A 144,179-nucleotide genomic window follows, 5' to 3' on the forward strand; every position below is an offset into this window, starting at 1 on the left:
AGTCACCTGTTTATTTACTTTCAAATTAGTAATCAGTTATTATCCCTTCTCCATAATTTTAACCGTTCAGTGTTATTTACCCCATCCCTTCCAGACGCTGGAGTTTATGGAAATACGGATGAGGTAAATACTAGACATGCCTGCCCCATATAGTATGAATATAAACATACGCGGGGTGTTCCTACTCTAGCTGAGAAGGTTCCAGAATGTCCGTGTGAACACTTGCTTCCGGGGTCCGTTCGCAGGGACCCCGCGAGGCGCAGCCTGCACCTCAGTATTTGGAGTGGGTTTTCCAAGCCCCTTTGCCCTCGAATCCTGAGCATTCTCTCCTGTCGGGCGGGCATCAGACGCTTCCGGAGGGGCCGTCGCTGGTGGCTGGCGGGAGTTGGCACTGTCAGGGAGGCCTCAGGCGCGGCGGGCCGTGAGGGCAGGCGGGCAGCCCGGAGCGCGCCCCTCGCCGAGGCGCGGGAGCCGCCGGAGCCCCGAGGGCAGCCTCCCCGAGGCCCAGCCTCCCCGAGGGCCAGCCTCCCCGAGGGCCAGCCTCCCCGCGGAATCCCGGCGAGCTGGGGCGGGAAGCTGGCGCGCCGAGCCGGGGACGCTCGCAGCTCCGGTGGCCCGCGGCCTGCGCCACCTCTTCTGGCTGAGCTTCGGGGGGCCCACGCCCCTCGGGTACAGGGAGTCGGGCGGCCTTGTGGCGCCAGAGGCGCTTCTTATGGGAAGGGGGAATGCGCCCTCTTGATCGTCAACCTCTCCATTTGGGTTTGGGGGGTGAGCTTGGGAAGCGGGACGCCCCTCACCCTAACCCCCGCCCCGCTCCGCCTGCGGCTTCCTTCTTTGGGAAGCCCGTTCTGGCAGCCTCCCAACCCCGGAGTCCCTTGGGCCGCGCCGTGTGTGCCCACCCGAGGGTCGCCGAGGGTCCGGGCGTCGGGTGTGTCTGTGGGGACGCAGGCTCGCGGGCCCCGGGGAGGAGCTGCTCGCGCCCACCCCGCACCTCTGGCTCTGTCTGGGGTTGTGGGGTTCGCTGCCGTGCGGGAAGGAAGGCTGCGAGGAAGTGTCTGTCTCCCGCTCTGTCGGCTGGGAACCGGGTTCTCAAAACCCGAGTCACCTGGGAGAGTGCTCTGCCGCGAGGCCTGAACTTCGGGGTTCCTCGTCCCACCCCAGTCCCGCCCGGGGCTTGTTGGTCCCTCACAACTTTGATAACCAGTTCCTTCCTTTTGATCCTGAAAAACTCAAGGCTTGCAGCCCTCCCTTTAAGCTCTTTGCGAGAAGTGGTAACTATAGCAAAAAATGTTTCTTTTCAGAAAACCTAAACATGACTTTTAAACATCTTTGAGCCATTGAAGCTTACAGGAGCAGTTTTTGTCCTGGTCTTAGGCGCAGGGTGTGCAGGATGTGGCTTGGTGGAGCGGCCTAGTGCCCGGTGTGGTGGCTCAGCGGTCAGCAGGTGACAGGCCACGCATGGCCCAGGTGAGTGTGGACCTGTGGGAACTTCAGTGCTAAATGTCGGGGGCCTTATGGGCTAGAGCTGAGTTCACCCACCACCGAGCATCCAGCTCCCGGCAGAGCATCAAGGAACGTCTCTCCCATGCTTTCAGGGGAAAAGCTTTTTTCCGAAGACAGCTCCTAACTGCGTCCCGGGTTTACCTGGTGGGGTAAGCCATAAGGCAGGCGCTGCTGTGGTTTGGACAGTTATCAAAGGAAACGAGACTCATTTACCACCAGACCTTCAGATAAACAAGCCCTAACCTAGCGGCCTGATTTTCCTGGCCATTTATAAATCGACAGCACCTCCTACAGGAATGAATTTGCTAGTGTTCAAGTGTCAGGCCAGGGGAGACAAGGTTCAGACCTCAAAGGCCGTCCCAGGCCTGAGGATAAATGAAAATGCAGACGCATACTTATATTTCCGGCCAAGAATGTCTCTGTAGAGTTAAGAACGATAAAATTCATCAGACTGACTTATTTTTTTTTTAAAGATTTAATTGGAAAGTCAGCTTTACAGAGAAGCAGATACAGAAAGACCTTCTGTTCGCTGGTTCATTGTCTTCTGAAGTATCACTGTTGAGAAATCTTGTTTGGGTGGCTCAGATCATGGATTCATTAAACATTGAGGATTTCTCATTTTCTCTGTACTCAGAGGGAGCTCCACACGTACTAGACACCCTTTTGATGACAGGGTTCATCTCTAGTTTCTACTTTACATTTTAAAATCAAAAGTAGAATTAGAAGCCTAGTAATTTTCCTTTAAAAATCCCCTTGCATTCATTTCCCCTGTATCATGATATGCAAAACAGATAAGGTAAGCCTCTTGGAGGCTGGCTTTCAGCATGCTAGGATTGCATGTGGTCACAGCTGCCTTCTGTCCTACAGACAGTACACTACGCTGCTGGGCCTGTCCAGCATCCTTCCATGACCAAGGCTGACAGCCAGACAGCAAACCATCTTACCTCACGAACTAGACATTTTTCTTACAACTGAAGGGAATATTGGAGCCTTCAGAGCATTCTGTAACTTAACTGCAAAGGATAATTGAAGACTAAATTCTTTTTTAAAAAAAGATTTAATTTAAAAAATTTCTCCGGGAAAGGTAGATTTACAGAAACATCTTCCATTCATTGGTTCACTCGGTTGCAACAGGATCCAGGATCCTCTCCTGGGTTCCCACGTGGGTGCAGGGTCTCAAGGCTTTGGGTTGTTCCCTACTGCTTTCCCAGGCCACAAGCAGGGAGCTGGCTGGGAAGTGGAGCACCCAGGACACAAACCAGCACCCATATGAGGATTTAGCCACTGACCCATCGTATTGGGGGATCCCCCCTTTTCTTTTATTTAAAACTAAATGAAGTTAGAAGTGGACCAGACTTTTAGGAATCAAATGAGAAAAAAGGACCTAAGAAATGATAATGTATTTAATTCATTTTTAATTACAGGATGCATTTCAGCATTTCTCCTGGTGAACATTATATTGGTTCAGAAGCCAGTTAAGGCAGTAAGTATTGCACAGGTTTTGACATTATAAAAATTATAAAGTCTAAAAAGCTGTAAGGTAGAAAATAATTACGGCAACACTGATGAGATCAAGGTGTAAATTAGCAGTCTATCAATTTTAAATGCATACTTTTTTAACATGAAGAAGGAACCTTTGAGATGCACTGTTTTTTAAAGAACATTGTAGAAGGAACTTGGTTCTCCCCTCCAACTCTTAAAAATCTAAACAAGGGTTGCTTACACCCTGACACAGCCTTTTCAGAGGGTTTTTCCGTGTCAGTAGCTGAGATCAAGATTCATGGTTTTGCTTCTTCAAACTTGTTTTCCTACAGCACTTACAAAATTAACTATCTACTCAATATCTTTGTATTAAATAACATGTTCTTTATTTAGAAATAGAACCCTAGTAACAAAAGTACTGTACCCATGATGCGAAATGTTTTTGGATCTGAATGTTACATGTAGATTTTTTCCTTTGGTTTTCCTTTACCTATATGCTTTCAAACACATGGGAAAATCTGTAGCTAAATTTAAACATTCTTTACATCCTGATAGTCAAGAAATCTATCTGGTTTGCACTGTGCTGTGACATTACAGGAATGGTTAACCTCTGGTAGAAAGGCCATCTGTGAGAAGCAAAGTGCTGTAGCTCAGGATTGTACACAGGTCCTAACCTTGGAACCTGTGGATATGTTACACTGCACAGAAAAGGCGAATTAAGGTTGCAAGTTGATCAAATACAAGGGAGATGATCCAGGATTCTTCAGATGGGCCTGGTGTGGCTGGGTTTCCTTGTAAATGGAAAAGGGATGCATGATGAGAGAGTGTCAGAGTGGCTGGATGCCAGGACTTGGCTTTCCTGTGTGAGCTCTGAAAATGGGGGAAGGAGGCCAGGTGCCAAGGAATGCGGGCAGCACCTAGACGCTAGAATTAGCAAGCAAGCAGGTGTTCCCCTCCAGCCCCAGGAGGAACAGTCTGGCTGACACTGCGAAAGCCCAAGGAGTCCATGTCAGACTTCTGAGCTCCAGCACTGTGATACAGGCACCACAACTAACACATCATCCAGTGTAAACAGCTTACTCTAGGACAAAACTTGAGGGGAGTTTGAGTCTTCAATATACATCACATCAGTGTTTAATGCACACTAGTGAATTTCAACAATATTATACTTTGCTTCAAATAAAATCAGAAATTTAAATTTAAAAAAGAACATTAAATTCTACCCAATCAACATGTTGTCATTCTTTTAATGATATTTCAGAACAAAGAAATGTCACAGTTATATAGGATTTTCATCTGGCACAGGGCACAAGACACAGTTACAAAAGAGAAAATAGTTTTACAGCCCTGAAATACATGACTATAAATATTTGGGAAGTTCATTCTTATAGTTCTCCTATAGCTGTATACTTGAAACGACAATTTGCGGAGATAGAAAATTAAAACCTTTTTTTTAATTAGAAACATGTAGTACATAAATTAGCCCTTCTTAACTGCCACAGGCACTCCCTCACTCCCCGCTCCTGCTTGGCCGCTGCATCCCTGCGAGCTCCCTGTGTGCGTCTTCTCTGTGGTTATGTGTGCCGTGGCTCCTGGCATCACTCCTTCCGTTCCGCTCCTCCCGGTGACTGCACTGTGGCCGCCTTCCCGTCTCCCTTTGCTTGTAGCCACCAGGGCTTGGGCTGCGGCTCCTCTTCCTCCTCTCATCCCTGCTATGGCCTCTGCTGCTCCCTTCACGTCTTTCAGATCCTCTTTCTGGCCCATGATTATGGCTTCTGGACTTGGTGTCACTATCACAATGGCTCCGTTTGCTATTCTCTCCAGAATGTTCCTGTTTTAAAAGCTCAGGTTTTTCCTTGGCTTTTTCCTTGCTGTGACTGCTAGAAAGTTCTTCACAAAGTTTCCGCTTCTTAGATTTATCTATCTCTTCAGAATCATTTTTATTCCTTGAATATTTGCTTTTCTTCCTTTTCTTCTTTTCTTTTTTCTTACCTTTACTGTCACTGTCACTCTCAGTACTGCTTTCCGACGTCTCAGTGGAGGAAGAGGAGGAGGAGGAGGAAGAGGAGGAGGACTTGTTTTTATGTTTTTTGTGTTTATTTCTGCTCTTCTGAATCTTCTTCTTTTTTCTATCTTTTGTCTTTTTCTTTTTTTTCTTCTCAAGTCGATCCAATTTCCTGTAATTGGGAAAAAGAGGAACAAATTGAAAAACTATCCTTTCACCAACAATTGCAGAATTGTCAATAGGCAATTTTTATTTTCTTAAGAGCTACTGAAAATTCAATCCATATATAAAGACACTACTTATTAAATGACAAATAATTTTTCCCTTTTTACTTTATGTAAGACATGGACACATAAAGTTTAAATAAAAAGATAAATGCATTAAGTCAAGTCTCTGAGTATGATCATCACTAGTAATGACAATTTGTTTTTAAAGACTTATTTTTTTTTTCTTTTATTGGAAAGGCAGACATACAGAAAAGGGTGATGCAGAAAGATCTTCCATCCACTGGGTTCACTCCCCAAGTGGCTGCAACTGCCAGGGCTGAACCAATCCAAAGCCAGGAGCTTCTTCTGGGTCTCCCACGTGGGTGCAGGGTCCCAAGGCTTTGGGCCATCCTCAACTGCTTTCCCAGGCCACAAGCAGGGAGCTGGACGGGAAGCAGAACTGCTGGGATTAGAACCGGTACCCATATGGGATCCCAATGCATGTAAGGCAAGGACTTTAGCTACTAGGTTATGGTGCTGGGCCCTGTAATGACTGTTTCAAAAACCATTGTGAGGTAGGCACTTGGTGAGGGCCATGGTTTAGGAGCAGGTCCTGTGTCTGATTCTAGCTTTTTGCTTAATGTACACAGTGGGAGGCAGCAGGTGAGAGCTCAGGATGTTTGCGGGCATTAAGGGAGTAAATGAAATATTTCTGTCATCTCCCTCTGCCTTTCCAATAAAAATTAAACACAAATTTGAAAAAAATCACAGTGTAAGAATTTGAAACTATAGTACTGTAAATGAAAATGTATGAAAGATCTGTCATACTCATTAGACCTCAGATGAAAAATTAATTTTATATATGATTATTTTAAAGTCTGGAAATATTACTCAACATTGATGACTAAAACTGAAGAGTATTTGCTCCAGAAATTATGCATTAGAATATACTTAAAATTTTTGATACTATTTTTTGTTATGTAAGACAAAAACAAACACATACTAATTTCCAACACTCGTTTACTCTTTAAAATAATTCGGACAACTGTATCCACACTATGAATGTTCAGCGAGTACGTCACAACCCCAGTTTCGCTGAATCAGTGTCTTGCTGCGCTCTCCAAGCATCAGGACTCCACACATGAACACGTTAGAGCTCCCTCTATTGGACTCAGCAGACATTTCTGGATTTCTCAATCCAAAGGAAGTCTATTTAGCAACATTTGTATTGACTTTAAATTTAAGCATTCTTTTCAGTATTCTTCATGAAATACTGGAAAACTACAGGGCCAAAACAGATGAGAAGCAAATACCCATAATTTCATCAAATTGTGTGTAAAAAAAAAAAGTTATATACAAATAATTAGTACTACAGTTATTTCCAAATGTATTATAAAAACTGCAAAACTTGGTCTTAGGCAGTCATTTGATTGGCTAATGGTCCTCCTTCCAGTGCTGGGATCCCATATGGACACCGGTTTGTGTCCTGGGTGCTCCACTTCGTATCCAGCTCCCTGCACATGGTCTGAGAAAGCAGTCAAAGACAGCCCAAAGCCTTGGAGCCCTGTACCCGCATGGGAACCCAAGAAGTGCCTGGCCTAGCTCCTGGCTTTGGATCAGCTCAGCTCAGCTCTGGCCACTGCAGTCACTTGGGAAGTGAACTGGCCATTGCAGCCAAATGGGGAGTGAATTAGCCAGTGTGGCCATTTGGAGAGTGAACCAGCAGGTGAAAGATCTTTCTCTGTAAATCTGTCTTTTCAATAAAAATAAAGTAAATCTTCTTTATAAAAAAGCACAATACTTTTGTAGTATAATCTGAACATCCGAATATATAATCTTGCACTTATTTTTTTCCTTTTTTAAAAAGAGATTTATTTTATTTTTATTGAAAAGGCAGATATATAGAGAGGAGGAGAGACAGAGAGGAAGATCTTCCATCTGGTAGTTCAACCCCCCAACTGGCTGCAATGGCTGGAGCTGAGCCAAACTGAAGCCAGGAAACTGGAGCCTCTTCCAGGTCTCCCACACGGGTGCAGGATCCCAAGGCTTTGGGCCGTCCTCGACTGCTTTCCCAGGCCACAAGCAGGGAGCTGGATGGGAATTGGGGCTGCTGGGACTAGAACCAGTGCTGATATGGGATCCCAGTGTGTGCAAGGTGAGGACTTTTGCCGCTAGGCTATAGCGCCAGGCCTAATTTTGTACTTATTTTTCTTTCATCTTTTTGTTTTTGTTTTTGTTTTACAGATATTTACTTGTTTGAAAGTAGAGTTACAGATAGAGGGAAAGTCAGAGAGATGGAGATCTCTCATGTACTGTTTCATTCCCAAGATGGCCACAACAGCCAGACTGAGCTAGGCTGAAGCCAGGAGTCAAGAGTTGCTTCCAAGTTTCCCAAGTGGGTACCATGGGTCCAAGTACTTGGGCCATCTTCGGCTGTTTCTCATAGAATACTAGCAGGGAGTTGGACTGGAAGTGGAGCAGCCAGAATGCAAATCAGCACCCCTATGGGATTCTGGTGTTGCAGGGAGCAGCTTTACCCACGACACCACAATGCCAGTCCCATATGCTTATTTTCATATTACTGAAAGAATTATAATACTAACACTGAAGGATAACCCAAAAAATGTAATGCACGGTTTAAGTACCTTCATGAGCTCTTATGATTAGAGTTATATGACACAACGATGAAACATAAATAAAAAACAAATCCATCAAATCTAAATTCTTAATTACCGAAGAAGTTTCTGTTTTTGTTTGGTTGTTAGGGATTTCAAAAATTCAACTTCTGGATCTTCTTCGCCCTCACTTGCAACGTACTCCTATGTAAAGCAAGACATCATTAAATTGCTGGATTTTTCAGATAAGTTACTTATCAGACAGGAAAGAAAATATTTATAAATAAGTTTGGTACTAGGGACATATTCATAGTATACAGATGCTTATGACATTTTGAGTTGGGAAATGAGAAGGAATGTAAACTTTTTCTTGTGGTTCCCCTGCACTAAGAGGTTAACACGACTGCTCTGCCAGCATGAGCGAACTTTATTAGGAAGAGGACAATAGAGAAATACAGGTACAGCCTCACATAGAGCATGGCTTCCAACTCCATCTCCTTAACGAGACACTTGCTTGTTTAAACATTTCACTGTTGCAAACATTTTCTGTACTATGAACAGTTCAATAAAGAAGTTTAGAGTTGCTTCCACAGTTCTGGGGGGTTTGTTTTCATATACGTCTCCCCACTGGCCCTCCTTCATGTCAGGTATAAGTTAGCAGGAAGCAGAAAACAACCAGCTCATCATCACTGAGATATTTCATCCACAGAAATCCAGAGAGGCAGTTTCATTTTATTAAAATATAGGTTTATAAACAATTTCTCATTTAGGTTAAAATAATAAAGTGGCAAAATCAAAACATATCTTAGGCATTTTCCTTGCGCTATCTTACTTTCCTATGGATATATGCATATTGGAAAACATTAAGTAGCAATTCTCAAGCAATCACATTTAGATTTATAGACATTTTCAGCTTACTGATAAAAAGATCATTACCTGTGATGGATCATTTACGGTCAAGTTTCTCCCCAGTACATTTCGTTTCAGTGCGAACCCACTGTTTCTCATCTCCGCTATTAGCTCCGAGGGGTGCATCGATGGCCCTGTTCACAAAAATCACAGTTTGAATGTATCGTTTATATCTCGCTACCTTTCACAGACTCCACAGTAGGAATGCAGTTGAAGCTTTGTTAAGTAAAATCACAGCTAAATCAACTCAATAATCTTCTGCTGAGCAAATAATCAGATATGATTTTCTAAAACAGCAGTCTGGAGATTCAGAATAGAAAATAATTGCATTTTTCTTTACGTGCAAGGGGATTCTCTTCTTATGTAACTTTGTCATATTGCAAAAGATACATTTAGATGCTCTCTGGTTCACAGCTTTTAATATTAAATCAAAACAAAATGAGAAAAAACTACAATTAAACTTTTAATGGTTATTCTCTCAGTATAAGTTTATTTAAAAGAGACACTTTTAAAGGCACATCAGCAACTTTATTATCTAGATGCCAATTCAAAATTCAAATATCAATATCAACACGGAATACATTACCATATGCTTGCTGTTATCAAACACACACACCTATAGGTAACCATCAGGCACTTTTACCCTACTGTGCTTACACCCAGACACTTCTGTGAGTGCAAGGTGGCGACATGCAATTTTAGACTGACAAAAGGATGTGCTTGATTTTACTTTTCATAAGGTCCTTTTGTAAAATCCCAAACTGAAAAAATAAGCTTTATCTGGTCTCACATTATGGACTAGCAACAAACACATTTAAAAAAAAAACTTTTTTTAAAGATTTATTTTTATTTTTTTTTATTGGAAAGGTGGATATACAGAGAGGAGAGACAGAGAGGAAGATCTTCCGTCCGATGATTCATTCCCCAAGTGAGCGCAACGGGCCGATACTATGCCGATCTGGAGCCAGGAGCCTCTTCCGGGTCTCCCACGCGGGTGCAGGGTCCCAAAGCTTTGGGCCGTCCTCGACTGCTTTCCCAGGCCACAGGCAGGGAACTGGAAGGGAAGCGGGGCTGCCAGGATTAGAACCGGCGCCCATATGGGATCCTGGGCGTGCAAGGCGAGGACCCTTAACAACTTGCGCCACCGCGCTGGGCCCAGCAACAAACACATTTTAAGAAATACTGTTTTTTAAACTCTGTTCCCTTACCTCAGCATTAGGTTATGTAAGGTCACTCATTCCTCTTTCCTGTGTATTTCCTTGCTTCACTGCCTTTTTGCAGGTAGCAAATTAACAACAACCTCTCAATGGCAGCTACTTAAAGATTCTGGCCTAAATTATCACTCTGGCTTAAATGGGTCTGCTCCTGTAATGTAAGGTAGTTACTGCAGACAAGAATTCGTAAGGGCAGGGAAAGGATAAAGAAACCTTCAAAAATGGATTCTCTAGTTTACTGACTAGATGATTTCTCTATTTCTTTTTACTGCTTTACTGGGCTTCTATTAATTATTTGCACGTTCATCTACATGCTACCATGCAAAACAGAGATAAGCAATAGCAGTTGTGATAAAAAAAATGTGCTTGGGGGTGCCTGCACTGGGGCCTATAGCCACATGCAGACCCATGTGGGCCTCTGGTATGACAATTTTTACTTGTTTTTGTGGTGTGTGTGTGTGTTTAAAATATTTATTTATTTGAAAGGCACAGTTAGAAGAAGCAGGGAGAGCAAGCTCCCATCAGCTTTTTCCATGTATATTAGCAAGGAGCTGGATCAGAAGTGGAATATCCAGGCACCCAGACGGGTTGTTGGTGGTGTAAGTGGCAAGTTAACCCACTATGCCTAGACTCCAGATTCAACCAGTTGTGTTTAATTAAACTACATTTAGCACAAGACATCTTCACACTTTGTTATTACAGTAACAGTGGCTATTAAAATTACATGGGCAGAAATGACTGCAGCTCTCTGAGAATTCAAAATAAGCAGATAACAATTGATTATACAGATATAAGCATAAAATAGACTCTACAAATACATCCAAATGCAAAACACCTATTTTTATGTTTGGTATCTTATTCATTTTAGTAGCAGTGGAGTGCAATTTCAGGAGTGTTCTGTTCACTCTTTTTTCTTTTGTAAGTTTTACTTATCTTTATTGGAAAGCCAAATATACAGAGAGGAGAGGAGAGACAGAGAGGAAGATCTTCTGCTGGTTCACTCCTCAAGTGGCCACAGTGGGCTAGAGCTGAGCCAATCAGAAGCCAGGAGCCAGGAACCTCTCCTGGGTCTCCCAAGCGGGTGCAGGGTCCAAAGGTTTTGGGCCGTCCTTGACTGCTTTCATGTGACACATGCAGGGAGCTGAAAGAGAAGTGGAGCAGCCAGGATACAAACTGGCCCCCATATGAAATCCTGGTGTGAGCAAGGCGAGGTCTTTAGCCACTTGGCTATTGTGCCAGTCCCCAGTAATATGATCTTAAAAATGTATTTTGAGGGTGCAGCACCATAGCATAGCAGTTAAAGTCCTCACATTGAGTGTGCCAGGATCCCATAGGGGCCCCAGTTCTAATCCTGGTAGCCTAGCTTCCCCTCCAGCTCTCTGTTTGTGACCTGGGAAAGCACTTGAGCATGGCCCAAAGCCTTGGGACCCTACACCTGCTTGTGAGACCTGGAAGAGGCTCCTGGCTCCAGGCTCAGCTCCGGCTCTTGCAGTTGCTTGTGGATTGAACCATTGGATGGAAGATGTTCCTCTCTGTCCTCCTCTCTGTATATCTGCCTTTTCAATAAAAAATAAATATTTTTTAAAAAAATGTATTTTGAAAGATGCTTAAAATGTTATCACAAACAAAATATGACTATTTCCATGAAAGCACAATCTTCTGTCTTTTTGTTCTTTCCTAAACTGTTTCCAGTGAATGAGCCACTCCCTGTCACTAAGTGTGAAAAGGACACTTACGATATACCAGTCATAGTATTTGATCAAGAGGGAAATCCATGACTAGCGGGAATTGTTAGGAATTATCTTATACTTCTGTCTGATTCCCAATATTATCCTACCATTTCTGCTGTAAGAATGCTTCTAGAAAGTCATCTTTGAAAGGGGCTAAAATAAGGGGCATGGTAGGAACAAGCAGCATCAAGTTCCAGGGGAAAAATGAACAAAGCTATTAATAAAATGTGTGGGTGATTTTTATTTATATAGATGAGAATGTTTTATGTATGATTTTCTAAAGGTTATGCAAGAACCAATTGTACTGAATTGTAATAAAATGCTCCATCCTGGGAGTTTTCCTAATGCAATGCCAGTTCAGCTGCATGGAGGTGGGAACACTGCGCTTTCTTACTGCCTTCATCCCAGCGTCACAATGGAGACAATAAACTGACCTCTATTAAAACACACAATTTACAGGAAATATCAAATATTTCATTTTAGTCTATGTGTATGAAAAATTCACAAGGGCAAGAAAATAAGGAACTCTCCTTACTGTATGCTAGTAAAAATTACTGTTCATCAGCAACAACCTTGCCTTAAACAATCACGAGTTAAAGAACAACTTGCATTTGATTATATCTTTATTACTGAAATTGTCAATTTATATGCAAATGTTTCAGTGGTGACACACTGGCCACAGTAGTTACCAAATAATCCAGAGGGCTAAGAAAAATCATTTGAATTCAGATAAACATTAAATATGAGAAGGTAGCATTCTGCTTTATGGGAATATGACTGCTCTTAAAAAAAGTTATATATCCATAAACTTCAAAAAGACACTGAATCATTTCCAATGTTGTGGTGTAATGGGTTAAGTCTCCTTCTGCAATACCAGCATCACATATGGGTTCAATGGTTTGAGTCCTGGATACTCCACTTCGAATTCAGCTCCCTGCTAATGCAGTTGGGAAAGCAGCAGAGAACAGCCCTCACTATTACAGCAATTTGGGGAGCAACAAGCAGATGGAAGATCTCTCTCTCTCCTTTTTTTCTCCCGGAACTCTGCCATTCAAGTAACAGTGGTTATGGAGCAAGGGCAGCTTGAAAAGGGACAGACGGACATTTTCCAGGGTGATGGCAATGTGCTCTATCTTGTCAGAGATGTTAGGTTCCCCAGTACATAGGAGTATCAAGTTCAAACTTCAGAGTGGTACATTGTACTTAAAAAAAAAAAAAGAGGCTGCACAGGTTATTTTAAACCAGCTGTGTCATCATCGCAGTGCAGATTCTAACTGTATCAGTGTATCACACACTGAACTGTGACAAAAGCCCTGTGTAGATGATCTGAACTTACACACCTCTATATTTACTTAATCACTAAACATTATCCCAGAAGAGATAATAAATAGATTTACAATAGTTAGCAAAGTGGGCTGGCACAATGGCACAGCAAGTTAAGCTGCCATCTGCAATGCTAACATTTCATACGTTGCTTCACTTCTGATCCAGCTGCTCTAGCCCTGTCTTCTCTACATCTGGATGGGAAGTGGAGCAGCCAGGACATGAGCTGGCACCCAAATGGGACTCAGCACATGCAGGGCAAGGATTTAGTCACTAGGCTACCACACTGGGCCCAAGGCTTCAATTTCTGTTTGCTGTGCTCATATTTTATAAAAGGCCACAGGGATACAAAAATAAATTGAGATATGGTCTCTCTTTCATAAGAAATATATAAAGAGAAAGAAATAGAAATTCAGTTTGGTTTTAAAGCTCTCACAGAATTTAGGAAAAGTGGGGTGTGTATTGTTGCACAGTGTATTAAGCCATCTTTTGGGACACTGCACACCACATCAAAGTGCCAGTTCTAGTCCCTGTTGCTCTGCTTTTAACCCAGTTCCCTGGGAATGTGCTGGGAGGGCAGCAAAGGATGTTCTATCTGTGGGTTCCCGCCATTCATATGGGAAACCAGGATGAAGTTCCAAGCTCCTGGCTTTGTAATAGCCCAGCCCTGGCTGTTGTGGGCACCTGGGTAGTGAACCAGCACATGAAAGATCTTCCTGTCTGTGCCATTCTGCCTTTCAATTAACTATCTAACTAAGAAAAATCAATTTAGGAAAAATAAAAAGCATAAATGGATTCTAAGTGAGGTGAACACACATAGATGAAGGTTTATGTTAAGTTCTTTAAATTGATTTGGGCAGAAGAATTAATATTTACTAGGTGGACTAAGCTTCACTCATTCGCCTTATCCCAGGGAACCACAAACTAATTTCCTTTCCCTGAAGCTGGCCGATCATGAATAGATGGAATGATGGTAATAAGAAAAGTCATGCAAATGAGAGCTAGGACTGACTGAGCTTCCCCATGCTCCTTTGAGATCTCAGGAGGCGCAGCCTCGCCGGCCTCCACACATGCCTCCACCACAAGGCATTCACCCCAGAACAGGATTGCAGGGCCTGACTCCGAGGATCAATTGCCTAATCCTCCCCCTTAAGCGCCAGAGATCCCATATGAGCTCTGGTTCATGTCCTGGTTGCTCCATTTTCTCATCTGGCTCCCTGCCTGTAGTCTGAGACAGCAGCAGAGGACAACCAAAAAGCCTTGGGACCCTGCACCCACATACGAGACCTGGAAGAAGTTCCTGGCTCCTGGCTTCAGATCGGCTCAGCTCCAGCCACTGTGGCCACTTGGGGAGTGAGCCAGCAGATGAAACATTTTTCCATGTCTTCTCTCTATAAATCTACCTTTCCAATAAAAATAAATAATTCTTAAGGAAAAAGAGAACGTTTGTTCATGTCAAGATACATTTCGAGGAACAGCCGCTGTAATAACAAATTGAATCATTAAATTCTAATGTACAGAAATAGCTTGAAATGACATAACCACCATTAATCATCGAAAGTAAAACCAACCATAATGTGAAGCCCTCATCAAGAGCAGCTCCTCAGCCTTCCGAGAATGAGGACATGACCGGCTTTACTGAATAATCACACAGGGCAATATTCCTTTTCTGCTAACTAGCTTTCCCTTGCCTCAAAAAAATTAAATCTAACTTCAGTCATTAAACAATGTTTATATGTTTATTTTCTTTTTTCCTTCCCTTCCCCTCAATATCTTCACTCTCCAAATAGCCACAAAGACCAGAGCTGAGCTAGTCTGAAGCTGCAAGTTTCTTTAGGCTCTCTCACGAGGGTGCAGGGACCCAAGCACTTGGGCCATCTTCTGCTGCTATTCCCAGGCCACAAGGAGGGGGCTGGATCAGAAATGGAACAGCCAGGACTGGAACTGGTACCCAGAGGGATACTGGAATCACAGGCGGAGGGATCAGCCTATCGTGCCACTACACTGGCCCCCCTATATATTTATTTCTTGTTACTTAAAAGACACAGAGACAGAGAGGCAGGATATCTTCCATTTGCTGGTTCTTTCTCTGAATGGCAGTAACAGCCGGGCCTGGGCCAGCTAAAGCCAGGAGCCAGGAATTCCATCCGTGTCTCCTGTGTGGGTGGCAAGAGTCCAACCACCCAAGCCATCAGCTGTGGCCGCCCAGCCTGCATCAGCAAGAAGGTGGTCAGAAGCAGAGTAGCCGGGACTTGAACTGGTACCATGATGAGAGAGGCAGACATCCTAAGCAGTGACTCAACCTGTGGCACCACAACACCTACCCCAAGGTCCATCTTTTATCTATTAGTTACAATAACTGCCTAATACTGTCTGAACATACTTCATTCTTGATACTAATGGTGTTGACAAGTGACAGAGGAGACAGTGCTATGCTGTACTATACAGCGGCTTGGGACGCCAGCACCCCGCCTGTGCACCCCTCTGAGTTGTGGCTGCACTACTTTCAAACCAACTCCCTACTAATGAGCTTGGGACAGCAGCTGCTGATGACCAAATATTTGGGCCTCTGTCACCTAGGTGGCTCCATGCTGTCCTAGGGCTGGCTGTTGTTACCATTTGGTGAGTGAACCAGTAAATGAAAGTCACTTTCTCTTTCTGTACCTCTGCTTTCCAAATAAACAAATCATTTGAGTTATGAGGTATTTACCTCCGCAAAGGACTAAGCTATCTCCTGGGACCACGCTCTTACACTCCTGGGACTGATGAGTTACCTTCAGGAGTGGGTTGAATCCAAACAAACCAATGTCAGTCTCTGGTTACAGCGACACAAGCGGGACTGAAACACCGCCTGTTTTAGGAGGAGGTTAGCCTTCCTGAGATACGGGGCCCACAAATGCTCCTCCTCCGCAGGCCTGTGCCGGGCACTCCCAGCCTGCTACAGCGGTAGTCACGCTAGACACACTGGCAGGACTGTCTTCAGGGAAATGCTGCCTGCCAGAACTCTGTAACGGATCCGGGGGTTGTCAGAGGGCAACGGAGTTATCACCTTTCTTCTTACAGAGGGTCCCCCAGCATGGTCCTCCTTCTAACAAACCTTATGATCAGACAATTATTCTCGGAAAATTTTCAACTGTTCCCAAATAATAAAATCGCCTCCAACATGAAGGACGATGAAAAGACAAAGGAGCAGCATGTGGGAGCTCCTGTCACAGAAAACCTCTGTCGGTGCTACGGAGCAGCATAACACTCCTCCAGGAAAGTAAAGCAAGCCCAGGGAAAGAGGTCTGCTACACAAATAGAAAATCACACTTGCTACCTTTGTTTATTAACCTTCACATGCTTAAATATATTAAAAATTATGGCATAAACAACAGAGAGTGGAGTCACTTGAAATACCAAGTATCCTCACTATGACTAGAACTTACATGCAAGGAATATAAAGAAAAAGCAAGTTTGAATTTATGTAGTACACTCAGTGATAAAAATGTAAAATCAGACATAGTATACCTAGTCAATTCTGCATATTTAAAAAATTATAGCTAGCCCAACAATTATGAAAAAATAACAAATATATAGTAACTATAACCTAATCATCTCCAAAATGATTAGTAAAAATGAAACCTGCTAACTAAATAATTAATGCTAATCCACTTTAATGTTGTACTTTTAATTATATGAGTTTAATTTTTTAAAAGATTATATTTGGGCCTGGCACAGTAACATAGTGGCTAAAGTGCTGGCCTTGCACATGCAAGGATCCCATGTGGGTATTGGTTCTAATATCGGTGGCCTTGCTTCCCATTCCCATCCAGCTCCCTGCTTGTGGCCTAGGAAAGCAGTACAGGATGGTCCAAAGCCTTGGGACCCTGCAACCACATGGGAGATCCAGAAGAAGCTCCTGGCTCCTGGCTTCGGATCGGTGCTTGGTGAGTTAATCAAAGGATGGAAGATCTTCCTCTCTGTCTCTCTTATTCTTTGTAAATCATCTGACTTTCCAATAAAAATAAACAAATCTTAAAAAACTATAATAAAAAAGATTTATTTGTAAGTCAGAATTACAGAGGTGGGGGGAGAAGGATACACATATTGAGAGAATCTTCCATCTGCTGGTTTGCTCTCTAGATCCTGGGTGGTCAGAAGGACCAGGGCTGAACCAGGTGAAGCCAGAAGCTTCATCTGCATCTCCAATGTGCGTATCAGGAAGCCAAACTCTGGAGCCACCTCCCACTGCTTCTCCCAGACCATCAGCAGGAGGTGGGTCGGAAGCGGAACAGCTGTCACGTGACAGGCACCCACATGGGACGCCAGCACCACCGGCAGTGGCTTTACCAGTTACACCACAATGCTGACCCCTATGCTGGACTTTTTAAAAAAGTTATTTTTCAAAATTTATTTAAAAGGCAGAGAGGAAGAGGGAGATACAGAGAGTAAGCAATCTAACATTCACTGGTTACCTCAACAAATGTCCATAAGAGCCAGGAGTGGGCAAAAGCTTAAATCAGAAGCCCAAACACTGCCTAGATCTCCTGTGCAGGCAGGGTCCCAAGTACTTGGACCATCATCCTCTGCCTATCCGGTGTTGTGGATGATCTAGGTCTGTTATGTATTAGGGAGTTGGGTCAATAGTACGGAGTAGTCTTGACATTCTGATATGGGATCAAGTATCTTTTTTTTTTTTAAAGATTTATTTATTTATTTTTCACGACAAAGTCAGATATACAGAGAGGAGGAGAGACAGAGAGGAAGATCTTCCGTCCGATGATTCACTCCCCAAGTGAGCGCAACAGCCAGTGCTGTACCATTCCAAAGCCAGGAGCCAGGAACTTCTTCCAGGTCTCCCACACGGGTGCAGGATCCCAAAGCACTGGGCCATCCTCGACTGCTTTCCCAGGCCACAAGCAGGGAGCTGGATGGGAAGTGGAGCTGCCGGGATTATAACAGGTGTCCATATGGGATCCTGGCATTCAAAGTGAGGCCTTTAGCCACTAGGCCACGCTGCTGGGCCCAGGATCAAGTACCTTAAGAAGTGGCTTACTAATTGTACCTCTCCTACCCCCTTATATTGCTTTTCTATTGAAACTTCAGGGTTTTAGTGCAACATGTACGGCTTGAAACTTCTTATCCTCACAACAAGAAAAAATCTGGGGGAGGGAAAAAAAAAAAGAAAATCCACAAGTCTTAGAACTATCACAGAATTGTGAACACAGGGTGAGTTGCTACTATGAAAACTGGGAGATCTGTGATACAGGCCAACACTGTGGCACAGCAAGTTCAACTGGTGCTTAGAACATCAACATCCTATACCAAAGTGCTGGTTTGAGTCCTGGCTGCTTTGCTTTCATTAAGCTTCCCGCTATGGAAGGCAGTGGAGGATGGCCTGGGAATCGGCCTCTGCTAGGTGTGTGGGAGATCAGGATAGAATTCATGCCTCCTGGCTTTAGCCTGGCCTGTATCTAGCTGCTAAAACCATTTGAGAAGTGAGTAAGTGGATGGAAGACATCTGTCTCTCCTTCTGTCTGTGTCAGGCTACCTTTCAGTAAAAACAATTAAGTTCGGGGTGGCTGTTTTGCATAGTGGTTCAGATACTTTATGACTTATCTGCATCCTGTATCAGAGTATGTGGGTTCAAGTCCTTGCTCTGCTCCTGATTCCAGCTTCTTAGTAGTTCACATCCTGGGAAGCAGCAGGTGATAGCTGAAGAACTGAGTCTCAGCCCCCCATATAGGATTCCTGGATTGAATAACCAGCTCCTGGACTTGCCTGGCTCTGCACTGGCTGTAGTGGGCAAGTGGGGAGTGAAATAAGACAGGAGATCTTTGTTATGTCTGTCTCTCTGCATTTCAAATAAAGCAAAAACAATTTTTTTTTTTTTTAAGATTTATTTATCTGTATTTGAAAGGCAGATTCCCAGACAGAGGGAAAGATCTTCCATCTGGTTTACACCCCAAATCATTGCAATGGCCAGAGCTGAGCCAATTCAAAGCCAGGAGCCAGGAGCTTCTTCTGGGTTTCCCATGTGGGTGCAGGGTCTCAAGGCTTTGGGCCATCCCTGACTGCTTTCCCAGACCATAATCAGGAAGCTGAATCGGAAGTAGAGCAGCCAGGACACAAACCAGTACCCATATGCAATGACACATTTGAAGGTGAAGGATGAGCCTGTTAAACCACAACAGTGGCTCCCCAAAATTTTTTAAAATAAGAATTAACAGCGTACTGTCATCAGTAATTGATACAGAAGTCAGCTGTAGGAATTAAAAACTGGTAGGAATTTTTTTTAAAAAGTAGTTGATTAATTGTTGGAAGCAAAATATGGACTAATTTGAGACACTAGAGATTCCTGGAAGCCAAACCTCAGTGACACTCTCCCACACTGAGGTATACTTCCAGGAGCTGTACCAGGTTCTCACTGCACAGACATTTTTGAGATTGTTTTACATGAAATATCTGAATACATGAAAGCACACACATCTTTTTTTGTAACAGGCTTTATTATTTTTACTTTTTAAAGATTTACTTGAAAGGCTGAGTGACAGGGAGGACATGATTCATTCCCAAATGGTCACATTATCTGGGGCTAACCAAGCTAGTACTCTGGAGCTCCATTAAGCTGTTAAAAATACTTGTTCTGTTTAAAATATCCCACTGTGGATTTTTAAAAAAGCATTTAATTTTAATATACATTAAAACACAAAGTGACTGACGTGCTAAGCATCAATGATAAGAACAGAGTTATAGAGGAAGCAGGTAGGTTAGTCATTTCAATATATTGTAATATAAAAATGTTTTAGCTTACAAGTTTTACATATAATTTTAAGGTATCCAGAGTGGATGAAAACTTATAAAGTTAAAGTGATCGGTAGAAAACATATTCTAAACCAGCTTAGCCCAAAGAAGCATTTTGATTGCCTAATTTAACTTTGTAAAGGAGAAGTAAATCTTATAGCTGGTCTCTGTAAACCTCACAGCTGGAACATTCTAACAGTACCTCGCAGTTTCCAGTGATCAAAGTAAGTTACTTTATATACTAAACTAAGAATTTCATAATAGAAATAATGTAACACCAGGGGGTGCGGTTATCATGAAATAATTACACTCCTGGGAGATTACAGGCACAAGGCTGTACCCCAGGGGTGTGATTATCCCATGATAACCACATCCACTGAAATTGCCTTATTGCAAAAATAATCTCTATTCACTGGTGAGACATTATTCAATAGGTGATTTTTTTTTAAATGAAAAGATGTTTTTTTAGTTTGAATCAGCAAGTGGATTAGGAAATTGGTTAGTTTATTTTTCACTGCATTTAAATTCAGAGTACAACATCATTATTTGCTTTCCTGTTTGATACAGAATTCTGATTTTGTTTTTAAGAAACCTTTAATAGTTTCTATTAGCTGTAGTTAAAATAGCACTGCTCAATTCAGACCAAACTTTAAAGACATTAATGGAGCAATATAATTTTTCATTATTTATTCATTTATTTCAGGGGAAGGGAGGGAAGGAGAGAGGGAAAGAGAGAAAGAGAGAAAGAGAGAGAGAGAAAGACAGCATGAGAAAGCATTCCCATCTCTTGGTTCGCTGCCCAGATGCCTGTACCAGCCAGGAGCTGGGAATTTAGTACCGATCACCCACTGAGGTGGCAGGGAACCAGCCCCGAGCCGTCACCTGCTGCTTCCTGGGGTCTCCATCACCATGACGTGGACTCAGGAGCCAGACATGGGGATGAAACCCACTCTGACATAGGCCGCACCTATTCCTCACAATTCTAATTCAATCATTTATTTCTGTTTACTTTTTAATTATCCTAAAACAATGCTATTTAAAAAATTTATACATCTATGAGGTTACAAAAATTCAGTTAATTACGATAGCCTGGGAGGGGTAGGAGGGATAAAAGAAGTCTGGGTTTAAAAAACCAGAAGTGGATCGCTTCTTGGCCTTTTGGCTAAGATCAAGTGTAAAAAACCAGAAGTGGGTGTGGCTTACAGAGTGTGACAAAAACGCTGAAGTAAGATGTTACTAGGGGAAGCCAGTATGGAGTAGGTACAATTCTATACTTTTTACTTTGAAAAAAACTATTCTGAAATAAGAAGTCAAAAATGTATAAATGTTACTGTACTTCTGCTTTTGGAAATACAGATAAGCAAAAAGACAAGCCTACAAATCTCAGGTAATCCTACAACCTAGACATAATTACTATTAATATTTGGCAGGCGAGAATTCTATCACTGAACCACCAATGTACAACTACTATTAATATTTGGTCTATTTTCTCCAATCCTTTTTCTTAAAGTCTTGTATCTCTGCCTGCCTGATGATTTAACCCATTTTGGTGAAATGTTGAAAACAACATTTGTAACATTGAAAAGTCTTCATATCACTCAATGTTACTGTATCATATAGTATTTCACTGCAACAATATTCTCCCATTGCAACAATATTCGACAATTATTCACTTCGTATTTTTTAATTAGATATTTAGGAGTTCTTGCTCTTTCACACACACACACACAATTCTTTGCAACTAAATCTTTGGGAAGTATCCATGATTATTTCCTAAGGATAAATCTATGATTTTGTAATACATACAACATAATTTAAATAAACACACAGAAAATGGCCCTAAGCTGATGGTTCTCAACCCTGAATGTGAGGGTTGTGGCCCAGTAAACTATGACTAGCAGCAACACCAGCATCCCATATTAGTCCTGATTGGTCCACTGAAAAATTATTTGTTTTTATTTGAAAGGCAGAGTTTGAGAGAGAGACAGAAAGCACGAGTAAGCACGAGAGATTCCATTCACTGGTTCACTCCTCAGCAGGTCTGAAGCCAGAAGCAAGGAGTTTTCTCTGAATCATCCACTTTTGGTGCAGGGTGGCCCAATGACTCGGAACATCCTCATTAGCAGGAAGCTGAATCACAAGTGGAACATCTGAGACTCAAACTGGCATCCAGAGGAGATGCTGGCGCCTCAGGCTGAGGCTTAACTCACCATGCCAGCGCGCTGGCCCCAACTGACTCACTTGTGATTAAGCTCCCTGCTAATGCTCCTGGGGAAGGAGTGGTGAGGATACCCAGATGAAGCTCTGAATTCAGCTGGAACAGCCACAGCTGTGGGACATCTGAGGCATTAACCAGTAGATTTCTTTTTCTCTAACACTTTCTTTCAAATAAATAAGACTTTCACATCTTCTGTAGTATCACAGCTGGTGTAACTTGCTTATATTTTACCACAGAGTTCAATGTCTCCAGAAATTCTTAGGTAGGTAAGATAGAGAATGTGAGAAATTAAAGTACCCTGTGTGTCAGTTTTCTGTTCTCACACCTTGTGAATTTGAAACAAAATCTATACTAGAAATTTTCCAAATATCTTATTCTATAAAGCCTAAAGCAAAGAATTCAGTTTACTAGTTATTTCTCATCATGAATACATCCTTTACAACATTCCCTTCTTTCTTACGTTGTTCCAATTATTCTGTAAATAAATTTAATATGGAAGTATCACGGAAAATATTAGTCTTCTAAAGAATATCATATGGTAATCAATGTGTGAAAAGCATAAATTTTAGGCTTCTTTTAAAATTTTAATTAATCACATTTTAATAGAACCTAAAAAGTTATCCATAACTTCACTAAATAAATAATTTTAGGTTTTCACATTTCTTTCTAGTCCTAATTTATATGCCTATAATTTTATGCCAGAATCATAGATTCAAATAATTTAGCTCTCTTAATATTATAAATTTTATTTTGCTATTCACCTAGTGCTAGATATTTTATAATACTAAAAAAAATTGGAAATACTGATATGTGTTCCTTTTATTTATTTTTTAAAAAGTTCTTTGAATATACCACCATCCTTCCTTTTCCTCTATAACATTCTTTTGTTCTTTTTTAAAAAAAGATTTATTTATTTGTTTTTATTGGAAAGTCAGATATTCAGAGAGGAGAGACAGGGAGGATGATCTTCTGTCCGATGATTCACTCCCCAAGTGAGCGCACACGGCTGGTACTATACTGATCTGAAGCCAGGAGCCAGGAACCTCCCTCAGGTCTCCACCTGGGTGCAGGATTCCAAGGCTTTGGGCCATCCTCAACTCCTTTCCCAGGCCACAAAACGGAGCTGGATGGGAAGTGGGGCTACGGGGATTAGAACTGCTACCCATATGGGATCCTGGCATATGCAAGGCGAGGACGTTAGCTATTAGACCACTGTGCTGGGCACTATAATGTCCTCTTTTACACACATACATGCACACACACACTATTCCTTGGCACCATTTTGCTAAAAATGGTCTTCTGAAACATTCAGATCATGAGCAACATTTTAGTGCTCAGTTTCTAGACTTCTCTTCTTAGGATTCTAGTCCCCTGGGATTAGAGTTGGGAATCAACTCTAAATAAAACAGGTTAAGTAAAGCTTTCAATTTGGTATACCTGGGAATCACTCACTGGCTTGCAGAATCAATCATCAAACTTTTTTTTTTTTTTTTAATGTTTTACTTCTTTATTTGAAAGGCAGGGCAACAGATGGGTAGAATGGAGACAGAGGGACAGAGAGGGGCTGGCTGTGGGCAGAGTAAAACTGAGGTCTCCAATCTGCTACTTTGCTTCCTAAATGTTCAAACAGCCAGTATTGGGTCAGATTAAACTTGTGAACCAGGAACTCTCACCCAGGTCTCACACAAGTGATAGCAACCCAAGTAGCTGGGTCACCCCGGCTGCCTCCCAGGCACAGAAGTTGGATCAGAAGCCGAGGCGGGATGGATCTGAGGCATTAGGATAAAGCATGCAGGCATCCCAAGGGGCAGCATAACCCACTGTACCACAATGCCTGCACCTGGCCCAGTGTAGAGGTATTCAGGTATAATTCTAAGTAACTGAAGTCATTCAAATTAAACTTTCAGTGCTTATGTTTTTCTTCTAATTTGGTCAACCTGTTTAAATTTTAATTCTGTGAAGGTCATTTTAGTCTCACATCCTATATTAACTACATAATTTAATAGTTATTCTCTGCTAAATAAATTCTTCCATAATACTTTAATTTTGTTTCCTTAACTAGATAACTAGTGTGTGTGTGTGTGTTTAAAAGATTTAACTATTTATTTCACAAGTCAGAGTCATAAAGAGAGGGAAAGATAAAGACTTCCATCCACTGGTTCATTCTGCAGATGGCCATAACGGCCAGAGGAGGGCGGGATAAAGCCAGGAGGAGCGAGCAGCTTTTCCCAGATTTACACACGTGTAGGGTGTCCAAGCATTTGGTCAATCTACCACTGCTTTTCCCAGTGCTGGAGTGAAGCAGAAAAACCAGAATACTATTTGGTGCCCATGTGGGATGTGACTGTCACAGACAGCACTTTCACCCGCTATGCCACAATTTTCTGGCCTTGCTATTGTGTTTCTCAAGTGTTATTTATGATTGAATTACAATCTAGAAGTAGGGCTTGTGTCTTCTGTGAGCTTTGGACATAAAATTAAAAAATGAAGCTTTGCAAGGTATCAAATATATAGTTGCCAAATACAATTATTTCAAAAATTAAACATGAAACTTTAGCTCAACGAACTAATTTTCAAATACAGTTGCTATTTCTGAGTCATCCTCTTACTATAAAATGTATACATTTTTGGGCCTGGCATGATGGCTTAATCACTAAATCTGCAGGCACTGGGATCCCTTGCGGGTGCTGGCTTATGTCCAAGCTGTTCCACTTCCCACTCACATTCAGCTCCTTGCTTATGGCCTGGGAAAGCAGTAGAGGATGTGCCAAAGCCTTGGGATCCTGCACCCACATGGGAGATCCAGAAGTTCCTGGTTTCTGGATTCAGATCAGGCTGGGTCAGCTCTGGCCGTTGTGGCCATTTAGGAAGTGGGCCAGTGGACAGAAGATCCTTCTGTTTCTACTTCTCTCTGTAAATCTGATGTCATTCTAATAAAAATTAATTTTTAAAAAGGCATGTATTTTTAAATCTTACAGGTTATAAAAGTCATTCTAGAATCCCATTTTAACTATTATCACTGAAAGCCTAACATTTTGTAGTTTATCTTTACTTGTTTCCTTTGTTTTTTTTAAACTTATGCTCTTATTTGAAAGGAAGTGTAACAGAGGGGGGGAAAGTCACAGACTTTTTATCCACTGGTTCTTTTCCCAAATTGCTGCAACAGCCAGGTCTGGGCAAGAATGAAGCCTGGAGCCAGGAACTCTTACCAGATCTCCCCCATGCTGGCAGAGCCCAATTACCTGGGTTGTCTTCTGTTGCCACCTTAGGTGCATTAGAATGTAGCTGGATCAGAATCAGAGCGGCAGGATATAAACCAGCAAACCAAAAGGGATGCTGGTGTCACAAATGGTAGTTTATCCTGCTTTTTCACAATGCTGGCCCCTCTTTGCTCACTTTTCAACAATAATGCTTTGGTTCCTACATTTTGGTATTACTCATTTCTTGTAACTTAATACATCTTGAGATATATAGCATTATATATACCTACTGCTATATCCATACATGTATGTCTTATTGGCTGTAAAGTAGTCAAGTTTGGCAAAAGATGGCATTAATTGATTTAAAAAATTTATGTGTCAGGCACTATTCTGAGCATTTTGTACAATGAACTCACTTAGTGTTCACAGTACCTTGATGAGATGGGCACTGCCACACTCTCTGGTTTGGATATTAGCAAACCAAGCCTCAGTTCCTCAGCTCGGAGTATCAGGGCAAGGGTTGCATCCCAGGCAGCCCAGCAACTCCACACTGTGCCACCTGCACTCTTCAGCCCTGAGCACAGGGCCTCCTGGAAGCTATGGCGCCCTCAGAAGGGAAGGCTGTTCCTCTGCCTCCGCTGCAAAATGCTCTTGTCTTTCACCGATGTAGATCTCTGGGCATTGTCTTACCAAATCATTTATAAATTTAGTAGAAAGTGAATTTCTAGGTAAAAGGACAAGCATGGTTTGAGGAGCTTGATATATATCATCAAATGGCTCTTAAGATACAGACTGCTCCAATTTATTAACAGAAAATTAAAATGTTCATTTTACTTCACTTTAGTATGCTTGCTTCAACACTGGACATATCATTCTTTCATATCTTTACTAAATTTAATCATCAAAAAGATAAAATATATTATTTTAGTTTTCATTTCTTTGGTTACTAGTGTGAAATATGTGATGGCATTCCCATGTTTAATGATTATTTTAATTTCTTCTTTTGTAAATCATCTATGACTTTTGTTGTTCCCTTGTATTTAAGTGTTTATCTTTTTCATGAATGTTTTATTCATTATGATTATTAACCTCATGCATAGAAGCCATAGTAGTTCAATGAAGGTAATATTTTTCACCCCCTTCCACCCATGCAATCAATTTATTTAAGATACAGAATTACTAATATGTAAATTTCTCAAGCATGGTTACAAATGTTAAAACTTTATAGATGCCAACAATGTAACCAATTTTTCTACTTTATTCTGTAAAAGTTGATTTTACCACAGGTAGTACTTCTTTCAAAGCCCCCTATATGCAGAGTTCAATAACTTCAATTGTGTGGCATGAGCAACGCAGTTAACAGGAGGTTAATACATACAAATGGAGTGTTGGAGAAGTGTCAATGATCAACTTCCTAATATCTGCACTCACACAGTGGTGGGGGCATGTCACTGTGGAGTTGAGTTGTTTTCGGGTATTCTTAAAGAGCTTAACCAAATGTAACAAGTCCTTCTGGTTGTTGTGAGTAGACTTTGCAAAACACACTCCAGAGGCCCACTGCTTACTAAAGTCCAGAACCTGCCCTTCCCTACCCCTCCTTTTGGAAGCAGGATCAGAATAACAGCAGGCTGAGGAACAAAGGAAGCTACTTCCCTTGTCTGTCACACTAGCTCTTCAGCTGGGCAGAAACATCAAGGTTGCAGTGAAGGAAAAGATGACAAGAGTAAAACTTTGCAGAAAACAGAACGAACTTTTCAGGTATAACATAGCTCTGTGACTAACACCAGCTGGACAGAGGTAAGGCAGGGGGACAGTAGGTGTTGTCAGGGGATGTTCTTTTGGCAGAGATCGAGAGACCAAAGGATACACAAATATTGCTTCACCAGTAAGCAAATAGCTTCCCTTTTACTTAAAAGGCTGTTTCTTAACTTACTTTACTGGAATAAAGATCCTTAAAGAAATCCATCATTATATTCTAGTTGTACTTTTTCCAAAAATTCTGATCTCTGCTCTAAATTCCATGAAACACAAGCTGTCAAACTTATTAATAAAAAACTTAAAAATGAACACTGGACCAATTCCTGAGCCCCTCTATGAGAACTGGCCTCCTCAGCCCTGTGGCCTGAGTCTGGTCACGGGAGAGAGGAGGTTGCATGCACTGAGACCCTCAGTTTGGATGCGGTGGCAGTGACAGCCATGATGCATCAGACACTGGTGGGCTGACAGCAAGGGGTTTCATGCCCTGGACAACTGCCTCTGCACAGCAACTCTACATGCAAGAGCATAAGCAGTTTCATAAAAAATGGAATTAGAAGTACAGTTTGTTTTGGTGCAAAAAGTTTTTTGAAACCTATGCAGTTTTTCGTAACATATATTATATTTTCCATATGTTCATAAAACATTTTTTGGACAAAATTAACCTTTCAAAATTTTTTCAAGTATTTTCACATGTCTATATATTAGTGTTTCATTTAAGATCTCTTGAAACAAACAAGCAAACAAACAAAACTCCACAGCCTAAAAATATAAATCCTGGGGCCTAGTGCCATGGTGTAGTAGGCTGGGTTTCTGTCTTTGTTATCCGCATCCCATTTGGAGCCAGTTCATGACGCAGCTGCTCCATTTCCAATCCAGCTCCCTGCTTACAGTCTGGGAAAGCAGCAAACAGCCCAAGTGTTGGAGCCCCTGCACCTGCATGGGAGACCTGGAGGAGGCTCCTGGCTTCAGATCAGCTCAGCTCTAGCTGTTGGGGCCATTAAAAAATAATAATAATCTTGAGTTATACTGTTATAACTTTCAAGTAAAAATCAGGTTTAATATATTTAATGCTTCCTTTTTTACTCAATTTGTTTTTGTCAATTAAAAAGCTGATAACTGAGGCCTTCTGACCAGCTTTTTCTTTCTTTCTTTCTTTCTTTCTTTATTTTTACTGGAAGGACAGATTTACAGAGAGAAAGATTTTCCATCCACTCCCCAACTGGCTGCAACAGCCAGAGCTGAGCCAATTTTAAGCCAGGAGTTCTTCTGAGTCTCCCACACAGTACAGGGTCCCAGTGCTTTGGGCCATCCTTTACTGCTTTCCCAGGCTACAGGTAGGGAGCTGGAAGAGAAGTGGAGCGGCCGGGACACGAACCAGCACCCACATGGGGTCATGGCTCATGCAAAGTAAGGATTTAGCCACTAGGCTATCGCACCAGGCCCGTCCAACCTATTTTTATAGTCTAGGGATCTCCAGCCTAATTCACTGAGATATGAGTATGATAAATAACCATTTATTTCTCCTAATTTTAGGTTACTAGTCTGATAATCTGTCTTTAATGAATCTTTTAAAAAGTCCATAGGAATTCTGGCCAAAAATTTCAAACTTAAAATCCAAATTAAAATAAAATAACATAATATCCAGAAAGATTAAGGAAACAAATATGATATAGTCTTACCTTATTTGTCCTGGATATAAATTCCAATACAAATAAAGCATGTCAGGTGCTTGCTTACCTGAGCCATCAGTAGGAACTGAACTTGCATTGATTCCAGAAAGTCCAAACAAAGGACACTCTCGGTCTGTGTTGACATGACCCCATTTGTGACATTTAATGCATCTCACATTTCGAACCTGAGAAACAGTGAATATAATATTTATTACTAAGACAAAATAAGCTGGTCAATATTCAACATCTTATATCTTGGCAAAGTTTAAATGAAAAGATTCACATTTTAAAAGATCCAGGGACAGATATTTGGCAAACATTTAAGACGCCATCTGGGATGCTCACATCCCATCGTGGAAGTGGCTCCAGTTTCCAATTCCACCTTCCTGCTAATGCTCACCCTGGGAGACAGTAGGTGATGGCTCAAGTAGTTAAGTCACTGCCAACCACAAGGGAGATTTAGATGGAGCTTCTGGATCCTGGCTTCAGATTGCTTCTGCTTTAAGTCACTGTGAGCATCCAGGGAGTGAACTAGCAGTCAGAAATACTTTCTCTGCCTCTCAAATAAGTAACTACAAACAAAAACAGAAACAGGGAGCCAGTGCTATAGCACTATTAGTGGGTGTGGTGCCAGCATCCCATATGGGTGGCATTTGGAGGCCCAGCTACTCCACTTTCAGTACAACTCCCTGTTAATGTGCCTGGGATAGAAGATGGCCAAGTGCTTGAATCCCTACATGGGGAGGAGACTCGGAACAAGCTCTTCACTCTAGTTTTGGCCATCTAGTTTGGGTCATCTAGTCTGTCCCAACTCTGGCCACTGCCGTCATTTGGGGAGTGAGCCAGTAGATCAAGATCTCTCCTGCCTTTCCCTCTGTAACTCAAGTCTTTCAAATAAATAAATAAATCTTCAAAAGAAGAAGAAGAAGAAGAAAAAAGAACTCCAAAGAGACTTTAGAACTATGTTTGGTAATTTAATGCAAACACTAAAATCTTTTGCTATAATCTCTTATCAAAAACTATGCTGAATCCAATTTCTTTTTGCCTCTTGTTTGGTGGCAATACAACAAAGAAATGGCAAAATAAATAAATAAATAAGAATTAATCACAGTTTAGTTTTAATGTGCCGACTTTTCAACATTTTCAACCCATAAAATTCATTTTATTTACTTATTTGAAAGACAGAGACAGAATGCTCCCATTCATTCTTTCACTCCAAAATGCCTGCAACATTAAGGGCTGGGCAGGGCCCAAACCGAGGAGACATGAATGCAATCCAGGTCCCCCTCACGGGTGGAAAGAAGTCAGTGAATCGAGCCATCTCTTCTACCTCCATGGTCTGCACTGGCAGAGTTAAGTTAGAGCTGGGAATCAAATCCAGGCACTCTAATGGGGGCTTTTCATTTTTTTAAAGGTTTATTTATTTTTATTGGAAAGGCGATATACAGAGAGGAGGAGAGACAGAGAGGAAGATCTTCCATCCAATGATTCACTCCCCAACTGGCCGCAACGGCTGGAGCTGAGCCAATCCAAAGCCAGGAGCCAGGAGCTCTTCCAGGTCTCCCAAGCGGGTGCAGGGTCCCAAAGCTTTGGGCCATCCTTGACTGCTTTCCAGGCCACAAGCAGGGAGCTGGATGGGAAGTGGAGCCGCCAGGATCAGAACCAGGGCCCATACTGGATCCCAGAGCGTGCAACACGAGGACTTTAACCACTATGCTATTATGTCAGGTCCCATTCTTTCTTTTTTCCTTTCATTCGTTTTAATTTGAAATGCAGATTTAGAGAGAGAGATTTTTAATCTGCTGGTTCACTCCCCAGATGGCTGTAACAGGTAGAGCTGAAGTCCAAAGCCAGGTCCCTGGAGCTTCTACCAGATCTCCCATGTGGGTGCAGGGGTCTGAGCACTTGGTCCATCTTTTGCTGTATTTTCAGGCAAATTAGCAGGGAGGTATATTGGAAATAGAGTAGCCATTTCTCAAGCCAGTGCCATTAAGGGCTGTCAGCACCAGAGGGGAAGCCCCAGAACACAGGTATATTATATGTTAGGTTAAATGGCTGCTTGCTAAGCTTTCAAATTTCTTTTATTTATTTATTTGAATGTCAGACAGCTCTTCCATTTACTGCTTTACTCCCCCAAATCATACAATATCCAGGACTTGTCCATGCCAAACCCAGGAGCCTGGACTTCAATTTAGGCTCCCTGTATGGGAAACCCAATACTTCTGCCCTCCAGATCTGTGTTAAAAGCAAACTGTGCTAGAAATGGAGGTGGGACTTGAACTCACATACTCTGATGGCCCTGGATGCAAACACCCCAGCAATGTTTTGTTTTCCTTTTGCTGCTTATTTGTTTGAAAGTTAGTATTACAAAAAGAGAGAGGGACTAGGCTAGCGTTGTGGTACGGCAGACTAAGCCTCTCCATGTGACAATGGCATCCCATATGAATACAGGTTCAAGTCTTGGCTGCTATATTTCTTATTCAGCCTCCTATTAATGCATCTAGGAAAGCAGCAGAAAACGGCCCAAGTGCTTAGGTCCCTGCAGCCTCGTGGAAAACCCAGAAGTTCCAGAGTCCTGGCTTCAGCCTGGCACAGCTCTGGCTGTTACCATCTGGGTGAGTGAATGAGCAAAGAGTCTCTCTTTCTGTCTCTTGCCCTCTGTAGCAATGCCTTTTGAATAAGTAAAAAGTAAAAATCTAAACATAAGGCAAAAAACACACAAAATTTGAAAAAACACAGAGAGGTAGACAGAGAATGCCAACTTCTTCATCTTTTGGTTCACTCTGCAAATGGCTGCAGAGGCCAAGTCTGGTCCAGGTCAAAGCCAGAATCCAAAACCTTCAGGTCTCCCACATCATTCCCAACCACATTAGTAAAGAGCTAGAGCAGAGGGGCACAGTTGATGTGATGCTGACGTCCCAAACACAACAGCTTTGTCAGGCCAAGAACCTGCACCCACCCATGATTCAAATTTTTGACCCAGAGTTGGCCAAGTTTTTCTCTATATAGGTTTAGACAGTGAACAGCTTAGGCTTTTCAGAATAGGTGCTTGTCTCTGTTGCAGCTGCTCTACTCCACTATTTTAGTAGGAAAATAGACACAGACAAAATGTAAATGATCACATAAGGTAAAATTCCAATACAATTTTTTTGTTTGTTTTTAAATATTTATTTATTTTTACTGGAAAGGTGGATATACAGAGAGGAGGAGAGACAGAGAGGAAGATCTTCCATCTGATGGTTCACTCCCCAAGTGGCTGCAATGGCTAGAGCTAAGCCAATCAAAAGCCAAAAGCCAGGAGCTCTTCCAGGTCTCCCAACGTGAGTGCAGGGTCCCAAAGCTTTGGGCCGTCCTTGACTGCTTTCCCAGGCCACAGGCAGGGAGCTGGATGGGAAGTGGAGCTGTGGGGATTAGAACCGACACCCATATAGGATCCCGGGAGTGCAAGGCAAGGACCTTAACCACTACACTATCATGCCGGGCCCATCCAATACAAATTTATTTTGTAAGAATTTGGTCTTCTGGTGAATACATTCTAGTTCTTAACAAATAATAGCTTTAGAATCTGTTCTTAACCTTAAGTGGTTTCCCCAAATTTTTTGAAAACTCGGAGACTGGGCCTGTAGTTGCTTCTAATACCAGCATCCTATGTCAGGGTGCAGCTTGGAGTCCCAGCTGCTCAGCCTGCAATTCAGCTTCCTGCTAACACACCTGGGAAAGCAGTGAATGATGGTCCTAGGGCTTGAGCCCCTGCCACACATGGAGGACCCTGGCTCCCGGCCTCAGTCTAACCCAACTCTGGGTGCTGTGGTCCTTTGGAAAAGTGGACAAGTGGATTCAAGATCTCACTCTTTGCTCTCTCTCTCTGCTTCTGTTATTTTTTTCAAATAAATACATAAATCTTAAAAAGAAACTACAGATACCAATATTATTATAAACCTCACTGCAAAAGTTTGATACTATCTTGTATTAGTCCTACTAAACTTAATATTTTCTCCCTATTTCTCATATTACCTGGTATAAGCCACAGAGTCCTTTTTCACCTTAAATTCCTTTTGGACAACACTATTATTTATGAAATACAAATTATTCCTAAAAATTATGTGTCACATTGGGTGGCAGTTCCCCATCGCATGTGTAATGCCGTGGCTGGGAAGCTGGGCAGGGTTTCTCCTCCTGTATTCCCTTGTCCCCCACATACAGGAAGAAGAAAAAGAAAATGTGTAAACAATGGTCTCGCCCACTATCCCCTAATCTTGTACCTTTCCAACTCCGATCAACTATGCAAATATCATAAAAAAGAGGACCCAGTGTCATAGCCTAGTGGCTAAATCCTTGCCTTGCATGTGCTGGGATCCCATAGGGCCGCCGGTTCAATATACTTGCAGCCCTGCTTCCCATCCAGCTCCCTGCCTGTGGCCGGGGAAAGCAGTGGAGGATGGCCCAAAGCCTTGAGACCCTGCACTCACATTGGGAGACCTGGAAAAAGCTCCTGGCTTCAGATTGGCTCAGCTCCTCTCTGTATGTCTGATTTTCCAATTAAAAAAATCTTTAAAACAAAAAACAAAACAAAACAAAAAAGAGAAAAGAAAAAATTATGTGTCACTTGCCTGAATACCAAATGGCTGATCTCTGATGTTCATGTCATCTTTGGCGTATCTATAAAGTACAGAAAGTGTACAAGCAAAATATTAGAAATAACAATAAATTAAACAGGAGTTAATCTGGAAAACTTTACAGTTTTAAGAATACTAAAAAAGTATTATTGCTTCCATGAGTATATAAAACTAAAAGATCTACTTAGTATTTCTAAACATTTCTTTGGTCTATCTAGTCCAATAATTTGTGATTTTAAAAAACAAAGTATAAAAAAAAATGTATTTCCTAAATGTACCAGTCCTTACTTTTCTCGGGGGGCTCCTTTCTGCCATTCAAACTTGTACTCTGTCTCTCCTTCTGTTTCTTCTTTCTGGAAATGTTCAGAGAAAATTCTTTCAATTTTTCTATAAAATCACAATCAATTGCAATTAATACAAACAGAAAACAGTGCTTACCTCTTTATTTTCTTGATTGCATATCAAAAGTATAGGGGAAAAAATTAGGAAAAAAAATCAATAAAAATTTATGGAGCCTATTATAACATCATGGTATTTAATCGTGATTTCTGAGAATTTACTGATTAGACTTTTGTTGTTTCGCAAGATAAAATTTCACAGCATGGAAGGATGAACCACAATTCCAAACAAAATATAGTATTTAATAAGCACATTATTTCCAAGTTTTAAACATTTATGCTTTTTACTGATATTTTCAATGTCTAAATATTTTTAGAAAGGACAAGAGAAATATATGCAAATTATTTCAGAAAAATGCACTTCTGATATTTTTTCCTAACCCAAAAGACACATCATAAAATGATATTACTAAACAAAGAAAAAAATTTAGTATTTACTCTGTTGCTGTACTGTTATTTTAAATAATTCTCACAGATTATCTGCTACTTAAAAAAAAATATTCATCATAGCAGCTCTCAATTTATCTTCACTCATACCAAAGCCAAAAGAAAGAAAAAAGAAATAGAAAAGAGGAAATACCTTTTCTAGCTCCAGGTGGGGCCTCATACATGAAATTAAGGCCATTCTTCACACGTTCATCTCCCATAAGCAACCTAAATAGGACACAAAGTTAATCATTTTACACAGAAGGAAAGAATTGTAAGTTACCTATTCCAAAAATAGCCTTAAAGGTATTAAGATAAAATACTTTTATATATATTTACTTATTTGAAAGGCAGAGTCATGGGGAGAAGGAAAGACAGAGATCTTCCATCTGCTGGTTCACTCCCCAGATGGCTGCTCAAGGGCTTAAGCCAGGAAGCTGGGACTCCATCCAGCTCTCCCACATGCACTGCAAGAGTCTAAGCACTTGGACCATCTCTCCCGTCTCTCCCAGGCACATTAGCAAGGAGCTGATATGGAAGTGGAGCAGCCAGGATTTAAACAGTGCTCATATGTGATGCTGGCATTGCATGTAGTGGTTTGAACAGGTGTGCCACAGTGCTAGCCTGAAGGTAAAATACCTTTGTTGGAGATAAAGTTCCAATATTTTATTTTAGTGGCTGAATGACACTTGAAGTTTCTAAATGGAAAACATATAGTGCTGCTTTCTAGGTAACTCTACAAGTTCTGAGATCTTCCCATGTGAGAGATTCTGCCTCATCCAACAGAGAATCAAAAAATGACATGACCATTCTTACAGGGTTTGATTAAATTCTGAAGTACTGTTGAAAGAGGGCTAGCTCTGTAATATTACATGCCATCATAAAATTGAAGTCAAGTTAGAAAGTTAATCCTTCCTAATTACAAAAGATTAAATACTTCTCAAACATTTATTAGAGTAAAAAAATCAATGAGATTAAATTCTTTACTGAGGAAGAATTGTTTTTAGAAATTGTACAACAGGCTAATACAATGGAATCAGTGTCTGTGGCATCTCAGAGATCCTACTTTTAAAATAGTTTTTAAAGATTTATTTTTTTATTATTTTTTCATTGGAAAGGCGGATATACAGAGAGGAGAGACAGAGAGGAAGATCCTCTGTCTGATGATTCACTCCCCAAGCGAGCGCAACGGCCGATGCTATGCCGATCCGAAGCCAGGAGCCTCTTCCGGGTCTCCCATGCGGGTGTAGGAAGGGAAGCAGGGCTGCCGGGATTAGAACCGGCGCCCATATGGGATCCCGGGCGTGCAAGGCGAGGACCTTAACCACTGCACCACCACGCCGGGCCCTAAAATAGTTTTTAAAAATTACTTTATTTTGGAAGTCTAGCGCAACAGTTAGTGGCTAACTCCTCACATTGCATGTACCAGGATCCCACATTGGCGCCAATTCATGTCCCAGCTGTTCCACTTCCCATCCAGCTCCTGCTTATGGTCTGAGAAAACATTCGAGAATGGCCTAAAGCCTTGGGACCCTGCACCCGTGTGGGAGACCTGGAGGAAGTTCCTGGCTCTATGCTTCAGATCAGCTCAGCTCCGGCTGTTGCAGCCACTTGGGGAATGAACCAGCGGTGGGAAGATCTTCCTCTCTGTCTCTCCTTCTCTCTGTAGATCCGAGTTTGCAATAAAATAGGTAAATCTTTAAAAAAACAAAAACAAAAAACACATGAGTTACTATATTCAGTTTTGAACTCTAGATTCATATCCTTTACTAGACTTTCCTCGAGAGCAGAAGCTACATTTTCATACACTCGGAGAGGCCCCTCCAACACTTTTTCCTTGCATGAAACAGTAGGTACAGTTAACCAGGTTACATAAACATTTGCAAGACAAGTATGTAATGGCACTGAGGTTTTCCTTTTCTTTTTTGATTATTTTTTATTTTTATTTTACCCTATTTATTTTAAAGACAAAGAGATAGAGAAAATACAAATCCCCCATGTGCCCCACAGCAGCTTGGAATGTATGAGGCCAGAGCCAGGCAGCAACTCAGTTCGGTCTTCCGCACGGATGACATGGATTCAAGCACCGAGGCTCTCACCTGCTGCCTCCAAACATTTGCGTCAGCAGGAAGCTGGAACTGAAGCAGAGATGTGACTCCAACCCAGCCTCTGACACGGACACGGATATGGGCTTCACAAGCAGCATCTTCACGTACACCCCCAAATCACTTAGCGCTCTTAGGGCACTAGGCTTTAGCAATCGCCTCAAAGTCTTTTATGAAATCCTAATTTCTGTAGAAGCCTGCAAATGCCTGCTTCCTTTGTTCAACTATAGGAAACATACAAGGAGCTGCAATTCCCGAGGAGGCAATGAACACTTCAACAATAATAAATTACAGATGCATGGCCGGCAGCTGCACAGCTGGCATTTCGTCTAAGCACTGGACACTCTTATCTTCATCAACATCCAACCACACAGATGAGTTCTGGTTCCTTCATTTTTCTCTCAATGTACAATTTAAAAGACAGTAATATTTTGGTATGACTTGGTACAGATTTCTTATTTTGATCAAAAACAATGACTGAGTGGAAATTTTATTGTCTGTTCTATAGTTTCAAATGAAACTTCTTCAACTCTGTATAACCTATATAACTACACCACTAGTACTCATTTGAGTGGTTAGCCAAGAGAAATGAGTTTCAGTGTTAAGACTGGTAAATACAAAATGACAATAGTTAAAAGGCAGGTACCATGCCAAAAGAAACAATGAAGAATTTTAGCTATGAGCATACTATTAACAGAACAAGTATGTGCAGGTAGAATAAAGACACTTTCGAAGTGTCCCATGCTTCTTCAAGTGCATATTAAAATCTCTTTGTAAGATGTTTCAGCACAGCAAGTTAAGCCACTATATGGGACGCCCATATCCCACACTGGAATGCCTGGGATGGAATTTGACCTCGGTTTCCAATACAATTTCTTGCTAGTGTACCCAGTGAAGCAACAGATGATAGATGGCAGGAGAAGTTGGGTTCCTGCCACCCCCACACGAGACCCTGATGGTGTTCTTCGGAGCTGACTTGAGTTGGGCTCACCACTGACTTGGACCATCTGGGTAGTGAACCAGCAGATGGGAGATCTCTCACACTCTCCCCCGTTGTCACTTTGCATCTCAAATAAGTAAAACTTAAAAGCAAACAAACAAAAAAACAGGTTTCAGCAGTTTAAGTATAGATGTTTATTGTTCCTCTAAGTTTTGCTTTCATATGAGACCTGCTCACAGACTCTAATGAGTTACACAAATTATTATTTTATGTGAATTATGGGTAAAGTTATTTTACGTGAATTATGGATAAAGTCAGAAAAAATGGCCCTTTACAGATGTGACAGTAAAGACAAGCATTCACAGAAAAAGAACAGGCTCCTGGTATTGGTGAAGTCAACTCCAAAAAGCTAAATTAATAGACAATTCAGTAAGTGATTCATTCACTATTCATTATTTTAAAAACACTAGTAATAGGAATTTCTTACCTATTATCATACGATTCTTGTTCTTTAAGATACTGCTGCATCAACTCTTCTTGTTTCTTCTTGTCATATGATATTTTCTGTTCTGCCATCCATACCTAAATTAGTGAGGTTAAAACATGTAAATTACATAGCTGAACTCAAACACTTAAGGACGTTCTAAGTATAAGACACTACCATTTATGTTTATAACATAGTCCAATTTGGTCATAATGGCATCATCACAAGATAATAAGTGAAAAGTCTGTTTTCTGTATAATGGCATTCAAACAGTTAAACTGTCAGGCAAAAAAGTCAAACTTAAGGCCAATTCCATGGCATAACAGGTTAAACCTTCACCAGTATGAGCTATGGGCACAGGGTCGAGTCCCAGCTGCTCTGTTTCCCATCCAGCTCCTTGCTAATGGTCTGGAAAAGGAGGGAAGACTTGCCGAAGGCTTTAGGGCCCTGAACCCACAGGGGAGACCCAGAAGCAGCTTCTGGATCCTGGCTTTGGATTGGTTCACCTCCAGCAGTTGCTACCAACTGAGGAGTGAATCAGCAGACAGATCTCTCTCTCTCTCTTTCTGTAACTGCCAATAAAAAATGTCAGACTTGGACCCGGCATGGTGGCCTAGCAGCTAAAGTCCTCGGCTTGAAAGCGCCAGGATCCCATATGGGTGTCGGTTCTAATCCCAGGGGCCCAATTTCCCAGGTCCCTGCTTGTGGCCTGGGAAAGCAGTTGAGGACAGCCCAAAGCCTTGGGACCCTGCACCCGCGTGGGAGACCTGGAGGAGGTTTCTGGCTCCTGGCTTCAGAATGGTGCAGCACTGGCCGTTGTGGTCACCTGGGGAGTGAATCATTGAATGGAAGAATTTCCTCTCTGTCTCTCCTCCTGTTTATCTGATTTTGCAATAAAAAAAATAAATAAATCTTAAAAAAAGAGAAAAAATGTCAGATTTGAGATCTACTCTGAACTTAGTCCCTGAATAATTTAAGGAAAAAGAACAAATATCTTTCTATATGAATATCTGTAATCTAGGTAAGTCTTCAGCACAGGATACTTTCTTGTATAGCCTTTCAAAGATGCTCCATTGCATACTTAAGCAAGAGAACATACATAACACACTTTTCAAATAAATAAGATGCTCTCTCTATATATGTATGTTAAATGAGACATGTTATACACTACATATATTTACATATATAATTGGCTTTGTTTACTACTATATTTCAATTGAAAATCAGACAGATTTTCCATACACTATTTTACTTCTCAGAAGGCCACAACAGCTCAGGCTAAGAAGCCAGAAGGCAGGAACTTTGGTAGGGCCTCCCATGCGGGTGTAATCACTTGGACCATCCTCTACTGCTTTTCCAGGTCATTATTAGAGAGCTGGATTGGAACTGGAGCAGCCAGGACCAGAATTTGCCATCATATTACACGGAATGCGGGTATTGCTACAGCTTTACTACCAACCCCTAAAGCTATTAAAGCAAAACAAAACAAAAAAGTATTAACCGATTCATTTCAAAAATTATTGTGTACAGGCAACCAACATCTTATTAAGTGCCCAGCATGTCAAATCCTTGAACTACACCACCTCATAAGTTATGGAAATCGATGTGGGTCTTCCTGTTACTAAGTAGCAGATTAAGTATTAAAGATACTTCCACGTCCGACAGAGAGGACAGAGCTAAGGCCGCTGCGCGCTGCCGCTCCGCGGGGAAGCAGCGACGCCAGCACGGGCGATCTTCCCGGGAATCACCATGAACCCCCGCTCCTTCCGAATCTCCGGCAGCTCCAGCAGCGCAGCCCGGAGACCCCGGAGACCCCGGGAGCGGCGAGCCGGCTCCCGCCGCGCGTCTCTCCACTTACTTTTTTGATATTAGATTTGGAGGCAGGGTGAAAGTCTTTCTTGCACATGAAGTTGGCGAAGGACTTCCCCATCTTGGAGCCGGAGCGGGAGGCGGCAGCCCCTAAACACGGGGAGCGACGTAAACAAACGCAGCCGCCGAGCCGGAACCGCGCCTCAGGTCGCAGCCGTAACTTCCGAGGTCAAAGCAGGCAGCTTCCGGCAGCTCGCCCCTCCCTCGCCGCTTCATCCCGTCACTCCAGGGAGCTCGAGGCCAGGTGAGGGGAGGGCGGAGCCGAGCTGAAGTGGGATGGAGACTGGCCGACCTGCAGGGGCTTCCTGCCGGCCCGAGGGGCTCCCGGGCCGGGCTCCGGGGCCCAGCCGCACCGGCAGCGGCTTGGTGGCCGCAGGCTGTGGTGCCCGGTGCCAGCTTCCCTGCCGGGGGCGCCTGAACCTCAAGCCCGGCGCTGTCTGTGACAACTCTTGTACCCTGACCTGCAGGGTTTGGGGGCGGGCTGGGTTTCCACCGCTGTAGGTGACCCCAACCCAAGTCCTCCGCTGTGTGTATGGGGTGGGGAGAGTGACTTAAAGAATGAGGCTTTGGTTCCAATAATAACGGTAACAACTTTTATTGAAATACTTTACGTTCTGTGACTGGGTAAACACGTCACATGTTGTCTGAGTAGATTCTCCTAGCAGCCCCTTAAGAGTAATCTTGTTTCACTAATGAGGCCTGAGAAGGATTAAACGGCCCACACAGCTCACGGAGTGGTTGGACTAAGTTTTGGACCACAGCTAGAGGGAGACCCGGGACATAAGAGGTTGAAATAGGCCATGAAAAGTGCAGAAACAAGGGTGAACTCTAACCTTCTTTGAAGAGAGTTTTTGCTCAAGTCGTTTGTTTTTTGAGTCCAGAGCCTGGTCTCCCATGTGGGTGGCAGCGGTCCAAGCATGCGGGCAGTCTTCTGCATTAGCGGGGAGCTGGGTCGGGCAGCGCAGCCAAGACTAAAAGGCACTCAGATACGGATTAGACTCCCGCATCCCCGCGGGAAACCCTGAGAGAGTTCTGGGCTCCTGGCTTTGGCCTGGCTTAGCCCCAGCCGTTGTGACCATTTGCGGGGAGGGAGCAGCCAGCAAACAGAAGATCTCTTTCTATCTTTCTGCCTTCCAAATAAATAAAACAAATCTTTTTTTAAAAAGGTGAATTTCAGTGATGGGAATATGAAGGTTAATAAAACATGCTTTCAACCCCCAAGGATCTCACTATCCACTAAGGGGACTCACGTTTATGTACACAGAGTAGGATATATCCTTTATTACAGTAGAACTAGGAACAAGGATTCCAGAAATATGGAAATGGTGAAAAGAAATTCAGAGAAGTTTTCAGTTGAAAAAAAATCTTGCAGAATAAACTTGCCCTGTAGACTAGAAGCAGGAAGTTCTCATTGTCATTTTCATGTTAATTCTTATAGAACATGATGAATGTGCAAGCTATAAGACAGTATGTTTTTTAAAATTTTAATGTGCACACTTTATTATCTTTTGCAATGATATTTCTTGATCTTAAAGTAGAACTCTTTGATTTATATATACTTAAATTTTTTTCTCTTTCTATTTAGAAATTCTATATAATTTTTAGTTTAAAAAAATGCAGCCTTGTTCCTGTGACACTTTTGTGGCATTACCTCCAGCAACAGTTGGAAACAGGATTATTTTTGGGAAGAATTCAGATAGACTCTGTGATGAAGTGCAAGAAGTGGTTTATTTTCCTGCTGCAATTCATAGCCTTGGAGAACGTGTAAAGGTAGGTGAAATACACATCCTGTTATCATATCATATAAAGTTGTTTCTGTCAATTTGGCAGTTAGGGATAGATGGACAGAAAGGATTCTGATTGTTGTAAAACAGCAAAGGTAATCCTAAACTGTGAGAATAACAGTTAGGGCATGCAGTTAGCCTAGTGGTTTTAATGCCCATGTCTTTGGTATTTGGCTTGGATTTGATACCCAGCTCTAATTCCTGACTCCAGCTTCCTACTAAAGCAATTCCTAAAAATAGCCATATGGCTCAAGTAACTGGGTTCCTGCTGCTCCCTTGGAAGACATGGCTTGAATTTCTAGCTCCCAGCTTTAGTCCAGCCCCCAGCTGTTGCAGGCCCTTGGGAAGTGAACCAGCAGATGTGTGCTGCCTTTGTTTCTGTTGCTCTGCTGCTCAAATACAAATGAAAGGATTTATTGGGTACCGTAACAGCATATCAACATGCAGTTAAAGAGTTTCATATTGTATTTTATTTGCTAAGTTACATATTTATTTTTTGGATTTTGTTTTTGTGCTGTCTAATATTTTGTGCTATTCTAATATTTAAATGGTAGATGCTATCTGTGTATGGGACCATATTGTTAAACATTATCTGTTTATTTGAAAGGCACAGGTAGAGAAGGTGAGGCAAAGAGAGTGTGAAAGACCTCCCGTCTACTGGTTCATTCCCCAAGTGGCTGTAATGGCCAGGGTTGGGCCAGCGTGAAGTCAGGAACCAGAGCTGCTTCTAGGTCTTGGATGTGGGTGCAGGAACTCTCTCACTTGAGCCATCCTTCACTGCTTTCCCAGGAGCAAACAGCAGGGAGCTGGATCAGAGATAGAACAGCTGGGTCTCAAACTGGTGTCTGAATAGGATGCCAGCATTACAAGTGGTGACTTGACTTACCTGTCATAGTACTGCCATCCCTATCTTTTTTTCTTTTGCTCAGAGTATTCACCTGGGTTAGCATTTCTACTTTATTTCTTCATAAATATAGCCTGTCTTATAATGCAATGATTCTCATTCCTTTTCCTACTGTCAGCCTACTTGGTGGGTGACTCTCACTTCTTCGTGGCCCTTTTACTTTATATTGTGGTTTATCTTAATTAATATAGAAGTCTTCGTTTCTTGAAAGCAAGATTTATATTGATTTGTCTTTACAACTGATTCTCAATAGAGTGCTTTTTATTTGAGTTAATCCACAGTATCTTTTAGGGGTAGTTTCTTTATAACTTGAGGTTTTCAAATTGGTTATCCAAATATTTCATTTTGCCTCTTTGATAATGGTCATGACTTCTGGTTAATTTTAAAACTTTGGACTTTGACAACTTTCTATTGTTGAGCCTATGTTTTTTTTTCTGTGACTTTTTTTTAAACAGTGTACTTACATAGAGATTGATCAAGCCCCTGCAACGTATGCTGTGGTACTTAGTCGCCCAGCTTGGTTATGGGGGGCGGAAATGGGAGCCAATGAGCATGGAGTTTGCATTGGGAACGAAGCTGTGTGGGGAAGAGAACCAGTTTGTGATGAAGAAGCACTCCTGGGCATGGACCTCGTGAGGTTATTTTTCTGTTACATTTTTACACCATGGAATATGTCTCAATTTAAATATTAATGTAACGCCAGTTTTATTTTCCCAATTTTGGATTTTGATACTTTACAGTTGTGTCAGATGTGCTTCAGATTACCAGTATGCAATTTCATGACTCTCAGATGTCATTATTTGGGAGAAGGGAAGGAGCTGGAAATTAAAATGTACGTGAATTACCTAATCATGCCTTAACTAATTTCCACAATAGCTCATGTGATACATTTGCATTGTTTTACAAATGAGATACCTAAGGGTCAGAGACAAATAACTTCTTTTTTTTTTGGACAAATAACTTGTTAAGAAGTTAGCAAATTGGAATTTGAACATACATCTGGGTCTAAAAATTTTGTTTTCATGATTCTAAGCTAGCTTCAAAAGACCATGTTTAAGAGGTAGATTTTATTTTATCTGTTAATTTGAAAGAATTTCTACTTTAAATATAAACACAGAATCTCATGATCATGAAATTTATCAAAGAAAAATAAATTTCACTGAATCTATGAACTGTAATACTTTTATTTTAGACTTGGCCTTGAGAGAGCTGATACAGCTGAAAAAGCCCTCAATGTTATTGTTGATTTATTAGAAAAACACGGCCAGGGTGGCAACTGCACAGAGGGTGTGATGGAATTCAGCTATCACAACAGTTTCCTGATAGCTGATAGGACTGAAGCTTGGATTCTGGAGACTGCAGGGAGGCACTGGGCAGCAGAGAAAGTACAAGGTATGGAAAGCTTTTCATGATGTGGTTTGTTTTACAGTGAACAAAATACACCCTTAACTGTGATTATTGCATCTAGTTATCTTCTAAAATTTATAAACCAGTGCCATGAAGGATTGAATTGTAGTGAAAGAGCACTATAAAGAGCTTTCAAAGGTTAAAAAAAAAAAGAGGTGTTATCTCTGGGGATAGCAGTTTCATGTTATTGGTATATACTACTTGTACAATAATCTTTTGGCTGCTTTAAAGTGTGCTTTTTTTTTTTTTTTTTTTTTTACTTTTTATTAACTCATTACTATTTCTTCTAACATTGTGCTAAACCCTAGTATCATTATGTGAAACCCAAACAGAGCAGTTTGATGTTTTTAGATAATTTTGCTTTTCCTTTCCTGTGTTTTTGATGATGTGAAAATAATTCTAAAAGTTAATGGACAGTGCACACTATCTTTTTTACTTTTTAAATTTTGAATGGTGGAGAGGAAAAAAAAATGGGACAGACACAGAGAGATACTTCATCCAATGGTTCTCTCCCCAAATGCCCACATCAGCCAGGGCTGGGCCAGGCCAAAGCAGGAAGACTGGAACTCAATTCAGGTCTCCCACACAGGTTGCAGGGTCCCAAATACTGAATCATTAGCTACTTTTTCCCCATGGTACACATTAGCAGAAAGCTAAACTGGAAATGAAGCCGGGACTCTCAAACCCAGTCACATATGGAAGCCAGCACCCAATACCTAGCCATACATTTTTTAAAATTGTACTTTTGCATGAACTTTTTGAAGTATCTTGTTTTTCAAGTGAGGAAATTCAAGGTGGCAGATTAAAGTCTTGAAATTTTAATCTGTCTCTCCTGGTACTCAGTTTAATGTTCTCTCAGCAGAGCATTGTTCAAAGCAGTCATGTGCTCCTTGTGTGCTTGACTTCTGAATCTCCCAAGTTTACTAAGGAGATAAGATATATGTGTGAAAATGTTAAATAAGGCATGAATGGTACATAGATGCTGTGAATATTTTGAGAAGGGAAAGGTCACTATGAGCCAGAGGAGTCCTGAGGGGCTTTGTGAAGGTCACCTTGAGGATTTGGACATGGTTTACCAGAAGCATACATTGCCACTTTTTTTAAATAAATGGTTTTGTTTGTTTCATTAATTAATTTTTTAATTGGAAAGTCAGATTTACAAGCAGAAGGAGAAAGAGAGAAAAAGACCTTCAATTCACTGGCTTACTCCCCAAGTGTCCACAACAGCCAGAGTTGAGCTGATCCAAAGCCAGGAGCCAGGAGCTTCTTCTTGGTCTCCCATGTGAGTTCAGGGTCCCAAGGCTTTCGGCTGTCCTCTACTGCTTTTCCCAGGCCACGAGCAGGGAGGTGGATGGGAAGTAGAGCAGCTGTTATACAAACCAGCACCCATATGGGATCCTGGAGCAAGCAAGGTGAGGATTTAACCACTAGGTTACTGCTCTGGACCTGCCACTTATTTTGGAAGACATTTTGTTTGATATTTTGCTTTATATGTTTTGTATTTTGTTTCATATATTTGGTGTTTAATAATAGAGAAGATTGAACTTAGACCACTTTTCTTAATGTGATAATTGGCTTGCTTGAGCCATCAAAAACTTTTTTTTTTTTTTTTTAAAGATTTATTTTTATTTTTTCATTGGAAAGGTGGATATACAGAGAGGAGAGACAGAGAGGAAGATCTTCCGTCCGATGATTCACTCCCCAAGTGAGCGCAACGGTCGATGCCATGCCGATCCGAAGCCAGGAGCCTCTTCCGGGTCTCCCACGTGGGTGCAGGGTCCCAAAGCCTTGGGCCGTCCTCGACTGCTTTCCCAGGCCACAAGCAGGGAGCTGGAAGGGAAGCGGGGCTGCCAGGATTAGAACCGGCGCCCATATGGGATCCCGGGCGTGCAAGGCGAGGACCTTAACCACTGCGCCACCGCGCCGGGCCCTCAAAAACTTTTAAAATTATTTTTTGTTATTTATTTGAAAGCCAGAGCTATACAGAGAGAGGAAGAAAGAGAAGAGAGAGCAAGCTTCCATCCACTGGTTTGTTCTCCCAGTGACTGCAATGGCCAGGGTTGGGGCCGGGCTGAAGCTAGGAGTGTCTGGAGCACACCTGGGTGCAGGAACCCAAGCACTTGGGCTGTGTTCTGCTGCTTTCCCAGGCTCATTAGCAAGGAGCTCGATTGGAAGCAGAGCAGCCAGATCTCTAACCAGCATCACAGGCGGCAGCTATACCTGTTACACCCCAGTGCTGGCTCCATTTCTTTTGTTATTAAATGTGTTAAATCAATGAGAGAAATTAATGAACAGATTCTGTTGACTGAGCTCGGTGCTGCATGGGATGCTCTTGTCATATATCCGAGTATGAGTCTGTTCAGGTCCCAGGTGCCCTGCTTCCTGTCCAGCCTCCTGCTAGTCTTCCTGGAAGGCAGCAAGTGGTTACCCAAGTAGTTGGGTTCCCGATGCCCATATGGGAGATCTGGTTGGAATTCTTGCTTCTTGGCTTTATCCTGTCTACTATGGACATTTCTGGAGTGAATCAGTGAAAGATACCTATTGTCCCTCTTCTCTTACCCTCCTTCTCTGTATTATTCTGTCTATCCAGATAAATAAATCAATCTTTAAAAAAGAGAGGAAAAAAGTTACCTTGCCATCCAAAATAAATAGCTTCATTGGTCTGATTATCTGTTTATAGACTATCTTTGCCAGCTAGTTTCTCTTTATGTTACAAAGTGAGACCAATAACAAAATCATTAAAGTGTAGGGAGTCATCTATTATATAGACAAGTCCTCTTCTCTGACTTTGAGGACATGATTAACTCTAATTTTTTAAAAAGATTTATTTGTTTATTTATTGGAAAGTTAGATATACAGAGAGGAGAGACAGAGAGGAAGATCTTCTATCCGATGATTCACTCCCCAAGTGACCACAACGGCCGATGCTATGCTGATCCGAAGCCAGAATCCAGGAACCTCTTCCAGGTCTCCCACACGGGCGCAGGGTCCCAAAGCTTTGGGCCGTCCTCGACTGCCCTCCAGGGCCACAAGCAGGAGCTGGATGGGAAGTGGAGCTGCCGGGGTTAGAACCGGCACCCATACGGGATTCTGGCGGGTTCAAGGCGAGGACTTTAGCCGCTAGGCCACGCCGCCGGGCCCAACTCTAATTTTTTAAAAAGATTTATTTATTTGTAAGTCAGAGGGACTTTCTGGTCTACTCTTCAAATGAATGGAATGGACAGTACTATGCCAGGTCAAGGTCAGGAGTCAGGAGCTTCTTTTTATTTAAAGGTTTACTTATTTTTATTGGAAAGGGAGACATACAGGAAGGAGGAGAGACAGAGAGGAAGATCTTCCGTCTGATGATTCACTCCCCAGGCAGCCACAGTGGCTGGAGCTGAGCCAATCTGAAGCCAGGAGCCCAGAGCCCGGAGCCTTTTCCTCCAGGTCTCCCACACGGGTGCAGGGTCCCATAGCTTTGGGCCGTCCTCGACTGCTTTCCCGGGCCACAAGCAGGGAGCTGGATGGGAAGTGGGGCTGCCAGGATTAGAACCGGCGCCCATATGGGATCCCAGCGCTTTCAAGGCGAGGACTTTAGCTATTAAGCTATCATGTTGGGCCCAGAAGTCAGGAGCTTCTTACAGAACTCCCACATGGGTAGCAGGAGCCCAAACACTAGGACCATCTTTTGCTGATTTTCTCAGCCATTAGCAGGTAGCCTATTTGGAAGTAAAGCAACCAGGAAATGTATCAGTACCTGCATGGAAATGTGGCACTGCAGATAGCAGCTTTATATGCTACACTACAATACCGTCCCCTCAAATGTGGGTTTTGTAATGAGAACATCCCAAGAACAACTTTGTTAGAAGAATCAATTTTCGCTAGGCAGACTGTCATTCTACACCAGTTATAATTTTTTATTATTTATGCCATGTGTTATTATCTCTTTAAAATGATTTTTTCTATCTAGTATTTTGCACAACAATATTCTTGGAATTTATATTTCTGTTCTAAAGTTACTTATTTTGATTTTAGGAAACCAACTCCTAGGAAAGGGTGATATATATCTAGAATATGAGAGGAACAAAACTCAACAGTAAGCAATCTAGTTGGAAAATCAGTGAAAGATATGAAGAGAAATGTCACCTAAGGAGAGGTGCACATGTGAAACAAGCACATGAAATGATGTTCAGCATCATTTACTGAAAGAGAAATAAAAACAAAACCTACAGTGAAATGATTCCTATATTTCAATTGGAATTGTTCAAATGAAAAATAATGATAGCACTACAGAGACGGAGGGTAGGTGTGCAGCACAGTGCTTCTTGGAATGCCTGCATCCTATATGTGAGTGCCTGGGTTCAAATTCTAGCACCAATTCGTTTCTTGCTAATGCAAACCTTTGGAAGTATCAAGTGCTAGCACAAATACTTAAATTCCCGCCACCCACATGGAGACTCAAATTGAGTTCCCACATCCTGGCCTTATATGACACAGACCCAATTGGTTACCAGCATTTGGGGAGTTACTGTGTATGGATCTTTTTCTTTCTCTGTATCTCTGCTCTTCAAATAAAATAATGTTTTAAAAAGATTTTTTCTAACGATTTATTTATTTTTATTGTAAAGTCAGATATACAGAGAGGAGAAGAAACAGAGAGGAAGATCTTACGTCTGTTGATCCACACCCCAAGTGACCACAACAGCCGGTGCTGAGCCGATCCAAAGCCAGGAGCCAGAAACTAGGAATTTCTAGCTGTGGGCCATCCTTTACTGCTTTCACAGGCCACAAGCAGGGAGCTGGATGGGAAGTGGAGCTGCCGAGATTGAAACAAGTACCCATGTGGGATCCCGGTGCATTCAAGGCAAGGACTTTAGCCACTAGGCCATTGCATTGCGCCCTTAAAAAGATTTTTAAAAATTTTGTTAGGCCCAGCGGCATGGCTTAGTGGCTAGTCCTTGCCTTGAACGCCCCGGGATCCCATATGGGCACCCGTTCTAATCCCGGCAGCCCCACTTCCCATCCAGCTCCCTGCTTGTGGCCTGGGAAAGCAGTCAAGGATGGCCCAATGCTTTGGGACCTTGCACTCATGTGGGAGACCCCGAGGAGGTTCCTGGTTCCCGGCTTCGGATTGGCTCAGCACTGGCCATGGTGGTTACTTGGGGAGTGAATCATCGGACGGAAGATCTTCCTCTCTGTCTCTCCTGCTCTCTGTATATCTGAATTTGTAATAAAAAATAAATAAATCTTTAAAAAAATGTTTTGTTAGAAATTCAGAATTACAGAGAGGAGAGATACATAACTTCTGTCTGCTGTTTCATTCTCCAAGTGACCACAATGGCTGGAGATGAGCTGATCAGAAGCCAGGAGGCAGGGGCTTCTTCCAGGTCTCTCACATGGGTGCAGGATCCCAAGGCTTCAGCCTGTCCTCCACACTTTTCCAGGCCACAGACAGGGACCTGGAAGGAAATTGGAGCAGCCAGGAAAGAAACCTCGTGTCTTCATGGAATCCTGGTGCTTGGAGGTGAAGGATTAGTCATTGAGCCATCATGCTGGCCCCAACAGTTACTTAAGAAACCAAATGGTCAGTTACCCTATGATACTTCAATTGCAGTCTGCACATTTATTCCAGAGAAATAAAACTTACATTCATTTATAGAACCTATCCACAAATATTTATAGCAGTTTTTCCATGATGGCCCAAACTGAAAACAATTAGAAGTTTCACTTCTGAGTGATTAAGCAAACTGCACTCCATTCACACCATGGCATCCTGCTTAGCAATAAAAAGTAATAAAGTGTTGATACTTATGTAGCCTGCATTAATATTAAGAGAATCATGCTGAGTAAAAAAGTCAAAAGTTTATACTGTATGACCCCATTTACTTAACATTCTTGAAATAACAGAGAAATGGAGAATAGACTGATGGCTGCCTGGGTTAGTGAGTGATTGTGGGTTGTTTGACATAAATGGACAACACAAAGGCTCTTTATGGTTTTGAAGTATGATTTTTCGTGGTTGTATCAATGCCAGTATTCTGATTTAGATATTACAGTTTGCTATTGTTACTATTGGAGAAAACTGGGCAGAGGTAAGTCCACAATTATCTAAACAGTTTTAATTTAAAAAAGTAATTCAGGTATCGTTTTGAATAGACGCAGATGCACATTGCACAAATTTGTAAGTCTAATTTACATTAAATAATAATTTAGAATGAGTATGTATAGATACTTTCTGTTAAATCTAACTTTGCTTCTCTTTTCCCTCCTTTTCTTTGAAAATAGAGGGAGTTCGTAATATTTCTAATCAGCTCTCTATAACAACCAAGATTGATCAGGAACACCCGGACATGAAAAACTATGCGAAGCAGCAAGGCTGGTGGGATGGCAAGAAAGAGTTTGATTTTGCTGCCACGTACTCTTATCTCGACACAGCCAAGATGAATGCTTCGTCAGGCAGATACTGTGAAGGCTACAAGCTGCTGAATAAACACAAAGGTAACGTTAGCATTTAGATACTATAGGAATGATAATTTATGTTTTGTGTAGAGATACTGTAGGAGTGATCAAATCTGCTTTGAGAAAATATATTTAATAAAATATGGCTTTTATTCAAACTGAAAACATGATGATATTGCAAGTTATTTTTGAGGTGACTGACCTATTACACAATTGTGAGAGGGTAATGATTCTTTTTGACAGTAAAGTTTAAATTCTCAGATTATTTTTTAGAGATTTATTTATTTAAATGTCAGTGTCAGAGGAGGAGAAAGAGCTCTTCCATCTGCTGGTTTACTCCTCAGACGACTGCAACAGGTGAGACTGAGCAAGGCCAAAAGCAAGAGCCAGAAGCTTCTTTCAGATCTTCTGTTTGGCTACAGGGGCCCAAGCATGTGGCCTATCGTTTGCTGCCTTTCCCAGGCCCTTACCAGGGAGCTGGACAGGAAATGGAACAGCCGGGACATGAAACAGTCCGCAAATGGGATGCCTAAGCTGCTTTCAGCAGCTTAACTCCCTAAGTCAAAACACATTAGTGGATCTCAAATTAATTTTTTAAGTTCCTGTAAATATATCTAAAACATAATTCAATTACTTTCCCTCTCAGAATTCATCAAAACATAGAAAAAGTCCTCTTTAATTGCTGTGTTGCTTTTATCCTTTTACTTTCAGATAGTACTCTTATTGGTTAAATTCTGACAAAAGTCATTATCTAGAACTTCTAGCTAAAAGGACAAATGGATAAGATACAAGAATTTCTTCTTTCTACTTCAAAATCAATCTTGTGCTACTTTCTTAAGAGAATCGGCAGGGAACTGGATGGGAAGTGGAGCAGCCAGGACTTGAACTGGTCCCCATTTGCAATGCAGACATGACAGGAGGTAGCTTAATTTGCTATAGTACAACCATAGACTACAATAGATTTTTAAATCTGTGCAGGTTTTTTTTTATAAGGTTAATTAACATGGCTAAGTTCAAATACAGTAAGAGGAAATCACGATACTAAAAATGAGGAGAAGACCATAGTGTCAGCAAGACTTGAGGTGTCTTCATCCTACAGAATCTTTCTCATCTTGTTGGACAGTTGAAAGGGGGGATGATTCGGGACCAGATACAAGGCTCAGGTGCTAGAGTTTCAGTATCTTTGAGATACACAGGTGAAAGACTCATTTGGTGAGCATGAGCTGGACTCCTCCCCAAGACTACAAATCTGAAAAATGTGATTCTGTTCCATGCCTGAAGTCCAGACCTGCAGTGTGCTACCTGTTGCCCTTGGCTACAGGTAATAGTCTCTTGGAAACCACAGAAGATCCCAGCACATCCCAGGTGTGTTTCTACACCTACCACGTAATTATTTTATTTGAAAAAAAAAGGAATAGAGGATTCATCATATGACCAAAATTCAAGTTTTTTCCACCTTACATAGTTTTCCTCAGCTGTGCACTGAGGCCTCAGTACTCCAACTGTTGAATACTTGAAAGATTCCCAGCTGTATGTTAATTTTATGAACTTTTTTTTTTTAAAGATTTATTTATTTTTTATTACAAATTCAGATATACAGAGAGGAGGAGAGACAGAGAGGAAGATCTTCAGTCTACTGGTTCACTCCCCAAATAGCCACAATGGCTGGAGCTGAGGTAATCCAAAACCAGGAGCCAGGAACTTCTTCCTGGTCTCCCATGTGGATTCATGGAACCAGTTCTTTGGGCCATCATCTACTGCTTTCCCAGGCCACAAGCAGGCAGCTGGAAGGGAAGTGGAGCAGCTAGTACACAAGCTGGCACCCTCATGGGATCCTGAAGCATGCAAGGTGAGAATTTTAGCCACTAAGGCATTGTGCCAGGCCCAGATATGTATGTTTTAAAATCTGCCCAAATGGGGACTGCCATTGTATCATAGCGGGTAACACTGCTTGCTTTGAAACACCAGTATTCCAAATAGATGTTGGTTCATGTCCTGTTTGTTCCACTTCCTGCACATGGGCTGGGAAAGCAACAAAAGTTGGTCCAAGTGCTTGGGCCTGTGTATCTCTGTGGAATACCCAGAGGGAGTATGGTTTTGTTTTTGGGTCCTGTGGTTTTGTTGTCGTTTTAAGATTTATTTTTATTGGGAAGAGAGAAGAAGATGCATAGAGAAAGATCTTCCATCCACTGGTTCATTCCCCAAGTGGCCGCAAAAGGCTCAGAGCTGGGTTGATCCAAAACTAGCAGCCAGGAGCTTTTTCTGGGTCTCCCACCCAGGTGCTGAGTCCCAAGGCTTTGGGCGGTCCTTCACTGCTTTTCCAGGCCACAGGCAGGAAGCTGGATGGGAAGCAGAGCAGCCAGGACATGAACCAGCACCCATATGTGATCCTGGTGCATGCAAGGTGAGGATTTAGCCACTAGCTACTGTGCCAGGCCCATGGCTCCTGGTTTTGACCTAGCCCAGCTTTGGCTGTTGTTGCCATCTAGGGAGTGAGCTAATGATAGATTTTTCTTTCATCCTTTCTTTCTCTGTCCTCTGTGTGTGTGTGTATCTGTAACCTTTAAAATAAATACATTTTTAAAGTGAAATGTAAATGTTTAAATGGAATGAAAATGAAAACCAACCTATCAAAATTTGTGGAATGTTGTGAAATTAGTGCTTACACTTTTTTTGTAGCATTAGATGCTTATGTTAGACAGTAGGAAGATGCAAATCAGAGATGTGAATTTTGAGAGTGGACATTGTAGTACTATGGTACAATGGGTTGTCAGCTACGTGAGATGCCTGCATGCCATCTCTGAATGCTAGCTTCCAGTTAGTGCATCTAGGAGGTGGCAGATGGTGGTTCACCATCATGGGAGATCTGGATGGAATTCCCGTTCCTGGCTTCAGCCTGGCCTAGCCCTGCTGTGTGTATTTGGGGAATGAATCAGTGGATGGAAAATTTTTCTCTATATATGTCTGTCTGCCTTTAAGTTAGATGAAAATAAATAAATATTTTGGTAATAAACACATTTTCACCTTAAGAAACTAAGAAAGTACAAAATAAATCCTAATAAAGAATATCAATAAAGGAAAGAAATCCATAAAATGAAAAGCAAAGAGAATCCATTGAGCCTAAAGCTGATTCTTTGGAAGAGAGCATTATAAAAAACTCTGGGGGCCCGGTGCGGTGGCGCAAGTAGTTGAGGTCCTCGCCTTGCATGCCCGGGATCCCATATAGGTGCCAGTTCTATCCCGGCAGCCCTGCTTCCCATCCAGCTCCCTGCCTGTGGCCCAGGAGAGCAGTCGAGGACAGCCCAAGGCTTTGGGACCCTGCACCCACATGGGAGACCCGGAAGAGTCTCCTGGCTTTGGATTGGCATAGCATCGGCCGTTGCGCTCACTTGGGGAGTGAATCATCAGACGGAAGGATCTTCCTCTCTGTCTCTCCTCTCTGTATATCTGCCTTTCCAATAAAAAAATAATAATAAAAATAAATCTTAAAAAAAAAACTCTGGACAGACTGACCAAAAAAAGAAGATATGGATAGCTTGTATCAGGAATAAAAAGAGATATTGTACACCCTACAGGTATTAAGAAGACAGTAAGAGAATACTTCATACAGCTTTATGCTCATAATTCAATAACTTAAAGGAAATGAACTGATTCATTAAAAGCTATAAACTTCCAAAACTAACAAGAAATTGATGAATTCTGAAAGACACTTTCATTGATTGTATTCAACCTGCAGATTCTCAGCTCAGCAGCTCAAATTTCAGTTGCCTTCTTGTATCCTTAGCTAAGCTACTTGCAGTCAGCCCCACACACAGTTATTCAGGAATCAAGTGCGGATTTGAGCTTTTTTGTTTGTTTCTTTCTCTCTCAGCATGGTGGTCATGGTAGTGTATGTTATTTATAAGGCACAGAGGAAGACAGACAGAAACACATAGGCATCTCCAAGATATCTGCTGGTTTACTCCTCAAATGCCCCCTAACAGCCAAGTCTGGGCCAGGCCTCAGCTGAGGAGACAAGAACTCATTCTGTGTCTCTTCTTGCAGGTGGTAGGGGTCTGTCTTCTTGTTTTTACATGTGGACTGGCATCTGTAAAGGGCTCTACTAAGGCCATGCCAAGGATTTCAAAGTTAAGATTGTTAAAGTAGATAAGATGCAGTGGTTGCAGCAACCTGCTTGTTACATGTTTATGCAGGGTCCTCTGCTTGTGTTGTCCTGTTATATCCCCATTTTATGGTTGACATAAGCCATGTTTGTGCTCTTCATTTATCTCCTGTGAAACTTGAAGAAAGAAAAATATATATATACCCCTTGGCACCCATTGCAGGGTCTTGTACTAGTTGTTGTATATACTTGATAAGTGCTGAATAAATCAACAAAGGTTATTAGGTGCATTGAATTAAATTATAATTTATTGGCAGTTTAACAAAGTTCACTATTGTTTACTTCCCCCCTCCCCCTCCCGGCAATAAGCTAAGAGGCTCAGGGTGTAAAAATAACAGATATTCTTTGAAAATAAAGACCCAAGACAAGAATTTGGCACAGAGGTGAGATTGGGCATGGCACACCCATGTCACATATCAGAGGGCCTGCGTGCAAGTCCCTGCTTCACGTCCAGCTCCACCTTCCTCTCAGGGTGCACCCTGGGAGGCAGCAGGTGATGGATCAAGTAGTTGGGGCCCTGCTACCTGTGTGGAAGAGCCAGACTGAACTGTGGGCTCCTGGTTTCAGCCTGGCTGAGCCCTGGCTGTTGCAGGCATTTGGCAGAGTAGCCCAGAGATTAGAAGCTCTGTGTCTATCTCTCTGCCTTTCAAATAAACAAAAATAATCATCTTTTTATGATGACAAGAAACGGTGGATGCATAAATAGAAATAAAGTGTTAAGAATTTAAAGGTTTAGAATAATTGGACTAAAGGAAGTAAAACAGGAACAATTATAAATTAATTAGCCTCTGCCTCTTAATCATTAATTCTGTCATTTTGACCATGGAACCATAGATCTGACATGCATATGTGATTGTAGTAACGAATGCATCTGACATGCAACTTATTTTTCCCCCAAGTGTGAATTACAGTTCATACAGCTTTTTCTGCTTTGTCAAAAGAATAAATGTCTTTCTAATGCTTTATAGAAAATTGCCAACCAGTACATTATGGTTAATTTTTTCCGTGATTTTGTTAGAAGAGACTACCTCTCTTCTTTCCAACTATTCCTACCTGATAGCTATTAACTGTGCTGCATGTATCTATATTGTATCTATATTCACTCATGTATTTTAAATAACTAGTTTAAATTGCAATGAAATTGCACCCTGTGTTTTGCATTTATTTGACTGAACCCTGCCACTGCAGTCTCCGTACTTATTCAATGCTTGCTAGTGGATTACTTACAGCTATCCTCCTCAAGAGATCATGTAAATCCTCCTTTCATTTCGAGAATTGTAGGTTTGGAATACAGAAAACATTTTTATAATACCTGCATTATCACAGTGTTACGGTTCTGACACTATTTTTTATTAAAACTTGCCATTTATAAGAGTTTAGATTTGAATCATTTTTAAATCTCACTGGGTACTGAAGCTATGTGCCTGATAGAGAGATGTGATGGTAAGCTTTTCCTTTATTGTTGAGTTTTAGTGTTAGGGCCTCTTTTTAGCTGCACCATTTGTTTTTCTTCCTGTCTTTTGCAAAAATAATAGAGATATTGTACTTTCAGGAAGTTGTGTTTAAAGTCAACAAGTTATTTAGAAAATATTATGGAGAAACTTTATAAGGGAATGTAGACTTAATATAAATCTATTATTAACATAAAATAGTTGGTAGTTTTCATGAGTATATGAGGATAGAACATTATTTTATATGGAAGTCAATTTTCTTTTACTTTAAAATATCACAAATCACAACTTGGATGTAGACTTGCTGGGAGCTTTGTTTTTTTATTTTATTGTATGAACTTTTAAAAAATAAATTTAATTTTTTAAGAATGATTACATGGTTGATCAGGGTGAGAAGGACTGAGGTTTAGGGAAAATTGGGTGTACTCATTGCTTCCAAATTTGCTATTTCTTCTTGTTGTTCCTTGGGGAAGGGGAGAGACCAAAGGGGAAACCACTCATGACTTTCCACACGTCCCAGTACCCAGGGATGAGGAAGCATCACCTCACATCAACCCAGAGTATCCATGTGTACGTAATCCAAGGGTTTTGTCCAAGTGGTTTGGATAGTTCTGAAATGTTGCCAGTTTCACTGATCTGAGGATGATGTCACCCTCCCAATGTCAATTGGCTCTGTTCACTGAGAGTTTTTTCTGTCATCATATATTTGGGATAGTTGTCCAGTTAGTTCTGTTTTTCTGCTATAGCACCAAATGAGGTACCATATTCTCCTTATACAACAGGGCCTGTGTCCACTGCTCCACTTTTTTCATTAAGTAGGATGTGTTCTTCCAGGCAAGTCCAAGGACCCAGGCCGGGTGTCCCAAGCATTGCTGGATTCCTCACCCCTGGGGTTCACAAACCCAGTACCCAGCTAGTAAGTGGACCCCAGGATCCGGGCCAGGCAACTGGATTCCTTGCTCCTGGGGTTCACGAACTGGACACCCACTTCACAGGCAGGAGCCAGGACCTGGGCTAGGTGACTTGAGCCCTGCCTGATCCCATGCCCCTGGGGTTCATGAACCTAGCACCCATCTAAAAGGCAGGCTGCAGGATATGGGCCAGCCGACTCAAGCCCCACCAGTATGAACTTTAAATTTTGTTTTTAATATTGTTTACATAGTTGAGAAGAATGCATGCCTACATGGGCCTCTAATTAGGGTGGGAAGTCAAGTACAGAGGAAGGTCGGGGGGACAAAGTTTCAGCTTTGTTTTTCTACTGTCTGCATGGGAGGAGAGGGAGAGGACTGCTTCTTGCTGTCAAACTACATCAGCACCTGGGGATTGGGGATGGTCATCTGATGATATCTTAGAGACCCCGATGTCAGGAAAAGTGTTCCAAGGGTGTTACTTGAGTGGTTTTGAAAGTTTTTAGAAGTTATTGATTTCATTGCTCCAGGGTTGAGAAAACCTTTCCAAGGCCTATTTGTTGACAAAGTTCACCTTTAGCATCCACAGACCCAGGAACAAGCTGCAAAGCTTGGTCAGGAGAACTGTCCAACCTGCTCTGCCTTCCATCCTCTGATGAAGCATTTGACATCCCCTACTAACCTAGATGAGCTGGCCGTCGTGTCCCCATGTGCATCTGGGCATGCTGTCCACTGCACAGGCATCAGCAAGAGTGGAGAACCAGTCCTGATATATGCACTGTAATGTCAGATTACACAGCCTGTGACTTTTCCCTGTGGTCAGGGTCTGAGTCCAGTGGTCTAGTTGTGGAATCTCCAAGAAACCTCACCCGGGGTGACCTCAGACCTGACTCTTGTGTGCAGCAGTCAGTGTAGAATCATATTCATTCTGTCATTGGTATCAGCCAATGTGCAGCTACCTGGTCTGTTCCACCTCAGCCCCATATCTCACATGTCACCCAGCCAGCCTGCCACAAACCCATTCCTCAGGCATACCAGCCTAGTTGGGGGTGATCCCTGCCAACTCTCACCTGGCCCAACCCCAGCCTTGGTCTTACCATGTGCGTCTCTGCTATGGCCTTGCCTGGCCCAGTCTGTCACCCATCCAGCTCCCATGCACACCCGTGGGTGCTGTAACTTAGCTCAGCCTGGTCTGCCTCCAGCCCTGGTTCTGTGCTCACCAGTGAAAGGTACAACCTAGCAGGGGAATGCCCACAGTTCCCTTGCTAGGCAAGTTCCCAGCCCCAGATCTTGCACCTGCCAGAGGGACTGTGGTCTAGCCTTATATGCACGAGGTCTGGCACTTGCCAGCTGGTTGTACCTAATCTGGCTGTTTTGTGTGCCAGCAGGCATGGCAGCCCAGTCCACGTTAGCCCAGCTGGTCTCTAGCGTGGCTTGCCCCCAGTCCCATCTCTCAGGCTCAGTAGTGGAAGCATCAGCCCAACAAGTAGGCCCAACAAGGCCTACTTCCAGCCCCAGGTCTTGCATGTGCCAGCAGGTGCTAACAGCCAAATCTGAGTTGGTTTGTCCTCAGTCCCAGCATATCCTAGCAGGTGCTACAGCCTGTCTCAGCCTGGCCAGCTCCCCAGTCTCAGCTCATGCCAGGGAGTGCAGCAACATAGCCCAGCCTGACCCACTCACCCTCATGTGAACTGGCAGGTGTTGTGGTCCAAGCCAGCCTGGCCTGCACCCTGTCCTGGCTCTCACTCATGCCAATGTGTACTGTAGATTGACCCTACTCAACTCACCCCCAAATCTGGTTCACATATATACCAACAGGTGTTGCATCCCAGCCTGGTCTAGCTTGCTCCCAGCTCCAGCTCTTGAACTCACCAACGGGAGCTGCAGCCTAGCAGTGGAGTTCTTCAGGTCCACTATCGGGTCCACTTCCAGCAGTAGATCTTGTGTGTGGCAGCAGGTGCTACAAGACAGACTGACATGGCCAGCCCCTAGTCCTAGCACTCACCATCAGGTTACTGTGGCCTATCCCAACTGGCCTGCACACATTCTAGCTCTCACCAATAGGTGCTGCATCCTAGCCCAGCCTGGCTCTCATGTGAACCAGTGGGTACCACAGCATAGCCTGATCTGTTCCAATGTATCCTGGCTGTTGCACATTGTAACAGTCTGACCCACCCCAGACCTAGCCCACATACATGCCAATGGGTGCTACAGTCTTGCCCAGTCCAGTCTTCCCACATTCCTGGCTCTCACATTCGCCAGTGGAAACTGCAGCACAGCTGGGGAGTCCCCAGAGTTCAAACAGGCCTGCTCCCAGCATTCCCTGGGTCTTGTGCATGCTGGTGGGTACTTCGACCCGGTCTGGTCTGGCCCATATCCAGTCTCATCTCTTACTGACAGGTGGGGTAGCAGGTGCTGAGGCTTGGCCCAGCCTGTTCTAAGACCTAACACAAATACTGAGGAGTGCTGCAGATTGGCCTGGCCTGACCCACCCCAGCCCTGGTCCTTGTGCTCTCCAACAGGAACTGTTACCTAGCAGGGGAGATCCCCTAACTCCCCTACTAAACTTTCTCCCAGCCCCAGATCTCATGTGTGCCAAATGGGGGAGTAGCCCTGCTTGGATTGTCTCCCCTCAGTCCTGGCCCTTGCATGTGCAGGAGGTCCCACCCGGCCTCCTCCCAGTCCCAGCTCCTGGGAATGTCAGGTAGGTTCCTATCAGGTGAATTCTGTGGTCCACCCTGGCTCATCCTGTCACAACCCCAGTTCTCTACCTAAACTAGTGTGTTTCACTCCTATTCGGGATGTGAACCAGTGGATGGAGGATCTTACTTTCTGTCTCTCCTTGTTTCTGTAAATCTGCCTTCAAATAAAAGAATACACTTAAAAAAAGGACAAAGATTGTTAAACTAGATTTTAAAAAGCAATAATAATATAAGAAAATAAAAGGACACATTGATCAATATGTTTCCATATTGACTTTGTTAAAGACATTTTTAGGGACCATTTACTTTATGGCAAGCATAGGACCACACAGCAGCTGACATTATTGATTCAGTCTGTGACTTTCTGTCATAGTGGCTGGTAGAAGGGAAACACAGTTGGTAATTTTAGGATTTTTTGTTTGTTTTTGTTACTGTAAATCATGTTGCAGTCAACACCTCTGTTCATTACATTTTGTCTGCCTGTCAAAGTTATTTCTTTAGAATAGATTCCAGAAGAGAAAATTAAATCCCCATAGTGCTTACATTGTCAACCTAAATGAAACAGTGACATTAGTTTTCTTTCAACAGAGCCTTAAACAAAACAAAACAAAACAAAATAACAAAAAAACCAGAGCCTTGATCAATTGTTCTTTAAAGGAGAACTTTAACGTTTCAAATTTGTTTTGATTTGTAAAGGTATGTTGATCTTATATCCTGTAATCTTGCTAAACTCACTATTCTAGGAACCTGTTGATGATTGATTCTTTTTCCTTTTTTACCTTGTTGCACTGGCTACAACTGCTAATTTTTGAAAAGATTTATTTTATTTTTATTGCAAAGTCAGATAGAAAGGAGGAGAGACAGAGATGAAGATACTCCATCCAATGATTCACTCCTCAAATGACCACAATGGCCAGTGCTGCGCCGGCCAGAAGCCGGAAGCCTCTTCTGGGTCTCCCATGCAGGGGCAGGGTTCCAAGGCTTTGGGCTGTCTTCTACTGCTTCCCAGGCCACAAACAGGGAGCTGGACGGGAAAGTGGGGCCACTGGGATTAGAACCGGTATCCATATGGGATCCTGGTTTGTGCAAGTCGAGGACTGTAGCGACTAGGCTACTATGCTGAACCCGCCCCCCCCCCTCCATTTTGTTTTAAAGAGTTATTTGAAAGACAGAGTGGCATGGAGGGAGAGACAGGAGAACGATCTTCCATCAAATGGTTCACTGGCTAAATGACTGCAGTAGCTGGAGTTGGACCAGACAGAAGCCAGAAGTAAGAAGCTCTAATCTGGGTCTCCTATGTGGATGACAAAGACCCAAACACTTGACCCATCTTCTGCTTTCCCATGTCTTAGCAGAGAGCTGAATGGGAAATAGAGAGCCAGGCTGTCACCAGAACTCCATTATAGGGTGCTAGCATTCAAAGAACATCTTAATCCACTGTACAATCATGCTGACTGATTTCTAATATTATGTTGAATAAAGGTGATGTATCTGCTTGCCTTGTTCAACATCCTTGTCTTGGTCTCATTGTTAAGGGGAAATATGTGGGACATTTACCATTGAGTATAATATTACTTGTAATTACTTGTCTGAGAAGACTTCAAAAGTTTGTGGGAAAATGGAATTAAAAGATAAATATTTTTGATCCAAAAATGTGGAAGCTATGTGCACTTTTTCTTTTTTGTTTTTTAAAGATTTATTTATTTTTATTACAAAGTCAGATATACAGAGGAGGAGAGACAGAGAGGAAGATCTTCCATCCGATGATTCACTCCCCAAGTGGCCGCAACGGCTAGAGCTGAGCCAATCAAAATCAAGGAGCCAGGAATCTCTTCCGCGTCTCCCACATGGGTGCAGGGTCCCAAAGCTTTGGGCCATCCTTGACTGCCCTTCCAGGCCACAAGCAGGGAGCTGGATGGGAAGTGGAGCTGCCAGGATTAGAACTGGCGCCCATATGGGATCCCAGGGCGTTCAAGGCAAGGACTTAAGCCAATAGGTCACGCTGCTGGGCCCCACTTTTTTCATAATGCACAGTTTATATAGACTTTTTAAGGAATCCTTGCAGATATATTTTATAAACTTTATTAAGTTAAGCTAGTTACTGAGTTTTTATCATGCATAATTTATTTTGAAATTTGTAAATTATTTTTCTAGATTGATATTATATGTAGTTCTATTTTTATATTACTAGATTCTATTTGCTATATTTTGTTGAGTAATTTTGCAATTGTTTTCATGAGGAATATTGGTCTATAAGGTTTGTTTATTTTTGTACTTTTTTGGTTGATTTCAAGATCAGGGTAGATAGAAAGATCCTCCATCTGTTGGTTCACTCCCCACATGGTTGTAATGGTCAGAGTTGAGCCTATCTAAAACCAAGAGCCAGGAGCTTTTCTGGATCTCCCATGCACTTGCAGGGTCCCAAGGCTTTGGCCGTCCTCCACTGTTTTCCCATACCACAAAGAGAAGCTGGATAGGAAGTGGAGCAGCCGGGCCTGAACGGGGACCCTTATGGGATCCTGGCACTTAGAGGTAGAGGATTAGTCAATTGTGGTGGGCCCAATTTCTGTCTTAATACCCTGGCTTCATTCTCAGTATTGGCAAAGTAGCAATTTGTTTAGTCTTGGTCCTTCTCTCTCCCTTATTTGTGTAATATTTTATGTAAAAATACATTTAATCCTTTATCTTTGCTCTTTACCATGATTTTGATTTTGATTTTAAATGTTATTTCAAGTGGCTATTTTCTGATACAAGTTTTGTTTGATAGCTTATAATTTTTGTCTACTGATGTTACAGCATAATGTGTTCAGCCTCTGACTGTGAAACTGACATCTTATAAGAGTGCCAGTCCAAGTATTGTCTGCTCCAGTTCTGATCCAACTCCCTGCTAATGTACCTGGGAAAGCAGCAGAAAATGATCTAAATACTTGGGGCCTGCTACCCATGTATGAGACCTAGAATCCCCTGGCTCCTGGCTTTGTCCTGGCCCAGCCCTGGCCATAGTGGCCATTAGGGGAGTGGAGAACCAGCAAATGAAAGAGCTCTGTTTCAGTCTTTCTCTCTTTCTTTAACTCTGCTTTCCAAATAAATCTTCAGAAAAATTTCTTGTATCTAATCAAACGAAAACAGTTAAACCTATACTGAACCTTTTCTGGAAAGACCCTCACTGAATTAACTGTGGTACCTTCTGTTGAAAATGGATCAGGAGACTTTTGCTTATTTACATTCACAAATACCTATTTCTGTTTATTTAGATTTATCTATATCTCCAGTACCTGATACAGTGCTTGTCGCTTAATAGATACTTGTTAAGTGGGTGGAAACTTAGCAGAGAAAAACACCATCCTTATCTCTGTAGAACTTTTAAGCTAATGATAAAGCTAGATTCAATTTGAAGAAAAGATCATAAATGCATATAGATGGGGATGAAAAGGTCAATTTAGTCCAGCTTAGTTGTAAGTTTTAATTTGAAGGAGTCTTAATTTTATTCAGGAGGAAATTGGTAGTCATAAATTTTTGAGAATAGAACACTTGTGAGAAGAAAAATAGTCTCCTTTTGGAGGACTGCTTTGGGAAGGCTAAGACCTTTTTTGTCATGAGGTCAGTCAGTTCTGAGCTTCCTCATTAACTATGGGTATGGATAGCAAGAAGCAGAGCTGTTGGAAGGCATCACTGGCTTTCAAATTGTTTTGGTTCAATCATCCAAATACTGGACTCTGATCCTCTCTATAACCAGAAACACATGTTTACCCATAGAGGTTTTCTCTGTTTTCCTATTTTTCTCAGTTTTTCCTTAAAATATTAAAAATTTAAATGAGAGCAAAAAATAAATTATAATCATGTACAACACTTTCCTACAAAATTTCATCATAACCCACAGATGCTTAAAATTTTATTAAATTAGTTCAGCAGAATGGTGCACATTAAAATTCCAGGAACCCAAACTGTGTTTATGTTCATTCGTACTCACTTTATAATTCATAGTCTTATATAAAGCCATTGATGTCAGGCACAGAAATTATTATAGGAAAATAATTTGTTTTCATTTTTTAAAGATTTATTTGAAAATCAGAATTACAGAAAGAGAGAGAATGAATGAATGAATGAATGAATCTTCTATCTGCTGATTCACTCCCCAGTTGGCTGCAGTGGCATAAGACAGGATCCTGGAGCTTCATCCGGCTTCCCATCTGGATGGCAGGATCTGAAAAACACCTGGACCATCTCATGTTGTTTGTCGTGGGTCACTATCAGGGATGTGGATTGAATTTGCAGCAGCCAGCTCTTGAACCAGCACGCATCTGGTGGCTTTTCCTACTTTGCCACAATGCTGTCCCTTGACTTGTTATGTTGCTAAGAATGCCTTGTGAAAGACTGGAAATTAAGCACAATACTGTCTTTAATATTTGTCTGCCAGAACGGATAGATAGACTTGGGTAATTAATGGTTGCTGAGATAGTCAGTTCATTGCTGACTCAGTGTGCTTTCAAACATCCACAAGAGCATTTGGATTTGCGTTATTGCTTTACTGATTCTTTCCTCTTAGGAAGTTTTTTCTGTCTGCTCCAGTAGTTTTGAGATTTTTGCATACTTTATGTATGTTTTTTATTTATTTTTTTTAAAGATTTATTTTTATTATTTTTTCATTGGAAAGGCGGATATACAGAGAGGAGAGACAGAGAGGAAGATCTTCCATCCGATGATTCACTCCCCAAGTGAGCGCAACGGGCCAATACTATGCCGATCCAAAGCCAGGAGCCTCCTCCGGGTCTCCCACGCGGGTGCAGGTTCCCAAAGCTTTGGGCCGTCCTCGACTGCTTTCCCAGGCCACAGGCAGGGAGCTGGAAGGGAAGCGGGGCTGCCGGGATCAGAACCGGCACCCATATGGGATCCCGGGCATGCAAGGCGAGGACCCTTAACCACTTGCGCCACCGCGCCGGGCCCTTATGTATGTTTTTTAAAAACTTCCCATCACCATGGAATAAATTTCACAGCTATTGATATTGTTTTAATCTTATTTTATTTATACCAAGACCCATATTTCACATTGTATATTATGGATATATGCATATATATATATTTGATGATTCTTAAAAATTGTTTTCTCTAGGAAACATAAATTTTGAAACAATGATGGAGATTCTTCGAGATAAACCAAGTGGCATTAATATGGAGGGTGGATTCATGACGACTGCAAGCATGGTTTCTGTTTTACCTCAAGACCCCAGCCTGCCCTGTGTTCACTTCTTTACAGGAACTCCCGATCCTGACCGGTAAAGTACAGAATGCTATAAACAAGCAAGAAGTCAAAGGGTACGATAGAACCATTAGTTGATGACTTTGTCAAGTTATATCCAGATGTCAATCTCCAACACTGAATATCACCCTCCAACTGTGGAGGGTGAAGGAAGAAATGGTCAATTAGTACTTCATTGACATGGTTTATGCACCAGGCCCTTTGTTAAGTTCACAAGAATATAAGGCTACACAAAATTCCAAAGAATATCCCAAGAGTATCAGGGAAGGCAAAATTGTTTTCACCAATATGACAGGAACAATTAACATGTAACATCATTGATAGTAAACTGCTAACCACATGGAATCTTGAAAGGCTTAAAGGGATGCTAAATATTTTTAAATATATTGACATACCAATTTAATGAAGACTCTTTTTTTCTAGATCTGTTTTTAAGCCTTTCGTATTTGTGCCACATATTTCACAACTGTTGGATACCAGTTCACCCACATTTGAACTTGAAGACCCAATAAAAAAGAAACCAAAGCCTGACAGAAGACACCCACTCTACCAAAAACATCAACAGGCATTGGAAATATTAGAAAATAATAAGGTATGATTAGTTGATCCTCTGTGTCATTTCATATCAAATAGAAAGTTTGATTCATTCCATTTATTGAATTTCAGGCTCTCAGCTTTTTTCCTTCCTTCATATAAAAAATAGATTTGGAAATATTTTAGATGCTCAGAGTGCAATAGAGCATTATTATCTTTTGTTTCCAATTAGTAATGTAAGAGGTCTGTTTTAGAGAAATTTAGCATATTAAACATAATAGTAACTAATATCAAGCATGATAGTGCTTTTTTAAAATTCTTATTGCAAAGTCAGATATATATATATATATATATATATATACAGAGAGGAGGAGAGACAGAGAGAAATATCTTCCGTCCGATGATTCAATTCCCAAGTGACCTCAACAGCCTATGCTGCGCCTACCCGGAGCCAGGAGCCCAGATCCTCCTCCAGGTCTTCCACGTTGGCACAGGGCCGCAAGGTCCCCAGGCAGTCGCTGACTGCCTTCCCGGGCCACAAGCAGGGAGCCGGTCTGGCAGTGGAGCTGCCAGGACCAGAACCAGCACCCACATAGGATGCCAGCACACTCAAGGCGAGAACCCAAGCCACCAGGTCACGGCACTGCACCTCTCCTTTTAAAAATTACAATAGTACTTTCATCTATTTATTTTTAAAATATTTTATTTATTTGGCCCATTGTGATGGCTCAGTGGCTAAATCCTCACCTAGCAAGTGCTGGGATCCCATATGGGTGCTGGTTTGTGTCCTGGCTGTGCCACTTTCCATCCAGCTCCCTATATGTGGCCTGGAAAAGCAGTAGAAGATGGCCCAATGTCTTGGGACCCTGCACTCACAGGGCAGTTACAAAGAGAGAGAAACTGTATGGTTTCATACTGAAGGTTATATTAAGGTTGCAAATCTGTTTTGTTCCATTCTTCCATGATAATTCAGATTTTTAAAATTATGCTCACTTTCTCACTTTCTAGTAACTTTATTTTAGCCTGCTGTTTTTCTAGTTACCATGGTAACTCATTAATACTAATAATTCCTTTCTTTCCTTTTTCTGTCTTGCTGAAACAAGGAGGCAGTCTCAAAGAAAATGTCTTTTAGTTCCTTGACCCCTTAAACAATACTGTTCTGTTTCCCTAATTTAGTAATACTGGTCTTAAATATAGAAGATCTAAACTCATAGAAATAACTTAGCTCAATTTTCAGTAGACTTCCATACATGATTAATATGAGATTTCTAATTGTCCTGTTGTTTTTTAAAAATCTTGCTAGTAGATTATTCTATATAATTGTCTTTGTCTATTAAAAATAATAACTTGATATTAATGTATTAACTCAATCTAGAGCAATGATTTTTTTCAAAGAATTTAATTTTTTTTCCTTTTCTAAAAAATAAATTTTATTTAGTTGAAAGGCAGAGTGATGGGAGGGGGGAGAGCCTTCCTCAGCTGAAAAATAAGGGAGAAAGCAAGCCAGAAACAACTCAAAATGAACAAGCTTGCATGTAGATGTGGGTTGGAATTTGATTTGACTTATGTGTGTATTTATTTTTATATTTTTAATTATTCAGGAAAAAGCTAAAACTTTGTTGGACAACATGAAGAAACTGGAGAAAGAACTATTTGAAGAGATGGAATCAATGCTTCAAAACAAGCATTTTGATGTGGATAAGATTGTTAATCTCTTTTCTCAAAGTACAAAAGATGAAATTAGAATTTATAACTCAAGTATCAGTTCGTAGATACTATTACCTTACAAATGATATAACCTAGTTGGAAAGATCTAATTTTCTTTAATAGCATCTTGTTGAAATAATGAGAAAAGATAAATGCTGGAATTAGACAGATATATCCTGGAATAGCTAAGTGTTACTCCAGGTTCGCACTTGTGTCATTTTGTTTTTAACAATAGTAACTTTTGTTTGGCAGAATAATTTATTGCTACATAAAGGGTGAAAGATTATAATCATACATTAATTTATGTTTACTGTAATCATGTAGTGCTTTAAAATAACCAATTACATCAAGAAAACAGATTCTTCATTAATAATGGAAAACACTTCAAATGGCAAGTTTTTATTTTCTTTTAGGCAACACCGACCACTTCTAACAAGAAAAATTTTTGGATTTACACATTATGTCTTTATCAGTATAGTGAATTAATTTTATAAATGTGATTTTATTAAATTCAAACTTTTTTGTCAAGACATGGCTGATCAGATAGCTTACAATTCTAGTTAGCATGAGGGGGATGAATTCTCTTTAATGGACTTTTCAACTAATAAGATATTTTTAGAAGGGCTTATCTGGGAGATGTGTGAATGGGATTAGAAAACTGAGAGTTTAGGAGATATAGCTTCATCTTCCTCTCATTTTTACTTCTATTCATTTGGTAAAAACAAGAATAGAAATGAGGTAATGGCAATGAAGCAGAATTATTATGTGTTATTATATCATAAAATTATAATATATTATGTATTATAAACATTGTGAGTTCTATCTTCCCAAGACTAATATTTATTAAAGTTACATACATTTTACCAGGTAGGACAAAACCTGTAAAGATAAAGAAAAGAAAAATCACATTAAAAATGCATCATTTTTTGTTTTTTAGAGTTGTCCGTTTTTGTATTTGATTGCATTGTGTCTAATGGTTGCTATCTTTGGAATAGGATTATAATAAAGAAGTGGATTCTTATATTTAAAGGGTTTCCAGGAAGTTCTTTTTCAGAAGTTCTCTCATAAAAAATACAATCTGCCTGCCACTGCTGTTGTCTAAATCATGGAAAAGACATCAGATAAGAATTCAGATGACTGTGTACCATGTACGGGTCAATGATGGGTGGTCTTAAATGGAAGACTCCTACCTGAAACCTGTATTTCCCTTACTAAAGAGTAAGCATTTCTTGGCTAATCCAGCTACACATTTTGAATCTTATTTCTCTGTGTAGAGTTGGCATGTTTTCACCTTCTTCTGGGCCACTACCCTGGACCAAACTAGCTCTCTCTCACCTGGACCACTGCACAAAACTATTTGCCTCTACCCATTTTTGTACTTTATAACTGCAGCCACAGTTGACTGTTAAAAAATCAACTGTGGGGTTTGGCATGGTGGCCTGGTGGTCTGGTGGCTGAAGTCCTCACCTTGCACATGCCAGGAACCTATATGACTGCTGGTTCAAGTCCCTGTGGCCCTGCTTCTCATCCAGCTCCCTGCTTGTGGCCTGAGAAAGCCCAAAGCCTAGGGACCATGCACCTTGATGGGAGACCAGGAAGAAGCTCCTGGTTCCTGGATTCAGATCAGCTCAGTTCTAGCCATTGCAGCCACTTGGGGAGTAAACCAGCAGATGGAAGATCTTCCTCTCTGTATATGCCTTTCCAATTAAAAAAAAAAAAAACTGTTAAAACAGATCAGCTCAGCTCTGGCCATTTGGAGAGTGAAACAGCAGATAAAGATCTTTCTGTAAGTCTGACTTTCCAATGAAAATAAATATATACATTTAAAAAAAAATAAGTGTGATGCTAACCCCCTCTAAGATTTTTGAAGGTGTTTTTTAGGGGCCTGACATGGTGGCTTAGTGGCTAAATTCCTCTCCTTGGACACGACAGGATCCCATATGGGCACCAGTTCTAATCTTGGCAGCCCCGCTACCCATCCAGCTCCCTGCTTTGAGGCCTGGGAAAGGAGTTGAGGATGACTCAAAGCCTTGGGACCCTGCACCTACATGAGACACCCAGAAGAGGCTCCTGGCTCCTGGCTTCCGAAAGTGAAGAGTTCCCATAAACTCCATCCCATACCTTCACAACTTCCTGCACTGTCCACATGCTAGCAAGTTTGTTAACTGAGAGACCCACACTGACATGTCGACATGTCATTATCACCCAAAGTCCCTGGTTTACAGTAGAGGAGGCTGCTTTTTTTTCCTTTATTGGAAAGGCAGATCAGATTTATGGAGAGAAGGACAAAGAGAAAGATCTTCCATCCACTGGTTCACTCCCTAAGTGGCCACAGTATCCAGAGATGGGCTGATCCAAAGCCATGAGCTTCTTCCGGGTCTCCCAAGCAGGTACAGGTTGCCAAGGATTTGGGCTGTTCTTGGCTGCTTTCCCAGGCCACAAGCAGGGAGCTGGATGGGTAGTGTAGCAGTCAGGACACAAACCAGTGCCCAGTTAGTATCCTAAAGCATGCAAGGTGAGGATTCCAATCACTGAGTCATGGCACAAGGCCTTGAGGCTGCTCTTGATGTACATTTTGAGTTTTGGCAATGCATTCTGACAAGTATATACTGTTATCCTGCAGAGCACTGCATGACCTAAAACATCCTCTATGTTTTCCTATTTTGGCCAGCCTCTCATCTCTGCTGATCTTGTTACTGATTTTGAATTGATCTTGTTATTCTCTCCACAGTTGTGCCTTTTCCATAATTCTATGTGATAGGAATCATGATGTGTGTAGCTTTTTCAAACTGCCTTTTGAAATTTAGTAGTAAGATTTAAATTTCCTCTGTGTTTCAGTTATTTCTTTTTTTTTTATTATTATTGTTGCTTACATTGTATTATGTAGTACAGTTTTATAGGCGCTGGGGATTCCCCCCACCCCTCCCATACCCCTCCCCCCATGGTGGATTCCTCCACCTTGTTGCATAACCATAGTTCAAGTTCAGTTGAGATTCATTGCTTGCAAACACATGCCTAGCATAAAGTTCAGCGTCTTATTGTCCAGATAAGTTCAGTGGCCTCTTGGGGAGACCTTCTATGGTCTGAAGATAGGTCTAACAGAGTAAAGATCCGGTCAGTTAAAAGCCCCAACAAGGCCTCAGTATCAATATACAACATTATGGAATTAATTGACATAGTATTGGGTAAATTCAGTTATTTCTTGCTAGTGTTAAATGTTATCCCATTTTTGTACTTTCCACTTTTCAAGAGCATTTTGCTTGCTTCCAAGTTTTGACAATTATGAATAAACTTACTATACAGTTAGTCAAGCTGCCTTGGATGTCTGCATTTTCTGAGTGTGCCTGGGATGCAGTCCTGACTTCCCTGCTTCTGAAATAGCTTACTGCTAAAACACCTAGGATTCCTGTCACCCTGTGGAAGATCCAGATGGAGTTCTTGGCTCTTGGCTTTGAGCCACCCTAGCCCCAGATATTGTCAGCATTTCGGGAATGAACTAGGGGATGGAAGGTAGCTCTCTGTTATCATTCTGCCTTTCAATTAATTAATTTCTAAAAAATAAATTTATTTTGAAAGTCAGAGATGGGAGGGGATGAGACAGAGCCTTCATCCACTGATTCTCTCCTGAGATGGCCACAGTGACCAGTGCTGTGTCAGGCTGAAGCCAGGAGTTAGGAGCTTCATCTGGGTCTTCCAAAGGAGTGGGAGGGGCCTGGATTGGACATGTAATAGCTAGAACAGAAACTGCTGCCCATATGGGATGCTGGCATTGCAGGTGGTAGCTGTACCCACTATATCACAATGCTGGGCCCCTAAATGAATTAATTTTTTAGAATGCATGTGGGCATATATTTTCAGCTCATTTTGGATAAGCAACTAGGAATGCAATTATTGGATATTATAATAAAAGTATGTTGTGTAAGAAACTGCTAAACTGTCTTCCAGAATGGCCACCATTTTACATTCCCATCAGCAGTGAATGAGAATTACTGTTTTTCTATACTCTAGCAGTTCTTGTTGTCAGTGTTTGGTATTTTGGCCATTGTTACAGATATGCAGTTGTATCTTCTTGCTTAATATGCAATCCCCTGATGGTATAACAAGTTGGGCAACTTTCCATATGTTTAATTGCCATCTGTACATCCTTTTTGGTGAATTGTCTATTCAGACCTTTGTCCATTTTTAAAATCAGATTGTTCATTTTCTTACTGTTAAGTCTAAAACTCTTTTGGAGATTTATTGTCCTTAGCGCTGAAGGACAATCCCTAACAAAGGCCAAGAAGATCCTGCTGATCTGCCCTGTCTATTATCTCATATATTACGCCATTTTCCCCTTTGAAGATAAATTTATTTGAGAGACCGAGTTAGAGAAAAAGAGAGAGGGAGAGAATATTCCATCTACTGTTTCACTCCTCAAATGGCTATAACAGCCAGGGCAGAGCCAAAACAAAGCCGGGAGCCTGGAACTCCTTTTGGGGCTTCCATGAGCTGGCAGAGGCCCAAGCAGTTGGGCCATCTTCTGCTATTTTCTCAAGTACATTTGAAAGAGCTGGGTCAGAGTGGAGCAGCCAGAACTTAAACCAATGCCTATACAAGATGCTCAGTGTCACAGAAGGCAGCTTGACTGCTGTGCCACAAGGCCAAACCCTCACCATTGTTTTTTAAGCTTTAACTACGCTAGTCTTTCAAGTCCTCCAATGCCCAGAGTTCCTTTTTCAAGGATATACTCTGCTTGTTCCACGTGCTCGTCTTTATGTAAGTAAGTTCTTTTCATCTTTCATAGTCTTGCCAAGACATGATTTCCTTAGAGAATTTCTTCCCCATACCACAAGATCAGATCCCTCATGCATGCTCTTGGAGCCACATGTGAGCCTATAACATGTCAATTATATTTTTGACATCTACTATTCAAAGTAGTTCTATGAGGGTAGGGATCATATTTGTTTTCACCATTGTGTGCCCAGTGTTCAATAGCATGTCTGGCATATGGTAGATGTTGAATATGTATCTGTTAAATGAGCATTCAAGTACTGATATCAAGAATCGCCACAGGCCTTTTCTCTGACAGTTCAGATTTAAAGTTGAGAAAATTGCCTGGACAATCCATATGACTTGGTAGCCTTTTATGAGTCTCAAGCCAGCTTGCTACCTCTTTCCATATTAAAAATGAGAATAAGAACTTCCCAATTAAAGGATTATTATAATGATTTGAATTAATTTTATAAAAGAAGTTGCAAGACTTTTACTCTTTAAATCAAATGTGATATTTGGATAATAGGTACTAGTATGAGTAATTAATGCCTTTGTGCGTTTTAGAAAATTTTAAGTTTTCCTAAGTTTCATCTGTGCATTAAGAGTAACAGTAGAGGAGCTCAAACTAAGCTTTTTATGGAGGGTAAAAACTGAGGTGTTTTTTACCATCACTTAAACCAAGGGAATAATCTAGTCAGTTTAGTATTTTAGATAAGGCTAGTTTTTAAAAAATCTTTGGTTGAAGTGTTTATTTGTTAATATATATATATTTAAAATATATGTTTATATTCAACCAAAAATTATGCTCTGGAAGTAATTATAAAGCTTAGACTCTTGGGAAGTTCCTTCATGTAAAAATTGTCAAAAACAGATCTACTGAATAAATGGTATTGCTTTTTGATCAGTTTTATCAGGCTTTTAATCATAGTAATTGCAGAAATTTATAACCCTATTCTTCCTTAAAGAACAATAGCCTTTATGATCCTGGACTGTTTTTCCAACCATCCGTCATATGACTCCATATGCCTAGTGGTCTAATGCAGTTTAACATTTACATGATAGATGAAGGGGCGAAAACGAAAAGCTGCATTCTGCTGCATGGAAAACCAGTAAAATAATCATGTCACATTTTTCTTGCTTTTGAAGTTTGCTGATCATTAATCATTCTTAAAATGGTAGGTATACTTTATCTTATTCTACAAATATTAAAAGTGTAAGCTAGGCATGGAATTATTCATTGAAAGTTAAGGAAACAATTGACTATGCTGAAGATTAGTATAAAAAGGGTAGTTTTAATCAAAATTGTAGCAGATTCATTTTCCCAGCTATGACACTGCATATTTGAAATTATGAAATGTATGAAAAGGAATCTAACACCATATTGATTCATTCATAAAAAATGTTAACTGAATGCCTAATTGGGCAAGGTCCTGTACAAAGAACCCATAGGGGCATGAAGAATAGAACACTCTAAGGAACCCTTTTAAGAAAGCATTGAGAACCTAAAGATCTCTGTGAGAGTTTCTGCATTATTCAGATCACTCCAAGAAAAGATGCCAGCAATGCAAATTAAAATAGACATTTTATTGAGAAACTTGCTTTGTCAGTGATAAAGTAACAGTTACAAATAATTTCACGTAATAAAATTAGCATGTCCTTAATTCTAAAAAACATCTCTTAAAAGCCTATATTATCTGAAACTGCAGATCATTCTGATCCAACGTTTTTTTTTAGTGTCTCCCATGGAAAAATATTTATTTCAGATGCCATTCCTACAAATAACAGAATATATGTGGTATGACTTGTTCACACATTCCCCGCTGGAACCTGAGTTGCCTGCATGCATGTGAGTATTTCTGTTACTGTAACTGTATGTCTCTTGGGCACCAGTGAGGCTTTACACTTACCCTGAACATTCAGAGTTGCAATGTGGTCATAATCATTTTTTAAAGTTTAGTAGCAAGGCAATTCAATTTGAAAATATCCTCATTCCCTAATTAGAAAGTTGATGCAGTTTAGTAGTATATGGAAGCATAATTACTACACACACAGCTTTCCATGCAGGTTTCTTTAAAAATTATATACTTGTTGGAATAAAAGGGCAGTGGCACTAACCCTATCAATTTTCTAAATGGCTTTTATATATGAGACACTAAAAATAAGAGATAATTAAATAAATATTTAAAATTGTGTCTTAAATAAGTTAGATCAGCACTGACACCTAATAATTAATATGTGGTCAATGCTCATGTGAATTGATCTCTTTTTAATTAACATAAAGCTCAGCTGAAGGTGCTCTGGTCTGAATGTTTGTGTCCCCCTAAAATGCATTTGTTGAAATCTAATCCCAATGTGCTGGCATGAGTAAGGGCTTTTGGGAGTCAGTCAGGTCATAAGGACAGAGCCTTCATTAGTGGGATTAGTGGTCTTCAAGGAAGCTGAGTTCTTCCTTTCTCCTACATGAAGACAGAGCAAGCAGCATGGTCTGTGGACTAGCACGTAAGCCCTCATCACACACTGTGTCTGCTGGTGACTTCTGGAATGTCCGTCTCCAGAACTCTGAGAAACAAGCTAATTCATAGTGTCCCGATAGAGCAGCCTGAATGGGCTAAGACACAGGGCATCCAGTAATTCATGGATGCTTAAAAAAGAATAAATTCTAAAAGTAACAGTAGGATGCTAACTTCTTAAATCTTAGCTTGAACTGTGTTTTTTTAACCATAAACGATAGAGGTTATCCTCCTGCACTGATACTTTGTGAGAATACCAGAAACAATAACATCACAGCAATGATTTTGTCAATAGTAGTTAAATGAATATGCTCCAATAATCAATTGTACAAAACAAAATATCAAATGATATTTCTGAAGGACCGTGGACCTAACATAAAGAAGTTCTTATTTCCTTCCTAGGTTCACAGGTTAGCACTTTGGATAGAGAAGCAAGGAAAAGTTGAACCTTAAAATCAGTGTTCCAGATTGTAAATGAGTCATCATCATCAAGAAAATGGAAAAAATAAAAATAGGAAGACCTTCTTATTAAAATTCTTTTTTGGGGAAGTGCTATAAGTAAATGCGAAGTTTTCATCATTTAAGGTTCATTTCCTGCTAACAATATACATGGCAACTTAAAGAAACAGCTAGTGAATCTGATACTGATTTTGAAATTGCAGTAAACATTTGCAGAAGACAATGATTTTTAAATGTTGACATACTAGTATTATGGTAATTATTATATCAGAACTTTTAAATTTTGATTTGTTTTTCTTTTTTCCAAGTCAGTTTCCTATGAGTTTTACATACACATAAAAAACAGAATGTTAGCATGAAATGAGAACAACAACCAAAAAAGTTGTCAAACTTTCCCAAAGAGGCAGCTGAAGCTCTGAAGCTCTGTTTGTCACTTGCCCATAGTCACACAGTGCAAAGTAACAGATTAGGGGCTAGACTAGGATTCCATGTGGGAGTCTCTCCTTCACAATTTAGGTGTTGGGGGAAGGTGAGGAAGGGGATGAATGCTCAATTTCTTTATATCTTTCCTGATATACGGGGTTTGCATTGATAACAGGAGGACTCCGCTCAGGACTCTTTTGAAGAAATCTATAAAACAAGTACTCATCCCGAAATTCATAATCATTTGTAATATGTTGGATGACTCCCCCTTGCACCAGTCTGTCTCCATATATCACAGCTTCACCACGGTCGGAGGCAAGGCCAACTTCAATTAGCCAGTTCACCAGGTCACAGCCACAGAAGGTCCCAGCAGAAGTCTTTGTACCACACCTGTATGTCAAAGGAATGATTCACCCCTATGTTCTGTAAATCTGGTATCAGCACTGCATGATAGAGGACAATGAGGGAAAATAAAGAGAAACAAGGAAAGACAGCAGTGATAGTTAAAAGCATGGCAGGAATGAAACTGTTGTGAGTATAAAGGGTTAGCTCTCCTGATCCTATAGAGACCCCAGAGGCAAATAAAAGATGCTAGTAATGCTTGTGAAAACAAATTATTAAGCAGCAACAAAAATGACATAGATAATACAAATATATCTTTAAGGGAATTTCTTATAGTAACATGATCTTTTATAATCAAATCTGTTTTGTTGACAGGTAATAAATATATATCTTACAACTTACTATGTCGCAGTTGTACTAAGTAATTAAATTGTCTTAGAACATAATTTTTTTTTTCCCATGGGGTCTTTGGTGACTGTTTTTACTAGTCTATTTGCTGTAGTCATTTTCAGCTTGTTGTGCCCACAAGTGGCCTTTCTTTTTGCTTCAGTAGCAAAGAAAATCATACTGATGTGTTTGTCAGGAATTTGATTCATTAGGAAGCAAAAAAATCAAAGATCTGTCTTGCTACAAATATAAGATTTTAAAAAACATAATCATGAATTTACTTCGTAATTATTTAAAATGTGTCTTTCTAATGCAAATGTGGAGTGTCTTAAGTATGAGCAAATAAAGAAGGAAAGAGAAATGCAAAAATACACTCGATTACATGAATTTTGTGCATTTTTACATGAATATGAAATAGACAACACAGATTTGTCCCCAAGCATCAGTCAAGTTATGAAACAGAAGCACTTGACAACAGGAGACAGTGCATGAAAGCTAAGAGGAAATGAGAAATGGTACTGACATTTTAAAACATTTAACCATAAGTGAATATATATTAGTTTCATGTATGAATTAGATAAGAGGTTAATGCACATAAAAATTTTCATAAATTCATAATATATGAACATAATTATTTCACTTAGTGATAATTTACGTTTCATAACTACAAATTCACTTTCAACAGATGCTTGAATACTCATATTACAACTTGTCTCTGAATCTTCTTCATGCTTGTTGCGCTCTAATTTATATACTAACACTTTCTAAGATACCAGCTGAGTACTACTTGCTTCCTGACGACTGGGATGAGAAGGACAGCTTATGGAGCTGTGCAGAGAATCAGGATGTGATGCTCTGCAGACCGCGGGGCCTGGAAAAGGGCAGGGAACAGACCAGCTGTTGCCCATTCAGCCATCTGGGATGGAGGCAGCTCTGCTGCATTTCCTGACAGTAGTTGGTAAGGAAAATGGGCCTGATAGAGCTAACATGGAGTTTTCCTTAAAAAAAAAAAAAAAAATATATATATATATATATATATATATATATATATATATATATATATATATATACATATATATATAATATACATTAAGCAGCAGTTTTAAAGAGTTGAAATGTCCAGATATTTGGCCTAATGGCTAAAATGTGGGTTATCATATCCATGTGCCACACTGGAGCTGCTGGGATTGCTATTCAGCTCCAAGTCCCAGCACGCATTCCCTGCTGTTGTGGGCTTTTAGAGGCAGGGGTGATGGCTTCCCGTCACCTATATGGGAGACCTAGATGAGTTCCTGGCTCCTTGCTTTGGCTCAGGTCAGTGCTGGCCATTTCAGGCATCTGTCAAAGTAAACCAGCAGAGGATAGCTAACTTGCTCTTGCTGTCTGTCAAAATAACTAAGATAAAATTGTTAAAACTATCCATAGGTTGAAATAATTGTGCTTTTGTGGGAAGGAAGCTAACATTTTTTTCATAATTTATGATTGTCAGAGAGTGGGCCAGGTCCACACCGACATTTTTGTCACTGAATTCAAACCCCAAGAGTCAGATATTTTAAAGTAAGGAAAAAACTGCAATTTAGAAAATTGAACATTTCCAGCTAATAAGTGACAGTTCAGGAGAGCTGAATTCAAGTTTTAATCCATACCTGTAGTCTCCTCTCATTGTCTATACCAGGCTACCTTTGATTATATTTTTATGTATGTTAAATAGTTGCATAATGTATATAAATGAATTATTCAGAACAATAATTTTCATGCTTTCATTTATGCACATAAATATATTAGGTTCTTTATGGGTTTTTTTTTTCTTTCTCTGTGACAACCAGTACTCATGGTAGTATAATGTTTGCTTACTTCAAGTTCATCATTTCCTGCTACAAGCAGAGGCCATACTTCATGTGTTAGAAGAATGGATATATCACAGATTAAAGAGTTGGACTTGAGATGAAATACAAATAGCAAAATTAATTGAGGCATAAATTTTCTTTCATTTTTTTGACAACAGCATTAGTAATATGAAATATCACTAGGAGATGGGTTTACAAAATTACTTATAAATCTTCAAACCTTTGTGAGAGACACTAATTGACAACATGCAATGAATGTTAATATTCTACTACACCTTGGTTCATTCTAAAGTTTTCATTTTTATGGAAATCAGAAGTTATGATGTTTTTAAAACCTAAAATCAAAAATACATGTAATTTTTTTTACATGTAATTTTTAAAATAACAAACTGACCCACAATTGTTTTACCTTTTACACACACAAGGGAACTTTAAGATGTAAATTAGAATTAAAAGATAAGTTTAATTTGGTATTCCAAAGTAATTTTCTTTTAAATCCATGCACAGTTTTTTCCCCCATAATACACATTTTACATTAACTTTTTAAATACCTTCGCATATGTGTTAATGAAAGAAACAGCCATGTATATAGTCAGTTATGACTTATTAGTTGGCCTGTCAAATCAGAAAATTAATCCTCTCAAATATAATTCTCTGGAAACTGCACTGGCTTACCTTCTTTCCTTGACAATGTTTCGGATACATAGGTCACGGTGATAATGCATAAACTGTTGACAGGTCATTTTTATTTCCTCAGATACAGGAGGATCCCTGTTTTCTGCTGTTTCTTTATTGTTCCATAGGAATTCAAGTCTGAAAATCAAAATTTAAGGAGACTATTTTTAAGGAAAGAAAAGCACTCCCTAATCACTCCATCAGAAAACTGTCATGCAGCAAAGCTGTCATCCCTAACGCCCAGACAGGATTACTCTGTGAGGCAGAAACACCCTTCCTCTGTACGCACTTTCTCACTCACGAGCCAGGGCAGGGAACCTAATCATCTCATAAATCCTCTAGATATGTTTGAGCCACATTAGCTTCTACCAATAAATGTTGCTTATTCTTCATTCTACTATTATGAAATGCAATGATAACTCCAAGACCAAGCATTTTGCTTAATTCTTTTTCAATTTCCATACCATAGGGACAAATGCTGGGCTCTGGAGCCCACAGCAATTCTGTTTCTGCAGCTCAGACAATAAAAACTGTTGACTGTTCTACCTGATCAACATTATTCATCTGATAACTGATTTCACTGACTTGCCTAGGATGCTTTTCCTCCTTCATGAAATGATCAGCAACTACATCCTGCTGAGGATGTTGAAGAAGAAAGAGTAGTTATAATTTTTTAATATTTTTCATAAAGCTAGTGGGATAAACTCCATTAGCAATGAGAAATTTTACTAATTTCTGACTTGGAAATAAACAAGGAAGTACAAAGATCTGCTCCCTCCAACCCCATTCTTTCCTCTTATCCCCAAGCTGGAGAATTTCCATTTGTCATTTTTTTCATAAACAAATCTTCAATCTTAATGTACAGATCACTAGCAAAATTCAAGAAGAAAACAAGTTTTTTCATGTTGTCCTTTTGGTAGAAGAATCCTATCAAAATACAGTATAGACTTTTTGGGGCACACTACTCACTACTTCTATTTCTAAAGAGATTTCTAAGTTTCATTTAACTTTACGTAGTTAATGGCATAGATAGAAGTCAGTTCTTGTTAGAATGCAAATTACAGTGCTGGAGTTATAACAATTCTTCCCATCTTTTCCCTGCAATTATTTAAAACAAATATGTGAATCAACAGGTAACCTTTATGTGTATGTGGTATTTTGTAGTCTCCTAGCAGTTACTAAAAGTTTAAAAATATCAGTATCTTAATAGAATGGCTTTGTCATCACCTTTTTGCATAAAGATTTACCTCCAAATGAAATTTACCTTCTTTTAAATGGCAGGATGATTAAATGTTTATCTAATCCAAAGATTCCAAAGGAAATAAATCCCTAGGGGAAAAAAAACAAAGTAATTTTTTTTCTGAATTCAACAATAAAATTTTAAGAGAGAGTGATGAAGGAAGCCCTACATTCAGTGCTTGAGAAAGCCATCATACAGTGATCAGAGCAATAATTTAAACAGAACACACAAGCAAGGGCTCTCGAATTCAGTGCCTAGAGGCATATGGCATACTAACTGCCTTTTCCCAATCCTGCTTTCCTACCGATTATGATGAATGATACAAACCAGTGCTGAGTAACCATATTTACATGACAGCTTACTGGAGAAAAAGGAGAGAGCATGTCAGGGCTATATGTCTTTGTTTTCTTCTTTCTGAAAATGCCCCAACTGTGTTTATATATTTCTGTGTTTTGTTTTTCTGTTAAGCCTTCATGAATTATATAATTAACAAGTGCTGAAATGGCTCACTATAATCCAGTAAATGAACAGAGTTCATGTGAAGTGAAGCTGGCTAGGGCTTGAAGGCTTTAGGGATGATGAGGCAAAAGGCACCAGCTATCAGTCACTTGTAGAACTTGAAGCTGTTCCTTGTGGGATATACTAGGAGAAGGATCTGCATGCAGACTGGTGGGAGGTGAGATGGAGAACACAATGTAATATTATACAAAGGTCCTACCATTTCCACCCCAAACAAAAAGAGGCAAGGAAATCTTACTGTTTCTCCCCAAGAAGAAAATGAGAAGTGGGGTTTGTTCACCTCTTCTCCTTTGAATCACTTAGGCTATATGCTGTGTGGACAGCATTTTTACAAAATTTTTACTTATTTTTATTTTGAAAGGCAGAATTACAGAAAGAAAGAAAAACAGAATAGTCTTCTATCTGCTGGTTCACTCCCCAAATGGCCACAATAGCTGGAGCTGAGCCAATCCAAAGCCAGAGCCAGGAGCCTCCTCTGGGTCCCCTACATGAGTGCAGGGGCCCAAGGACTTGCACAATCCTTGACTGCTTCCCCAGCCCATAAGCAAGGGCCAGGATCAGAAGAGGAGCAGCCAAGAAATGAACTGGTGCCCCTATGAGATGCTGGTGCTGTAGGCACCACCCCACCAGCATTTTAAATTTAATATTCCAGGCACTTATGACCTTTATTTAATGCAGCTTTATTATTTCTGACCCTGGGTTAGCTCTACCAGGAGTGTAAAATTTTTTTTTAAAGATTTATTTTTATTATTATTTTTTTTAATTGGAAAGGTGGATATACAGAGAGGAGTGACAGAGAGGAAGATCTTCCATCCGATGATTCACTCCCCAAGTGAGCGCAACAGCCGATACTATGCCGATCCGAAGCCAGGAGCCTCTTCTGGGTCTCCCATGCGGGTGCAGGGTCCCAAAGCTTTGGGCCATCCTCGACTGCTTTCCTGGGCCACAGGCAGGGAGCTGGAAGGGAAGAGGGGCTGCCGGGATAGAACCGGCACCCATATGGGATCCAGGGGCATGTAAGGCGAGGACCTTAACCACTGCGCCACCACGCCGGGCCCCAGGAGTGTAAAATGTTAAGAGTACAAGTTTTCCATTTAGTACTTTGAACACAAAATCAAATTTTAAGATAAGATGGGTATGAAGTAATCCTTGGGATGCTCATGCTATAATAGTGGTCACCTGTGTCTGAACAACAATTTTTTTATTATGCCAGCACACTGATGAACAAAAAAAAATTGGAGGTATTTCAATATACTAATGGTAGGAAAAAAGTTATACGTATATCTAATGAGAATTACTTCAGATTTAAAAGGCAACAACCCTGATTTTAAATAGTATTTTTTTTCAACCTAATATTGAATCTGTGTACCAATATTCTCTGTTTTAAAAACTAAGGAGCTTGGGGTGTCTCTCTCCCTACTCTTTCGAGAGGTACCCCACCTCCTGGCTTTCTCTCCAGCAGTACTTTCCCCTTTCTTCCTTCCCTTCTCAGCTGATCCCTCTGCAAATAAGCTTCTCTGGCTGAAAAAAAAAAAAAAAAAGAAAAACCAACCAACCAACCAACCAACCAAACAAACAAAACAAACTAAGGGGCTTGGCCTGGCTGTATGGCTCAGTGGCTAAATCCTTGCCTAGCGTACACCAGGATCACATATGAGCACCGTTTTGTGTCCCAGCTACTTCACCTCCCATACAGCTCCCTCCTTGTGGCCTGAGAAAGCAGTCAAGGATGACACAAAGCCATGGGACCCTGTATCTCCATTGGAGACCTGGAAGAAGCTCCTGGCTCCTGACTTTGGATTGGCTCAGCTCCAGCTATTCTGGCATTTTGGGGAGTGAAGCAGAAGATGGAACATCTTTCTTCTTGTGGCTCTGCCTTTTCAATAAAGATCTTTCTCTCTGTCTTTCCTTTTTTCTCTGTAAATCTGCCTTTCCAATAAAAGTAAATAAATCTTCAAAACAAAACAAAAAGAACAAAAAATAAATTAAGGAGTTAAAAGCCAGAGCATTGGCTAAACTGGCTAATCTTTACTTCCAAGCGTGGCATCTCATATGGGCACCAGTTCGTGTCCTGGTTGCTTCACTTCCCCTCCAGCTCCCTGCTTGTGTCCTGTGAAAGCCGTGGAGGACGGCCCTATGCATTAGGACCTTGAACAGTGTGGGAAACCTGGAAGAAGCTCCTGGCTTCAGATCAGCTCAGTTCCAGCCGTTGTGGCCATTTGGGGAGTGACCAAGAAGATGGAACATCTTTCTCTCTTTTTTTGGATCCTCCTTTTCAATAAATATAAATCAATCTTTTAAAAAAAAACAACTAAGGGGTTAATGAAATCAGATTTTTAAGTTTGCCTATGAAAAGTATTTTCCATGTGTAAAATGTCATTTTCCTTAAGCATCCATTTTAATAGTGAGATAAATATAGACAATAGCACCTATTGTATTTATTTCATGGAATTTTAGTATCCAATGCTTTTTACTTAGTTAGTTGGTTAATTATTTATTTATATATTAAAGGCAGATGGGGGAGAGAGGAGTAGAAGATGGAGAGGGAGAGAAAGATATCGCCCATCTCCTGTGTCACTGCCCAAATACCCATAACAGCTGGGGCTGGACCAGGCTGAAGTCAAGTGCCAGCAAATCAATATGGATCTACCCTATGGATGGCAGGGACCCAGGTACTTGCGCCATCAAATGCTGCCCCATAGGGTGCATGTTAATAGGAAAGTGGAATCAGAAGAGGAGGTGGGACCTGACCCAGATGCTTGGATATGGATGCAGACTTCCCAAGAAGCATCTTAACTGCCAGGTCAAACACTTTTTCATAGTGTCCTAGTTTTTAAACTGAGGATAATAATATTGACTCTGCGGGTATTGCTGTGATATTTAAATGATAATGAACATAATGTGTTTGACATACAATGGGCTCACTTAGAATGGTAACTATGGCTGGCTGAAATTTTTACACTATGTGATTTTTTTTCTTTATAAGGACCTGTTGTCCAAGAGACATAAAAAAAAGAAATTAAATGATAATCATCTATTTAAATAGCTAAGTTAAAGGCTGAGGGAAGGTAAATTATTTTCTCAAACTGAGTTATTAAGATCACAACAAAGTCTAAAAAGAACTTAGGAATATTATTCTTGGTTAAATTATTCCTCATCTCAAAATCAAAGCAAATAGCTCTGGTATTTCTGGTTAGAGCACTCAGTGTACATTCTGATGACTTTAACCAATATAATACTTCATCTCTTCTAGGAAGCAGGCAGCAGCTGTCAGCTGTCATGTACACCAGCAGCTGGCAAACAAATGAACCCGTTGTGAGTTAAAAGAAAATAACCCCACCCGCACCCCACCCCCACCCTGCGAGCCTATCCAAGCAAACAAAAACCCCTCAAAGTTCTCAGAGTAAGTACCTGGCCAAAGTTAAACACAGCGCAGAAAAACTGTAACTCAACATACAGTCTTCCAGGCTCTTGGTTGAATAGCCACCATAGACAACTGGAAAGATTCTGCAAGAAAAAAGAGCACTTTGATATGGAGCAGCATAATCATTTCTCTCCAGAGCACAGTATAATAACTTCTCTTCTTAATTATTAGGGGAGAAAAGACGAGAGGGAAAAACACTGAGTGAATATAGAGGCTTTGTCTCTCAAACAAGAGGTTTCAACCTCTCCTGCTGACAGATGTCATTCAAACAGCATCTATTCTGATCTGATTTGAAGCAAGACGACATGAGCCATAATACAGAAGCTTACATAATGTATCAGCCCTGCCGACTAGCCCGAGACAGGACTGATTTTAAAATTAGTTCTGCACAATGAAAACAATTACACCACGAAGCAGCAATTCTTGGCAGCGGTTCTTATTTTTGAATTTTATTCTTAAACGGCAGTTACAGTGGTGCTAGCTGCTTTCACACATGTAACGAGCACCCCAGGGTGAGAATATTTCCTTCATAGGCTGACAGATCTAGCTCCTATTCCTAAGCAAGTGACCCTCGAATCATCTTACAGAATTATGTAATAACTAGTGCTTCACAGCTGAGAACTTTAAAAAATATGTTTATTTTCATCTACTTGAAAAGCAGAGAGTGGCAGAGACAAAGGTCTTCCTGTTTGCAGGTTCACTCCCCACATGGCTGTAGCAGCCAGGACTAGGTCAGACTGAAGCCAGGAGCAAGGAATTCCATCCGGATAACCCAGGCAGCAGAGATGTGATTAACCTGCTGCTGCTTCCCAGCATGGAAGCTGGATCAAAGCAGAGTAGCTGGGACTTGGACCAGCAATCCAATATGGGATTTGATCATTCCAGAAGGCAGCTTAACACACTATGCTACAATTCTATCCCCATAATTCTGGTAGTGCAGTAAATGTATGCATTTAAAATGTGCTATATTTTGCTTTCAAAATCATCAAATTAAAAACGTTTTTTTTTTTCAATATCCAGGACCAGTATGTGGTATAGCAGGTAAAGCTGCCACCTAGCGCTGGTAGCCCCTGTGGATGCCTATTTGACTCCTACCTGCTCTACTTCCAACCCAGCTCTCTGCTAATGCACCTGGGAGGCAGCAGCAGACGGCCCATGTGTTTGGGCCCTGCACACTGGTGGGAGACCCAGATGAGGCTTGCATCCTGGCTTCTACCTGGCCCTGCCCTGGCTGTGGCAGTCATTCAGGGAGTGACTCAATGGAGGAAAGCTCTCTTTCCCTGTACTTCTGCTTTTTCTTCTCTATATTTCTGCGCTACAAAATAAACAAATAAATCTTTAAAATGCAATATCTAATCCTAGTGAGAGCACTTTATGTATTTTTACTAACTCCTCTCCCCCAGAAAACAATTTGATAGAATATATTCAAAGTCACAGAAAGATCTGTATTCTTTAATTCAAGGTTCTCAACTTTGCGAATTCATCTTAAAGAAACAATGTGTGAATATGATTAGAGCATTTTGAAAGCCATGAACAATTCGTAAGGAAGTGAGTAAGTACAATTACAATATATCTCTTCTAATTACAGCAGCTTGGAGCCAGGCAAGGCAGAAGCCAGAAACCAGAAACGTCATCCAGGTCTGAAATAAGTGCTCCAATGTGAAATGCCAGCACTGCAAGCAGCAGCTTAATCCATGGTGCCATAATGCTAGTCCCAAGTTCAAATTACTTTTTAAAAGTTTATCTGATGAACATGTTAGAGGAATAATGCACTTCTATGAAGAATGTTAGTATTAGGCAGCCCTATACACAGCATGGAGTTAACTGGTTTCACTAAATTCTGGGTTCACAACACAGAATGAAAAACTGGTGCTAAGCAGGAAGAGCTACTAGAACAGGTAGGCAGTTGAGCAATGTGAATGAGTATTCTCTTCCCTCCCAAAACTTTTAGCAAAAGATTAGGATTCAGACGGCCTTTCTGCCAAGCTCCTAGAAATCAGCAACTGAGCTTCTCCCAGATGCCCAGATAAAACATTTACCCCAGCCCCCAAACAACCCAGAAGAAACCATTACAGCAAACAGGCCGATGATGAGGAGTAAACACAGCAGCACATGTCGAGTCAGTTGCTGGTCGGTGCTCTGCAGGTACTGCTCCTCCTCCTGGGCCAAGATGCAGCTCTGGGAGTTACAGCGACCCTCACAGTGCTCGTCTAGAAAACAGTGAACACAACAATCTGCAATCAGAGCTTCCGATCTGAATGCATTTTAAATATATAATGACAGCCAAAAACCACATTCAGCTAAGAATCACTATATAATTTCAGATGAAATTGGAGAAAAGCTCCTCCAGGTTTTAGGAGACTTTTAGTTGTAGACTGTTTTTAGCTGAGAAAAACAGAAGGATCATGCAATAGGTCCCTTAAACATCATTAACAGTGTTTGGCAGCTATTTAATTTATTAAGACTTACTTGTTTAAAAGTCATAGTTAGAGAGAAAGTGAGACAGAGAAAGAGCTTCCATCCACTGGCTCACTCCTAAGATAGCCACAACAGTCAGAGTTGAGCCAGGATGAAGGATCCAGGAACTTCATCTAGGTATCCCATATGGGTAGCAGGGCCCAAACACTTGGGCCATCTTCTGCTGCTTTTTCTAGACCACCAGCAGGAAGCTGAATCAGAAGTGGAGCAGCCAGGACACCCCATAAGGGATATTGGTATTACAAGAAGTACTTTACCTGCTATACCATAGCACCAGCCCCTATGGCTACATACTCTATGCTATATAATGATAATCTATATTATTGTCATATTTATTTAAATGTATGATTTTTAAAGCCTAAATTAATCATTCAAGTTTGACCTGTGATAAATCTATTAGTTGAGCATATTTATTTGGCTAACTGTATAAAAAATTAGTAATATTTCCTGCCTTTATATTAAAATCTACCTTGCCAAAGCCTTAAGTTACTAAATAAGTATTAAATAAAATGTATTCTTAATTAATTATTCATGTTATATATGTAAGAGGCAGAGAGATACAGAAAGACAGAAAACAGAGAGAGAACTCCCATCTGCTAGTTCAATTCCCAGATGCTGCCAATTGCTGAAACAGGGTCAAGTCAAATCCAGGAATGAGGAACTCAAGCTAGGTGTCCCTACATAAGTAACATAATTCAACTCCTTAAGCAATTACTGCCTATCCCAAGAAGCACATTAGCAGGAACTAGACTCCAGGGACTGCCATACAAGATTGTAGTGTTCCAAGCAGTGTTTTAACTGCTAGGCCAAATGCTTAACCCCACTATGTTTTGTTGACATATAGAAACAAATCCAAATTATAAGCATGATTCTTCTACAGCTTAAAATAGAGGTGCTTTGACATGGAATGCCAGCATCTTAAGCAGTTGCTCAACCTGCTGTGCCACTATGTTGGCCCCCTTAGTGGCTCCCATTCCATAATTTTTCTTTTATATAAAATATCAGAATGGGGCTGATGCAGTGGCTCAAATGGCTAATCCTCCACCTGCCAATGCCAACATCCATGTGGGTTTGTGTTCCTGCTGCTCCACTTCCCATCCAGCTCCCTGGTTGTGGCCTGGGAAAGCAGGAGAGGATGGGACCCTGAACGCAAGTGGGAGACCTAGAAGAATCTCATGGATCTTAACTTGAATATACTCAGCTACAACTGTTGTTTCCACTTGGGGAGTAAACCAGCAGATGGAAGGTCTTTCTGTTTCTCCTCTCTGTAAATCTGATTTTTCAATTAAAATAAGTATATAAATTTAAAAAATAAGACTAGAAAATGTAAGAAACTCCTATAATTTAAGTTTTCAGGAACTAACAAGATCAATGAAGAAAATGTAAGATAAGAAAAGCCTAAAGAGATTTTTGGCAAATTAAAAAGTTGTGTAAGCAGAGAGCTTACAGATAAAGGATTTTGTTGTTGATGTATTATGTAGGGAGAAATAAATAAGGCTTTGGGAATTCTGATATACAGAAACATTAGCTATGCAAAAGAGGTGCACAAATAAAACTTGCAAAAAAGTTTAATAATTGAATGCCAGAAGGGGTGAGTGAAGGCAGAGTGAAATCTCAACATTTGATTTATTTTTACCTCTTTCTGGGGAACTGTGAATTCTCCCATTATTTGAAATTCATTCCTAGGCAGCAGACAGAAGCTAACTATAAATCTCATGTCATAACAGCAACTTTTATTGCTACACTCTAGTTAGTAAGTATTTTAAGTAAACTATATCCTGGGCTCACAGATTTGCATTCATCATTTAGATTTACAGAGAGAAGGAAAGACAGAGAAAAATCTTCTGTCTGATGCTTCACTCCCCAACTAGCCACAATGGTCAGAGGTGAGCCAATCCGAAGCCAAGAACCAGGAGCCTCTTCTGGGTCTCCCATGTGGGTGCAAGGTCCCATGGTTTTGTGTCATCGCTTTCCCAGGCCACAAGCAGGGAGCTGGATGGGAAGTGAAGTAGCTGGGATACAAACTGGCGCCCATATGGGATTCCAGAGTGTACAAGGCAAGGATTTAGCTAGCAGGCTACTGCGCTGGGTCCAATTATTATATATTATATATATATAAAATAGTTACTGTGGTCAGCATTGTGGCACAGTTGGCTGTCATGACCTGTGATAGCTCTATCCCATATTGGAGCACCAGTACTAGTCCAACCAGCTGCACTTCAGATCCAGTTAGTTTCTAAAGGATCTGGGAAAGTAGCAAGGATGACCCAAATATTTGGGCCCTTGCCACCCACATGTAAGACCCAGATGGAGATCCAGGCTCCTGGATCAGCCTGGCTCAGTCCCAGTAGTTATAGCCATCTGGGGAGTCAATTAGTAGATGAAAGAGTGCTCTTTCTCTCCATCGCTCTGCCTTTCAAAGAAATAAAATACATCTTAATTCAGATCACAAACATGATTCAGTCTCTTAATTTCTATGCCTAAAGGCTATTACTTTTAAAAAGGTGTTTTCTCATATAAGGAAAAGCATATTGAAAGTATAAAGATTCAAAATGTAATTAAGAGTTAATTAACTATCCTGGTGTGAAGAGACATATGGGGGGGATGTCTCAGTTTCTAAAACAAGAAAATAAGTAAAAAAAAAAAATAAAGAGTGTAGTCTTTAGGGCAAATTTAGATTTATTAGAAAACATGTATATGTACAGTACATTTATGTATATAAAAATTTGTAAAACATTTATTTATTTGAAAGGCAGTTACAGAGAAGGAGGGAAGGATGGAGACAGAGATCTTCCACTTGCTAGTTCACCCTCCAAATGGCCACAAAATTGGGGTTGGGCCAGGCTAAAGGCAGCAGCCAGGTTTCTCCATGTTAGTGGAAGAGGCCCAAGGATTTAGGCCATCTTCTGCTGCTTTCCAAGGCAATAGGAAGTTGGACCAGAAGTGGAGCACCCAGGACAGAAACTGGCATTCATATGGAATGCCAGTGTCACAGGCATGGCTTACTTAACATGCTATGCCACAGTGCCAGTTACCCAAACTTAATGTTTTTAAATGAACATTCTTTCTATGCATGACTATTATCCTGTTAGCGCTTTCCCCATCTCACTGGGGAAGTCTGTTCTCAAAGAGTGTTCTGTTATGTTACAGCTCATAGAGAAATTCCGGAGTTCTTCTGAAGCCTAGGGATAAGGAATCATCTGTCTTTCAGCCCACTGTACAGCCAGGGGCACTTACTTTTCTCAAACGAAGGAGTCGCAGGTCTACTGGTGCTTGTATTTGCTCCGGGCTCCGCTGATGGGCAGTGCAGTTCACCATTTCCAATGGAGCAGGAACAGCAACCTGCAGAGATGAAGTAACACGTGACAACAGAAATGGACAAGTTCTAGTTACAAAATAAAATCTAGTCAACTTGCATGTCTTATGCAGTGGAAATGCTTTCACATGATAACTATCAAGGAGTTTTCAATTATGCCTGCACAGAAAGGAAGATGTAAAAAGTTCCAGACAAAGTGTCTGCTTTTTTCCATGTCATTTCTTCATTGTGTAAGACAGGGAAAATGCTCTTATCCATGCCATTTTATTAGCGCCTACTGTGCTTTGGCAAGTAAGAATAAAAACACCTTCCTAACACAGCTTTTATTTCATTACTGCACACACACACACAAACACACACACACACACGCTCTAATGAGCGCTATAGTAAATGAAAACTCCCTGATCTGAATTTGCAAGTTTTCCATGAAAGCCTTTCCTTCTTTCAGGACAATTCTTTAGGGTCTCCTACATATTTATTTGGAGACTTCTAAGGACCCAGGCTGACAAGCATGGAATTCCTATATCTGTGAATTCATCTAAATCCTCCTTGTCCTTAAGTTAAATTAAAAAAATCACTTCTTTCAAGAAATTCTCTGATTCTAGAAGATTCCATAAAACTATATACTTTTTCTAATATGTACTGACTAAAATCTCTTACTAGTTTGCAGATGAATTGGTTTGCAGAAGTCACACTGAAGCATCTAAGAAGCTAGAATTTTTCCCCACTACAAAGAACTGCACGTGGTGCCCCTTCCAAATTTTACACACACGCGAGTACAGGTATGCAGCTCCTTGTCATAGAGTATAATACAATAATGACTTCAGTGACAAACTTGTTAAGATTTTATATGCTAGAAAAATGAATAATTCTTAGGCTGAGCCTTCCATTGATAGTGTGCTTAAATTCTTCACTGATGTTCTTAAAAATAAAAGAGATTTCCAGGTATAAAAATGACAATCTATAATAAGCTATTGTAAACGTCTTTTTAAATTTAAGATAATGATGCCATCTCAAGGTTAAAATAGAACACAGAATAATAGGAAAGAAAATAAAGAGATTATCTGGGCCAGCCCTCTTCAGAAACTTGAGTTTAAAACAGCTAAGATAAAATTACTAAGAAAACATACAAAGGTACTTAAAAAGTTTATGGAGAAACAGAGTCAAAGCATGAATTTATTTGGATGCAAAAATAATTTTTAAATCTCTAATTTCTAAAAATATATCTTTTAAACATAGTGTGAAAAAATATTTTAAATATATATGCACTTAAAAGGCATGGTGACAGAGAGATTGTCCATCATTTTTAAACTTCAAATTCAGTTTTATAATGGAAAGTGAACAAGCTCCAAAGAGTGAAATTCTGATGATATAATCACAAATGACCCAGCAGAGAAGTTAGTGAGCTCCATGCTGAAAGGCTGTGAGGTAGAGGCATAAGGTGAGCAGTGACATGCAAGTGCCGGTATGGTTCACGAATGGAGGGGGCTCCAGTGCCCGCAGGAAGGTGTGAAGGAGAACAGGAGGGGCACAGGTCTGATAAGGGTATGGTGAAGCCATGAAAAGGATTGGAGTACCACAGGAAGGTCTGGGACCTTATAGGTATTGCAAGGCCATCACTGACTCTGCATCAGAGTCTAGCGTGACTAGTGACCAGAAATCCTTAGAGGTAAACTTGTCCATTTCTCAGAAAACAGACTGGGTCAGAGGATGCTGGCACACAGGTAGCCAGGTTAAGAGGGAATTACAAGAAGCCAGCAGAAACTGGAGGCCAAAGGAGGAGAATGTGGTGTTAGAGCATGGTTCAGGAGAAGTGCTGGAGGAAGTCAAGGGGAAATGGATGACCTTATGAAAGGAGAACGACATGCCCAGAGTAACCAAGGTAGCTGAAGGGGAAACAGATGTTGAGACCCAAGAGTCTTGCAGGACAGTGGAACAACTAAAGGCGAAAAAAAAGTGCTGAAGCTTGAGTGGAAAAATAATTTAAGAAAAGGACTAAATAAATGCTAGCTGTATACTCAGAGATGTAAGCAATGTGTGTGTAGGCAGCAGAAATACTGGGATTGGACCTATTTAAGGACATCACAGTAGGGATCCAGCTTTGGGAATCATATGCGAGGGTTCACAGTGAAGCCACACAAACATATCTATGTCCTATGACCCAGTCATTACCATGCCATGAGTAATCCTGCTGTTTACCCAAGGAGATATGAATACAGATATTTACTGCAACATTTTTTCTAACAGGAGGCTATCTTAAAGCAACCTAAATATCCATCAGTATGTGAATGGATAAATAAAATTTGGCACATTCATATACTTGGACACATCTATGACATGAATAGACATCTGAAAATACTGATTGCAATGCACTAATTGAGCATAAGAAACTGTTCTGGGAGGATACAGAGTAAATTCGTACTACTGGTTATCTCCAAAATTAACAAGAATGGAATACAGTCTAGAGATTTCAATTTTACTCCTAATGTTACATTTCTTTTTTAAAAAGAAAAATATCTAATGCAAGTATGCCTTTCTTCAGTTATAACTTCTTTCCAAACCCTCCGGTCCAAGGAAGTATCAGAATTTAGAAAAAGATTATCCTCACAAAAACACTTATAAAATAAAAATCTAATGAATGAATTTATAAGTGCTATTATTGACTAGGATTTAAGTTCTTAATTTAACAAACATCTATGAGATTAGATTAGCTCAATGATGTTTACTAAATGAAACATTTAGGATCTACGCTATAAAGGCATGTCATATGGCAGGCATTTGGCTGGATGGTTAACATGCCACTTGGGACATCCATATTCCATATCGGAGCGCCTGGATTCAAGTCTTGGCTCTGCTCTCAATTCCAGCTTCCTGCCAATGCGCACCCTGGGAGGCAGCAGGTGATGGCTCAAGTGCTTGGGTTCTTGCCACACACATGGGAGACCCGGGTTGGATTCCCAGCTCGTGGCTTTGATGCAGACATGTGGGGTGTGAACCAGCAGATTGGAGATCTCTCTCTGTCTCTGTATCTCTGCCTTTCAAATAAAATAAAGCAAAATAAATATTGTAAAATATTTTTTTTTCCTTAAAAAGACATGTAACAGTTTATATATTTAAGGATCATACTTGTTTCTGGCATGGAACTTGTAAAAAGTTCTGGTTCACTTGTTGGTGCTGGACTTTCCTCAAAAATAGCATTGTCAGGGTCTGTGGCTTTGTGGCTCTGAGACTGGTCAAAGCCTTCATAGCGCCCAGCTTGAGTAGTGCGGTTCATGCACATGAGCGATATGCCGGCGATTGCGATGCTGCAGAACAGGGTGACTGCCGTGATGATCATCTGTCAACATCAGAAACAGGCAGTAAGCACCTTTCACAAACTCATCTTGGTGTTCTTAGTAGTATAGTCTAAGGGCAACTTTTGTGTGTGTGTATGTGTAGAAATTACATATCTACAGCTATAAGTACTCCAGAAGAGGGGTTCTTAAAGATGGGTAAGAGTAAGTAAAAAAAAAATGTACGTTACTTGTAGAGAAAAAAAGGGGGGTTGATCTTTGCAATTACTGCAACCTTATTAGATGGCTTTAGTTGATCATTCCACCAAGAGAGGAAACATAATTCACAAGTGTGCTTAAAAGAACACTCGGTAAGTTTTAAGGATTTAGAAATCTTTTGCTAAAAATAGAATTAGATATGCAAAATGTTCAACATATTTTTAGGTCTGACAAAGTAATATGGGATTATCAGAATATATGTAATAAGTTGAAAGAAGTTTTCAAGGTTAGTTTAAGGTAACTATAACAAGGTACATTATCAAGCTGAAAAGAGATGTTCTTAAGAATAGAACTGCCAAAAAACTCTTCTCACCTGCTCTTTTCCATAAAAGAAAGCTGAGTCAATGCTATCTCCATTGTGCTTTCCCGTTATCAAAAGAACACCAATAAGGAGGGCAGGAATTCTGTAACAACAAGGGTTATTGAGAGAGAAAATCAAAAATGAATAACTGCACATATGGAAACATGAAAGCAAACACAAAATCACCAACTCACCCCCAGCCAGATATTATGATGATTCCAACTGGGATTTGTACACTCTCTCGCTTTTTCAAAAGAAACAAAGAAACTGCTAGAAGACCTAGAAATGAGACACATGGACATTGATCAGATTCCACGGGATTTTGTTTCCTTATTTTACACCAAGTTTATTTTAATACTATAATTTTTTGCCCAAGAATTTACACCTTGAAAATAATGTCCCCGATAGTTTGCAACAAGTTTCTTAATCCAAAATCATTCATGTCATCACCCCTATCATGTTTCTTTCCTCAAATCTGGTTTTATGTGTGAGGATTTTTTTTCAGAAACCCAAATCATTTCAAAACATTTTAAAATCTAAAACTGTAAACACAAATATTCTAAAAATAAAGATACTCTTACTGTGTTGGTGAAATGAAATGTAGACAATTTTTACATGTGGCAAAAATCTTGAACTTATACTTTATACCAAGTTCACTGAAAACATGTGTTATGAAAAGTACAAGAAACATCTTATTTGATGAATTCTACATAGCTACATAAGAACTTTAGTGTTGGAAGAAAAATTTTTGCAGTAATGCCTTCATTTTATCCATGTGCAAACAGGGTTTGCCAAAGCAAGCAGCCAGCAGAGGGCAGAACTAGACCAGAAACCCAACCGCAAGGTAAGGTTTGGAACCTTCAGTGTTTCACACAGAATCGTGGAACTATGTGGTTCCTAAGACATATTCTTCAGCATTTGGGGATTTCTGCAAGGAATTTGAAGTCTTTCTGGTTTATTTTTGATGAAAATCATCTGTATGTCCATCTTGCAACCAAAATACAGTCTCATGACTTCAGGGCCTGCATTTGGTTTTTTATTACAGTTAAATCAAAGGAAGGCCACATGGAACCATAGCATGCCATGCAGCTCAAACGCAGGCACTGTGCCAATGTGAAGAAAGACAAGCAGTGCGTGAGATAACCAGGTCATAAAACTGCAAGCAAAGGCAAGTCGGACTCAAAGAGCCACACTGGGGGCAGTGAAATCCATTTGAGATTTTAAGCACTGATTTACACAATTTGCCATGTTAATTAAAGTTGTTAATTAGAATTTCTAGGTTGATAGTTTTGTTTGGGCATAAAATCTGTGATTCTGCTTTGGTTTTAGAGTTATATACTAGCTCTCTAGAAAGGAGCCACAGCTAGACTTCAAAATTCGGTTATAGCATTGAAGGTTAAAGGGCATCTTCCTAGGGGTTATGGATTTCAAAATAACATCTTTGGGTGGATTCTGCTATGTATGTTTGAAAGGCTTGGAGCTTTTTGACATACTGATCTGATGCTGTCATTCTCTCCAGGTTAATTTGAATATACCTAAGTATCAGACATCAAGTTGGCCCATCTGTATTTAGAAATTGTCTGTAGGCTTTTTCAGCTTGACATTTCATGCCAACCATCATGCTCTACAAGGTGTACTTTCCTCTAAGAATCATACATTGTCTCCCGTTTCCACTGAGGTTTTCATTCTGAAATTCCTCTCCTCACCACACTGTTTCGCTTCAAAAGGCTGTTGACGTAGATGCAACCTCCTTTTGATCCTGGAGGCATGAAATCAAAGGTCTTCCTTTGCAGACATTTCCTGATATTTGTCTCTTACCATCCTACAACTTCCTTTTATGTGCCTTTCTACAGGTTCACATTTGTGATATGAATATAAAAGAGCTAGACAGGGTTGTTTTTACAAACATACCGGAATGCATGCACACAGGTAAATGTTACATCTCCAAAAGCACTGCATGTACTGAAACATTCTGAATACTCTTTGAAGCCAGTTGAAATGAGGAACAGTCTATCTTACCAGGTACTCCTTGATTACCATACTCTTTTTATCCTCCTACTTGTATTATTCTCATTCTACCTTCTCTCCCTGTTTGCCGAGGGCCTATCATGTACCAGACAGAAATACCCATATTTCATTTCATCCTCAAAATAACCGTGTAAGATGCTGTAATGCTGTCTTACAGATATGTGAAGTCACTTAAAGCAGAGCCAAATTTTTGAGTCATAGTCTAATCGTGAGCTCCAGGACACACTTCACCCACCTCTGTCCATTCTTGCACTTCCCTACCTGCCTCCAGTGCCTGTCCCCTTGGCTATGAGTGGCCTGGAGCCACAGAGCCTGCCAATCAGGAAATAAAACTCATCTTTGTAGTCTGCCTGTGATGGTGGCTGTACTTGCTCGATTGAACACTTTAATCCTGTACTACACAACTTCAAATAAAACCCTAAAAGCTCAGGGCTTCTAGGGATGGGGAAAGGGAGAATAGATCTCAATTCCTATTCACTATCCAACTTACCTGTCCACAGGTAGGTGCTATAGAGGGAGCTGTACAACAGAACAAACACCAGAATTTGTCCAACAAAATTTTTTTCTTTAACAAAATTCCATAGCATCATTCCAGCACAGACAACAGACTAAAGAAAAAATTATTAAAAGACTGTAAATAGCTAAGAAAACCATGAGTCAGTACTATCACAGAAAAAACTGTAAGCCAGTCTACTCATGTTTTATTTACAACAAATATAATTGCTCAGTTTAAGTTACTGTAGAGAAATTAACTAATAACTAGTCATTAATACATATTAGTTATAGCAAAACCTTGGATTTATGATTTCAAAACCCCTTTTTATATAGAGCCTTTGGCAATATATATATATTCTAAATATCAGCCTCATATTTAGCAATGGAATTCACAGAAAAGTTCAGTCTTCTTTCCCTGACAATTTTAGACACGCAAAACTTTAAAAAAAAATTCAAGAATTCAATTTTTAATGATTTAAAGAATACCAAGTTATCATTAAATGCTATCATTAGCCTCAACTTTAGATAATCTAAGACCTAAGGCAGTATTTATATGCTAGGCATAAACTAAACTAATGTTAATAGAATGTTAATTGATCTGCCTTTGGTAATACTTCTGACTTCACAGCTGGGAAAATTTCACAAAGTGCTTTTCTCATCAACAGTAGAATCACCCACAAGAAAAGCATAGTTCTAAATGTCTGTAAATATACTAACCTGAGCAATGAGTAAGTTTGTTGTAAGCATATGAGGAAGCTGCTTATATTTCTTACTTAAAAGAAGAATACCCAGAGACCAGATCTTGAAGACAAAAGATTCAAAATTATTAATGTTTATTGATCTTAATAATTACTTATTAAATAACATACTGATTAGCAACTTCAAAGAATCCTTTTTATACTGGCTCAGACAGAAACTTTAGCATTTTATTTACTTAAACTTGTCTAGTTCCCAAAAAGGTAGTAGGGTAAATTACCATATCCAAAATAAAATATAAAGCTTGGAGGAATCCCACAGTAAATTAACTGTCCATAAATGACAGGATCTTTAAGAACTAATATCTTCGACCCAGTGAGGTACCTAGTGGCTTAAGTCCTCACCTTGCACGTGACAGAATTCCATATGGGCGCTAGTTCTAATCTCAGTTGCCCTGCTTCCCATCTAGCTCCCTGGGAAAGCAGTCAAGGACAGCCCAAAGCCCTGGGACCCTGCACCTACTTGGGAGACCTGGAAGAAGTTCCTGGCTCCTGACTTCAGATCAGCGCAGCTCCTGCTGTTGTGGCCACTTGGGGAGTGAATCATTGGACAGATGATCTTCCTCTCTGTCTCTTCTCTCTCTGTATATCTGACTTTCCAATAAAAATAAACCTCAAAATAAAAAAAATAACTAATGTCTTGATCAGGACCATGTTCTAACAATGCATAACTCAGGGTCTAGGGTGGGACAAAGGGTCATAGCCCATAAGTCAAGAAAAAGTTTTAGAGGGATATATAAATACAATGCATGATTCTAAGGTTTTCCACTTTGCGTTATGCTGTATTGGCTGATGAGTTAGCTAAACATTCTGTATAAGCATTCTGTCCCCTTACCCTAAGATTAACTGTCTTATAGTCCTCATAGCCGCCAGATAAAGAAATTCATATAGACGGTCCTCTTAAACTGCCCTCTTAAAAATGGCAAGATTTTGAAAATGTGAGAGGAAATAGGATTTCTAATGAATGACCTAATCATACATTTGCTTGTTGCCAAAGATGTATTTACCAGCACACAGTCTTTTCTTTCCAGCTAGACTGGTGTTCAAATTCAATAGGCAACTTGGTCTATAAAATACTGTGGTTATTAAATACCTAATATAAATATATTCTTTTTTTAAAGATTTTAAAATTTTTATTGCAAAATCAGATATACAGAGAGAAAGAGAGAGAGAGGGAGATCCTCGGTCTGATGATTCTCTCCCCAAGTGAGTGCAATGGCCAGTGCTGCGCAGATCCAAAGCCAGGGGCCAGGTCTCCCACACTGGTGCAGGGTCCCTAGGGTTTGGCCATCCTCGACTGCTTTCCCAGGCCACAAGCAGGGAGCTGGATGGGAAGCGGGGCTGCCGGGATTAGAACCGGCGTGCATATGAGAAACCAGTCCATTCAAGGCGAGGACTTTAACCACTTATGCTATCGCGCAGGGCCCAATATATTTCAATTTGAGAATGAAGTTAATGATTTAACATTAATTGAGCAACTGAAACTGAGCCCCCAAATCCCTTCTGAACATAGGATGTTAAAACAGCTAGTGTTGGTACAATGATTCTTCCCTAGAAGAATGCTTTTCACATAGTATTATCTCATTTAATTTTAAAAACAATCCAGGGAAATAGGTGAAACTACCATCTTTATTTTATAGCCGATAAACGTGACTTTTTAGAGTCATACAGTTATATTGAGTCAAATCCAGGTTTAACCAAATGTCTTGCTTTGTCTGCCATATAAGTGTAATTCCCAGTGGAAAAACAAGAACTCAGAAGCTTGGCAATTCACTTGATGAGGAGGCTTCAGCTTTCTCGATTTCCTAAGAAATTTAACTTTGAAGTCCTTTTCTATTTCTATGGAAGCACTCATTCTGTAGTTTCCATTAAGACTCACACAGAAATATACTTACCAGGGAAACTAGGCTGATAATACTTATGTCAAAGCTAACGTTCTGAATGGCATATGCCAATGGCTTGGGGTCCATAGAGGGAAAGGTCAGTAACCAGGCAGAAACATACATGATAGGAGCAGACACAAATGTGCTTATCACCATCCCTGAGGTTACCTGCAAAATCGAAAACAAACTGAGGAGTCACAACCTTTAAACAACTACCTTACCCTTTGAAACATCCACTAAATATGAATGTATCTTAAAACAAAAATGAGAACCAGTACAGATGTTACAGAATCCAGCAGGTTGTCCAATACCCTATTTCCCCTTCCTGAGGGTCTTTAAAAATTCCTTGATTCCTCCTCCAGTCTAGGCTCAACTAATGATTACACATCATAAAAGTAAGAAATTCCACCAGGTGTCCTCTAGGTGCTAGGAAGCATATTATACCAATGACTTAAAGAAACCGATGAAGAGTTTCTTTCCATACCATTCACAGATTAAATAATGTAATTGACTTTCATTGAACAACTAGGTTTCTTCATATTACATTTCAAAATATTTTAATGCTCTTAAACACTGTTAATACTGTGGTGTTAGCTGATTTTAGCTATATGTTACAGATGATTAAGTGATTATGTGGTATTTTGTATTTCACAGTTGATTTATCTATGAATGAAATAGATTTTTTTCCTTAAAATTTCCAAACTGTCTGAAAATAACTTTTAAAATTGATTAGGATTAGGTATCAGTACATAAAACACTTGAAAAAAGATATGGCTGAGTAAAAGACCTCAGGTTAAATAACTATTATTACATGGTATTATATGATGCTTCCTTACTTACAATGAAGCCGTTTACAAATATCCAATTCTTTATTTATATAAATAGAATGTTGCTTTCTGCGATTTAAAAATTCATTGTTCTCTTAGCCACAGAAACAATCAAAGTTAGAAAACAGTTTATACTTACGATCTCAACTTCCATGTTGAATTGCGTTGCAAAGATAGCCACTCCTGGTGCTACGGGAAAGACGCCATACAAAAACGCGTAATTCGATAAACTTGTATGGTTCGCTACACTGTCGCCCTTGTCCAAGAGTTCCACCATTTCTCTACAAATAAGTGGCAGTACCAGGCTGAAGAAACAGGAAATGTATAATGTACTTGACAGCAAAGCATGCTGGTCCTTAGTTGTAGGTTCCTCTAACAAACTTGACTGTATATTCTTCTGCTCAGACGTCTATCTATATGCATATCTTTTGTGCATTCATACTTAGGAACATTTTGTTGAAAGAATTCAGAATGTAGCTGGGTGCCATTTCTTTATTTGTTCTCAGTTCTTACTAGTTTTTTTTTTTTTTAACAGATACGATTTCAAGAACATAATGATACTCCCTTCCACTTCCCTCTCCCCTCCTTTTTTTTCCTGTCTTTTTAGTTTTTGAGCTCTGGAACCATCTATAGTGTAATAATATTCTGAAAACAATTCAAACATTGGGAATTAAGAGGAGAAAACAACAGATACACTTTGTCCTACAAATGATTTTCTACAAATAATGGTAAAAGTTACAATTGTAAGTGCTCTCTGACTTCCTTATTGGTGCATTGAAGTGTTTAGAAGCAAAGACGAAAAGACTGGCAGCTTGAGTAGGAAACTACGTGAAGAAAACTACAAAACTTAAAAACAAAAGCTGAACTTTATTAAGATTAGAGGTTCAGTGACTGTTAACAGTGCCGCTCCGGAAGAATCTCAAAATTAGTAGAAAAAATACATGTTCCAATGAGCTCTTCGCCTCTGTGTATAGAAGAAAAGGTTAGCAACAAAACGGAAGTGGATTAAGCAGAGTCATAGTTTGTGAAGTCCAGATCTGGTGAAGACATGATTATTAAACAAAGCCTTTCAGATCTGAGAAAGAGCCCATCAATAGTAGCTAAGCTCTCCCTTAGAAACAGAGCCCAAGGTCGCTAACACTATCACAGCAGCACATGGAAAGACACCCTGCAAGGAAGAAAAGAACAGTCCACATGGAATTAAATGAGAAGTTCCTTTTGGTGCCAAAAAGCATAAAAATCCACATATAATTTTCTCACAAAACACATTTTCCATTCGTTCTTTGAAGATTTTTGCTATGTATATCTTTCAAAAATTTTGGCATCAAAATAAATTTTTCTTTAAACCCCATTCTTCCACAGACTCTCTGAACAATCCTTATTTCTTTTTTAATTAAAAGAGAATTGTGCATTTCATTAGAACCAAAAACCAAGAAAAATGTTTTAAAGTAAATATTTAAATTTTACTTATAAGCTTATAAATTGATAATACTATACTATTATTGTTAGAATCACTTTTCATACTGTAACAATATATTTAATGTACTTTTTCCTGAGCAGCATAACACCACAAGCATTTTTTCAGAATTTATGTTTGTACTGATTTATTTTGAAAATATAGGGGCAGGCATTTGGTACCATAGTCAAATCACTGCTTGTGATGTTTGTAGCCTGTGTGAGAGTGCTTGGATTCGACAGACTCTACATACCCTAGGAGGCAGTGGGTGATGTCTCAAATACCACCCATCTGAAAGACCCAAATCGAGTTTTAGACTTTTGACTTTGGCCTGATCCTGCCCTGGCTATTATGGGTTGTGGGCATTTCAGAAATGAGCCAGCAGATTTCTCTCAACTAAAATGAAAACTATAAGTACTATATCATCACACATTTATGAATTTATCTATGCAAGAGCTGAATTTCATAGTTAAATATACCTCAGATACTCTGGGATAATCTTGCAAGTAAATTATGTCAACTGCATTTTGAAATGTACTTCACAGCTAAGGGGTCAAGTAAAGTAAAGAAATACTAAAGAGTTAACAAGAACTTCTTATTTGATAAGTTGGAATCAGATAGCTGATAATATTCCTACTAATTTACCAAGATGTGGGAATTTCAACCAAGGAGTCAGTGCAGTAACTTAGTGGCAAAAGTCCTAGGCTTGCAAGCGCCATGATCCCATATGGGCGCTGGTTTCATATCCAAGCTGCTCCACTTCCCATCCACCTCCCTTTGTGGCCTGGGAAAGCAGTAGGGGATGGCCCAAAGCCTTGGGATCCTGCACCCACATGGAAAACCCAGAAGAAGCTTCTGGCTTTGGATCAGCTGAGCTCTGGCAATTGCGGCCACTTGGGGAGTGAACCAGTAGATGGAAGATCTTTTTCTCAGTCTTTTCTTCTCTCTGAAAAATCTTCCTTTCCAATAAAAATAAATAAATCTTTTAAAAAATGAAAGTTCAACCAAACTGAGGATCACAGAATATATTCTCAAGTCAGGAAAAAATTTGTTGTAAGTTATTGTAATCATTATGACTAAGATATTTTGTACTGCAAGATTGTAATGGAGCTCAAATCCTGCAAAATTCATTTTAAAATGCTCTGTGACATTAGGAGATATTAAAGAAACATAAAGAAGCTGAAGGGAGATCAATCATCTGTATCCTTAGAATAAAATGGAAGGGTAATCATGCCTGGAATAAGTAAACCTCTTTCTAGCACACATCAATGTCACACTTTCCGTGAAATTACAACTACTTTGTGGGGAGAAATCACTAACATTCAGGCGTTGATGAAGTGTATAATTCCCAAGACAAATAAGTAAACTTACAGTTTGGCTGTGATGAGAAGAATGAGTACAACAAATGCTGACTTCTTCAGTCTCCTTATTTTTCCCACCATGGTGAGACCAAGATAAAACAGGGCTGCTCCAGAGAAAGAATTTCCAAGTCCATCAAGGAAATTTTCCATATATACAGGAATCTTTTTATCAAGAATAAAATTGAAGGCAATACCAATGAACACCATAAACACTATTGGGTTCTGTAGCACACGGAGAAATCCAAGTCCCACAATTTTTACTTTGTTTTGAGAAGTACTTTGAGCATCTTTCGACTTCTGGATTTCACAGAAGATAAACCCGATGGGATTTAACATCATAAGAGATATTGGGGCCACCAGATAAATGTACTGAAGATATTCTGGGTATGTAGTTTGATATAAAGCTTCAACTGCAAAACAAGAATATTGATTTGAAAATGAATGCCATAGAAATACATATTATGTACATAACATTTTCTGTGTTTAATTATAGCATACTGTCAATCAATTTAAATAGAGCTGGATGACCTCATTTGCCTATTTTGGGAGAAGTAACTTTTAGTAATAAAGCTGAAAAGGAAAAAAACTTACTGTATCATTTAGCTCATAAAATGATAACATTTAATGTGAACATTTGGCAGAATGGCTAAGATATCTGAGATACCTGCATCTTTTATTGTAGTGCTTGGTTCAAGTAATGCCTCCGCTCTTGAGTCCAGCCACCAGTATTCCCACTAATGTACACTGCAGCAGGCAGATGATGACCCAAGTTCTTGGACTCTTGATACTCACAGTGAGCCCCGCCCAAGCTATTGCAGGAATTTGGGGAGCCCTGGCAGATTTTTCTTACTCTCACCTTCCCTCTCTATTAAATTTTAAGAAAATTTTAAATGATAACCAATGCTAAAAACTACTTTTAGTAAGATCAGTTTAAAACATGCAGAACTTAGAATTTTAAAAAGAAACAATTCAGGGGCTGACACCATTACTCAACTAGTTAATCCTCTACTTCCAAGTGCCAGGATCCTAAATGGGCTCTGGTTTGTACCCCGACTGCTCCATTTCCCTTCCAGCTCCCTGCTTGTGGCCTTGGAAAGTAATGGAGGATGGCCTAAAGCCTTGGGACCTTATGCCCGCATGGGAGACTGGGAAGAAGCTCCATAGGCTTAGCTCTGGAGAGTGAACCGGTAGATGCAAGATCTTTCTCTGTCTCTCTCTCTCTCTGTAAATCTACCTTTTCCAATGAAAAGAAATACATATTTTAAAAATTCAGTGTAAAAATCTAGTGGCACACAAAATATTAAGTGACAACAACAACAAGGCAGTTGTTTGTATCTCTGAAGAGGGCAGTTTCAGTGGCCTGGTGAGAGAAGTCAGGTTGCAGAGGACCACAGAGAGGGAAAGACAAAGGATGTGATGGAGCCTACCCTGTACAGGAAGAGAAGCAAAGGTGGGAGAAGGTTGACCAGAAAGAAAGGTCAGAGGGAACAGGTCTCTATGCAGTCCAGGAATCAAGTGCATATGGAAATTTAGGAGTTGGGACTAGCTCAGAGAATGAGCTATTACGTGTGATGTTTCCCAAGGGACTGTGCCCATTGGAGTTGGTGGGTGAAATGGACTAGACATCACTGTAGATAAGGAGAGAACCAGGAATGAAGAGGGCAGAGAATACAATAAGTTCACAAGCTAAAGTGAAACAAGATCATGGTAAAATTTGGGACAAGAATGACAACACTGAGTGACCAAAATGAGGTTAGAAGATAACAGCAATGAAGATGAGCAGTCAGTCTAGCCAGATGTCACACACTCCAGTGGGGTTGTTCCCAAGTGTGATGGCCCTGTTGGGAGAGCAAGTGGTTGTGTGAGTGGCAGGAAAGAGAATAAATGTTGTTGGGGACTCTCAGTGAAGGCTTTGAAATAGGGATAGAAATTTATATCAAAGAAATATTCCAGAGAAGAATACACAAATTACATCAGTGTTGATCCAACAAATGGTGCAAATTCAGATATACTCTCTTGGGAAAACAAAAGTGTCTTTTTTTTCCATCTAGCATTTTCCGGGTGCAAGCTAATTGTTTCATCTGTTTCCACACTGAAATACAAGGCTAGAGTGGGGGGGAAAATCCAGGGCTGTGTCAGATTTACAATAGTGCAATAGAAAGTATGCATGAGTATTTGGTGGGTGATTTAAAGGATTTTTTAAGAGGTTAAGTACACAATACAGCTTTTGGACCTAGCCACTCCATTGGATGTGTTTCCTTGGAGAGAAGTAAGTGGCTTGCATCAGATCTCCAGCAGGTGTGCCTGGTGGAGATAAGTGTTAGTGACCTAATCAGGGCAACTAAGGGCCTTGAAGGAAACAAGCCAGTCTCTAGGTACATTTTTTGACAACTGTTCTCCAAATTATTCAATCCACCACATACAAAGGCCGATTCACAACTGACCTGAAGTTGAGAAAAAAAAAAGGATAAAATATGAAGAATAACAATCACAAGGAGAGACAATCATGAAAAAGTGTAAAAGATCAGGCTTCTCAGTTTACGTTTAGATAAAGTGACACAGGTAGAAAAATACGTTTGTTTACTTACTCAGGATACATAAGTTCAGTTACTATCATGCACGTGACCTGTTAAAGTTATGCAACTAAATTATATAACCTGTAGAAGAAGGTCACCACACTCTCATCAGCTAAAACCTATTTTATGTAACAGTCAATCTCTCTTTTGCCAACCAAGCACATACAGAGATATTTGTGATATTGATATCTCCAAAATGAATCAGTGGTTAAAAATATTTAATTACCTAAGATTTGATCATTTTTTCCCACAGGTTTCCAAATTAAGTGTGCTAATACTCTTTTAGTGAGTTTCCTTCATGCTTCATAAGATTTCATCTTTCGACTAAAAAGCAGAACTTTTGATAATTATTTCTAGATAGCTCTACTTCTGATGAGATGTTTTTACCTTTTATAGAAAGGCACCAATATCTGCCCAGCACTCAACTTTTTAAAATAATATTCTGCAAGTCTTGTGTGCCCAATCTGAGTACAAGAATTTTTCCTAAGCAGCCACAATAAAACATGAAGGTGTTTGTTTTTGTCAAATTACAGCTATAGCTCTGTGATCTATTCAAAGCACCTTATTCATAATGCCATTTTCTGGAATAGAAACATAGTTTTGGGGTACCTTAGTAGTGCCACACAATATTTTCGATTGTTTCAGGAGCTCAATGTAAATTTGAGCAACTGTTTTTATTACCCTATAGCTGACCAAGTATGGTACAGTCCTCTAGTCTTGTTTTGCTTATCCAGGGTCAATAAGAATGGTGAGTATGTTGTAGTGAGAGACTGACAGAGACTGGGAGACTAACCACATCCCATGACTTGTGTTACAGTGTGTTGCTACAACTGTTCTATTTTCAAAAGCTGTTGTTAATACCTTACTAAGGGCCCAGTGCAGTGGCTCAGCTGGCTAATCCTCCACCTCCAAGCACCAGGGTCCCATGAGGTCACAGGTTCATGTCCTGGCTGCTCCACTTCCCATGCTGCATCCATGTGGGAAATCTGGAGGAGGCTCCTATCTTTGGATGGGCTCAACTCTGGATGCTGTAGCCATCTGGGGAGTGAGTCAGTGGATGGAAGATCTCTGTCTCTGCTTCTCTCTATAAATTTGCCTTTCCAATAAAAACAAGTAAATATTTTTTAAAAATCTTGTTGAGCCTAATTTATAAATTGAACATCATCTTAGATATATATAAGGGAAAAGCAGCCTAGGTGGTTTTGCAGGGATTCATTGTATCCCCAGCAGATAAGGGGATACTTATTTGCTTTCTTTTGTGGGATATTTTGTATTTTCTCTTGACTCCTACTGTTACCATTAATCAAAGTCCCCAAACTGGATTATGTCATGTTTCTCAATCTATATTTTGCTTTTTCTTAGTCATCCCCTTCATTCACTGCCAACAGTACCATGTAAATCTTAACTTTAAAAAGCCAAATTTTGTATCAAAAGTTAAGATTTTCCCACTGCCTACAGGAAGAGCTATAACAGCGTTCTTTGGACATTCACAGTCCAGTTTCCACAACAGACTCCTTACTTATCCAGCCCATCCCTCATTACTGCTTAGGCAGACTTCATCAGTCAGTTCACCATCGCAGGCACCGCCCACTCTGTTTGTAATTCCTAGCTCCACATGTCAGACCCTCACCCTCCAACTTCCTGAAATCTGTCTACTGCATGAGGATAGTCTCTTGTACTTCTTCCTCTGAGCCTTTAGTCTATGGCAGGTGTCTCCCTCTCCCTGGAAGACTAGGTGTTTTGTTTCTTAGTGATATCCCAACAACCTCTGAGCACTTAGAAGGCATCATTTTATAAACATGTTCTCCACCACAGTGCTGGATGGAATTCACTAACATAGTGATGAGCATCAAAGGTTTTGGATGCAGTAAAAATGCATCTTTTAAACTCATGGCAATTTATATCTAATGGTTATCAGTTAATTTCTTTTTGTATTTACTTTAAAATGTGTCTTCTCCTTTAAAAAATTTTGTCATTTTGTTTTTAAATTTGACAAGAATTATATAAATTTACAGTGAACATACTATTTTGGAATATGTTCACATTGTGAAATGGCAAAATAAACATGTTATTTCACATACTGAACATTTTTGTGTGATGAAAACACTTAATAACTATGCTTCTAGCAATTTTAATATGATGTTTTTAACCATAGACATTATGTTGTATAAGAGACTTCTTGAACTTTCTCCTATCTAGCTGAATTTTTTAAATGCATTTTTGTTTGTTTTACATTTTACTGTTTATAAAACAAGCTAGAACTGGAGTATTTTAAACTGAGTTAGGCAAGTGTGCAAAGGCAGAAACACGGTCCAGTGAGAGCGCAAAGAATTTGTGATTAAACAAATACTTGTTAAATTACTGGAAGAACAAGATTCAACATGGGAATTTCAGTCTATTTCTGCCTTTCATTTGCATAATTACTTAACACTGTATCTTCATCCATAAAGTGGCAGTGTTCTTTTGAAATCAATCTGAAGATGGTTTTTGAAGTCTCAAAAAAAAAAAAAAAAGAAAAGAAAATCACATAAAGGCAATGACTTCTAGTGACTAAAAGGGGATTTATAATCATAATATCACCTATTAAGCTGTAATTAATTAATGCTTATACATAAGGTTCTTGAAAGGCATGGGGATTCTCATTATGAGGAGTTATTATATAGCTTTGAAAAACTAAGGGACACAATTAGCCACCTACTGTGGCTCCCATTTTGATTCCTGCAGGGTTTCAATCCCTAGCAAATAAGACAAAGCCCCCCGACAAAATCATTCTATTACTTAATGGCCTATAGTTAAATGCTTCATTTCCTTTCTGTTTACAGCTCAAGCACTAGAGCATAATTATGATTAGTCAGAGTACTTATGCTATCAGCATTGTTTGAAGAATAAATTATAGGACTTAACCATTCCCTATTAGTATATTTTAATGACAGAGGCAGGGAATCATTCAGATTTGTGGAAATCAACATTTCACCTTGGTAAGTTCTTGGTTTCTTCCCACATTTGGATATTTAAAAGTATTTCTGTGCTTGGTATACTCTTGCAATGAAAGTATCTTGACTGAATTTGAAATGTAATACAGCAACATGGTGAAGGAATCCATCATGGGGGGAGGGTCTGGGGAGGGGTTGGGGGATCCCCAGAGCCTATGAAACTGTGTCACATAATGCAATGCAATTAATAAAAAATATATATATTATAAAAAAAGTATTTCTTAAAAGAGTCATTCTTATTAACAGTAGTAATGCATTAAACTGTCACTTGAGTTAAGATAAATCCCTGTACTGTAATTTTTATAGATCATTACAATTGTATAATACACAGGAGAAGGAAACATGACCATTCTTTTGCTTTATTCATTAACTTGGCTGCCTGTTCTGTGCCAATATGCTGTGAGTCACCTGGAAACTGGATGGATGTGAGATAAATACAGTCTGAAAAAGGACATTTCTCATAACCTATAACTGATGCCCTCTCTCTTGCTAAGAGTGGGAAGTTCTGGGAGACGCTGTAGTGCAAACAGATGGCAAGTTCTTCTTGCTGGATGGTCTCCTGTGTCCACTGTGTGCAAGGGCAGAAAGCAGACGGGCACAGACAGCGTCACAGACATCCTCATCATCAGACAGGCCTCTGCCAGTGGAGAGCACGTCCATCTTTACCATTGTTTTTTTTTTTTTTAGTAAAGCTGCAGTGCACAGGCTAGTGTTGCAAGAGCTCTCACTAACTACAACTGACAAGCATGCGGCAGCTGGGGCTAGCTCACTGTCAGGAACACATTTACTGATTTCATGTGGGACACAGGAAGAGCAGTGGTGAAAATGGCTCTTCTTTTCTTTTTTCTTGGAAGATTCTACCTCAGTATGAAAACAGGTTAGTTCATCTAATAGGGGTTTTGCAATTATTACTAATTTCATGGACTATTATAAGGAAAACATTTTTAATTATCTCTGAAACCAATGTATTACAAGGGCCAGTTGGCTCCAATAAGGATGGAATGTTTTCTTGTGTGTGTTGTAAAAAATGCCTAAGATTTAGAACCAGAAGGTCTAGGTCTGAGTCTCAATCACCCATTAGCTGTGTGACCTGGGATAAAACAATTAAATCTCTGTAAGCCTGTCTCCTTATTTGGAAATGAGGATAATCATATCTGCCCTACTTAAAGCAGATACGTATATAATAAAGTGCTTTGTGAATTATACGGTTAAAATGGTAGTTCTATTTAGTTATGGGCTTACTAATCTAAAAAGCATGATACCCTACATTTCTATTCCATGTCTGATGGAAGATCTAGCTATACTTATTAAATTTTTAATACTATCACACTCAGGCACACCTAAGAGCATTACGCCATAAGTGTATTGACAGGTTCACGTTATTAATTGTCCTGAGAAAGTACACAAACATATTAACTCCTCGGTCATTTATCTCCAGGAGTTTTTATTTCATTTTAAAGTTCAATAACCTTAGAGGAACACCTATCTAGTTTCTGATTATTTACAGCTTAGTTACCTAAGAGCCTAGTTTTTCCTGCCTCTTAAACCTCCTGCTTTACTCAGAGTTATCTGATTTCTTTGGTACTTCTCTACCTCTGGAAGACAAGGTGGAGGAATGCCAAAGGTGGAAGATGAAAAGCATAGTTCACCAGAATCGTGGTGTCAGTGGTGAAAAAAGCTGGGGATGGGGAGAGGAGAAAATTATCGGATAAGAAAATTGAACGTGATGAATGTCTGGTTCATTGGCTAACTGTGTCCGAGTGCCTGTGTTGGAATCCCAACCCTGTTCCTGTTTCCAGCTTCTTGCTACTGTGCATTCTGGGAGGCAGCAGGTGATGGCTCAAGTGCTTGGCTTCCTATCACCCATGGAGGAGCTTCAAATTGAGTTCTGGACTAGTGCAGCTCCAGCTATTGTGGGCATCTGGGGGTGGATTATGGAATAGAAGATCTCTGTCTGTGTATCTGCCTCTCAAGCAAAATGAAAACAAATTTGTTAGGGGAAAAAGATAAAGTTAATGGTAGCCCTCACATGTAAACACATTAGTAAGTTCTTATCAAAAGACTATCAGTGGAGTGGCTAGCTCAAGTAGCATCCCTTTCTTCTTATCCCCCACACAACACTTTATTTTTTATGGTTGTTGTTGCTATCTGATTTAATAGTAATTTTATTATTTATCTTTCCATTAAAATGTAAACTCAACACATATAAGAGTTTTGTTCACAAGGGTATTCCCAGCAGCCAACACAGTTTATGTAACGGTTCCCTTCGGAGTGAGTGAATGCATGAACAAATGAAGACGTCTGTAATATTCAGTTCTTTACATCATGTCACATTATAAAAGGACACATAACATAATGTAAAATAATATATATTTTAGATGAGAGAAGTAAAGCAAAAAGGAAAATTATTAATTCCCACTGCTAATATTTAATAATGATTATACAATCACAAACTTACCTTTCTCATAGTTTAAATAAGAATTTGATCTCTTGTGGAAAATGTGATTAATGAGAAAAAAAAGGAAACTACTAGAAAGACTATTCACATAGATTATTAGGTTATGGCCATTTATTTTAGGTAGACATTCAGAGGATTCTTAATCTCTGCAGCTGAAAAACTTAATTCACCCAAATTTAAGATATAATTAAGGGAAAAAATGAAAGCTTTCTTGGATACAATAGGAAGAACTAGTCACTAACATGCCTATGGGGCTGGTACCATTGCAAAGCAAGCCAAGTCTCTACCTGGGATGCCAGCATCCCATATGGCATATGGATACTGGTTCATGTCCCTGCCACTCCACTTCAGAACCAGCTCCCTGCTTATGGCCTGCGAAATCAGCAAAGGATGGCTCAAGTCCTTGGACTCCTGCACTCATGTGGAAGATGCAGAAGAAACACTGGCTCTTGGCTTTATATCAGATCAGCTCCAGCTGTGGTGGCCAGTTGGGGAGTGAACCAGAAAGATCTCTCTTTCTTTCATTCTTTCTCTCTTTCTCTCTCCTTCTGCCTTTCAAATGAAAATAAATAAATCCTAAAAAATTTTCTAGATAACTAAAAGCATGCATATTTATGTGCTAAAATGTCTATATTAAAAAAAAAAGCTTGACAAATAAAGAAATAACTTACCTATTGGGTATCCCAATGCAAAGTCATTACTTTGTGTAGCAAAAATAGGGAATAGTCCAGCTTTGCTAAAGCGATTATCAGGACTGGCAACCAATAAGGTTAATATACAGACAATGAAAAATACAGAAGCTTTGCCAATTAAGATACTATATAGGAAAGCCCAATCCACATTTGAGAAATTAAGTATAACCATGTTTTTGAATAACAAAGCTGGAAGTGCAAATCTGGAGACAAAATTTCCCAGTCCTTTGGACTGTGTTGATGTTATGACATTGGCCCTTCCTGCTATGTAACCGCAAAGGACTATGCCAAAGCACTCTAGTAAAGCTGGGAAAAGCCTTGTGATTGCCATGGAAGGTGAGTCATTAGTAGAATTAAATCCATGCATTACTGGAGTAGACAAAGTCTCAGTCATGTTGACTGCAGTGGTTGAGTTTTCAGCAGGTAAATGAGAAAAAGAACTCATTTTCTCTCAACCTCCACCTCCAACCAGCTCTCTGCAAAGAAAAGAACAAGGAGTCAGAGTGACAATAAGAATTCTAGTTGACATGACACACTGTCTTCCTAGACTTCTTATTACATGGCCAAATAAATAAATATGCCTTTATTCTAATACCACCAAGGAAAAAATATGATGCGGAAAACATAATAACCTCTTTTCTCTCACAGGCAGTAGGTCAGGTCAAAATATTTATGCTGCTATTCTATATTCAGTCAGACACAAGAGTCACAAATATTTCAGCTGGTGATACCCTGGGGTTATCTTCTATGATCCACCCTTGAGTTCCATGAAGTGGGCAAGGGCAAGGGCCGCCTGCATTCGGATTGTCTAGAGACCACGGAAGTTCGCAGGGTGACAATGAAGGAGTCACATGGCAGCAAGGGTTCCCTTGCAGCCCACAATCACACTTAAGTACCAAGAAGAAGAACATAACAGAGCATCATGTATCATCCTTTGAATCAACGTGTGCCTCACTTTCCTCATCTGTGAAGTGGCAAATATTTACCTCACAGGAACTTGAGATGAATGTCTATTTACCTTAGAGTCTCAATCAGCATAGAGTAATCACTCAACCAAATGGAATATAACTCTTCAGAGAATGCAAGGGAGAAAGTGAAAGAAAAACGGATGAATAAAAGAATAGAATTCCACCAGCTTACTTATAGTAGCTTTTACCCTAGCCACACATACTGGTTCCCTAGTCCCTTTGTGCCAGAGGGGACTTGACACATTCAGTACTCTTTAAAGCGTTCTCTTCTCTGCCCCATCTGCCATTTTCTACATAATTAACACCTACTCAGCCTCCGAACCTTGCGGCTCATGATTCATTGCATCAGGTTAGGCTTCACTCACCCCAAAGTCAGGATATGGTTCCCTCACCAACTGAATCACACCATTTTCAGCTCAGCTTTTCTTGGTTTATACTTATCAAATGTATTAGAATGATTGTTTATGACTATCTCCCTAGGCTGTAAGTGTTGCATAAGCAAGGATTTTATAAACAAACGTTTTATTACTATTGTGCCCTTAACATGTCATAGTACCTGGCACATAGAATATACTGGAGAAAATATTTTTTAATGAATGAGTCAATAAACCTCTTATCCCTTCATAAGTCAATGTCCTCTTTCAGGCATTAGCTAGTGGATGCACAGAATTTGGTAAAGTATTATTCTAAATTGCTCACTGTAACAACAAGCTCAAGAACACAGAATGTGCCTTGAAATGTTCTAAAGATGTTCATAAAATGCTAAGGAACACAAAATGTGTTGTAAAGTGTTCTAAAGATGCTCACAAAATGCTAAAACAAGCAATAAATTTGTTATGCTAATATTACAAACATTTTTATCAAATCTGTTGATGCTAAGAGACACAAGGTTTGACCAATTCTGAAGCTAATCAGCTTTTATTAACATCTTGAATTTAATACGATGAAAATTGCCAATCTCAAGTGATTAGTGTAGGTTGACCATTTAAAATGGCTTGAGATAAAGTAAAATGTAAAAAAACTCACACTTCCTGAAACGTCCAGGTCAAGTTCTCCAACCAACCTCTTGACATTGAAAAACCTCAGCCAGCAGGCCAGAGATCACCAACAACTGATACATGGGGGTGTGTACAAGAATTTTCTCTGTGCTGCCCAGATATAAACCACACCATTTAAAAACCTTACATTTAATCTGGATTAGGACAATATTTTTCTACCAGGATTAGATAGGAGTGGTCAATATACATGAAACCTGTAATACTCACATACTTGAAGTTTACCAAATAAGCATCAAATTATACCCTGGGAAAGCTGTTAGTGGGACAAATACCCATACTTGAAGTAAGAAGCTGGTCAACAACTCAACAAAAACATTCAACATTTGGAACTCCTAAGAAATGTGGTCTTCGGGCCTGATGCAGTAGCCTAGCTGCTGAACTCCTCGCCTTGCAATGAGCTGGGATCCCATAGGGATGCAGGTTTGTGTCCTGGCTACTTTACTTCCCTTCCAGCTCCCTACTTGTGTCCTGAGAAAGCAGTGGAAGATGGCCCAAATCCTTGGGACCCTATATCCATGTGGGAGACCCAAAAAGGCTCCTGACTCCTGGCTTTGGATCAACTCAGCTCTGAGCCCATTGTGGCCACCTGTGGAGTGAACCAGCAGATAGAAGATATTTTTCTCTGTCTCTCCTTCTCTCTGCAAATCTGACTTGTCAATTAAAACAAAAAAAAGAATATCACTTTTGAGCTTAATTTTAAAAAATGTGGTCTTGGAAAGGCGGTGCTGAAGAAAGGGACCAACTAACCTAGTTTTCTGAGTTTTTTCAGAAGTTCCCCATATCTCTGCCTGAAATAAGGATTCAGACTGCTCATAAACTAGCATTTCAGCCTATTCCAATCTTCTTCTTTTTTTTGTGTTCATCAACATTTTTAACTAGAAGAGCAAACAAAGGGAAGAGTCAAGCAGATTCTAGGTTTTATTCCTTATCAATTCCTCGACTTGGCCTCCCTGGAGCTCAGAACCCTCAGCTATCAAGTGACAGTAAAAACCGTCCACAGAAGGCCGTGGTGTGGCTGTGGCGTGCACAGCTTATCACCGAGTATGCCTTCTAGAAATGACAGCAGTTGCTCTTAGAAGCTGCAGTTCTGATGATAAGAATTGTAACCAAGAAGAACAATCCCACTGTCTAATGCTGGTTCTTTAAAGATTTTTGTACCACCCAGGGTGTGTCATAAGATTATGAGTTTCTGTTTTATAACAAACAATTAATAACTTGCATTTAATGCAGTCTGATCCTAAATGGTTGTAAACAGTGAGGAGCGAGCACTTCATCTTTCACCAGGTGATGGTCAAATCTTAGCAGTGTAACTTTCAATTAAAGCTGAAAGCTGAAAAAAGCACTTTCAAATGTCACATACCTCTTTCCAAAAAGTTTCTTGTAACATTTTTTTTTCCCTGTTATTACAAAAGCAATGCTTGCTAACTGAGGGGAAGTCAAAATACTCAAAAGGACTTAGAAAGTTTGTCTCATCTGGATATTTTTAAAATGCAAATATACTTTCCCAACCATATTTAAAAATGAACAGAAACCACCACAAGTGAAGAGTTTTTAAATGTTTAATTGCATGCGATTTTTTCATCTCTAAAACCAAGACTTACTATAGAAAAATCAAGTTGACCTGTCACAGGAAAATGGTCACTGGGGCAGGGGCTGGAGAAATGCTATACAAGCCATTTGTATTTGGCTTGGATTAACAGAGACCACCGAAAGTGTTAAGTAGCTATTCTATCAAGTAAAACTGGAGTGAGGGTGATTACCTTTAAATAGAAAGAGTCAAACTCTTGGGCTGTTTCCCAAACACCCAATATCATTATCCCATGGGAGAGCGGCACTATTCAACACCAACAGTCACACCACACAGCCACTGCCGCCCACTTGCGGGGGCACCAAAGTCCTCCCCGGAGAGCCAGGGCAGGGAGTGCGTTCTGTACCGCTGGCTTCCCTCCTCTGAGCCTTCCAAGATAAGGAGTGCGGGAAAAGTCTCCCAAACAATCAGCCTGCCCAGAGGGTGGGTGTCGCCCGAGGCACGTCGGTAAGGCAGCAGCGTTAGGTGGAAAGGCTGCCCAGCTGTGGTCGCTCAGCTAGCTTCCCAGGGGATGGGAGTCACAACGCCATGGTTAACTAATACACCCCAAAAGAGGATAACGGAGGAAATTGGGCTCAACGCTCAGGTACCTCGGCAGCAGCCCCTCTCAGGAGAAGCAGACACTGAGCCACCCTGGGGCTACAGGGGGACTGGATGGCGGGGGGCAAGCACGTGCGGTGAGGACCGCAAGTCAGGTCCCCGAAGAGACAAGCCGCCCCCCACCCCTGCGCGAGCCTTCCCGGTCGGTGGTCGCGCTCGTCGTCCCAAAGGTAAGAGCTGCGGGCCGCGAAGCCGGGGCGCAGAGGGGCCGGCTGCTGTCCACCGACCAAGAACCAAGGGGCAGGGGGCGACGGCATCGGGTGTCCCCGAGGGCCGAGCCAAGACGCAGATCCCCGGCGGCCCATCTCACCTGCTACGTCTGCAGCCCCTGGGCTTCCAGAAGAAGGGAGTAGATGTTCGTAGAGGGCCCAGCGGGGAGGAAATCACCCTCATCTCCCGCCCCCAGCCCTCTCCGCCGAGCGCCGCCGGTGGCCGGCAGCAGCAGCTCACGTTCCGAGAAAGTGAGGTCGGGGCGAGCCGCTGCGGCCCTGTCAGCTCCCGCCCCGGCCCCGCCCCAGCCCCGCCCCCGGCCTTCCCCCATAGGCCACCGCCCGGCCCGCAGGCCCCGCCCTCGGGCCCCGCCCGGCCCGCAGGCTCCACCTCCTGGCCCCGCCCTCCGCCCCAAACACCCCGCTGTTCTCTCAGGTCCCGCTCCGGTCCACCGGATTCCTGCTCACCACAGTCTCGGTCCCGCCCTCAGGTCCGCCCGCTGCCTCAGGGCTGGAGTCACGCGGCCCGCACCCCATCCCACTCCACCCTCCTCCCACAGCCTCCTCTCCGCCCGTGGCCTCGGGACTCCGAGCTCCGGGGTCCTGGAGCCCGGCTTTCAGACCCCGCCCCGCCGGGCGCGACTTCCGGCCGCCGGGCCTCGGCAAAATGGCGGCGTGGCGTGGGATTCCCCGTGGGCTTTCCGCTATCTGAGCTCAGCATCCTGTGAGCCGGCGTCTGCTCTCTGGGTTAGCATGTGTTTGGGGTTTTTTTTGTAGCGTACACATTAAAAGCAAAGACCTACACTCAGCCCTGGGTCAAAATCCTGCGTTCCACCGTGCCCAAGGCAGTGTGTACTTTGACCTTAAATGAGGAGATAAAAGGACTGGAAAGCTGGAATTAGAGCACTCTGTCCAACACTGGTTGTACTTGTGTTGTGAGGAAAGCTACATGTATATCCTGTAAGAAATTGGGTGTATAGGTGGGAAACTTCCAGAACTTGAAGTGCCACAAATACTAATGTGGTGCTCCGCTTTGGAAGCCTGAAGAAATGCTGTATTTGCGTCAGCCTGTTGTAATCAATGTTATTCCAAGTTTAAAAATATTTTTAGGACCCAGTGTAAGTGGATATCTCCACAATTTTAAGAATTTTAACTTTGCAGATTCGATTTTTAAAAAAATTATCACTGCAGTTTTAGAACAAAGATGCAAAACTGTATGGATTGCCAAGAAAAACAATAAGGCTAGGGTGAATCACAGCATCTGAAACCAGGTGAAAATGGGTAGATAGTAAAACTAGGAAAGGTATGCATTTTTTGTTTGTTTTCACTTTTTAATTCCGTTTTTATTTCCCTTGAATCTGGCTCCTTTAAAAAGTGCAAGTAACATCATTACTCAACGCTAACAGAATTTCTGTTTAGAAACATTGGAGAATATTTTCTTTAAATATTTGTTGAACTTTTATCTTTAATTAAGGGAATACTAAGATATGTTTGGGAAGGTAAGTTACTTCCCTAAGCTAGTTTGAGCTTTATCCTTTAATAACAGTAAAGCAATTAGTTTTTTTTCCCCACAAGAATATGTCATAATGATCATACTAATTTTTTATGTGTAACCTGGAAGCACCCCCAGAATTTGTGGGAAAGGGAGGTTTAAGGCAAGAAAATGTGGTGACTTTGGGGAAGAACCAAGACATAGGGAAATGGAGACTTATTCTGGGGTGCTAACAGTAAGAAGGATAGAATGGGTCTGAGGGACATTACCAATGGGGCTCACTAATAGGGCCAAGAGGAAGAAGTTAATGAACCTATGCATTTATTCATCCATTATGATAAAAAGGAATTAAAATGACTTCTGAATTGTTTCTAGCCCTAAATTCCTTTACTTTCTGTTTTTTTTTTTTAAAGGTTTATTTTATTTTTATTGGAAAGGCAGATATACAGAGAGGAGAGACAGAGAGGAAGATCTTCCCTCCCATGATTCACTCCCCAGGCGGCCACAACGGCTGAAGCTGAGCCAATCCGAAGCCAGGAGCCTCTTCCGGGTCTCCCACACTGGTGCAGGGTCCCAAGGCTTTGGGCCATCCTTGACTGCTTTCCCGGGCCACAAGCAGGGAGCTGGATGGGAAGTGGGGCTGCTGGGATTAGAACCGGCGCCCATATGGGATCCTGGGCTTGCAAGGCGAGGACCTTAACCACTGCGCCATCGTGCCGGGCCCAATTCCTTTACTTTCTATGTGTGTATATATATATAGAGCTGGATGGGAAGCAGGGCTGCTGGGATTAGAATCGGTGCTCATATGTGATCCTAGTGCATGCAAGGCTAGGACTTTAGCCTCTAGGCTACCACAACAGGCCCTCTGTGTGTATTAGCTGAAAATGAAAACATACTTAAGTGGGGAAGCCAGAACAAGCAAAAGATAGTGAATCTTGTATAAAGTATAAAATCTATAAGCTTGGGAAATTACTGGTTTAGTCTCTTTTATTTTGAAGAAGTTACGTCAGAGGCTCTATGAGATAGAATAATTGGTTTCAGAACACCTGGATAGTTCGCCCAGCACAATAGTTCCATTGGCTTATCCTCACCTTTCAATCACCAGTATCCCATATGGGTGCCAATTCGTGTCCCAGCTGCTCCCCGTAGGTAGCCTGGGAAAGCAGAGGAGAATATCCCCAAAGCCTTAGGATCCTGCACCTGTGTGGGAGACCTGGAGGAGGCTCCAGGCTTCTGGCTTCGAATCAACTCAGCTGTAGTGGTTGCAGCCATCTAGAGAACAAACCAGCGGATAGAGGAGCTTTATCTCTGTCTCTCCTTCTCTCTATAGATCTGCCTTTCCATTAACAAAGTTTTAAAATATATACATATTTGAAATATATATATGAATATATGATATATAAAAATATATATGAAATATAAAGTATATATGAAAAAATATATGAAAAATAAAACGTAAGAATGAGAGACATCCTCATTCTGTGAACTAACTACCCAGGAAAACATCAACAGATGTTCACAGAGCTTTCTGGCAAGTGCCTGAAGAGAAAGCAGAAAAGTGGGAGAAAAGGCAGAACTAAAGGACATGGTTCACAGTGATAACTTAAGGAGTGAGTGTTCTGAGAACCAGACAGCCTGTGGCAAGGCCATCTAGAAGTAGCCCATTTGTAGGTGAGAGACTTTGTTATGAAAGTCATCCTTAGATTAAAAAAAAATTAGCAAAGATTGTCATTAGAAAATAATTCAATTCCACTCTGACCCTTCTGATGATACTGTCAAATGTTGACCTCTAGTATATTGTTAAGAGAAAGAAAAGATTATTGGAGTAAAAACCGTAAATGGATCTTAATGTCCACTTACAAATAAAATGGACCTGCAGCTTTTGCGCTTTCTGATACTCCATTTCCCTGGCCACTCAAGATTGTCAGGAGGGATAGAGCAAGGGGTCAGGCAGGACATACACTGAGGCAGTATGATGCGCATCTGGATTTCTGATGAATTTTAAATCAAGTAGTTGTGATTTTTTTCTTGTAATTTTCACACACATGATTTTCAGTAACATTTTTGACTTACTAGGTTTTCTTTTTTGAAAGGCCAAGTTAGAGACTGAAAGATACCAATTTTCTGTTCTCTGATTCACTCCCCTCATGGTTTCAGTGGCCAGAGCTGTGCCCATAACTTCATCCAGGTCCCCCATAAAGTGACAGGGGCCCAAGCAGTTGGGCCATCTTCCTCTGCTTTCCTGGATGCATTAGCAGGGAGTCAGATAGGATGAGGAGCAGCTGGTTCTCGAACCAGTGCCCATATGGGATGCCAGTTGTGCAGAAGAAATAGTGCTGCTTAACACACTATTTCACAATACTGGACTCTCATTTACTAATATTAGCATTTAAAAATCCATAAATGCACACGTATAATCACCATTGTTATTGCCTATTGAGTGAAATTTTGGGAATGGTCTTTTAAAAAAATTGAAACTGAACCATCTGAAATTGTAGTCAAAGTTGAATAAATTAGGTAAAAGTGACAAAATACATTGTTTTAATGAGTCTAAAATGATGTTATTAAAAATTCTCCTTTCCAGGCCACACTTGACAGCTCTAAGGCTAAATACTCACCTTGCAAGTGCCAGGATACCATGTGGATGCTGGTTTGTGTCCCAACTGCTCTGCACTCCATCCAGCTCCCTGCTTGTGTCCTGGAAATGCATTAGAAGATGTCCCCAGCCCTTGGGCCCCTACACCTGCATGAGAGACCTGGAGGAAGCTCTTGGCTCCTGGTTTTGGATTGGTTCAGCTCCTGCCATTGTGGCCATTTGGGGAATGGATCAGCAGATAGAAGATCTTTTACTCTGTCTCCCCTCTGTAAATCTCATCTGCCTTTCCAATAAAAATAAATCCTAAAAAAACATTCTTTCATTTCCAACAGCAATGTTTTCTCTACAGGGATCTATGATTCTGAAGATGGTAAATTCATTCTACCTTCAGTGTTAATGTGACAAAAACTAGAGCATTCAGTTGGTATACTGTTTAGTGGGCCTAATAATCGAGTCAGGGTGAGCATTGACCTAGTACAGTATAATAGAGATGACTTTCTGGACTTTTGCAAAGAATGTAATATTTTCTCTCTGTCTCTCTCCTTTCTTTCTTTCTTTCTTTTCTTTTCTTTTTTCCTTTGCCAGAGAAGGGGAAGATGCTGGCAGTTGTTATCTTGGAACCATGAGAGAAACCAGTCCTTGAATGATGTGGACCAAGGTAGGCACAGCAGGCAGAAAAAAGCAAATGGAGTCTTGTAATGGCATGTTGACTGTGGAAAAAGCCTCTCTGGAAACGGCCTAGTTAGTTGGCCAGTGGACTTATTCATGTAAACCAGTAACTTTCCTTAACTACTTAAATAGGTTTGAATTAAATTTTCTGTTATTTGAAATCAAATGCATAGAAAAAAATTCTAAAGGCAAGTGCCAGTTGTGGTTATATCTAAGGAGTAACATTACATGTGATTTTTCTGTGTAGAAAACTTCCGAGGACCAACATAGTGGCTCAGCAGCTAATCTTCCACCTGCAGCACTTGCATCCCATATAAGCACTGGTTCTAGTCCCAGCTGCTCCACTTCCCATCCAGCTCCTCGCTTATGGACTGGAAAAGTAGCAGAGGATGGCCCAAGTTCTTGGACCCCTGCACCTACATGGGAGACCCAGAAGCTCCTGGTTCCTGGTTTCATATTGGCCCAGCTCCGGCCATTGTGACCACTGGGGGAATGAACCGCAGGTGGAAAATATTCTTTGTCTCTGCTTCTCTCTGCCTTTTAAATTAAAATAAATAAATCTTTGGAAAAAGAAAATTTCTTATCCATATTTATCTATTTATTTTAAAAGAGTAAGGGAGATCTTCCATCTACGGTCCACTCCCCTGATGGCTGTGGAAGCCAGGAGCCTGGGGCTTCATCCAGATCTCCCATTTGAGTGGTAGGGCCCAAGCACTTGGACCATCTTTTGCTATTTTTCCCAATCCATTAATAGGAAGCTAGATCAGAAGTGGAGCAGTTGGGGCATGTAGCAGTGCCCAATGTGATACCTGCATTACAGTCAGTGCCACAATGCTAACCCTAAAAACAATATGTAATTTTAATAATATTTTACAAGATTTATTCACCTGGAAGAGTGGAACACAGAGAGAAAGAGAAACAGAGAAAGAGATCTTGCATCTGCTGCACCTGGGCTTGGCCAGACTGAAGCCAGGCAAGTCAAATTCCATCAGTGTTACAGCAGCTCTTGATATGTGGTAGATGCTCCATAAATAGTCTGTGAAGTGTACGTCTCTTCAAAGGGAATTATTTGATGTAAGCTACTATGTTAACACTGTCTTATAATAACTGAATTTTTAAAGATTTTTCTACTTTTCATTTGGTCTAGGTTTATCGTTTATTTAAAAATTCCTCCCAAGTTTAACTTTTGTTGTTGTAAATATTATTAAAATGATTTTTTATCTATCAAGAGAAAACCATGAAAACAATCTTTTGGTTTTTAGGGGGTATCTTTAGGAATCATTTTTGCACATAAGTTGTATTTGTTTTTAAAGATTTAATGTATTTGTTTGTTTGAGAAGCAGAGTTATAGAGAGAAATACTTTGAAACACTGGTTTACTTTCCAAATGGCCATAACTGCTGGAGCTTGGCCAATCTGAAGTCAGAAGCTTTCTCCAGGTCTCCACATAGGTACAGGGGCCCAAGGTCTTGGGCCGTCCTCCACTGCTTTCCCATAAGCAAGGAGCTGGACTGGAAGTGGAGAAGCCAGAACCTTAACTGGCACCCATATGGGATGCTGGCATTTCGGTGGACGCTCAGCCTACTATGCCTCAGTGCCAGCCCCCAAAGCTTTTAATTTAGTATGCACCTATAGTATGTTTGCTTACATATCTAATAGCTTTCTTTCCCTTCCCTTCCAAATTGCTGCTGAAACATTCTCATAAAAGTGAAGAAAATGAAACCTCTCGTCTGGTTATTGGTTTTTATTGATCTCAGGTAAAGCTCAAATGTGGGCAAATAGAGAGGCTTTTGTCTGGACCAGCACTTAAGAAGCAGAACAACAAAAAACAGAATAAGGATATGAAACTGAAAGCTACATCGGTAGTTTAACTATAGAGTGCAGAACTATATACTAGAAGCATGGTGACTTGGCTGGCACAACCAATTTCTTTCAGGAATATGAACAGTAAAAACAAAAAATTCTCTGGTCTTAGTTAATTTAAAAATGAGTTCTTAGACAAATTTCTTTAATTTGCAATCTTAAAGAAGCTTGTAATTGTGTAGAACATTTTCTGATTTGTATGTTTAACATGAGAAGTTAAAACCAACTGGGAAGTGGAGAAAACCTCATGTAATACCCTTTGTTGTGGTACAAAATGGATTCTAACTGCCTCTAGTTTAAAACGCAAGTACAACTTTTGTGTAAATAGCTAGCTCAAAAAAGGCTGTCACATCATGAGCAAAATAACTAAGCATATAGCTCCAAATTATTATTTTAGTAGAGAATATGTCTTAGGGTTCCAGTCTGCTTTGTTCATATAAGGGAAGATCTGCTGTCTGTGTTGATCTCCATGGTTTCCTCAGTATCAAGAACTGTCCTTGGGGCAGGGGTTGTGGTGCAAAGTAAGCCACTGCTTGGGACATCTGTATCCTATATTAAAGTGTAGGAGGTTTCAGTCCCCACTTCTTCTTCTTTTTTTTTTTTTTAAATTTCCATTTGAAAGACACACCCTACGGAGAGAGAGGTCTTTCCTCTGCTGTTCACTCTCCAATTAGCTGCAATGACCAGAGCTGAGCTGATTGATCCAATCCAAAGCCAGGGGTCAGGAGCTTCTTTAGGGACTCCCCTATGGGTGCAGAGGCCCAAGGACTTCAGCTGTCCTCTGCTGCTTTCCCAGGCCACAGGCAGAGAGCTGAATCTGAAGTGGAGCAACCAGGACATGAACTGGAACCCATATGGTATGTGGGCACTAACACGCTAAGGATAAGCTGTCCACACCACTGAGTCCCCACTTCCTGCCCACTTTTCTTGCTAATACGTCTCGTAAAAGTGAAGAAAATGAAACCCCCCATCTGGTTATTGGTCTTTTTATTGATCTCAGGTAAAGCTCAAATGTGGGCAAATAGAGGCTTTTCTCTGGCCCAGCACTTAAGAAGCAGAACAACAACGAAAACAGAATATGGATATTGTGGCTTAAGTTCTTGGGGCCTTGCCACCCCACAAATTGATGAAATGCTGGGCTCCTGGCATTGGCCTGCTGTTGGCATGTGGGGAGTGAATCAGACTTTTCATCTTTTCACTGTGCCTTTCAAGAGATGAAAATAGATAATAATAAAACATTAAAAAAAGTTCTTGGAGCTGGTGCCATGTGTGCCCACCTCCCGTACTGGCACTGGTTTGAGTCCCAGATGCTCCATTTCTGATCCAGCTCCCTGCTAATGCACCTGGAAGGCAATGGAGGATGGCTCAATTCCAGTGGGTTTGCTCCTACCTGGGAGTCCCAGAAGAAGCTCCTCGTTCCTTGCTTTAGATTGGCCCAGCTCTGGCTATTGCAGCCACTTAGAAAATAGAGCAGCAGATGGGAGATCTGTCTGTCCTGTTTGCTGTAACTGTCTTTCAAATGAAAATAAAATAATCAAAAAAAATTAAAAATTAAAAACAAAATATTTTTTAAAAGTTATTGGTAATTGGAAGGTACATCTTAAATGTTTATTGATTTACTAATTCTTAGAATATGCACTAGACATAATTTTGAAGTGCTGTGTTTAGAGAATCACTTAAAATGGATTCACTTTCTTAGCCTTTTTCTTTGAACTATTAGTGGTAGATGGAAGGTATTCCCTCTCTGTGAATCTGACTTTCAAATAAAAATAAATAAAATCTTTTTTAAAAAGCATAACCTTTAAGCCCAACATTTTCCATAGTGTATTAAACAATTTATTTCAGAGGCAATAGGAAACCACCTCTGAGGGCAATTGCAACACTGTTTAGAAATCTTCAAACCACAAGCAGAGATTCCAGTGACATTCAAAGCTCCAGTCTGAATTACTTCTCAACTCTCTTCTATTCCTTCTAGCTATGAGTGGCAAAGATTAGAGTTAGGAAGAAATGACCACCACCATGGTGTGACTCCACCAAATATCATGTTGAAATTTGATTTCCAGTGTGACAGTTGATAAGTTCCTGGGTTCTCTACCCCCCAAGAATGGAATCATGCAGTCTCCCAGAGATTCTCTTATGGGGGATTGGTTGAGTGAATGTAAGAGTATGTTGTTATAGAGTCTGGCACCTTCCTTCAGTTCTTGATTGTATGCCTCTCTCTCACACACATGCATACTTGCTTATTTTCTTCTGCTTTCTGCTATGGGTTGAAGTGGCATGAAGTCTTTGCCAGCTGTGGCTACCCAGTTAAGAATTTCTCTACCTCAAAATGGAGAGGGTAGAAGGGGAAATCCCTGAGTTTTTGGAACTATATTATGAAAAATAAAAATTAAAAAGAAAAAAAAGAAAAAGATTTCACGTCTCCTGAAACTGTGGACTACATAAACTTCTTTCTAAGTTGCCCAGCTCTGGTATTCTGCTACTGTATCAGAAAGCAGAGGAAGGCAGCTACTTCTCTAGGTTGTCCACAACCCTTGTGCATACTTCAGACCATGTATGGAGAATGGGCATGTCCACTGTCACAGGAGGTTGACCAGTCTGAGAGGATGAAGAGGAAAAAGCCCTTTTACAGAACAGCTGGATGTTTCAAACAATGTAGACTATTTTTGATAGATTTATTATTATTATTGTTATTGGAAAGTCAGATATACAGAGAAGAGAAGAGATAGAGGAAGATCTTCCGTGGGCTGATTCACTCCCCAAGTAGCCAGTCTCAATGCCAAAATGGAAATGATCCAAAGCCAGGAGGCTCTTCCTGGTCTCCCATTCGGGTACATGGTCCCAAGGCTTTGGACCATCCTCAACTGCTTTCCCAGGCCACAAGCAGGGAGCGGGATGGGAAATAGGGCCACCGGGATTAGAATCAGTGCCCGTATGGGATCCCGGTGCGTGCATGGCAAGGACTTTAGCCACTAGGCTACCATGCTGGGCCTAATGTAGAGTATTAGTGGACTTAATTACAAAGTAGTATCAGAAAGCATTCTTCCTTAGTTCTTGGAAATAAAAGATGCTTTTCCTGAGTTCCATTGAGGCTAAACAATGCAAACTTGTGGCTAAGGAGACAGACAGTACAAGAACTATGCTACAAAAGGCCGAAGGGGGAGGAGGATTAAAGCTGAGGCATTTCCTCCCATTTGGTAATAGTTATTCCATTGTTTTCTGTTGTAGGGTTTAGTCTTGCTGTGCTTCTGGGCACTCAGTCATTGTTTCAGCATTTTCTCACTTGTTTCATTATTGTATGCTGATAATTAGGTGCTAGAAAAATCCACTTGATTTGTGAGTATGAGTTACTTTTCAAGGACCCAAGAAAAGCAAATGAGCAAATGGAGAGAGCACTACACAGCTGAGGCTTAGTGAGAGGACTGAGAACTGCAGTGAAGCAGGATTGTTCATCATGGTCTGGAATCCAAAGGCCCTCCTACCAGACTCACCTGGGCAACATAACTTTTACAAATATAGGTGCCGTGGCCCCAGCCAGACCTACTAAATCAACATCAGTGGCCCAAGGTCTCCATTCCTTTTCAGAGTCTATGGATGATTCTAATGCTGATTGCCAGGTAAGAGTTATTCATTTGGGGAATAAACTAGAAATTATAAATCTGTCTAAAGGCCAGAAGGAATATTTGTCTTAGAGAAAGGCAGATAATTTTTTAAGACCCTTCATGTTCCATGGGGAGAAATGTGTTTTCATTATAGGATAAAGGGCACATGGAGATTGGTGTCTTCCTTCAGAAATTCATTTCAGTAGCTCTTTTCATATCAGGACATTATTCTTCACGTAAAACTCATTTCTTTGTGAGTTGTCCTTTGTGGACAAAAATCACACTGAACTGACCGCTCTTTTCAGTCTCATATATGCACACCATACTGTCACTGCGAGGCTGTTTTCAAATCCCAGTCAGAAAGTTTATGTGATGAGTGAAACTAGGGGAAGTAGTTTTCTGACACAGTTAGTGACTAAGCCTGTACATTTAACATATTGTGGATTATACAGCAAAAACCCCAGTCATCTTGCTATGTCTTAAAGCATCAGTTTATTAGAAATAGATTCCACAATTTTCATCTGATATGTAATTTTTTAAAAATGGCGTTTAAAAAATTTTGGTTTTGTTTCTGATATTTTCCTTCTGATACTTTGTGCATTTGATTCTTTCTCTGCTTAAATGTCGTAATCTACATATCCTAAAAGTTGAGTGTTTTTTAGATTGTTATTCTTGCTACCACTTTACAGATTCTCCTTTATTTTTAGAGCTCCACTCTAGATCTAGAGCCTAGAAAGTTCCTGCCAGACCTAACAAAAACTGCTGTAGCTCCTGCTGGAGTCATATCCAAAACACCTTCCACACACAGTAAAATAAAATAGGAATCTGCAAAGGGATGTGAAAATCTAAAGTTGAACCAAAGGAAATAACAGAGTAATATCAGCCAGTGGAAATAGAAATTATCTTAAAGTCAATGTGTTTTCTCCTATTATTGAAGAGATAAGGCTGCAGAAGTCTGGCCCGATGGCTGGTAATTACTCATACTTGGGTAGGCATATCACATGTTTGTTAAAGTCTAGTCATGGATAATCTTCATCATATATTTGTCAACTGTCTATCAGAGCTTTGAAGATGCCCTTGAGCAAAAGCCACTTCATAGCTCCATGTCACAGCTGATAAGGGACAAACCACTTCAAAGAAAAGATCTCTGGATAAAATTCCCTGGAAGGTGCCCCTCAGGTAAACTCTGGTGTGGCCTTCAGTGCCCACATGCTCCCTCAGCTCCTTGGTTCAACTTTGGAGCTGCTTATTAGATTCAGGGTTCCATCCCTTGCACTGCTTTGTGAACAAGCAATCACTTAGTGCCTTCTGCCTGCTTTCCAGTAGTGCATCAGATTCCCAGGTGTGCCCACCTGTCAATCACTTGGCTCTCTTGTCCACTCTGCCCTGTCCAGTCAGAAGCCAAAGGCATCCATGAATGCAATTATAAGCTGATAGTTGTCTACTAATCATAGCTTCCCAGCTGTACTTGAAGACTGCTGTTTGTACTAGTCCCTTAGTTTGTCTCCTGTTGCTATAACAACATACCTGAGACTGGATAATTTACGAAGAATAGGGATATATTTGGCTGAAGGTTCAGGAAGTAGCAAAGCCCAGAGTGTGGTACCAACCAGTGTGGTGCCTCACACTGGAGGCGGAAGGGCATGCAAGTGTCTATGGAGGAGACAAGATGTGAAGGGCAGACTTGCTTTATGACAGCTTGCCCTGCGGAGGACAAACATGCTCCTACAAAAAAGGCATTCATCTCTCTTAATGACCTAATTACTTATTGAAGGCCCCAGCTCCCAACACAGGTTCAATGGCAATCAAATTTCAACATGAATGTGGGAGGGGTCAAGTCATATTCAAACCATAACAAACCACAAAGCCAAACTACCTCTAGTATGCTGTCCACATACTCAGACTGTCTAAATTGACAATTGTTCCAACAAAGGAAGCCTCTGCATGGATAAATCATCTGTTTTCAAAACTATGACTTGCTTTAGGCTACTCTGGGCTGAACAGCACCACCCTGTGTGGGAGGATCTGTTGTCCTCTCATCAGAGGAGTGCCTCTGGTAGTGTCATAAGCCAGGGACAGGATTCCCTTCTTTACCCGGAACAGCTTTGTCTGCTGTTCACTCTCAGAAGTGTTACTGCTATGAGGGTAGAGTGGGCCACTGTTGTGAGGGTGAACCACAGGGTTGATGCACAGCCTTGGCTGGCCAAGTGGACAGCTCTTTCCTTCTTTGCTGCTGTGTACTCACCCCTCCTAATCCCAAAGTCTGCCTCCTTGGTAAGAAGGCACAGCCCAATGCCCTATCATTTCTACCACTGCCAAATTCTCTTCTGCCTGGAACAGCCCAGGAATCCAAGGCCCAAGCCCACCCCAAATCATGGCTTTTGAGTGCTCATCCATGCAATGTTGTGAACTTACCAATAGGTCTCAGTCCACATGGAGCTTGTCTGTCCCCATGCTCCCTGCAGCAGCCTAGGGCTCTGCTTCATACAAAGCCGCTGAAGATTAGCTTCAACAGTAACAGGACAGGAGTTCTCATCTGTTTTCTTCACAGTCCAAGGTGTGTCTCTTACCACTGCCAGTGTTCTTTTTCTGCAGGTAAATTTCAACCTAGCCAGCCCCCAAGCTAAAGTGCTCTGCCAGCTCTGTGAGATAGCTCAGTTACTTGCAGTTTACCACTCTGCTCTGAGTATACAGACTAGATAGCTTGGAAATGGCATCAGTGTCCACGGAGGCAGTGTCAACAGCTTTATGCATTCCTGTGCCTGCTTTCAGCATGTGTCCATGATCCAGGAAAAGCTTTGAGCATGGTGCCTTCTGCCTCCCCAGCAAATTCCCAAACGCTACTAGAAAAGGGTTTGGGGAGCCTCCCTCGATGATACCCCTCCTGAGGGGAATTTTTGTCCTAGATAGTTTGTGTTCTTCTCAGGACCACTGAATCCTTTAGTAAGCTTTTTGGGTCTTGTATCATCTTGGAAAAAACATGCCTATTATGCAGATTGTAGTAGCTTCCTGTTGTTGATGTAAAAACTTACCTCAAACCTAGTGGCTCAAAACCACATAATATAATCCTGCAGTTCTAGAGGTCAGAAGTCCGGAGTCCATTGCATTGGGTTAAAGAAAGGGGTCAACAGTGCTGGTTTACCCTGAAGGCTCTTTCGTCCCTGACTTGTGACTTCCTTTCTTCATTGTGAAAACCAGCAAGATTGCATCATTCATCCCTTTCTTTCTTAGTCGCACTTCTTTGTGACCACAGTCTGAAAGAGTTTTCCACTTTTAAGGAGTACATAATTACATTGGATCCATCTAGATAACCCAGAATAATAATCTAAGCAATCCAGAATAATCCCCCATCTCATCATCTTTTTGATTGAATCACACCTCAGCTTTGTGAACTGTATTCTAAGTCCCTTTGGTCATGGCAAGAAATATGTTCACTGGCTCAATGAATTAGGGCACGCACCTCTTTGAAGTGCCACTATTCAGCCTGCCACAGAGATCTTTTTAGGAACAACTACAAACTAGATTATTCACCAACTAAATTTCTTTCCTTAGAAGAATATAGTTGGCTCTAGTTTATTTGTTCTTAGATTATATATATATAAAATATTATATATTAATATAGTATTTAATAATGTACTCCTCCCACCAAACCTGCCGGCACACTTGCAAAATATGGTTTTGGTAAGGAGTTCCAAGTAGCTGTGCTTCTCTTAGGGCCATCACATGAAATGTGCAGATCCTGTAAGTGTTTGATGATCAGCTGCAAGTTTTCCTATTGATGGAAAAAACACCAGTTAGTGTAAGATGATAGAACAGAGAGCCAAGAAGGCAACCAGCGTTTGCTATGTGAATGTACCAGTTACACTATTCAAAAGGTCAGGGATTATCCCTGAGCTCTCCCAGAATGCCTCATCATAGATATTATTTCCCTGATTCAAATGAGTTGCAGCCCAGGAAGGTTAAGTGACTGTTCCATGGCTCCCCAGCTGATAGTTTAATGTAGTTCATTTTGACCCAGGTTCTGCTAGCTGAATCAGATGCACCATACAGGCTTTACAGCTCACTCAAGGTATAATCCTCCATCCACTGACTGTCCACCACATGTTCCTGTCTGTGAGGAGATAAGTACGGAGACTCAGAGGCAGGATTTCATTTTAAAGCAATTTGTTGAAGCCTCTTATTTCTGCTGAATCTAATAAAATGTAGGCTTGTATTAAAAATATTTAATAATATATATATCTAAGAACAATCTATATATATTATGTTGATCTTTACCAATTTTAGAGTGTTTTTTTTTCAAGATTTATTTATTTATTTGAAAGGTCAGAATTAGAGGGAAAGACAGAGAGGAAGAGAGGGGTGGGGGATCTTTTATCTGCTCACCCACCAAGTGGTTGCAACAGAACATAGCTGAGCTAGGAAGAAACCAGATGCAAGGAGTTCTTTTCAGGGTCTGCCACATGGTAGCAGCGACCCAAGTACTTGAGCCATCTTCTGTTGCTTTTTAAAATTCTTCTTCCTCTTTTTTCTTTTAATTATATTTACTTTTTAAAAATAATCTTACATAGTTGATTAGGGTACAAAGGGTCAAAGGCTACAGGAAAGTGGGTAAGACCATTGTTTCCACACTAATATAATCATTTTTCCCCCTGTATCTGGGGCCAGGGGAGAAACAAAGGGACAAGTCCCACCCAGCCTCCCACCCATCCCAGGTCCCCGATGTGAGGCATGCTCCGAGGGTCCTGCTCAAGCAGTTTTGATAGTTCAACAGGTCTGAATTGCTACCAATCTCGCCATTCCAAGCACGATGAAATCTATTCAGAATCCACTGGCTGAAATAGTCTCTTGATGGTTGGGGTTCTGAGATCAGCAGTTCAGTTGGCGGGATCTCCAAAGAAACTTTGTCTGAGGTAATCCCAGGCCTGATTCTTGTGTGTGCTTGCCAATACAGGATCCAGCACTGTCCGTTGCCCCAGTCAGCTTATGCACATGCTGGTCATTGCAATTGCTGGGTCAGTTCTGTTTCCAGCCCTCTCTTCCATGTGAACCAATGGTTGTTGCAGTCCAGCCCAATCATGCCCACTTCATACTTGGCCCTCATGCAAACCATTGGGAGCTGCAGCCTAGTTGGGCTGACTCTACATAACCCCTACCAGGCCTGCCCCCTACTCTGGTTCCCATGCTTGCCACTATGTACCGCAGACTTGTTCAGTTTGTCCCACATCCCATTTAGCTCTCATACATGTCAATGGGCGTTGAAGCCTAGTTCAACCAAACAACCCTACTATTCCAGTCAACACATGCTGTTGGGTACCTTTCTGTCTAGCTACCCTTGCCCCTGTCCTGATTTTTGTGCTCCCCGGTGGGAGTGGTAACCCAAGAGGGAGGTGCCCACTATTTCCCTACTAGGCCACTCCCATTCCCAAATTATGCGTTCCCCAGGTGGTTCTGAGGAGATTTAGCCCCCAGTGCCAGCCTCTGCCAGCTGATGCTATGGCAAAGCCCAACCAACCCTCAATCACTCTAATTTATGCTTGTATCAGTCGGAACAGTCAGCCCAACCTGGCTTTTCCCTGATCTAGCTCACATAAGGCCCACAGGTTTTATAGCCCTGCCTGGTCTGGCCTGCCCCCATCCCAACTCATGCTCTCCAGTGAAAATGGTTGTCCAGCAGGGGAGCCCACATTCTCCCTGTCAGCTGTAAGTGATGGCAGGTTCCATGGTCACACCTAGCTCAGCCCATCACCACTCCAGCTGGCAAGCTAACCAGCAGGACTTGTATTTCCACAGGGTTCGGCCCACACTTCCCCCATAGAATCTATCCCCGGACCGGGTACTCTCACATGCTGGTTAGTGTCTTGACCCTGCCAAGTGTGACTTGTCCCTTATTCCACCACTCAGTCAAGTATTGGTACCCAGTCCTGCGTCTAGCCATAGCTTTCATGTGGACTGGTGTGTGGCAGTCACTGTTGCTCTACGCTAACAGCCCATCTCAGGATTCCCATGTGGGCTGGTCAATCAGTGTGGCCCAAATAGACCTTACAGACTCTCCCCTCCAAACCACCAAGTCTCAGTCCCCACACTTGCCAGAAAATTCCATGATCCCATTGCTGGGAATCACCCAGAATTCATCCTTTACTTACACTCATACTGGGATTGTCGATGGATGTTCCTAGGCAGCAATTATACACCCTAAGAACCCCAGAGCTTACCGCCAGGTGGCCAGCAGGCAGAGTCTGGTGCCAAATAGGCGCACTGGCCGACTCGGTCACCACGTGGCAGCAGTGACCATGGCCTGAATCCCAAGCATTGGGTCTGGCCTGACTCGGGTACCCCCTGCAGCAGCCACGCTGCAGGAGGCTCCTTTCACTCCAGCCCTCTGGCCGAACACTATCCTGGCTCTTCCTGCTGAAAGATGATAGCAGCAGGGCTGAGCCAGGGCCTTAATCCAGTCCCCAAATTTCCCTCGTGGTGTACTTACCCTGAGGGAAGAAATCTCTCGGGCCTGGAGAAAGCCTAGGACTCAGTCACCGCCTGGTGGCAGTGATTTTGGCCTGAGTCCCCAGCATTGGGTACGGCCTGGCTGGGGCACCCCTCCCCCCAGCCGCCACACTGCAGGGGGCTCCTTTTGCCCCAACCCCACAGCCAGTCCTTAATTATATTTACTTATTTTTCTTGGAAAGAAAGATTTGCAGAAAAGGAAAGACAGAGAGATCTTCTATCTGCTGGTTCATGCTCCAAATGGCCACAATGGACAGAGCTGAACCAATCTGAAGCCAGGAGCCAGGAACTTCTTCTATGTCTCCTCCTTGAGCACAGGGTCCCAAGACTTTGGGCCATCCTTTCCCAGGCCACAAACAGGGAGTTGGGGTCAGAAGTAGTGCATCCAGGACATGAATCAACACCTATATGGGATGCCAACATTATATTAAAAATAAATGTATTTTATATAAAATGGGTTTCCTGGAGAGAGCTGGCTCTTGTATTGTGTAGTACCTAGACCATCTTTGTCTTTTAATTGGTACATTTAGATCATTAATGTTCAATTTTACCCACTGCACCACAACACTTGCCCCAATCCCTATAACTTAATTCAGTGCTCTGCGTTGAGTAAGTTCTCAAAAGGGCATTTTGTATAAAGAGTAAGGATGTACAGTCTTGGAGGGCACACAGGTTCTATCTTTGCATGTGTTAGGCATGGGGGAAGGTTCATGGTAGCAGACAAAATAATATAGGTTGCATTCAGTTACCGAAGTTATCATTGAATAAACTGGTCTTACTGGGCATGATGTTTGGAAGAAGAGATTTGAAACAATTTCTTTTTTTAATTTTTATTTTTGTTGATGTTTACATAGTTAAGAAGGGTGTGTGCCCATGTGGACCACTGATTATGGTGGAGAGGGTCAAGGAATAGGGGAAAGTGGATGAGACCATTGTCCAATTTTCTTTTTCTTCTTTATCGGGGAGGGGAGAAGAGGAAAAGCTGTACCCAGCATCCTAACCACATCAGTACCTGAGGCTGGGGGATGGCCACCAGTGTCTTCCCAGGGTCCCTGATGTGGCGTATGCTCTGAGGGTACTGCTCAAGTGGTTTCAACAGATCAGAAATGCTGCTTGATTTCATTCCTCCAAGGATGAGGAAATCCTTCCAAGGTCCATTGGCTGACATAGTCCACATTAGAGTCTCCATTGGCCCAGATAACTTGTTGTCAAAGCTTGGCTGGAAGAGTTGTCCAATTTGTTCTGCCCTCTATCCTGTGCTGTGGTACTGGATGTCCTCTTCAGGCCCCAATGAACTGCCGTATCCCCCATGTGAATCTGGGCATGTGGTCCATTGCACCATCTTGAGTAACCAAAGAGGCCCATATGCTCTATGGTCAGACCACTGATCCTGTGATTTTCCCAGTGGTTGCAGTTCTAAGTCCAGGGGTCCTGAGTTGGGGAGGGTGACCCCAGAACTGACTCCTGTGTGTGCCAACCAGTACAGGATCTTGATCAGTCCATCACCCATATCAGCCTATGCACACACTAGTAGTTGCAGTTGCTGGGTCAGTTATGTCTCCAGCCCCATGTTTTATGCAAACCAGTGGGTGCTATGGCCCAGCCCAACCTTTCCCACCTCACATTCAGCCCTCACTTACATCAGTGGGAACTGTAGCCCAGTTAGAGTGACTCCCAATTACCCCAACCAGGCCTGCCCCCAGCCATGATTCTTGGGGTTGCTGGTATATGCAGCAGATTGGTCTGGTCTGTCCCACAACCCATTCAGCTTTTGTATACATGAATGGATGCTACAGCCTAGCTCAGCCCAACTGACTCCACTATACGCTGGTGGGTGCTACTGACTTTCCAGCTAGGTCCACCTCCAACCCTAGTTCTAATGCTCACTGGTAGGAGCTGCAGCCCATCAGAGGAGTGCTCGCCACTTCCCTACTAGGCCCACTCCCAGGTGGTTCTGCAGTGCAGCTTGACAGGACTTGCCCCCATTCCCAACACTTGCCAGCTGATGCTATAATAAAGCCTGACCAGCCTGCCATTACTCTGACTCATGCATGGACCAGTGAATAAAGTATAGTCCAGCCTGGCTCTCACCCTAACCCAACTCATGTACAGGCCAATTGGTATTGTAGCCCTGCCCAGGCTGGTCTGCCCCTGGTCCCAGCTGTCACACTCACAGCAAGATCAGTAACCCAGCAGGGGATCCCCCGCTGTTCCCCTACTAGGCTCTTCCCTCCTGGGGTCTTATGCTAGTGGGTGCTTCAGCCCACTTTGGCACTTGCCAGTGGGTGCTGCAGCCTGGCCTGGCCTGCCTCCAGTTCCAGCTTATGCTTGTAGGTGCTGCAGCCTACCCTATCCTATACTGCCCCCAGTCCAGGCCCTAATGTTAATTTGCTGGTGTTGTGGCCCAACCCAGTTTGTCCTGCTGGACAAGGAGGCAGAACCATCCTGGTTCTCACATCTGCCAGCAGGTACTATGAACTGGCCCAGCCTGGGCTGCCCCCAGATCTGACCCACATGTTTGCCAACAGGTAGTATAACCTGGCTTGGTCTGCACTGCTCCCAGTCTTGGTTCTTGCACTCACCTGCAGGTATTGCATCCTGACAAAGGAGTTCCCCAAGCTTCTCTATTAGTTCACCTCCCAGTGGCAGATCTCAGGCACACTGGTGAATCCTTGGATTACATCCTGTCCTGGGAAGTAAAGTGGCCTTGCCTGATCAGCCCACACCCATTGTGGCTCTTACCTTGTGTGCTACAGCCCAGCCACACCTGGTCTACCTCCAGACCCTGTTCTTGTATGGTTGCAGGTATGGAGACCATCCTACACTCACTCTGGCTCTCATGAGTACCAGTGGATGCTGGAGCCTAGCCTGATCTGACATGCCCCAGACCCAGTTCACACATGTTGCACTCATGACTAACCCAGTTCACCACCCCCTATTCTGGCTCTTGCATTCACTAGTGGGAACCACAGCCCAGCTGGAGCATACCCTTGCTCCCCGACAAGGCTTGCTCCTAGCCACAGTTCTTTTTCATGCCAGTGGTTACTCTGACCCAGCATGGCATAGCCCTTCCCCGTCTTAGCTTTTGCCATTGGATGCTCCAGCCTAGCTCTGCCCAGTCTGCCCCAATTCCTGGCTCTCATGTAAACCAGTAGGTGTGATAGCCTAGCCCAGCATGACCTGTACTTCATTCTAGCTCCTGCACATACCTGTGTGCTAAGACTTGGCCTGGTCTTACCTGGACCACTCCTTTCAGAACCAACCCACAACCTTGCTGACAAGTGGAGCTGGCTTGCCTGGCCAGACCAATATCCCTGAATCACATGTCTATCAGCTGCAACTAGAGCTGACCAGGGGAGTTTCCCAAGTCTCCCCACCAGGACCACTCCCAGATTCAAATCTCACACTTATGCTAGTGGATGCTAGGCCCTTACCCGACATAGTCTGCCTTCTCTGTCTTGGCCTTTGCTTATGCTGGTGGATGTTGTGACCTGGCCCCCACCAAACCCTATTCTTGGGTGTGCCTGCAGGTGCTGCATTCTGGACCAGCCTGGCCTGTTCCCAACCCCAGTATCCTTGAGTGTCAGAGAGTTGCATGATCATGCCTAGCTCAGTCCGTCACCATCCCCAGCTCTTGAGCAAATCAGTGGAAATTGCAGTTCCACAGGGATGGAACCACATATCTCCCACAGAATCTGTCCCCAGAATTTGTTTTCTTGATTCCTGGTTTAGTGTCATAGCCCAGCCTAATGTTACCTGTCTACTGTTCCGACATTTCACTGGAGGGTACTGTGATCTAGCCCTGCCAAGTAGACCCCCAGCCCTAGCTTTAGTGGAAGGTGCTTGGTGGTGGTCAATGCTAACTAGCCCTATTCAGGTCTCCTACGTGGGTAGGTACACCGATCTGACCCAGAAAGGTCTTCCAGCTTCCCTCCTCCAAAGTGCTTGGTTTCGGCCCTCTCACTTACCTGCAAGTACAATAGCGTTGTCGGTTAAAGTCACCCAGAAGTCATTCCTTACCTGTAACATACTCCCTCAGCAGTTTCCCTTCCTGCACATCCCCAAACCCCTTCCCTGAGCAATCCACAGTCCCTATTCCTGGGAGCACATGGGTTGCCGAGCTAAGGCTAGGTTTTGCTGAGCCTGGTCTTCCAGTGGGGTGGTGTGCTGATCTGGAGCTCTGCCCACCCACCAGAGACTCAAGCTTATAGAAAAGTTCCCAGACCTAGTCCTCTGGCACACGTGTTGGCCTGGGACACTACCCCTCTGCCCACCTGAGACCCAAGCATAGTTCCCCAAGCCTGATCCACCAGCACAACACACTAGCATGCTAAACTGGGACTCTCACCTATCCTCCCCATCCCCCAACATCACCTGGGATCAAGCATGTGCAAAAATCCCCAGGCTCGTTTTGTGTGTCTGGGCTTGAGCCCCAAGGTCCCCCATGCCCCTGCCAGCACCTTCCCCCAGACCCCTAGAAGCCTGTCCCTGTGTTGGTGGAAGCCAGGCACTTGCACCAGCTGAAACAATTTCTAAAGGTAAGAAATTAATGGGATAAAGGAAAAGCTGAAGATTTGGTGGTCAGTGTGCTGAGAGAGAGAAAGAGGGTGTGTTCTGGTTGCTCCACTTCCCACTCAGCTCCCTGCTAATACCTGGGATAAGCAATGAAAGATAGCCCAAATGCTTGGAACCCTGCCATCCATATAGGTGGCAAAATTCATAGTTTGGATGAAATTTGTAGCTTTGGCCTGGCTCAGACCCAGACATTGTGGTCATTTGGGGAAGATCCATTTCTCTCTGTTTATCCCTTTCTTTCTATGTAATTGTGTCTTTCAAATAAGTAACTATCTTTTCTTTTTTAAGTGTGTGGAAAATAGAATTCAAAGATAAGTGTATTTGATGCAAACATTTTTGAAACCATTCATTTTTTGGAAAAACAAAACAATGTTTATTTATTTACTTGAAAGGCAGAGTGAGAGGGAACAAGATCTTTCATCCCCATGAGCCTGCAACAGTACAGGCGCGGACAGGTTAAAGCTTGGAGCCAGAAACTCCACACAGATCTCATTCCTGGATGGCAGAAAGCTAAGTTTGTGAACCATCAACTGTAGTCTCTCAGACACATGATCAGGAAGCTGTATTGGAAGCATAGAGCAGCCAGAATTCCAACTAAGCTCCCTAATATGTTATGTGGGTATCACAATGCTCACTCCATCTCCTTTCTTAATATACCTCTTTATGTTTTTAATTTTTAAAATAATTATCCTGGAGTTAACAATATAGATTTATAAAGAATCCAAGCTTATCTTCAAATGACACTGTGCCATTTAGTGGATAGAATGTATATCTTATAAGAACAAAATAGGGACAGTGGTTAGCTAGTGGTTAAGATGCCAGCTAAGATGCTCATGTCTCATGTCAGAGTCCTTGGTTTCGATACTCACATCCAGCTTTTGATTTCAGTTTCCTGCTCATGAATACCATGAGAGGCATTCATCAGAGTTCAAATAATTGGGTTTTTGCCATCTACGTGGAAGGCCAAGACTGATTTTCCAACTCCCAGCTTTGGCCTGGCTCAGGCGTTTGGGCTGTAAACCAGCAGATCAAAGTTGTGAGCATGTGCCTGTCATAAAAAAAAAAAATGTAAGCAATAAAATAATTCTGATTCCTTTCTCCCATACCTTATATTATTGCTGTCATTTATTTAACTTTTATAGAAGGAAAAAAGTCCACCTATATTATATATGTATATGGCCATACATAATCAAATACATTATTGCTGTTATTATTTTGAATGAGCGGCTGTCTCTTAGGCCAGCTAAGAAAAATAAATTTTTCACTTTACTTCCACTTAACTCCTTTTTGATGATTTTTCCTTATATAGAACCGATTTTCTAGCCTCTATTATTTTCTTTCTTTCTAAAGAACTTTTTATGTGTGTGTGTACGAGTGGTTAGCAATATGTTCTCCTTACCTTTACTTGAGAAAACCTTCATTTCTCTTTCATTTTTAGGATTTTTTTTCACAGGGTACAGAAGGCCTTCTCTTTCTAGTTTCAGTGTGTCACTCCTCTGTCTTCCTGTTTGCTTGGTGTCTAGGAGGGTCACTTGTAATCTCTTTGCTCATCTGTAAGTTAAGTTATTCCCTCCCCTGCTGCTTCTCATTCTGTTTTTCCATTATCCACATTGACACCATCAAAAGTTAGCTCGGGGTCTTGGATACTGTGTTGTGGGTCCTTGCTTTCCCATTCCTGGTCCTCTTTGGTTTTCAGTTTCAGAGGTTGCTACTGATACAGCCTTAGGTTTAAAGATTGTTTCCTTAGCCACCTTCAGTCTATTCAAAAGTGTTCCAAAGCATTCTTTGTTCCTGTTACATTGTGGTTGTTTTTTTCATTCCTAGTGACACCCCGCTTTTTAAAAGGATTTCGATCTCTCTGCTAGCATTGATCATAGTTCTTGAATACTGTGCACTTTATTCTTGGCATATTAAGCAAAATTATTTCCAATCCCCTTTGGGGGACAAGTGTTGCGGTATAACAGGTAAAGCTGCTGCCTGGAAGGCCAACATCCCCAGTTTGTATCCCTGATACTGCACTTCTGATCCAGCTTCCTGTGTATGGCCTGGGAAAGCAGCAAAGGGTGGGCCATGTGCTCAGGTCCAGGCTACATGTACAGGAGACCTGGAAAAAGCTCCAGGCTCCTGGCTTCAGCCTGGCCCAGCCCAAGACATTGAAGCCATCTGGGGATCGAACCAGCAAATGAAACCTCTTTTTCTGCTTCTCCCTCTCTTTGTGTAACTCTTTAAATAAATAAATAAATAAATAAATAAATAAATAAATAAATAAATCTATCTATGACTCCTCTTTTCAACAGTTTCAGTATTCCTGTCATGTCTGGTACTATTGCTTGGTGTCTATTCAAACTGCGCTTTTTGCCTTCTAATTTTTTTTCCTCTTTGGAGCAAAATGCAATGACTTAGGTAATCATGTGATAACTTAGTGGTATAGTAATGGGGTTAGGGAGTAGGAGAGGAAGCAGCCTAGCGGTGATCTGATCTCAGAGTTGGGGAATCTGTGCCTCTGGACTCCAAACTTCACCAGTGCTTCTCAGTGATTTACTTAGCACAGGGGAACTAGAGAGAACTGAAGTTGAGTATTTTGCTAACGTCAGTTGGACTTTACTAAAACCCCAACAGATTAGGATTTTATTAACCTGTTTTACTTGTATAGAAACACGATAAGAAAGTGGGGCCCGGTGCAGTAGTCTAGTGGCTAAAGCCCTAGCCTTGAACATGCCAGGATCCCATATGGGCACTGGTTCTAATCCCAGTGGCCCCACTTCCCATCCAGCTCCTTGCTCGTGGCCTGGGAAAACAGTAGAGGAGAGCCCAAAGCCTTGGGACCCTGCACCTGCATGGGAGACCAGGAAGAATCTCCTGGCTCGTAGCTTCAGATTAGCTGAGCTCCAGTTGTTGCGGCCACTTGAGGGGTGAATCAGTGGATGGAAGATCTTCCTCTCTGTCTCTCATCCTCTCTGTATATCTGATTTTGTAACAAAAATAAATAAATCTTAAAAAAAAAGAATCCTTTCCTCTTCCCCTGCCAGAAATTTGCAGGTTTTTTTGTTTTGTATTTAAAGTAAAAACCTGGTCAATGTCCTGGAGGTAAATTTTGCCAAAGTATGGGAATCCACATAACTGCTTCTCCCTGGAGTTTTAACCTTTCAGTCTTGTCCACACCTGGCTGCCAGCAGTTCACCAGTTAAATTTAGGTTTCCCTACCTGGACACCCATTCCAGGAAATGTTGTCACTCTGGTAAGTAGTTCGCTGTAGCTGATTGTCTGTCTGATTGGATGGCAATGGTTTATACTGTGACTCTACTTCTCTAATGGATCTAAGATACATTGTTTTTTGACTTTGTTAGCCTTTCATTTGTCAGGATAGAGTGACAACTTGAAGCTTTTTTTTTTTTTCATGTGCAACCTTAAGCCAGAAGCCTCCAATACTCTTTCAGATTTCTTCTTTTTATGGTTCATTTGTCATTTCTACATACTTAGAAGCTCAAAGTATGAATTTACAACATCAGCCATATTGTATGTCATATATGTTTTTCCTTAGTAATTTCTTGTTCATTTAAAAGTCTGCCAAACTTTTAACTTATTGCTCCCTGACGTTTTTCTTTATGGCACAAAGTTCAGTTATTTCTGCAGGTTCGTTTTTCTATATTTCTTTGTCAATCAAGTTTTTGCCCATTCTTTAATTAGGTGGATTTTTAAAAGTATTCAGAATTCTGTTGCAGGCATTTGGGGAGAGAACCAAAGGATGGCCCGTCTCCTTCATTGTCTGTCTTCCATCACTTTCTCTCACTGCCTTGCGAATTAATATACCTTTAAAAATGTACAGATTAGTTCTCTATACTTACAGTGTCAAGATACACTTCAGTAAAAGAATGATGGACTTGTGACTGTTGTTGAGGGACTAAGACAGTGTTACAATAGAGGAGAGAACCAGTGGTCGGGCGCGAGTAGGTAGTAGAGGAGGGTAGAAGGGAAATCTCTGAGCCTAAGGAATTGTATCATGAAAAATAAAGAATTTATTAAATAAATAAAGTATAAGCAGCAAACAAACAAAAATGTACAGATTAGGCATCTAGGGAAGTTTGTATGAGCTGTACTTACACTAAAAAGAAATTTTGGTTTAAAAAAATCTATGTGTATTTCCCATGAAATTTTTAAAGATGTTGTTTATGCATGGATTTCAGACTTTTTTGCATGAAAGTAAATTTATTTCTTAGTTCCATTTTTCCATGAGCCCTTTTCAGATTCCTTATACATTTCATGTGATATTGGGTATATACTTAAAACAACATGTATTTTCACAAATGATGTATTATTTATTAATAGTAAATGTAAATATTGCAAAATGATATGATTTAACAAATAGATTTTTTTACATAAATGAGTTAACACTCAAATATGTGCCAGGCAATATTTGAGATATATTTATGCTAAATATAAGTTTTATTATTGTTTTATTTTAAGATTTATTTATTTTTATTGCAAAGTCACAGAGAGGAGGAGACATGGAGAGGAAGATCCTCTGTCTGATGATTCACTCCCCAAGTGACCACAATGGCCGTGCTGCGCCAATCTGAAACCAGGAGCCAGGAGCCTCCTCCAGGTCTCCCATGCAGGTGCAGGGTTCCAAGGCCTTGGGCCATCTCCAACTGCCCCCCAGGCCACAAGCAGGGAACTGCATGGGAAGTGGAGCTGCCAGGATTAAAACTGGCGCCCATATGGGATCCTGGCGTGTTCAAGGCAAGGACCTAAGCCGCCAGGCCATTGTGCCAGGCCCTAAGTTTTATTCTTGTAAACAAATGTTGTTTATTGATTTTATTTAATACACAATTTTATTTCAATAAGTAAAATAACAAGAATGAACTTAAGGTAGCAAGGACATAGGATTAATACATATAAAACTCCATTCTGCCTTTCTTCTTCTTCTTTTTATTAGAAACTCATATTACAGAGAGGAGAGACAGAAAGATCTTCCATCTGCTGGTTCACTCCCCAAATGTCCATGACCACTGGAGCTGAGCTGCTCTGAAACCAGGAGCTGGGAGCTTCCTCTGGCCTCCCACATTGGTACAGGGTCCCAAGGCCCTGGGCTGTTCACTGCTCTTCCAGGCCACAAGCAGGAGCCCGAAGGAAAGTAGAGCAGCTGGGATATGAACCAGTGCCCACATGGGATCCTGGCACATGCAAGGCGAGGACTTTAGCCACTAGGCTACCACGCCAGGCCCTTTTCTGCCTTTTTTTTTTTTTTAAAAAAAAAACTTTGACAGAAATAGTAATACCTTTCACATAACTAAGTGAGCTAAATTAAAAATTATACCTAACCCAATTTGATATGTATGGGTACTTGGCAAAATTGGATCCTCACTATTGTTTTGTCCTTTGGAAAATTCTTTTCTCTTTAATATTTTTAAAGGTTTATTTATTTTTATTGGAAAGTCAGATATATACAAAGAGGAGGAGAGACAGAAAGGAAGATTTTCCTTCTGCTGATTCACTCCCCAAGTGGCTGAAACAGATAGAGCTGAGCGGATCCCAAGTCAGGAACCAGGAGCTTCTTCCAGGGTCCCGGGCCACAAGCAGCTGGGATCTGGCACATGCAAGGCGAGGGTTTAGCCACTGAGTCATTGCACTGGCCCAAACGTTTTATCTTGCATAGAGCACACATGTGGCAGTGATGGGGGGCGGGGGAGATGCATGTGTGTGAGGGAGCTGCATTACCCAGACAAGGTCCTGAAGTTGTTCCTATTGCTTAGACCCAGGAGCTGTCCCTGTTCCTCTCCATGTGTCTGGACTTGGCTCTCCAGCCCAAGTTCCCTTCCATCCATGACTTCCTAGCTTGCTTTCTGTTGTAGCCAAAATCTGTTCCTGTTCTTTGCACCCACAGAAACCCAGCTGTAACCATGAGATCCAAGATTTTGTCAGCATCATCACCATTTTGTGTATTTATCCCTGACTTCTGACATGCTGAGCTTACTACTACATGAGATACCACCTTCAAAATGTCAATTTCATCTCAAACCTAAAAATTAGTGCAGTTACAAGACAGTGTATTAGTGTTACTATTAATTTATTTATAATACATCTTGTTCCAAAGGATTTCATTTTGTTTTATTATCCTACATAGGATAATTTGAAATAAGGAACAAAAATGACACAAAGGGACAATAAGAATAAAAGAATGAGTTGGAGCTATAAGAGAATCAAGTCCATGGGATGATTCTGGAAAGGCTTATAGACACAGAGGGGAAAGACACAAAGCTTTGAAGTGTAGTCCCTAGGCCATAGGTGTTACTATGGTACGGGGCAACAATATTTTCTATTTTATTTGTTTTAAATTTTTATTATTTTTAATGAAAGATTTATTTACTTTTATTGGAAAGTCAGATTGACAGAAAGGAGAGACAGAAAGATATCCATCAGCTAGTTCACTCCCCGGTGGCCACAATGGCTGGAAATGAGCTGATCCGAAGCCAGGAGCCAGGAGTTTCTTTTGGGTCTCCCACGTGGGTGCAGAGTCCCAGTTGGGCCATCCTTAACTGCTTTCCCAGGCCACAAGCTAGGAGCTGGAAGGGAAGTGAAGCAGCCTGGATACAAATTTGGACCTATATGTTATCCTAGCACATGCAGGGCGAGGATTTTGGCCACTAGGCTCAGTGTTGGACCCAGTATTTTCTATTTTAAATAATAGCTGCACAACCTGATTTTCTGTTGAAGGTTTACTGTCTCTTTATATTAAATGGCATCATGAAGTAGTTAAGTAAATTGTGAAATGAGAGCTATCCAAGTGAATGAGATGAAAGATAATATATTTGCTTAAATTCTTTGTTATTATTTTCAAGATGATAATGCTCCTGAGAAAGCTGCTTTCATTTTTCCTTATTTTTGTGGTTATTATTACTTAATACTTCATCCCCCCACCAAGACACACACACAACTTCTTTAACATGTACTGTCTTCTTTTAAAGTAATGATTGTCTTGCTTTACATAGTAGACAGATCTTGGAATGCTTATTTTGTAATCTGTTTATATAAACAGAATCTTATGAAATGGAATTGAACAACTATTTTAAAGACCTGTGGTCACTCTGTGCAAATCCTCATATTACTTTCTTAATTGTTACGTGATGTGGGGTTTTCACATATTACAGAAATGGCTGGTTCCCGTCCTGTAATTTCTATAAAGAAAGTGAAACCTAGATTCTAAATGCAGACACTACATAAAGATATAGCTCATGCACAGTAACATGGTAAACACAATCAGAAGATACTGATCTTCATTATTGTAATGACAATTTTTTCCATTTTAATATTTATCACATTTTTTCCCTATCAAACATCTTCCAAAAAGGATGGAAGCAACTATTGAATACATCACAAAAGTGCCACCTAGTGCTTTCTTTGAAAATAACATTTTGTTTTTGTCTTCAGGAATAAGAACAAAACAAGAGGTAGACTACCCCTACTCCCAGACCAGAGCTTATTTAATGGCTGTGCCTCCTAAAAATAAGTCTGTTTGTTTATGATCTAAAAAGATTATTTTACAAAGAATGTGGACAAGCACATTCCTTGACTGAAACCAAACCTAGTACTGCTTGTTTTGCTTGTTAAGATTTTATATTTTTATCAGAAAGACCAATGGAAAGAGAAAGAGACAGAGAGGAAGAGAGAGATTTTCTGCTCACTGGTTCACTCCCCAAATGCCCACACCCTGAGGCTGGGTCAAGCTAATGACAGGTGCCAGGAACTTCCTCCAAGTCTCCCATGTGAGTGACAGGATTCTAAATGCTTATGCCATCATTTGCTGCTTACAGCTGTATCATCAGAAGGCTAGACTGGAGAGGGAGTAGCTGGGGCTTGAAATAGACACTCTGATTTGGGATACATGCATCCCAAGTGGCTGTTTAACCCATTGTACCACAACACTGCTCCATTGCTTGATTTTTCTCTTTTAATGTTTATTACTTTATTATTATTATTATTATTAAAGCAGGCCAACA

At 41.0% G+C, this 144,179-nt stretch overlaps 4 protein-coding genes across 7 annotated transcripts; 2 read left to right on the top strand and 2 right to left on the bottom strand.

Moving 5' to 3' along the window:
* Nucleotides 1-4,218: 4,218 nt before the first annotated feature.
* On the bottom strand, nucleotides 4,219-39,601 carry CIR1 (corepressor interacting with RBPJ, CIR1). The gene is made up of 10 exons (XM_040971735.1): nucleotides 39,447-39,601; nucleotides 37,592-37,686; nucleotides 34,214-34,287; nucleotides 33,674-33,684; nucleotides 33,524-33,588; nucleotides 33,230-33,278; nucleotides 28,687-28,804; nucleotides 8,748-8,854; nucleotides 7,930-8,015; nucleotides 4,219-5,162 (listed from the first exon to the last, which is right to left on the bottom strand). The coding sequence occupies exons 1-10, from the start codon at nucleotides 39,516-39,518 to the stop codon at nucleotides 4,496-4,498; spliced, it is 1,344 nt and encodes a 447-aa protein (XP_040827669.1). The 5' UTR covers nucleotides 39,519-39,601; the 3' UTR covers nucleotides 4,219-4,495.
* Nucleotides 39,602-39,668: 67 nt separating this feature from the next.
* On the top strand, nucleotides 39,669-73,627 carry SCRN3 (secernin 3). Of its 2 annotated transcripts, XM_040971740.1 has the most exons (8): nucleotides 39,669-39,701; nucleotides 41,043-41,227; nucleotides 42,601-42,782; nucleotides 43,338-43,537; nucleotides 49,820-50,032; nucleotides 64,327-64,489; nucleotides 64,897-65,065; nucleotides 66,609-67,737. In XM_040971740.1, the coding sequence occupies exons 2-8, from the start codon at nucleotides 41,072-41,074 to the stop codon at nucleotides 66,777-66,779; spliced, it is 1,254 nt and encodes a 417-aa protein (XP_040827674.1). In that variant the 5' UTR covers nucleotides 39,669-39,701; nucleotides 41,043-41,071; the 3' UTR covers nucleotides 66,780-67,737. The 2 variants fall into 2 exon arrangements, with proteins under 2 accessions (XP_040827674.1, XP_040827675.1); XM_040971741.1 differs by lacking the exons at nucleotides 39,669-39,701; nucleotides 66,609-67,737 and adding an exon at nucleotides 73,004-73,627 and having other exon boundaries at nucleotides 40,606-41,227.
* A 734-nt stretch (nucleotides 73,628-74,361) lies between these two features.
* On the bottom strand, nucleotides 74,362-115,185 carry GPR155 (G protein-coupled receptor 155). Of its 3 annotated transcripts, XM_040971736.1 has the most exons (17): nucleotides 114,987-115,130; nucleotides 110,442-110,938; nucleotides 101,754-102,153; nucleotides 99,066-99,231; nucleotides 98,112-98,267; nucleotides 96,179-96,262; nucleotides 95,457-95,574; nucleotides 93,133-93,217; nucleotides 92,951-93,041; nucleotides 92,213-92,423; nucleotides 91,972-92,121; nucleotides 89,008-89,112; nucleotides 85,366-85,502; nucleotides 83,280-83,375; nucleotides 79,374-79,438; nucleotides 78,110-78,247; nucleotides 74,362-75,248 (listed from the first exon to the last, which is right to left on the bottom strand). In XM_040971736.1, exons 2-17 carry the CDS (start codon nucleotides 110,905-110,907, stop codon nucleotides 74,948-74,950), a joined length of 2,769 nt encoding a protein of 922 aa, XP_040827670.1. In that variant the 5' UTR covers nucleotides 110,908-110,938; nucleotides 114,987-115,130; the 3' UTR covers nucleotides 74,362-74,947. The 3 variants fall into 3 exon arrangements, with proteins under 3 accessions (XP_040827670.1, XP_040827673.1, XP_040827671.1); XM_040971739.1 differs by lacking the exon at nucleotides 91,972-92,121 and having other exon boundaries at nucleotides 114,987-115,185; XM_040971737.1 differs by lacking the exon at nucleotides 114,987-115,130 and having other exon boundaries at nucleotides 110,442-112,870.
* LOC121150825 (proline-rich protein HaeIII subfamily 1-like) lies at nucleotides 114,588-115,613 on the top strand. Its single transcript, XM_040972001.1, has one exon. The coding sequence runs from the start codon at nucleotides 114,588-114,590 to the stop codon at nucleotides 115,611-115,613; it is 1,026 nt and encodes a 341-aa protein (XP_040827935.1).
* Nucleotides 115,614-144,179: the final 28,566 nt, after the last annotated feature.

Source organism: Ochotona curzoniae, unplaced genomic scaffold (genome assembly GCF_017591425.1).
Source record: "Ochotona curzoniae isolate NIBS_2020 unplaced genomic scaffold, NIBS_Ocur_1.0 contig_2210, whole genome shotgun sequence".
Taxonomy (NCBI): Eukaryota; Metazoa; Chordata; class Mammalia; order Lagomorpha; family Ochotonidae; genus Ochotona; species Ochotona curzoniae.

Excerpts from the sequence above, each read along its gene's own strand:
- SCRN3 (XM_040971740.1), top strand. The coding sequence starts at position 41,072 with ATGCAGCCTTGTTCCTGTGACACTTTTGTGGCATTACCTCCAGCAACA. Across the intron at positions 64,490-64,896 it reads GGAACTCCCGATCCTGACCG|ATCTGTTTTTAAGCCTTTCG; the intron begins GTAAAGTACAGA and ends CTTTTTTTCTAG. Across the intron at positions 65,066-66,608 it reads AAATATTAGAAAATAATAAG|GAAAAAGCTAAAACTTTGTT; the intron begins GTATGATTAGTT and ends TTAATTATTCAG.
- CIR1 (XM_040971735.1), bottom strand. The coding sequence starts at position 39,518 with ATGGGGAAGTCCTTCGCCAACTTCATGTGCAAGAAAGACTTTCACCCT. Across the intron at positions 34,288-37,591 it reads CAAGAATCGTATGATAATAG|GTTGCTTATGGGAGATGAAC; the intron begins GTAAGAAATTCC and ends TGTCCTATTTAG. Across the intron at positions 8,855-28,686 it reads AGTTCCTACTGATGGCTCAG|GGCCATCGATGCACCCCTCG; the intron begins GTAAGCAAGCAC and ends TTTTGTGAACAG.
- GPR155 (XM_040971736.1), bottom strand. The coding sequence starts at position 110,907 with ATGAGTTCTTTTTCTCATTTACCTGCTGAAAACTCAACCACTGCAGTC. Across the intron at positions 93,218-95,456 it reads TAGCACCTACCTGTGGACAG|GTCTTCTAGCAGTTTCTTTG; the intron begins GTAAGTTGGATA and ends TCTCATTTCTAG. Across the intron at positions 92,424-92,950 it reads TCTTTTATGGAAAAGAGCAG|ATGATCATCACGGCAGTCAC; the intron begins GTGAGAAGAGTT and ends TGATGTTGACAG.
- LOC121150825 (XM_040972001.1), top strand. The coding sequence starts at position 114,588 with ATGGGAGTCACAACGCCATGGTTAACTAATACACCCCAAAAGAGGATA.